This window comes from Delphinus delphis, chromosome 3 (assembly GCF_949987515.2).
Source record: "Delphinus delphis chromosome 3, mDelDel1.2, whole genome shotgun sequence".
Taxonomy (NCBI): domain Eukaryota; kingdom Metazoa; phylum Chordata; class Mammalia; order Artiodactyla; family Delphinidae; genus Delphinus; species Delphinus delphis.
The window spans coordinates 92,646,526-92,790,704 of record NC_082685.1 but is presented as its reverse complement, the minus strand read 5'-3'; positions in this window follow the sequence as shown (position 1 = coordinate 92,790,704).

Genomic DNA, 144,179 nt, shown 5'->3' with positions numbered 1-144,179 from the left:
GCATATTCATTTTTTGTTAAGTGTTCCACACTTTCCAATTCTTATATTTTAAAAAATATATTCTAGTTATGAATCCTTTCTTGTATATATATCCTTGCTGATATCTTTTCTCATTCTCTTGATTGCTTTTTCATTATTTTAATGTCATCTTTTGATAAGCAAAAGTCCATAGTTTTAGAGTATTCCAATTTATTTTACTTTTATGGTTAGTATTTCATTTGTGTCTTGTTTAAGAAAACTTAGCCTAGCTCAAGGTCATTCTCCTTCATTTTCTTCCAAAAGCTTTATTGTTTTGCCTGTCACACATTTAGATCTTCAGTTCATCTGGAATTGATTTTTATACCTGGTATAGGCAGGAGTCAAATACAATTTTGTTTTCTTTATAGCTATCCAACTGATGCAGCACCATTTATTGAAAATACTATCCTTTCCCTACTGACAATCTGACTTAACTTTCTCTTATCTTTTTTTTTTCCTGGCAGATACACTTTCCATTTTATATGCATATTCTTTTCTCAGCACCTTCCTTTATTTCTTTCATTACCAATATGAGTGCCTTAAAACCAATATATCTTGTTTTAAGGAAAAGATATATACACGTAAATCTTGCATAACCACTGGAATTCTTTTAAATGGACCATCCTTGTCAGAGAGGGCAGAACCCTGTTATAATTACCATGATTATTAGACAATTGGCTCAGCAACTCCCGGAATGGGCAGGTCTGTAATAGGTGGAGGGGAGATGGTGAGTAGGTAATCAGCATGTGTTCCATCATCCTCCTTGCATGACTTCCTGTCCTGTGGAGCCAGGAAGTGTAAAAACTACATAAAACAACCACTACCACCGCCACTTTTTTTCTAGTTCCCTGTAGAGTTAGTGTTTATATGTTGTTGATTAGTCGAGTTCACACAAGATTTGAAAGACTGACAATAGCAGAGGATATCTTCCTGTACCTTTACCTATTTTTGTTCTTAAGTTCCAATGTGGAGAAGTTCACAATTTCCACAGCAGTGCTCAGCATCCTGTTTTAATTTGAGGTACTGAGTAGCAGTTATATCTGTTTCCTGATTCCTAAACCAGAGCTCCATCAAGTATCCTTAGAGACTGAAATCCTGTGTTCCATTTTTGTATTTGTGACAGAAGTTAATCGTTTCTCCAAACAACCTTACTTGTTGCTCATTCTGGGAGGTTTGGCTGGAGATCTAGCTTACAACCCACCATTTCAATATTTCTAACAATTGTATAAGCATCTGATTTCCTGTAATAAACTCCTTGGTGACTAAATAACTAGAGCAGCTTATTTCCTGCAATTTTAAATTTTACTCTATTGCATAAAGGAGGGACTACAAAATTTTACTGAAGGTTGAAGCACTGAAGGGAAGGAGGGCAAAAAATTCAGCAGCAAATTTCAGTTGCAGCAATTGACTCCAAAACAGAATTTTGACCCTCAGAGGCAAGGTTGAATAACTGAAACATATATTGAGGGATATCAAGATAATGACACAATAGCACTGGTATTAAGGAAATAGTACCATTGAAGCAAATATGCTCATTATATAATCATGTACAATAATTTGTTATTAATTGTCAACTTCATTCATGTATTTGCTAATTTCTTTCCCCTATTTGTCATTAACCAATTCAGGATTAGCTCATAATAAATAAATTTAGAACTCTGAACTCCATCCTTGCTGCACAATGTAGCTACACTGATCTAAATTTTCAATTTTACTATTTGTAATAGAGATGATTACTCAGAGGAAACAAAAAGAAGTAATTGATTCCTTTTCCTTTCTTATTATTTGTAACCCACCTAAATCCATAAAGGATCTGAGGTACTTTATATAATAAATCATTAAAATAAAGCTAAAATACGATGAGTCACATTAAATCAAAGATAGTACTTGTGCCAAAACATATAGATTGAGGCTAGAAGCACCAACTGAGTACGAACTTTGACTTTAATCCTCTTAGAAACCAAGGTAATAGAGAAAACATTTTTTCTATTACCTACATTTTATCATCTAAGGAAAGTTAAATTCCACACTATCAGGATAAAAAAAGATTTTCCAAACATAAATTGTGAGAAAAATTTACAGAAAGAGCTGCCAAACTCTGTAGTATATTAAATGTAATAAACATAATATAATAAAATTTAAAATTGTAATACAATTTAAAATGTAATAAAAATCTTAAACACATTTCTGTATTTGAAGATTAATGGTAGACTCTACACACCAACAGATCAAAATATATTAAATGCCATTCTGGTTTTCTAGTGACATCCAATATTAATCATTTTAAAAAATAGACTATAAACAATGAACTCAGTAAGTACATTTTTAAAAAATTATTGAGTTACATTATGTCCAGAAACTTAATCAAATATGATTTATTGCATTATCATAGGGCTTCTTATCATTTACTGACATAATGACCTTATGGGAAAATAAATGTTTTGAAAATACAAAAGCAGAGGTAAAGTTGAAAATAAGTATGAACAAAGTCTTTTTTTTTTTTTTTACCAAAATCTTTATTTTTAACTTTGTTTTTTTTTTAGGCTGTTCCTTTAAGAAATCTTTATGTTACCCAGAAACTGGTTTTGCCTCTTGGTGTGTATAGAGCCAAAAGGCACAGCAAAGCCAAAGAGCGGGAGAAGGAAGGATTTGTTATTTAGAGCAAGTAAGGAAAACACCGGGGATCTTTCCCAAAGCAGTGTCTCTTGGAACAGCAAAACTGGGGAAGTTTTAAGCTAAGGGTACAGGCATATTCATGAAGGGGCTTGAGCAGAGGAGAATTCAGCATAGAATTGGGGCCAAGGTCTACAGAGTCCAAGCTTTATTTGATTGAGTCAGGAGGGTCAATATAATCATTCCATCCTTCACCTGGGTGCCTTAGTGCCTGCAGAACTCAAACACTGTATCAGATTGTTATGCATATCCCTTGAGGAGGAACTAGGACTCTGTTTTGTTGCTGAACTATTGTTTTTTGACTGCTTTTCTTTTGTTCCTGTGTTCCCTTACTTCCCATAAGATCATTGATTACTGAGAACTGTTCAAGAGCAAGCACTGTGGCCAAGCTTAGATCACAAAATGGCTTAGGCCAAAAATGGCTTCTCTTATGTCAAGAAAGCCATGCCTGGTTCTCTTTCTCCAGGGACCCCGCACCCTGTCTCCTTACACTTACTGAACCTATTTTGTTCTAAAATATTGGTAGTATAAAGATATTTAAGATACCACACTGCATGATCTAGGTTTTAGTCAAATGCTCTGATTATTTTTTTTTTTAACATGGGTGAGGCAGAACAAATGAAACACAGACCTAACATTTCTGTTTTCCTGTTCTGAGCTATCTTTTTTTTTTTTTTTTTTTCCCCCTCAAGGTTTTAATAGCCATCCTCACAGTGTTTCTGCTCTGAACCCTTGGGTTCTTACCAGGTTGTTAAAGCTTTATTACAAGAGACAACTTCCATATTAATAATCTCTTACTTATCAAACTGATGTTTTGCACCTCAGATTCCAGTCTTATTTACATTCTATCAGTTCTTGCCAGCATATGTTTTCTAGGTGTTGTAGCTTCTGCAGTGTATACTCTCTCTTTTTTATTGTGAAGCTGAGCTGTATTGGGGTTTAACCCTTGTTATTTGTTGGATTGTCAGGAGAAGATTGTTTTATAAGGTTCCTGTCTCATTTGAGACCGCAGCATTGTCTTCCAGCATGGCAAGTTATAATCTTCTAGTACCAAAGAGCGAAGGGCCACATCAGTAAACTCAGTGGGCTCAGGGGAACCTAGGATTTCAAGTTTCAGAGCTGCACTTGACCAGATTTCCTCATCTCAACATGAGGGTCCTGCTTCTTTCCTATTATGGCTTTAACCTTGGCTTAGGAAAACTCCTGGGACTGAAAATTCAACATTTTCTGAAGCTCCTCCATTACAGTTAAGTCCTAAACTTGGTCCTCTGCTCTACCTGCCTTACAGATATAAATGGTCAAGGTTTCCATAATGTTGCCAAGGAGACACTGGCTTTCACACTGTGCCTTGAATTGGTGATAAATCACCCTAACCCTGTCATTACCTATTTCAACAAATCAATGGAAGTCAGCAGCACTTACTCAGTTCCATGGTATTTATGATTAAGTATCCTGCCATGCTTCTCCAATCACAAAGATGCTGTACCAGACAGGACATCCCCTTCCACTGATACCTCATTTCAGTTAACCACTGGTGGAATTTCTAACAGCTTCATTGTTATAACATATCAGTGGCTATTCATACTCCACTTACTACCAATTGTGGCCTCTCAGTGCAAGGTAGTTGGCAAGTGATCCATTTCCAAAATCTCACTTTAGAGTGTGCTTTCTAGAACCATCTTTGATAGTAGCTGTCTTAAATTGTATTCCCTGGAAATAAACTCTGAGACAGTGTTGTACCAGAAGATTTACTGAATTTGTCTAGGGGTATACACCTGTAAGGAACAGAGAAAGACAAAATTGGACAGAGAAAGAACTTATCCCACAATGTGGTTGGAAGTGAGGCCTCAACTGTTTTATGGAGAGCTCTGGAGCTAGCTGCTCTTTCAGAATTGTCCTGAGTTGAGACAAGGGAGCTAGAACTTGTATCCCTGAGTCAGTCAGTCACTGGCTTCAGACTGAACCCTGTGCAGGGCAACAACTTTTTACAAGGCTGTTCCCTGTGGCCATTGTTAATTCCCAGTGAAGAGCACACAGTACAAGCCATCAGCTGCCAATATTCTTTGCAGCTGATGGTAGGTGCATTGACCCTAGAGAGGGGGATCTAGGTAGAATATCATGGTATTCGCTATAACCTGAAAACAGTATATGGTACAGTTTACTGCATTCAAGAGATTATAATCTATGGGCAAGAGGAAGCTGACATTTTTGACACAGTGAAAAGGACATTTATGTGTTTAATAATGTTGTGAGGTATTTGTTGTAAATCCTATCAAACTATACATGTAGAACAGATTGTGGGAGATTCCAGCAAGTAAAGGCAAGCTGATATTCACTGGGTCTTAAATGTTTTCCCTGAATATACCCATAAATTAGGAATTCCCACCATTTCTGCCCTCTCTTAGAAGTACTGGTGACAAGGCTTCTACTAGTGTCTTGAGGTCTTCATTTACTTGTTCTGATGGATAGTCTTTTCTGATTGTGAGACAGGAAGAACTTGGCATCAGCTGGATAACAGCAGCCTTTTGGGTATGACAGGTTTTGCTTCTGCACAACCTGGACTCATTACCTGTGTTTTCTTTCATGGCTTTCTGCCCTCACAGTGGCAAGTTCTCCTCACGGCCTTCTTCCCTCACCAGCTCTGTGAGGGAGCATCTGCAAATATCACACCTCACCTAACCCATCACTGGGTGTTCTAAGTTCTTCTCTGGCTGCCTGATAGCATTCTGTTTCTTCCCACACAGATAATCACATCTTCCTCTTTGCTTCCACAGTACTTTGCGCATACCTCTTTTATCCCCCTGCATCAAAATTATTAGTTTTCCTGTCTGATACCACTTGTCTTCCTCTTGCACACCACATGCATGCTGCAGAAGGATGACTGAATCTTACTCATTTTTTTTTCTGTTCATTCACCAAATGATTATTATACTGGAAAGGCACCAGGAGATCCTCAGATACTTAAGGCAAACCACTGTTCTCAGTGAAATCATAATCTATTAGGGGAAACCAAACCATAACAAATAAATTGCAATGGATCATAATAATATTCCTACACTTTCATGTCTTTATATGTAAGCATTGAGTCTGGTAAATTTTGAACTATTTAATTATCCCTGAACACAGCACCTAAGTACAGACTTTGCTTTTGCTCAGACATTTCCTTACGCCTGAGTCACTCTTCCTTCATGTAACTAAATCCTGCTCTTCCTTCACGACTCAAGGGAAGTGGGTGGTCCTACTTTGAGAAGGTCTCCAAAGACTTAACCTGATATATTTGTTTGGGTTGGGTGAACTTCCTCTATCCTTTCATAGCAAAACCCAAGCTCTATCTTAGCACTTATTAATGAATGCCATTATTTAAAAACAGTTGCTATTATTTATTAATAACTACTGCTCATTCACCATCTGCTCTGTGCTGGCCACTGTCCTATATGCTTTGCATGTACTTTTACAGTAATTTTTCATATGATCTTAGAAAGTAAACATTATTAGTTTCATCTTACTGTAAGATGATACAGTAATCATTATCACTCAAAGGCAGCTTTTGGTGCCTGAGAATGATTACCTATCATCTAAAACCACAGAATCACTGTCTTCTTCCTCTTGAGAAAATCTATTATACTTTACCTCTTGAGAAATATTTCCTGTGGAGGTTAGTGAAATAATAATATATCTAAGACATTCCCAAGTTCTCAGAGACAGTGCTATTTTTTGAAAGAGTTATGTCCTTGGCCACCTAGATTCTCTCAATTTCTGATGTTGATTTTTATAGGAACACTGTGAAATTTCACAAAAGTATTCATTAGGTCATGGAGATGACATTAGATTTTAGAAACATCTAGCTTTATAGAAGAAAACGTGCACCAAGCCTGTGTAAATAATTCCCTCTTATTTACAAATCTTTCTAAATTGTTTAAATCTTATCTTTCTACAAGTGTCATCCTTAACCCTCAGGTAATTCTAGTCTCTTTGTAGATGTTCACCTGCCTCATTTAATTTACTGACAAAGGCAGAAAATGAAAATGGCCTATGGGTTAAATTTCTTCTGACAAGATGAAAACATTTTGTTAGAAATTCTGTGATCTTCTATTCAGGCTTGTGGAGCACTACTACATGTCTTTGTGTGTGTGTGTGTGTGTGTGTGTGTGTGTGTGTGTGTGTGTGTGTGTGTGTGTGTGTGTGTATATATATATATGCAAAAAGTAACCTGGAAATGTGTGACTTTCAAACAAGTGTTAGCTGAATTTTAAAACAGTGTTTCAGAAATGTAGACCTTAAAATGTTCTTCCAGTTAAGGAGAAAATAATTTTTTAGACTTTAAATCCTTACCACATTATACCTACTTTTTATTTTTGCACCTGTTCTCTTAAGTATTATATTTGTATATATCCAAAGGTTTTGATGATAGTGACTAATGTAAATAATTTTGTGGTCACTCTAACAGAACAAATGCATTGCTTTCATTACAGTCTTCTAATATCACAGTGTTCTTTTTCCTGAATTTTTAATAATTGTGGCTATCAGATGATGGAAATCATTTCATGCTCAATGAAAAGAAAAATAGATTTAACGCTCTTAGAAGTCAAAAGAACCACTGAAAATAGATCTCAATTTGCCTTTATAGCTTTCATTTCTCTTTGTGAGTCAAAGAAGTCACACAGGGAAAGAAACAGGTGCTGGAAGGCTGCTCTTACAAGAGACCGCCTCAGGAAATGATAAGCATTGAGAAATATTTTCTTTTCCCTGACTCACAGTCAGGTGCAACTTTCTCTGTATTGAGCTTGTCAAATGCCTATGTCTACCCACATCCTGTCTCCCTTTCTGATTTCTTGTTACTGAAAGACAGCAAAATGCTAGTTTGCTACAAGCTATAGCTCAAAATTTATTTAGAAAAAAAAAACTTGAGGTTGCTGTGCTACTTTCCTTCTGAAGCATTATAATTTTCTTTGTGAAAAGCAAATATAATTCTTCTTACATGTCACTACTTTCAAGTAACATAGTATTTAACATAATGATCACCTCCTTGTAGAAAGAGGGAAAAAAACATGTTAAATCATTCCTTATTTTGAAGAGACATGAACAGGACTTTATTGAAACTCTTGTTTATAAAAACAGGCAAAAAATTGAAGAAAGTAAATATGTATTCCTATCAAATTTTTTTATACTAATCATTAAAATTGAGTGGCATTATTATAGGGAAAGTTCAATCTGCCTATAAATATTAAATATCCTGTGAAACCATAATTATATACATTCAGGTATATTTAAAACATAAAGAGCTCTGGTGAGCAAACCCCAAAACAAGCTGTCATTAAAAAGAATATTTTTGTCTTCTGCTTACCAGAAATCAAAGAGCTGTTTGAAACAAAATACATACATGCTTTCAGCTTTAAAACAGAATATAAAAGGATATCAGATAATTTGTCCATCAAGTATTTTCCAGTGACTGAACTGTGTTTGAAGGAGTTGAACAGCACAGGCTAATGAAAAGAGGGAGAAAAAAAAGCCTATTATACAGCTGGAATTCTTTTCAGATAGTTCTTTAATACCCCTTTTCCTCTTCCGAAAACTTCCATTTCAACATTGATGATTCATAATAACTTAATTAAAAAAATGTCAGTCCATGGGAAATAAGAATATTTGTTGCTTATTTGCTATATATTATGCCAATTTACCAAAAGAAATGCATCCAAGTATGTTGTGTGGTCTGATTTACTGAGCTATGACTGCTTATAAAACCTACAACTGGATCTAAAAGGCAAAAAGATTATGTACGTGGGGCAACTGGATTTAAAGAGCAGTGACTTGGGACTAGGTCCTTGGGCATGAATTTTATGATAGTTTTATACTTGCATTTATGTTTCATTTAAATTTAAAAGCCCTTGTCTATATCTGCCTTGCATTAGCTTCACTATTATAAAAATTCATGTCCAAATTAATATTTGTAATTTTGATAATTTTACTATTTTCTTCTTTATTCCTAATAATTATGTTTGCTTTAGGAAGATGATTTTAATCTTTCTCCCCATAACCCAAAATATCACAGTAAAAAAGGTGTTGGATTAATTGTTAGGAACTCTGTGTTCAAGGCTAGTTTGTCACAATGGCCTGAGACTCTTAATCTCTCTGTTGTTCAGTTTTCCTACCTGTCAAAACAAACACCCACTGTTATCTCATGTTTTCACTCACCGTGTAAAGGAAATGCTTGAGGTTTTAATGCCTATATTTTATCCTATTTACTAATATCAAAGCAAAGTATATATCTTATTTTTCTTCTCTCCTTTTTGTTTTCTGTAATTTACTTTCCTTTAAGAAGAAGAGCATTTGAATTTGGTTAGAAGTCTCTAAGTCCACTTGTCATCTGTGACATAAAAAAAAGCCCCAAAACACACACAAAAAACTTGCCTCTAATTCAGGATTAGAGTGTTACAGAGCTTAGGAATTTAAGAAAACAAAATTTAAAATGATGTAACCATCCAACAGAGCAAATTTAATCTGTAAGTTAGATGTTTCTTGAGCTAATATACCTTTCTGTTAACAACCAAGTTGTTTCTTCATATGGTTAATAAACAGTAATGATAATCAATAACCACTGAGTTCTATGTTGTAGGAAGTATACGTTTATCTTCATAATAAAAATCTCTGAAGAAACTGATTTCTGCTTTTTACATAAAGTGTTAGAGTCATCTTTATACAATATAACAACTTTTTTCTTACCTATTTATCAACTCATTTATAGTTTGTGCCTTTTAACTACCTCTTATTTTATTTTTTTTGTAAAATAATATATCACTTATTTTAAAACTTAAGTAAGTATTGCCTCTTCTTAAATGATAGTATTTGAAAAAACATTTATATGAGAGCTAATGTGTTAAATTCGGTATTATTGAAATTTAAAAATGTCCATCTTTGAATTATAAAGTCTTCTGAGATGACCCCAGATTTACACGTACCACATTGTGGTACACTCTATAATGGGTACTTGAAGAAAAAGTTTCTTGATAATTCAAAAAAATTTTTTTGGCAATAAAAGTGATATCTTTCACAAAGAATGAGAATTTTATGTCCTTTCAGCTTTCATAGATTCCATATTTTATTTTTTAACCATATTGAAAAACAACTTTCCTCACTTCTATGTCTGTGAAATTTAGTTGGATTTTTCCCCCCATTTTAAATAAACATTAAAAGGTAAGAGAGAAAATATTAAGTTCTGAAATATTTCAATTGAAGTGAGTAGAAAAGATGAAATACCATTTAAAGGAAATGAAAAAAATTTCAGTTATCTCACCTGGAGTATACTAAAGAGCTACATATAGAGAACAAGAAGTATTTTATGGGCAAAGAAAATGGAGTTTAATTATCAGACAGCTATCACCCACAAAACCTAAACCCTTTCACAGTGTAAAGGATACTTCCCAAGGAAGAGATTGAGTTATGATATTGTGCAAAAATAATATAACCAACACCAAAGAAAAGTTTCTTGAGATAGGCTGATAATTCTAACTACTATTCTACATTTCATGTTTTTTTTTAAATTTAGAATTCAATAATATAGCTTTCAATTCAAAGCAATACCTTTAAATATCTAGATTTTTATTCTGATATTTCAGATTCATGTTGAATTTCTAATTCCAGAATCAGTGGTCTTATTTAGATGTTTGTAACAATTGAAACAATACAGGAAGTCCTCATGGAATTTTTGTTTTATTTTGTTTTTATTGAAGTACAGTTGATTTACAATATTATATTTGTTTCAGGTGTACAGCATAGTGATTCAGTATTTTTACAGATTGAACTCCATTAAATGTTACTACAAGGTAGTGGCTGTACTTCCCAGGGCTATATAATACATCCTTGTTACTTATCTATTTTATACATAGTAGTTTGTATCTCTTAATCCCATACCCCTAATTTGCCCCCCTCCCTTCCCTCTCTCCTCTCATAACCACTAGTTTGTTTTCTATGTCTGTGAATGTGTTGCTGTTTCATTTTATATATTCATTAGTATTATTTTTTAGATTCCACATATAAGTAATATTATACAGTGTTTGTCTTTATCTAACCTGTTGCACTAAACACAGTATTCTCTGTGTTCATCCATGTTGCTGCCGATGGCAGAATTTCATTCTTTTTATGGTTGAGTAGTATTCCATTATATATATATATGTGTGTGTGTGTGTGTGTGTGTGTGTATGTATGTTACATCTTCTTTATCTATTCATATCTTGATGAATACTTAGGTTGCTTCCACATCTTGGCTATGTAAATAATGCTGCTGTGAATGTTGGGGTGCATATATCTTTTTGAATTAGTGTTTTCATTTTCTTTGGATATATACCCCAGAGTGGAATTTGCTGGATCATTATATGGCAGTTATATTTTTAGTTTTTTGAGGAATTCCATGCTGTTTTCCATAGTGGCTACACCAATTTACATTGGTCCCTTGAACTAGGGGTCCCTTATCTCCACATCTCACCAGCATTTGTTATTTGTAGACTTTTTGATGATAGCCATTCTGACAGGTGTGAGGTGATATCTCATTGTTGTTTTGATTTGCATCTCTCTGATAGAGATGTTGAGCATTTTTCCATGTGCCTATTGGCCATCTGTATATCTTCTTTGGAAAAAGGTCTATTCAGGTCTTCTGCCCATTTTTAATCAAGTTGTTTGTTTTCTTGATATTGAGTTGTATAAGCTGTTTGTGTATTTTGGATATTAAGCCCTTGTCAGTCATATCATTTGCAAATATTTCTCCCATTCCATAGGTTTTCTTTTCATTTTGTCAATGGTTTCCTGTGCTGTGCAAAAGCTTTTAAGTTTAATTAAGTCCCATTTGTTTATTTTTGCTATTATTTCTTTTGTATTAGGAGACAGATCCAAAAAATACTATGATTTATGTCAAAGAGTGTTCTGCCTATGTTATCTTCTAGGAATTTTATTGTTACCAGTCTTACATTTAGGTCTTTAGTCCATTTTGAGTTTATTTCTGTGTATGGTGTGAAGAAATATTCTAATCTGATTGTTTTACATGTAGCTGTCCAGTTTTCCTAGCAACACTTATTGAAGAGACTGTTTTTTTTCCATTGTATAGTCTAGCCTCCTTTGTCATAGACTAATTGGCCGTAGGTACATGGGTTTACTTCTTGGCTCTCTATTCTCTTCCATTGATCTGTGTGTTGTTTTTGTGCCAGTACCATGCTCTTTTTATTACTCTAGCTTTGTAGTAATTTTGAAGTCTGGGAAGGTGATACCTCCACCTTTGTTCTTTTTTTTTCAAGATTGTTTTGGTAATTTGGGGCCTTTTGTAGGTCAGTATGAATTTTAGGATTATTTGTTCTATGTCTGTGAAAAATGTCATGGGTATTTTGATAGGGATTACATTAAATCCATAGATTACTTTGGGTAGTATGGCCACTTTAACAGTGTTAATTTTTCCAATCCAAGAGCATGGAATATCTTTCCATTTCTTTGTATCACCTTCAATTTCCTTTATTAATGTTTTACAGTTTTCAGAGTATATGTCTTTCACCTCGGTTTATTCCTAGGAATTTTATTCTTTTTGATGCAATTTTAAATGGGATTTTTTCTTTTACTCTCTCTTTTTAATAGTCCATTATTAGTGTATAGAAAAGCAACATATTTCTGTATATTAATCCTGCAACTTTGCTGAATTCATTTGTTATAATAATTTTGCGGTGAAAACCTGTAGGGTTTTCTATCTGTAGTATCATGTCATCTTCAAATAATGATCAAATAATAATTACTTCTTTTGGTTTCCTCTTTGATTTCTTTATTGACCCATTGGTTTTTTAGTAGCGTGTTGTTTAGTCTCCACATGTTTGTTCATTTCCCCATTTATTATTCCCTGTAACTGATTTCTAGTTTCATATTGTTGTGGTCAGAAAAAAATGCTTAATATAATTTCTATCCTCTTAAATTTGTTGAGATTTGTTTTGTGGCCTACCCTGTGATCTGTGCTTGAGAACGTTCCATGTGCACTTGAAATGAATATGTATTCTGCAGTTTTGGTGTGTAATGTCCTGTAGATATCTATTAAGTTCTGTAGATATCTATTAAGTTCAAATGGTTTATTGTGTCATTTAAGACCACTGGTACCTTAATTATTTTAAATATCCTATAATTTTATCTACAAGATACATTTATTTAGACTTTTTAGAAAAGTAATATACAGTAAGTCCCCTACATACAGACCTTCAAGTTGAGAACTTTCAAAGACACGAATGTGCATTCACATGTCCAATCACGTAAAGTGTGAGTGAAGTTGCAGCTTGCCCTCCAGCTCCTATTGCTGACAGTCCTTCAGCTCTACCATCTCCCACCTCCTTTCGCTCCTCCAATCGGTAACTCTTCTTACCTGTTCACTCGATGCCAGCCCCTGTATGCCAGCTGTTGTACTATTGTATTTTTCAAGGTACTGTAAGATTAAAAATGTTTTCTTTATTTTTTGTTTGTTTTTTATGTATTATTTGTGTGAAAAGTATTATAAACCTATTATAGTACGGTACTATATAGCTGACTGTGTTAATTGGGTACCTAGGCTAACTTTGTTGGACTCACAAATTGGACTTATGAACATGCTCTTGGAATGGAATTCCTTCATATGTAGGGTACTTATTGTATTCAGGTTAAAGGCAAACTTAATATGATTATTCTATATCTATTATTTGTAACCAAAATAGTACTGTTATCTACTTGTAAAATACATGTAAGAAAATATCAGTGAAATGGAGCTGACCTTCCTGACCCTTTTGCTTTTTCTGAAATTCTGTCTCACCATACTCTGTTTTTATATACATCACATGCCTAGTATATTGAAATTTATTTCTCCTCTGCTACATTGAATTTTTTGACTTGTACTTTGATAAATATTCATTTTCTCTACCCCCAAAAGCCTGTCTCCCATTTCTTTACATATCATACTCACAGTCATTCCTGAAGAATCAGTTCAAACCTTTGTGAGCCTTATCCTACTTGTGACTGCAGAGATTCTTTTTATTTTCAACATCTTTTGTTGCCATAAAATATGTTCATATCCAGCAATTACAATTATTTAGTGTTGTGATTTTTCTGTTTACATTTATGGGTCTTTCACTTGTGCAAACTACAGTGCAGATAACATCCTATTCTTGTATAATCTGTGTCTGGCATAATTCCTATCTTATAATATGCATTCATCAAATGTACTGAAAAGATGATCAAATAAGTCACACTGATACTACAGAAAATAGTCAAGGTTTTATTCACTGAAAACAGAATTTATTGGTTGAATTTTTCCTTTGTCACTGAATATTTGGATACTATGATGATACTGTATTAGAGAGCTTGGGAAATTACTGGGTCCATTAAATTTTTTTTTTTTAAGACAAATTTATCTCACAGTACCATGGAAAATAAACTAGAAGCAACTGACAGATTGACATAAGAAATAATAGAGGAAGTCAAAACAGTAATATAATTACCAAAAGATGCTGAACAGCTGAACTTGGGCAAAGACAAAGTTAAGAAAAATGCAGGGCTTCCCTGGTGGCGCAGTAGTTGAGAATCTGCCTGCCAATGCAGGGGACACAGGTTTGAGCCCTGGTCTAGGAAGATCCCACATGCCGCAGAGCAACCAAGCCTGTGAGCCAAAACTACTGAGCCTGCGCATCTGGAGCCTGTGCTCCGCAACAAGAGAGGCTGTGATATTGAGAGGCCCATGTACTGCGATGAAGGGTGGCCCCCACTTGCCACAACTAGAGAAAGCCCTTGCACAGAAACAAAGACCCAGCACAGACAAAAATAAAAATAAATAAATTTAAAAAAAAAACATTCCACATCTTCCCTCAACATTGGCTTTAAAAAAAAAAAAAAGAAAAATGCAAAATGTTTTAGAAAACAAGATTTGGTGATAACTGGCTATATTCAAAATGGTGCTATAGAGAGAGGAGTCTCCAATGGACAAGGATTATTATTTGAGTGGCATTTATAAAAATACAAAATGAAAGAGGATAAAAAGATTTTATTTATTCTGTTTATAGTTTGTGAGATAGGAGTAAAGAATATGATTTTCTAAGTCTTTTTTTCCAATTTTGCACCAGTTTACTTTTGATATTAAAACTCATTTACTTAATTATATTCCTTCCAATCTTATCCAGTCCTGACCACATATAAAATTTCTTTCCAAAGATTCCTTTTCATAGATCTTCATTTACTGAGAACACACATCCTAGTTTCATTGCATATGAAGATGCTTCTTTTTTTACCCTTAGAAACCTTTAATTTCTAGAGAAGACTGGAAAGTAAGCAATTATGCACTGTCTTTTGTATTAGCATTCTGTATATTGGCAAACATAAATACTTTTTATAATTTCTAGAAATATGTGCTTTCTCATAGAAAATTTCACAGCACAGCTCAAACATGTTTACTAATACTCTCAAATATGTTTAGCTTCTCTGTAAACGGAAGCCTAGGTTCAGTAATTAATATTTCAGTTTCTCATCTTATTTGGGAATGATCTAGATATTCAATGAATGTAACAAATTATTGTTCAATTTAATTTAGCAAAATTTGAAGGGTGTACTTTGCCAAAGAGATTTGGGAAACTATTTAAGTAGACATATCATAAGACAATCATTGCTAAAACGTTCACATAAAAACTCTCAACTCATTGACTTTTTTTTTATAATGCATTAGACAAAGAAATTTAGTTATTTCTGATATATACATTTTAAAGTAATAACTAGAAATATGGCTTATAACATTACACCAGAACATATAAGATTTTTAGAAATTTCATGTAATGTCTGAAACATTTATGTTAACATATTTCCATACAAATAACCCAAAGAAAGTTTAGTATTTTTGTTTGTTTGTTTCTCTGTTTTTTAATACTGCAGGCTCTTATTAGTCATCAATTTTATACACATCAGTGTATACATGTCAATCCCAATAGCCCAATTCAGCACACCACCATACCCAGCCCACCGCGGTTTTCCGCCCTTGGTGTCCATATGTTCGTTCCTACATCTGTGTCTCAACTTCTGCCCTGCAAACGGGTTCATCTGTACCATGTTTCTAGGTTCCACATACATGCATTAATATACGATATTTGCTTTTCTCTTTCTGACTTACTTCACTCTGTATGACAGTCTCTAGATCCATCCACGTCTTTACAAATGACCCAATTTCATACCTTTTGATGGCTGAGTAATATTCCATTGTATATATGTACCACATCTTCTTTATCCGTTCGTCTATTGATGGACATTTAGGTTGCTTCCATGACCTGGCTATTGTAAATAGTGCTGCAATGAGCATTGGGGTCCATGTGTCTTTTTGAATTATGGTTTTCTCTGGGTATATGCCCAGTAGTGGGATTGGGGGATCATACGGTAATTCTATTTTTAGTTTTTTAAGGAACCTTCATACTGTTCTGCATAGTGGCTGTATCAATTTACATACCCACAAACAGTGCAAGAGGGTTCCCTTTTCTCCACACCCTCTCCAGCTTTTATTGTTTGTAGATTTTCTGATGCCCATTCTAACCGGTGTGAGTTGATATCTCATTGTAGTTTTGATTTGCATTTCTCTAATAATTAGTGATGTTGAGCAGCTTTTCATGTGCTTCTTGGCCATCTGTATGTCTTCTTTAGAGAAATGTCTGTTTAGGTGTTCTGCCCATTTTTGGATTGGGTTGTTTATTTTTTTAATATTGAGCTGCATGAGCTGTTTATGTATTATGGAGATTAATCCTTTGTCCGTTGATTCGTTTGCAAATATTTTCTCCCATTCGGCAGGTTGTCTTTTCATCTTGTTTATGGTTTCCTTTGCTGTGCAAAAGCTTTTAAGTTTCATTAGGTCCCATTTGTTTATTTTTGTTTTTATTTCCATTACTCTAGGAGGTGGATCAAAAAAGTTCTTGCTGTGATTTATGTCAAAGAGTGTTCTTCCTATGTTTTCCTCTAAGAGTTTTATAGTGTCCGGTCTTACATTTAGGTCTCTAATCCATTTTGAGTTTATTTTTGTATATGGTGTTAGGGAGTGTTCTAATTTCATTAGCTGTTCAGTTTTCCCAGCACAACTTATTGAAGACAATGTCTTTTCTCCATTGTATATTTTTGCCTCCTTTGTCATAGATTAGTTGACCATAGGTGCATGGGTTTATCTCTGGGCTTTCTATCTTATTCCATTGATCTGTGTTTCTGTTTTAGTGCCAGTACCATATTGTCTTGATTACTGTAGCTTTGTAATATAGTCTGAAGTCAGGGAGTCTGATTCCTCCAGCTCCGTTTTTTTCCTTCAAGACTGCTTTGGCTACTTGGGATCTTTTGTGTCTCCATACAAATTTTAAGATGATTGTTCTAGTCCCATAAAAAAACACCATTCATAGTTTGATAGGGATTGCATTGAATCTGTAGATTGCTTTGGGTAGTATAGTCATTTTCACAATATTGATTCTTACAATCCAAGAACATGGTATATCTCTTCATCTGTTTGTATCATCTTTAATTTCTTTCATCAGTGTTTTATAGTTTTCTACATACAGGTATTTTGTCTCCCTAGGTAGGTTTATTCCTAGGTATTTTATTCTTTTTGTTGCAATGGTAAGTGGTAATTTCTCTTTAAGAATATTCATCATTAGTGTATAGGAATGCAAGAGATTTCTGTGCATTAATTTTGTATCCTGCAACTTTACCAGATTCATTGATTAGCTCTACTAGTTTTCTAGTTGCATCTTTAGGATTCTCTATGTATACTATCATGTCATCTGCAAACAGTGACAGTTTTACTTCTTTTCCAATTTTTATTCCTTTTATTTCTTTTTCTTCTCTGATTGCCATGGCTTGGACTTCCAAAACTATGTCAAATAAAACTGGTGAGAGTGGACATCCTTGTCTTTTTCTGATCTTGGAAGAAATGCTTTCAGTTTTTCACCATTGAGAATGATGTTTGCTGTGGGTTTGGCATATATGGCCTTTATTATGTTGAGGTAGGTTCCCTCTATGCCCACTTTGGAGACTTTTCATCATAAATTGGGGTTCAATTTTGTCAAAAGCTTTTTCTGCATCTATTGAGATGATCATAAGGTTTTTATTCTTCAACTTGTTAATATGGTGTATAACATTGATTGATTTGCATATATTGAAGAATCCTTGCATCCCTGGGATAAATCCCACTTGATCATGGTGTATGATCCTTTTAATGTGTTGTTGGATTCTGTTTGCTAGTATTTTTTTTTTGAGGATTTTTGCGTCTATATTCCTCAGTGATATTGGTCTGTAATTTTCTTTTTTTGTAGTATCTTTGTCTGGTTTTTGTATCAGGGTGATGGTGGCCTCATAGAATGAGTTTGGGATTGTTCCTTCCTCTGCAGTTCTTTGGAAGAGTTTGAGAAGGATGGGTGTTCACTCTTCTCTAAATGTCTGATAGAATTCACCTGTGAAGCCATCTGGTCCTGGACTTTTGTTTGTTGGAAGATTTTTAATCACAGTTTCAATTTCATTACTTGTGATTGGTCTGTTCGTATTTTCTGTTTCTTCCTGGTTCAGTCTTGAAGGTTATACCTTTCTAAGAATTTGTCCATTTCTTCCAGTTTGTCCGTTTTATTGGCATAGAATTGCTTTTTGTATTCTCTTAGGATGCGTTGTATTTCTGCGATGTCTGTTGTAACTTCTCCTTTTTCATTTCTAATTTTATTGATTTGAGTCCTCTCCCTCTTTTTCTTGATGAGTCTGTCTAATGGTTTATAAATTTTGTTTATCTTCTCAAAGAACCAGCTTTTAGTTTTATTGATCTTTGCTATTGTTTTGTTTCTATTTCATTTATTTCTGCTCTGATCTTTATGATTTCTTTCCTTCTGCTAACTGTGGGTTTTGTTTTTTCTTCTTTCGCTAGTTCCTTTAGGTGTAAGGTTCGATTGTTTATTTGCAGTTTTTCTTGTTTCTTGAGGTAGGCTTGTATAGCTATAAACTTCCCTCTTAGAACTGCTTTTGCTGCATCCCATAGGTTTTGGATTGTAGTGTTTTTATTGTCATTTGTCTCTAGGTATTTTTTAAATTCCTCTTCGATTTCTTCAGTGATCTCTTGGTTATTTAGTAATGTATTGTTTAGTCTCCATGTGTTTGTGATTTTTATGTTTTTTTCCCCCTGTAATTTATTTCTAATTTCATAGTGTTGTGCTCAGAAAAGATGCTTGATATGATTTCATTTTTCTTAAATTTACTGAGGCTTGATTTGTGACCCAGGGTGTGATCTATCCTGGAGAATGTCCCATACATACTTGAGAAGAAAGTGTAGTCTGGTGTTTTTGGATGGCATGTCCTATAAATATCAGTTAAATCTATCTGGTCTATTGTGTCATTTAAATCTTTTGTTTCCTTATTTATTTTCATTTTGGATGATCTGTCCATTGGTGTAAGTGAGGTGTTAAAGTCCCCCACTATTGCTGTTATTGTCGATTTCCTCTTTTATAGCTGTTAGCAGTTGCCTTATGTATTGAGATACTCCTATGTTGGGTGCATATATATGTACAATTGTTATATCTTCTTCTTGGATTGATCCCTTGATCATTATGCAGTGTCCTTCCTTGTCTCTTGTAACATTCTTTATTTTAAAGTCTATTTTGTCTGATATGAGTATAGCTACTCCAGCTTTCTTTTCATTTGCATTTGCATGGAATATCGTGTTCTATCCCCTCACTTTCAGTCTGTATGTGTCCCTAGGTCTAAAATGTGTATCTTGTAGACAGCATATACAAGTCTTGTTTTTGTATCCATTCAGCAAGCCTGTTTCTTTTGGTTGGAGCATTAATCCATTCACATTTAAGGTAATTATCAATATGTATATTCCTATGATCATTTTCTTAATTGTTTTCGGTTTGTTTTTGTAGGTGCTTTACTACTCTTGTATTTCCCACTTAGAGAAGTTCCTTTAGCATTTGTTGTAGAGCTGGTTTAGTGGTGCTGAGTTCTCTTAGATTTTGCTTGTCTGTAAAGCTTTTGATTTCTCCATTGATTCTGAATGAGATCTTTGCTGGGTAGAGTAATCTTGGTTGTACGTTCTTCCCTTTCATCACTTTAAGCATACCATGCCACTGCCTTCTGGCTTGTAGAGTTTCTCCTGAGAAATCAGCTGTTAAACTTATGGGAGTTCCCTTGTATGTTATTTGTCATTTTTCCCTTGCTGCTTTCAATAATTTTTCTTTGTCTTTAATTTTTGCCAATTTGATTACTATGTGTCTTGGCGTGTTTCTCCTTGGGTTTATCCTGTATGGGACTCACTGCACTTACTGGACCTGGGTGGCTATTTCCTTTCCCATGTTAGGGAAGTTTTCAACTATAATCTCTTCAAATATTTTCTCGGGTCCTTTCTCTCTCTCTTCTCCTTCTGGGACCCCTATAATGTGAATGTTGTTGCATTTAATATTGTCCCAGAGGTCTCTTAGGCTGTCTTCATTTCTTTTCATTCTTTTTTCTTTAGTCTGTTCCACAGCAGCGAATTCCACCATTCTGTCTTCCAGGTCACTTTTCCATTCTTCTGCCTCAGTTATTCTGCTATTGATTTCTTCTAGTGTAGTTTTCATTTCAGTTATTGTATTGTTCATGTCTGTTTGTTTGTTCTTTAATTCTTCTAGTTCTTTGTTAAACATTTCTGGCATCTTCTCGATCTTTGCCTCCATTCTTTTTCAGAGGTCCTGGATCATCTTCATTATTCTGAATTTTTTTTTGGAAGGTTGCCTATCTCCACTTCATTTAGTTGTTTTTCTACGGTTTTATCTTGTTCCTTCATCTGGTATATAGCCCTCTGCCTTTTCATCTTGTCTATCTTTCTGTGAATGTGGTTTTTGTTCCACAGGCTGCAGGATTGTAGTTCTTCTTCATTATCTAAGTCTTAAACATACTGTCATTGTAGTACTAATAGGCAATTTAGATAGAGATAGAAAATAAGAATAATGTCTAGGGATTAAGAAAGATTTTTAACCAAAAAAAATTTTGGAGATCATAATCAAGAAAGATAACTGTTTAAAGCAACAGCTTACCAGTTAGATTATGTAGAATGATATGAGAAGTGAACAAGAACATGAAGGATAGAGAGATAAGAATAAATGTAAACAAAGCGAATTGAGAAGAAAAAAATCCAAATGAGGAGAATCCTGTGAAGATGGACATCAGAAAAACAAAGGGAGAGGGTGCTTTCAAGAAAGAGTAATGGTAAACAGCACTAAATCCATGAAGATCTGAGTGAACTAAAGCTAGTTTTAGAAATATTAGACTATTGCTTTCATATCTTGGCTATAGTAGATAATGCTGCAAAGAACATTCATTGGGGTGCATGTATCTTTTGGAATTAATGTTTTTGTTTTCTTCAGGTAAATACCTTGGTTGTATGATAGATATGTGTTTTATGTTTTGAGGAACTTCCACACTGTTTTTTTTTTTTTTATAGTGGCTGTACCTGTTTACATTCCCATCAATCATGCATGAGGTTTTCCTTTTCTCCACATTCTTCCCAACACTTGTTACTTCTTGTCTTTTTGATGATAGCCATTCTAACGAGTGGAGGTGATATCTCATTGTGCTTTTGATTTGTCTTTCTCTGAAAATTAGTGATGTTGAGCATCTTTTCATTTGCTTGTTGGCCCCCTGTATGTCTTTGGACAAATGTCTGTTCAGGTCCTCTGCCCATTTTTTAATCAAGTTGTGTAATTTTTCTTATTAGAAAGTTTCATATTATGACCAATAATGACAATTTGGTGACCATTTTTTATATAGTGAAAAACTAAATGTAAACAGCAAAAGAATTTCATACAAACACATGTACATGTAAAAATAATGTTTGCTCAAAATATGAATTAAAATTAAATTGTGCCACCTAACCTAACGAGAGAAATAGAAAAGATAAATTTAAACAATATAAAACTCTAATGTCAAAATAGAAGGGTATTGTAAAAAAAATGTGATACATTCTCATAGGTGGGTGGGGGGATTAATATACTCAAGAGACAAATACACTCCAAGTTTAGCACAAAATTTTTGTTAATATTTATTATGTGCTGTTGAGATGTGTACTATTATACTACTTGAAATACAGACTTTAAAAATCTAATGATCTAATAAGAATCTCTGAAAATGTTAATATACTTGTAGAAAAATAAGATGGCAAGAAAACACTGGAAAAAAGCACAATAGGAAATATCTTCTGTCAAACTTAGAACACATAAAAAATTGTTGAAATTGTATGAAAACTAGGTTTTAAAATGTTAATTGACAAATTCTAGAAAAATAAAGCCTCTATAAATATTTGGTGACTAATAAAATGTATATTAGCAATAAAATAGCAAAAATATCAAATATTAAATATTATTATGAAGAAAAAATAAATTTATTTCTCACACCCAACAGAGCAATAAGATTTCAGATGAACTATAGTCTTTAAAATTAGAAAGAACAAACAACAATTTAGATGTTAGAACATGTAGTATCAATAGGACTGTTAATTGATTATCTTTTTCTTGTAGTTAGTTGACAATCCCCTGGCAACTCCATTTTATTCTCTGTTTTTATGAGTTTGGCTTTTTTTAGATTCCACATATAGGTTATATCATACATAACTTGTCTTCCTCTGTCTGACTTATCTCACTTACCATAATGTGCTATCCATGTTGGCAAAAGTGGCAGGAGGTCTTCTTTCTCATACTTGAGTAATATACGTCACACACACATGTATACATACATGTATATATATATATATATATATATATATATATATATCACATCTTTTTTAACCATTCATCTATTGACGGGCACTTATATTGTTTCCACATTTTGGCTATTGTGAATAATGCAGAAAACATGGAAGAATGTATCTCTTTGATACTCTGTTTTCATTTCCTTTGGGCATATACCCAGTTGCTGGGTGGAGTTGCTGGATGGAGTTGCTGGATCATATGGTAGATTTATTTTTAATTTTTCAGGGAACCTCCATATCATTTTCCATAGTGGCTGAACCAATTTACATTTCCACCAACGCTGCACAAGGCTTCCCTTTTCTCCACACTCTCACCAACAATCTTTTGTCTTTTTGATGATAGCCATTCTAACAGGGGTGAGGTTTTTATTTGCATTTCCCTGATCATTAGTGATATTGAGCATCTTTTCATGTACCTATTGGCCCTTTGAATATCTTCTTTGAAAAATGTATATTTACTTCCTCTGCCCATTTTTTCATTGGATTGTTTGAGGATTCTTTGTTGTTGTTGAGTTGTATGAGTTCTTTATTTATTTTAGATTTTTACCTCTTATCCAACATATGGTTTGCAAAATTTTCTCCCTTTCTGTAGGTCATCTTTTCATATTGTTAATTGTTTCTTTTGTTGTGCATAAGTATTTAAATTTAATGTAGTCCCACTTGTCTAATTTTGGTTTTGTTGCCTTTTGGTGTTGTAGCCATTAAATCATTGGCAAGGACAACATCAGAAAGCTTTTCCTGTATAGTTTCTTTTAGAAATTTTAGAGTTTCAGGTCATATGTTTAAGTCTTCCATCCATTTTGTGTTGATTTTTGTGAATGGTGTAAAATAGGGGACCAGTTTCATATTTCTGCATGTGGAAAACCAATTTTCCCAGCACCATTTGTTGAAGAGGCCATCATTTCCTCATTGTGTATTGTTACCCTTATATTGGGTGGGCCAAAATGTCATTCATTTTTTTCTGTAAGATGGTTCTAGTAGCATTTAGTTGTCTTTAACTTCATTTGAAACAATTTTGTTAGATTGTACATGATAGCTGTCATATCAGCATGCATTTAAAAAAGACTTATCAAAATTGGTGAATTTTTGTGTAGCTATTTTAACATTGAAGATGGTAGAAAAAAGCAACATTTTTGGCATATTATGTTTTATTATTTCAAGAAAAGTAAACAAGCAAGCTGAAACCCACAAAAAGATTTGTGCAGTGTATTGAGAAGGTGCTGTGACTGACTGAATGTGTCAAAAGTGGTTTGTGCTGGAGATGCATCACTGGATGATGCTATAAGGTTGGGTAGACCAGTTGAAGTTGATCGTGATCAAATCAAAACAATAATTGAGAAGAATCACCATTATACCACACGGGAAATAGCCAACATATCAAAATATCCAAATCAAGCATTGAAAATCATTTGTACCAGATTGATTATGTGAATCACTTTGATATTTTGGTTCCACATAAGTTAAGTGATAAAAACCTTCTTGAGCATATTTCCACGTGCAATTCTCTACTGAAATGTAATGAAAACATTCTGTTTTTAAAACAAATTGTGATGAGCAATGAAAAGTGGCTACTGTACAACAATGTGGAATGGAAGAGATCACCAGTACCAACCACACCAAAGGCCGGTCTTCATCCAAAGAAGGTGATGTTGTGTATATGGTGGGATTGGAAGGGAGTCCTCTATTATGACCTCCTTCCAGGAAACCAACTGGTAATTCTAACAAGTACTGCCCCAATTAGACCAACTGAAAGCAACACTTGATGAAGGGTCCAGAATTAGTCAACAGAAAATGGATAACACTAGACTGCATGGATAACACTAGACTGCATGGATAACACTCCAGGATAACACTAGACTGCATGTTTCTTTGATGACCAGGTAAAAACTGTTACATCTTGGCTGTGAAGTTCTGATTCATCCACCATATTCACCAGACATTGCACCTTTAGATTTCCATTTATTTCCATCTTTTCAAAATTCTCTTAATGGAAAAAAATTGAATTCCCTGGAAGACTGTAAAAGGCACCTGGAACAGTTCTTTGCTCAAAAAGATAAAAAGTTTTGGGAAGATAGAATTAAGAAGTTGCCTGAAAAATGGGAGAAGGTAGTGGAAGAAAAGGGTGAATATGTTGTTCAATAAAGTTCTCAGTGAAAATGAAAAATTTGTGTTTTATTTTTACTTAAAAAATGGAAGGCACCTTTTGGCCCACCCAGTAGAAGAGTCGTTGACCATACGTGATCTCCATTTTGTTCTGTAGCTCTCTCTGCATGATTTTATGCCAATACTGTACTGTTTCGATTACTGTAGCTTAGTAGTATATTTTGAAATCAGGAAGTATGATATATGCAGCTTTGTAGTTACATATGAATTGTAGAATTATCTTTTCTATATTTGTAAAAAATGCTATTGAGATTTTGGTAGGGATTGCATTGAATCTGTAGACTGCTTTGAATAGTATTAACACTTTAACAATATTAACTCTTCCAATCCATAAACACAGGATGTCTTTCCATTGTTTGTGTCTTGTTTAGTTTCTTTTATGAATGTTTTGTAGTTTTCAGTATACAAGTCATTTGTTTCCCTTTAAGTTTATTCCTAAGCATTATATTGTTTTTGGTGCTATGTAAATGGAACTGTCTTCCTAATTTCCTTTTCAGATAGCTCATTGTTAGTGTATAGAAACACAAACATTTTTTGTATGTTGATTTTGTATCCTACAACTGTACTGAATTTGTTTACTAGTTCTAAAAGTTTTTTGATGGAGTCTTTAGGGTTTCTGTATATAAGACTATGTCATCTACAAACAGGAACAATTTTACTTCTTTCTTTCCGATTTGGTTGCCTTTACTTGTTTTCCTTGCCTAATTGCTCCGGCTAAGATTTCTAGTACTGTGTTGAATAGAAATGGTGCAATTGGGCATCCTTACCTTGTTCCTGACCTTAGAGGGAAAGTTTTCAACTTTTCATGATTGAGTATAATGTTCACTATGGGTTTGTCATATGTGGTATTTATTACCATGAGGTATGTTCCATTTAAGATGGATTTTGGAGATCCAAGAGAATATGTCAAATAGGCAATTGGATACAGGTAAAAAATAAACATTAGGGTTACAAATTTTGGAGGTGTCAGCATATATGTAAAGTAATGGGGCTGGATAAGATCACCTACAAAAGAGAAGAGAGAAGAGAAGTAAAGAGGTTCATTTCTAACAATGATAAACTGAGTAATTTAAACCATAACTTCTGTTGAGATTTTAAAAGATGGACAGAATATCTGTAAAAATCTTCTTGAAATCAGGGGATAGGTAAGAAGTCAATGAAGAATATTGGGTGTGTGATTAGAAGTAATGAAAATGCAAACTAAAAGAAAATTAAAACACAAATTGTGAAATACAATTAAAGCAATACTTAGAAAGTTTATAGCATTAAAATGCCTACATTAGAAAAGAAGGAATGTCTAAAATCAATTACCTCAACTTGCAAATTAAAAAACTAGAAAAAGAAATCAAATTAAACCTAAAGTAAGTAAATAATGGAAATCAAAGTGGAAATCTGTAAAATAGGAAAATGAAAAAATGAGATACTCAAATGAACCCAAAAGCTAACTCTTTGAGAATATCAATAAAATCAATGAATCTGCATCATCTGATCAGGATAGCAATATCTGGAATGAGACAAGTGACATCATTGCTAATTCTAGAGATATTGAAGGGATAATAAAGGAATACACTAAGCAACATTATGCCAACAATTTTGACAACTTAAATGAAAAGGACAGGTTCTTTGAATGACACAAAATTTCAAAACCCATTCATAAAGAAATAGATAGCATTAATGGCCTCGTAATGGATAACACAATTTTATTTGTAGTTAAAAACTTTCCCACAATAAAAAATTCCAGAGTCAGATTGTGTCACTGGAAAAGTCTACCTAACATTTAAGGAAATAGAAATATGGTTTTTCATTCAAAGTGTTACAGAAAACCTGAAGGCAAAGAAACACTTCTCCATTCTACTATGAGGACAACATTACCCTAACACCAAACTCAACAATAATATTAAGAGAAAACTATAGGCCAATATTCCTTATAAACATAGATTTAAAAATTTGAAACAAAAATATTAACAAACTAAATCTAACCATTATAAGAAGGATAAGGTGTAATGACCCAGTGAAGCTTGTCTCTGTAATGCAGAGTTTAACATATGGACATCAAAGTAATTCACTGTAATTCAAAGTAATTCATTAACAAAGTGAAAATGAGAAATCATATGATCACTTCAATAAATTCAGTAAAAGTATTTGTCAATCTAATATCAATGCCTAATAACAAATCTCAGCCAACTAGGTATAGATGGACACTTCCTCAATTTGATAAAGGACATCTAGGGAAAAAATCTATAGCTAACATCTTGCTTAATGATGAAAGGCTCAATTTCCCCCAAGTGTATTAAAAATATGAGGAAAATCATTCCCACAGTTTCTATTCAATATTGTACTGGAGAGTCCAGCTACCAGAGACTTGTTTGAGAAAAAAAAAAAAGGTATTTGGAAAATTAGAAGTAAAACAACTGTTTTAATTCACAAAAGATATGATGATTTATGTGCAAAATCCAGTGGAGTCTACAAAAACTACTACTCAAACTAATATGTGAGTTTTGCAGCATTGAAGGATACAAGATCAATGTAGAAACATCAAATATATTTATATATACTTGTAATTAACAACTGGAAATTTAAAAAGTAATACCACTTACAATAGCATCAAAACATATGAAATACTTACAGATAATCTGACAAAAGATGTTATAGTAGACAGAATACTGGTCCTCCAAAAACGTCCACATCCCAGTGCCTAAAATGTGTGCATATGTTATGTTACATGATAAGCAGAGATTAAAGTTGTAGATGAAGTTAAGGCTGCTAATTAATTGACTTTAAGATCTGGACATAATCCTGAATTATCCTGGTGAGCCCAATATATTCCAAAAACTCCTTTAAATGTTAAACAGGGAGGCAAAAAAATCAGAGTTGAAGGCACTCTCCTGTTGGCTTTGAAGATGGAACAAGGTACCACAAGCCAAAAAATGCAGGCAGCCTACAGAAGCTAGAATAGGTGAGGAAATGGATTCTTCCCTGAGTCTCCAGAAGAAAAGCAATAGCTACCACCTTGGTTTTAGCCCAGGAGAACCTTTTTGGACTTCTGACCTTAGGAACAGCAAGTTAATAAAAGTGTGTCATTTAAAGTGACTAAGTTTTTTAGTAATTTGTTACAGCAGCAATAGGAAACTCAAATAGTTGTGAGTGGCCTGCACACTGCAAGTACAAACATTGTTGAGAGAATTTCAAGATCTAAATAAATGGAGAGAGAGAACTTTTTTCATGGCTCAGAAGATTTAAAAAAACCCCACAATAATTAGATACTACTACACACCTATTAGATTGGCAAAAATTCAAAATGCTGACAATACCAAGATGTGGAACATCAGAAACTCTCATTCATAGCTGGTGGGAATGCAAAATCAAGCAGCCACTTTCGAAATCATTTTAGGTTTCTCACAAAACTAAACATAGTGTTACCATGTACAAACTTGGAGAAGGTATTTGTATCCAAAATATACAAAGACTTCTGACAACTTATTAGAAAACAACCCCTCAAAAAATGGACAACAGGTTAAAACAGATAGTCACCAAAGAAGATAAACAGATTGTAAATTAGCCTTTGAAAATATGCTTAAATCATTAGGGAAATGAAAGTTAAAATTATAATTAATGAAATACAACCACATATCTAATAGAATGGCTATATTGAAAAGGACTGACCATACCAATGTTGACAAGTATGAAGAGAATTTGGAACTCTTATATATTCTGTGAAGGATGATGTTTGAATAATTCTCAAATTATTTTATAAATTTTTACATAAAAATATCCAGTATACAATTTTAGACAAACTCCTGAGGACTCAAGAAAACATAACTGAAAAGCAAGTTAAACTATAGAAAATACAAAGAGATGTACAGAAAAATTATATAAGAAAGGTATAAGACATAGATTCTAAAATAGCTATGCTTCATATGTTCATATGCACATAAAGGCAATATTGCAAATTTCAACAGAGATATGAGTACTATGCATAACTAAATGGAAATTTCATGACTGAAAACTATAAATAGTGAAAACTAAGAACACAAGTAATGAATTTAATAGCAGATCTGACCCAGCTGAAGAGAAAAGTATTGAACTGAGAGACAGTTCAGAAGATGAGTCACAAATGAAGCACTGAGAGATCGATATTGTGAAGTACATAGGAAATAATAACAGACATAAATATAGAGTAAAAAATGTCTAAGACATATGCAATTAGACTCCCAGAGGAAGAGAAACGAGGGATGGGCAGAAGAAATATTTGAAGATATAGTGGCTGATATGATCAAAATCAAATAAAAATAATAAAGTACAGTTTAAAGAGGAATAGTTTAAAGAGGGCTATCCAAGTTGGATAAATTCAAAGAAAATCACACCTAGTACATGACATTAAAATTATTGAAAGCCAAATACAAGGAGGTCATCTTTAAAGTAAGAAGAAAAAAAAACACAGTGTACCTTCAAAAGAGTAGCTGTTATTGGAAGGTGACTTTTCAATAGTCAGATAAAAATTAAAGCCAGAAGATAGTGGAAGGATATCTTTATTTGTCAAAAGAAAAAAACTGACAAGCTAAAATTGTATATCCAGTTCAAAAGTAAATCTTAAATAAATCTATTCTTCAGGAAAAATAAAACAGTTAGTCAGGCCAAAGGAAAATGATTCCAGATAGAAGATTTAAAATGCACAAAGGAGGGGCTTCCCTGGTGGCGCAGTGGTTGAGAGTCCGCCAGCTGATGCAGGGGACACAGGTTTGTGCCCCGGTCTGGGAAGATCCCATACGCCACGGAGTGGGTGGGCCCGTGAGCCATGGCCGCTGAGCCTGCGTGTCCGGAGCCTGTGCTCCGCAACAGAAGAGGCCACAACAGTGAGAGGTGCACGTACCGCAAAAAAAAAAAAAAAAAAGACAGAAAGAAAAATATGCACAAAGGAATGAAAAGGAAAAAAAAGGTAACTACATGGGTATATAAAGATAAATATATATATTTTAATATTAATAATAATATCTGGTTAGGTTTAGTATATAAAGAAAATTAAAATATTTTAAAATATTTGTATACACTGTAAATTAAGTGAAATAGATCTAATGTCCCTACATTGTACTGAGTGAGATAAAAATGTTAATTTGTATTTGAAACTGATAAGTCAAATATTATAGTTTTAGTAGAAAAACTTCTAAAATAATAGGAAAAAACCTGTTTAACCTTAACAACACTTGAAGGAATGAGTACAATAACAAATAATCTAAAAGAATGCAAAATACCTAATATAGGAGCACATAAATATAAAAAGCAAATATTTACAGGTATAAAAGGAGAAATTGACAGTAATATAAATATACAGTAATAGTAGGGGACTTAAAAACCTCACTTACATCAATGGGTAGATCATCCGGACAGGAAATCAATTTAAAAAAACAAACAGAAAAAAACAACCGACCAAACAGAAAAAGCCTTAAATGACACATTAGACCAGATGGACTTAATAGATATCTACAGGACATTCCATCCCAAACCAGCAGAATATACATTGTTTTCAATTGCATTCGGAACGTTCCCTAGAATAGATCACATGCTAGGCCACAAAACAAGTCTCAGCAATTTTTAAGGGAATAGATATTTCATCATGTGTCTTTTCCAACTGCAATGGTATGAAACTAGAAATCATTTACAGGAAGAAAAATGGAAAAACACAAACATGTGGAGACTAAACAATTTGCTACTATAAAACAATAAGCCAATAAAGAAATAAAAGAGGAAATCAGAAAATTCCTTGAGACAAATAAAAATAAAAACACAACTCTCCAAAATCTATGGGACACAGCAAAAGCTGTTCTAAGATGGAAGGTTATAGCCATATAGACCTACCTCAAGAAAGAAGAAAAATCTCAAATAAACAACCTAATTTTCCATCTAAAGGAATTAGAAAAAGAAGAACAAACAAAGTTTAAACTCAGCAGAAGGAAGAAAGTAATAAAGATCTGAATGTAAATAAATAACAGAGACCCCCACAAAAACAGAAAAGATCAATGAAATCAAAAACTGGTTTTTTTTTTAAAGATAAACAAAATTGAAGATTCTTATTAAGAAAAAAAGAGATTCCAGGTAAACAAAATTAGAAATGTAACAGAATAAGTTACAATCAATATTATAGAAATATGAACAATCGTAAGAAAATTATATAAAAAATTATATGCCAACATATTAGACAACCTAGAAATGTATAAATACCTAGAACCATACAATTTTCTGAGACTGAATTAGGAAGAAATATAAAATCTGAACAGACCAGTTACTAGTATTTAAATTGAATCAGCAATCAAAAAACTCCCAAGAAACAAAATTCCAGGATTGAAGGGCTTCACAGGGGAATTCTACCAAAGAAAGAAGAGTTAATACTTATTCTTCTTAAACTATTCCTAAAAAATTGAAGAAAAGGGAACACTTCCAAACTCATTCTATGAGACCAAAATTACCTGATACTGAAACTAGACCAAGACTCTACAATAAAAAAGAAAATTACAGGTCCATATCTCTGATGAGTATAGATTTTTAAAATCCTCAATAAAATATTAGCAAGCTGAATGCAACAATACATAAAAAGGAATGTATATTGTGATCAAGTGGAATTTATTCCAGGCATGCAAGGATGGTTCAGTATCCACAAATCAATCAATATGATACACCACATTAACACAACAAAAGATACAAATCACACTATCACCTCAATAGATTCAGAAAAAGCATTTGACAAAATTCACCATTCATTCATGACAAAAACTGGTGAGAAATTTGGCATAGAGGGACCACACCTCAACATAATAAAGATCATCTATGACAAGCCCACAGCTAACATCACACTTAATGGTAAATAGTTGAAAGCTCTTCCTCTGAGATCAGGAGGAAGACACTTCTATTTAACATAATACTGGAAGTCCTACCCATGCAGTCAGAAAAGAAAAAGAAATAAAAGGCATTGAAATAAGAAGGGAAGAAGTAAAACTGCCTCTATGTGCAGATGACATGATACTGTATATAGAAAACCCAAAGACTCCACCAAGAAAACTATTAGAACTAATAAATGAATTCAATAAAATTGCAGGATACAATATTAATTTATAGCCATCTGTTGCATTTCTTTAATAAGAACTGTCAGAAAGAGAAAACAAAACAAACATACAGAAAACAATCCTGTTTAAAATCTCATCCAAAAAAAAAAAAATACATAGGAATAAATTTAACCAAGGAGTTGAAAGACCTATACTCAGCAAACTATAAAACATTGATGAAGGATGTTCAAGATGATATAAAGAAATTGAAATTTATCCTGTTTGCATGGATTGGAAGAATTCTATTGTTAAAATGTCCATAGTACCCAAAGCAATCTACAGATTTAATGCAATTCTTATCAAAATACCCATAGCATTTTTCACAGAGCTAGAACAAATAATCTTAAAATTTGTATGGAACCACAAAAGACCCAGAATAGCCAAAGCAATTTTGAGAAAAAAGAACAAAGTTAGAGATATCACAGTCCCTGACTTCAGACTATACTACAAAGCTACATTAATCAAAACACTATGCTACTGGCATAAAAACAGACACATAGATAACTGGAACAGAATAGAGATCCTAGAAATAAGCACATGTACGTATGCTAATGTACATGTTAATCCATGACAAAGAAGGCAAAAATATACAATGGGGAAAAGACAGTTTTTTCAATAAGTGATGCTGGGGAACTGGACAGCTACATGTAAAAGAATAATATTAGAACATTTTTTCATACCATATACAAATAAACTCAAAATGGATTAAACACCTTAAGGTAAGGCCTGAAATCATAAAATTACTAGAAGAAAACATAGGCAGGATGGTCTTTAATAAAGTTTTTAACAACATTTTTCTGAATATATCTCCTGAGGCAAGGGGAAACAGAGGCAAAAATAAACAAATGAGACCTTATCAAACTTAAGTTTAAAAGCTTTTGCACAGCAAAGGAAACCATAAGCAAAATCAAAAAAGGAATCTACTGAATGGGAGAAGATACGCAAATGATATGTCTGATAAGGGGTTAATAACCAAAAAATAAAAGGAACTCATAAAACTCTATCAGAAAAACAAATAACCTGATTAAAAAATGGGTAGAGGAGCTGAATAGGCACTTTTCCAAAGAAGACATACAAATGGCACATGAAAAGATGCTCAACGTCACTAATTATCAGGGAAATGCAAATCAAAACCACAATGAGATAGCACCTTATATTTGTCAGAATGGTTACCACTATTAAGACAACAAATAAGGACTTCCCTAGTGGTGCAGTTGTTAAGAATCCCCCTGCCAATGCAGGGGACTATTAAGACAACAAATAAGGACTTCCCTAGTGGTGCAGTTGTTAAGAATCCACCTGCCAATACAGGGGACATGGGTTCAAGCCCTGGTCCAGGAAGATCCCTTATGCTGTGGAGCAACTAAGCCTGTGTGCCACAACTACCGAAGCCCACGTGCCTAGAGCCCGTGCTCCGCAACAAGAGAAGCCACCTCAATGAGAAGCCCTCACACTGCAATGAAGAGTATACCTCACTCACTGCAACTAGAGAAAGCCCGTGCACGGCAACAAAGACCCAATGCAGCCAAAAATAAATAAATAAATTTATGAAAATAAAAAAGACAACAAATAACAAGCGTTGAGGGAGATGTGGAGAGAAGGGAACCCTCATACACTGTTGGTGGGAGTGTAAATTGCTACAGCCACTATGGAAAGCAGTATGGATGGTCCTCAAAAACTTAAAAATAGAACTACCATACAGTCCAGCAATTCTCCTGGGTATATATCCAAAGAAAATGAAATCACTAATTTAGAAAGATATATACACCCCAGTGTTAATAGCAGCATTGTTTATAATAGCTAAGATGTGGCAGTGTCCATCAACAGATGAATAAAGAAGATGTGGGATATATATACAATGGAATATTACTCAGCCTTAAAAAAGAATGAAAATTTGCATTTTGGGACAACATGGACGGACCTGGATTGTACTATGCTTAGTGAAATAAGTAAAAGAAAGACAAATATGGTGTTTTCAGTTATATGTGGGATCTAAAAAAAGAAAAAAATAAGACAAACAAATGAATGCAATAAAACAGAAAGACTCAGATATACAGAGAACAAACTAGTGGTTACCAGAGGAGAGGTGTGGGGGGGGATGGTCAAGATAGAGGAAGGGGATTAAGAGGTACATACTACTAATTTATGAGAATGTAACATAAAACACAGGGAGTATAGCCAATATTTTATAACTTTATGTGGAGCATGATCTATTAAAATATCAAGTCACTATGCTGTACTCCTTAAACTAATATAATATTGTAAGTCAACTCTACTTCAATAAAAAATAAAAGAATGAAATAAAGGATTAAGAAATATAGAATAAAAAATATAGCATAAATGAGAGAAATAAGATGAAAGTTTAAATGTGAATATTAAAAAAATTTTGAATGTAAAAATATCTTTTCCAAATAAGAGCAAAAATATCACACTGGATAAAAACAAAAACGCAGCATAATATAACCATAGATATCTCTGGTATACACATCTATAATATAACACAGAAAGTTTGGAGGAAAAACAATGAAAGATATGCCATGCAAACCCTACCCCAAATAATGTTGTTATAAATATTAATATCAAAGTAGATGTGGAGAAAAAAGGACCAAGAGATGATACTTCAAGATTCAATTTCTAAAGAATATTATATCTTCAGCTCCTAGTATAAATTTGTATGTACTTACTACAGTTTCAAAATATATAAAATAAATATTAACATAACTAAAAATAGATATAAACAAGATAGCAATCATTGTTAAATATTTATTATACCTCTCATTTCAGCTGTTAGAATAAAATGACAAAAATTAGTAAGAATACAACCTGATAAATACCCTTGATCTAATTGATATATGTGGTACACAACACATTGTAATTGCAGAACACACTTTCATTTTGAATTAGTTTACAGAATTGACCATGTGTTAGGCATAAAGAAGTTTCAACAAATTTCAGAGGCTTGAAATCATATAAAACATATTCCCTCTCCATACAGCAATTAACTAGTAATCAGTAAAGCATAACTACAAAATCACTAAATGTTCAGAAGTTAAGGAATATACTTTTTAAAAATAAAAGCATAAATTAAAGAATTTCACTGTACACTAAAATATATAAATTAAGCTGACTACAACAAAGAACAGAATGGATACAGCTAAATTTATGAATCTAGAAGAATTTATAAATTTAAATGCATACATTAGGAAAGAATACAAGCTGAAAACCAGTGTTTTAAACTTACTTCTTAAGAATTCAGTAAAAGAGCACAAATCAGCTTGAAAGAGTGAAAGAAATGTTAAAGATAAAAAGAAAATTTTCATAGAAAACCAACAAACCATAGAAAAATATCAGCAAAGCCAAAAGTTGTTTCTTTGGAAAGACTGATAAAATTGATACACCCTGGAATGTGAACGAAAAGGGGAATGGAAAGGTAAAACAACAGTATGGATCCTTAAACAACCAAACAAAAAGGGGTATTATAAACACAACTTTAATCCAATAAATGTGCAAATTTAGCTGACATGCATTTTGGGGGCAAGAAAATTCAGTCTTTGTAAATTTTCAGAGAATCATGAAAAAAGTAAACACGTAGTGTGTGTGTGAGTGTGTATGTGTGTGTGTGTGTATGTGTGTGTTGTGTGTATGTGTGCGTTTCAATAAGGCCAGCAGGTATAATCTAGACAAGGACATTACATGAAAGGAAAAATATAAACTAATCTTATTCATGTTTCATTTTGCAAATTGAAAGAAAGTGTAAAACTTTTAAAGAAAGAAAATATCTTGTTAATCAATGAGAAAACTCAATATTGTAAAAATATCCATTCACCCCCAAATGATCTATAGATTCAATGCAATGTTATTCCAAATGCTAAAGTAATTTATAGAAATTTACAAACTAAATCTATAATTTATATTAGGATACATTAGAATGCATAGGACCAAAATTAACCAGCATAATCTTGAAGAGTCTGAGAGGACATGCTCCACTATATATCAAAACTTACTGTAAAATTACAGCAATAAAAACAGTGCTGTATTTCTGTAAGGATAGTCAAATAGACCAGTGGAGGTGAGCTCTATGATTTGTGTAACTCAACTTTGACAATTCTACCTTGCCTTTCACTCCCATAAATCTTTAAGGCTATGGCATATTTTTTAAGAATGGAAGCGGAGGAAAAGTACCAGGATTATCTGATGTAGAGGTGGCTCTCTCTAGATCCTTGGTATTAATTGGCAAAAGCCTTGCAGCAGAATAAGGGTATGAATCTTACCAATGCAATTTAAAGAAAATAGATTTAGACCAGAAGGAATTACCTAAGTAGGAGAGAGAGAGAACGTGAAGCAGAATAATTAACAAAAATACAGTTCTCTGGCTGTTAATATCAGCTTTGGTGAAAACAAGACCTTTAAAGGAGAAAATGAGAATATTGGTAGAGAATGAATTAAGATCAGATTTTCTGGTTGCTGAAAGCCTTCCCATGCTTCAGTGGCCACTTTAGCCTCCATACTTACTGGAAAAGTAAATCACTGATAACTGTTGATTTCCTGCAGACCATGGAATCCAGAGGGTAGGCCATTTTGTGAAGAAATCACAGTGGAAGACTGACTAATTTTTGCCAGCAGAATAAACACTGGGAGGGGGATGGAGGGGTGTCTTATCACTTATACTAGATAATGCTGATTTAAAGGGATTATCTGGGTTCTCAACTAATTCCAAGAGGCTGCAAGCTTCTGTGAGCAGGCCAATGTGGGTAGTATGAAAACTAATCTGTCCCAGTGGGTAAAGATAAAGGAGTTTTCCACACTTACCCTAAGAGGAGAAACTGCCCTGTTCCATCTCTATGTATCAGGTAGAATCCACCTTCTGAAGTAGAAGTATCACAGATGCTGTCAACCCTAAACTGCCATATGATGGTAGGGAGACACATTTAAATAAGTGTTGTTGACACAGACCATAATAGATGCTGTGATACAGCCAGCTCCCTCTTCCCCACCAATCTTGGGATTTTTTTTTTTTGTATAACCTTGCTAATAAGTGCCAAGAAAATACTCAAGAGGCAGTGACTCATTTGCTAGTTTAGTTACTCTGCCTGAAAAAAAGCAGAGGGGAGGTGATGGGGGTGATTACTATTTACCTGGTGGAGATTTTAGCTAGCTATTGAAAAATAAAAAGGGAAAACCAATTACTAATAGAAAACACATTACCAAATTTTAGGATTTAAGAGAGATTTCTTCCAACTCTAGCTGTCTTAGTTCTGGTGTCTATAACAAATTACCAAACACTGGGTGGCTTAGACAACAAACATTTATTTCTTACAGTTCTGGAGGCTAGAAAGTCTAAGATAGAGGTTCCTGGTAAGGGCTTTCTTCCTGGTTTGCAGATGGCTGTCTTCTTGTATCCTCACATGGTGGAGAGAGAGAGAGAGGAAGCAATGTCTTCTGTCTTTCCTTGTAAGGGCACCAATCCCATTGTGGAGCTCCACCCTCATGACCTCCAAAGCCCCTATCTCCAAATACAATAATATTGAGGATTATAAATTTTGGGAGGACACACATATTCAGTGTATAATATGGCCCCCCAAATGACACTCAGGCTTCTTAAAGTGACCTATCAAATTCACTCTATATAGCCAAACTTATATGAATTTAAATCCTGTTTTAAGTGTTGTGATAAGGAACAGAAAATACTTGAACATGGTGCTAAATATACTCTCTCAGATAAAGAAATGGAATGTAAAAATGATTGCCAGAAGGGTTATAATCTGTTCACTCAACCCCCAGCAGGGGGTCCAAGGCATAGGCAAGATGGTCTGGGGGTAGTGTGAGAAATTTGGGGGGATAACTAGTGTGCAATGATCCCACAGCAGAGTTGGGGAGCACTCTTACAGGTCCAGATATGAAATGTAGAGGACACATAGACAGTGGAGGGTATAGAGATTATAACTAAGCTACAAATTGGAAACTGTGACTGGAGAATATGCTCCAAGTTTCTGTTGGCCTTGTTTGAATGTGAAATTGGAATTGATATTACATGTGGAAGGGATTCTATGTAGTTTTAACTGGATATGCTGAATGGGAACCTTTGTATTTCCCGAGCACTTTCTGTAGGAAATTTAAGCAATATAGAATTCCAAAAGTATGACGCCACTCTTCTCATTAAGGAAATGATTAAAGTGGGAGCATTAAATTTCACTCACTCTTGGAGTATGCCAATAGGCATTTGGGGTTAAAATAAGGTTTTACTTAAACCATAGCCAATGTGATAAAGACTGTACAAGAAGGGTAACTGGCCAAAGGCGATTGGTGTGCCACAGTAGACTTGGCTAACGCCTTCCTTTTCATACCTATCTGAAATTCAGTATGACACCGTTTGCATTTTTGTGAAATGATTTGCAGTATATGTTCATGGTTTTTCCACAGGGATCTTTCAGTTCACTGGCACACAGCATAATTTCGTGTAGTGGCACTGAACTTGATAACCAATAGGAGTAAGCTGGTTCCTTGCAGCTTGCAGTGATATCATCCTTGCAGTGATATCATGGTAATTGCCCCCTTGGAGGAAGGAATGTGGGAGAATTTAAGTCTTCCATATTGACAAGTAGTGGCTGGCTGATAAACACAGCTGAACTATATAGCTGGTCCACTGTGTTAAGTTCTGAGGAATTGTACTGCTTGGAGAAACCAGAGATACCCTTCAAACAGTGAGAAATAAATGTCTTTACTGACTCTGCTACCAAACAGGAGGCCAAAAGACAGGTGGATCTTTTGGGGTTTTGTGAAAACACATTTCCTACTTAAGGATTCTGTTAGTCCCAATTCACAAAGACACCAGAAAGAAACTGTATTTGAATGGAGCCCTGAGCGAAACCAAGCACTAAAAGTGCCACTTGAACCTTCTGACCCAGTTGCCAGCTGGTTTAGTAGTGTCTGTAAGTAGATGTGCTCACTGAAGCCTTGGCAGAAACTGGATGTTGTACTCAGCAAGATCACTGGGGATTTGAACTCAAAAACTGTAGATCATCTCCAAAGATGCAGAGGATCTTTTCAGACCTTTGGAAAGATAATGTGCCAGCTTGTTACTGAGGGCATTGGTGGAAAGCTACCCTAAAAATTAGTGATAACAGATAACCCTGGGACCAGAAATGCCTTTCATGTCTTGGGTTATGTCAAAGGAGGAGAGAGAAGGTGCAGTTCAGCAGAAGTGACTAATAAATGGAAATATTATGTTCAATAGCATGTGATAAGAAGAAATTCAGGAGATGTAGCCAAATATATGAGCAGCTTACTTCACTGGCTCCAAGGTCAATGACAGAGCTCTCTGTGGATCTCCCTAGCTCTCCACCTCCCTATTAGCTGCTGCTCTACGTGCAGATGCCAAAAAATAGTTTGCTTGATTCACTGATGGCAGTTCTTAAATCTAGAGTTGGATCGCAATTGGAAAGTGACCACAATACATCCCACAGATGGTAAAGTTCTGGTGAAAAAAGAAAGGGTAAATCTGTAAAACAGGTAGAACTAAAAATTGTTTATTTAGGAATAAACAGGAGGAAGAAGTAGACTTGAACCTGAGTACAGTATTTGAATATTTACATATTCTCGTGCCAGAGTCGATGGCATTTCCAGGTGGTTCTAGATAACTGAACAAGAATCACAGCCCTGTTCTCCGAATGGAATAAATAGCTTCTGTGAGGCTTCAGAAGAGTCAGAGTTAAGGTAGGTTGAGCAGATGCTCACCAAAAAGACAGGGATAGGAATACTAGGACAGATGACTTCAGCTATAAAACTAGCTCCTTGGGTTCATGAAATAAGTTGACAGGGGGGGAGCAGGGCCATGCACAGTTGGACCAAGAAGAATATATTTCCTTCTTATCTGAGCCAATAATGTGGGAAGGATCTCTACTCACTACCAACTGGCAAAAAATTTTTCTCGAAGGTGGACTTATACAAAATCACTGAGTTGGCATTGGACTCCCATAGGAAAGTTACAAATGGGTATTGACTGGAAGTGATACTGTATTATTCTAGGACTGGCTTATTCTGAAAAAGAAGCAATTGCAGAGAACACAAAGAAAGCTTAGAATGAAGAAGTAATTGATCATTGTGGTCCACATGTCTTCATTGCCACTAATGTTTAAACATGATAGGAAATGTAACGTTACATATACATATCATGTACCATCTAACCCTCAGAGCTGTATTCTTATTGGAAATTAGGATCAGTAATTAAAATACCTGATACATAAGTGTCAGACAGAAATTTTGATGCTGCTAAGGCTAGGGAGCAATTTATTCTTTCAAATATCATTGAGGAGTTTTGGATTTGCACACCACTTTAAAAATCTACTTCTGATTTTTAACTGTTTTTAGTAGAGACATATTCTCTTATCAGCTGTTTTGTTCCAATAGAAGTGCATGTGTGCATGAACAATCTGACATATTCGTGAAGGTTCATCATAGCATTGTTCATAATAGTTCAAAAATGGAAACAATGAAGATTTCCACTGACAGTAAAATGGATAAATTATGTGTATACATAGTTGAATTCAATAAATAAATATATAAAACAATGAAAAATGACTTAACTGCAACTCTGTGGGGCAAAATGGATAAGTCTCACAAATATAATACTGAGTTGAGGAAGCCTGGAACAAAATAACACATATCGTATGCTCTCCTTGTAAATCAAACTCAGAAAGAGACAAAGTAAATTTTTGTTGCTATAATTCAGGATAGGGTTTAACACTGGATGAACTCAAGGGGTATAGCTGGAAGAGTGTATGAATGGACACCTAGATGTTAGACAGCTGGTGAGTGGCAGACCAATGATTTGGATTTAAATCAACTAATTATAAAATCCACATTGTATCCACTGCACAACAGTGTTTCCACACTAAAAATCCTTCTTCTATCATTAAATTAGTCAAGTTCATGTTTCAAGATTGTCGTATATCCACAACACAAGCAATCTAGTCCTAGATTTTACAACACTTTAGGGTATCTATGTATTTCTACTGGTGGCTGGCCATGCATTTCTCCATGCAGCTTCTCCACATAGCTCACCTGATCTTCCTCGCATTATGGCAGTCTTAGAAATAAGTGCCAGGCTGGGCTTCTGTAGTTCAACATTTTTAAAAAGTCACAAAAATTCTGTCTGGATTAAATTTGCCCTTTAATTATCATTCTGCAGTGAAGGATAATCCAATATTTTCTGCTATGTATTTCACCTGTCACTGGTCAACATATTTCTCTTTCCAAGTTTTGTAGGCAAAACAAAAATATATTCCAGCTATTTCTGTTTAACAAATCATTCCAAAGTGTAATGTCGTAAAGCAAAAATATATTATATCATGGTTTTGTGCTTTGACTGGGTTCAGCGGAGCTGTCTTTTTGCTGGGGATCTCTCGTGTTTTCAGACAGAAGTTGTATGGGATGGAACAATCCGAATGTTTAATCAGATAATTGGATTCATAGGTCACATTGTATCACTTCTAACACCTTATATTCTTTATGAGAAAATCACAGGAGGAACCCAGATTTAAGTGTTAAGAATCAAAAAAAGACTGTCAATACTGGGGAATATGCTTTACTTGGGGGAGGCAAGCAGATTTGTGGAGACTAGCAACCACAGAATTTTTCACAGAAACTTACTTATATTTAAAACTCCATGTTATTTTCTTGGGGATGTATATACACACAGACGTACAAATTTCCACAACTAAATTCTCAGCTTCCTTTACACTTTGCAGCTGATCATCTTTGGATTCCTTTGTATAATCTCTACCCTACCCAGTTTCTTCATATCTCTGGTGTGATAGGGATTAATCAAAGACTAAAGTAATCCAAATGTCATTTATCCCAGTTGAATGCTGTAGGTTCTCTGTAACACCTAAGGAACAAATATACGTGTATATATTTTTAGATCAGCCTCCAGGGGAAACATATTAGTTAGCTTCCTTAATTTACAAAATCTTACAAGATACATACAATCAATTTGAAAGATTCCATTTCACACAAACTTTAAGTGGATCATTTTTGTTGCTGTTATAAATAGTGCAATGAAGTATTGTTTGAGTATAACACATTTAATCAACTAGCTTTGGGCATTGTAGTTTTAGCACCAAAAAAACCACATTATGTCATCATTTGAGAAAAGGTCACTTGTCTCATAGGGTGATTTTCTGTTGGACATTTTCTTATTTTCAAGTGTTGTCATATCTGACCTTTAGCTTAGAGGTAACTTTTGGCCTTTTGCTGCTACTGTTTCACCAAATACCTTTAAAAATAAAATAGCATATTGCAGAAGCTGGTGTATTTAGGGAAGTTTAGCAATACAAATGCAATGTAAAAAAATACAGGAGAAAGAAAAATAGATGACTATGTACTGTTATACTTTCCAAATGATTCTTGGATAGCAGAAAGTATAAAAGCAAAACTTACTGAATGTTTCGTGCTGGGAGATCCTTATTTGTATCCATAATTTTGTGGGGTTTGTGTGTCTGTGTGTGTGTGAGCCAGGGCGGGGGTGGGGGAGAGTCAGTGGTAAGTGAATTGCAGTGTTTAAAAACCTTTGATAGGGATAGCAAGCTGAGGGGAGAATCCACTTGTGGATAATTCCTACTGCGTGCAAGTAGTAACTCTTGCTTCACAAGTGTAGAATCTCCTCAAAAGTCTAGATAGACATATTTAACAAATCTCAGTTTTCATGAAAGGGAGGAAAGCAGTGACTAACATTTATGAAGGCACGGATGTCATCTCAGGAGATAAATAGATAAAATGGGCCTTAATACGTAGATTTTTTTAAGCCACTAAAAACTTTGTGAATCTAATACTGATAAAATTGACCTCTGAATAAACAAACAAACAAAAGCTACATGTGAGAAAGCAAATGTATGGTTTATAAAAGTTTTGGTCAGAAAATACTACCTTATTAAATTTAAAAGAAAACACAAGCAAGAGTTGTATCTTCATTTACATCCATGATCTTCAAATCATCTTATCTTTACATTGTTGTATGACAAATTGCCCCAAACTTAGTATCTTAAACAACAAACATACATTATTTCACACTTTCTGCATGTCAAAAATTTGGGTGGTTTTAGCTTAGGATCTCTCATGGATTTGCAGTCAAGGTGTTGGTCAGGGCTGCAGTCATCCAAAGACTTGACTGGGGCGGAAGGATCCACCCTCAAGCTCACTCCCGTAGTTGTTGGCAGAGGTCTTGGTACCTCAGCACATGGGACCCTTCATGGTGCAACATGGCACCTGCTTGAGGGACGGAAAGAGGTAGAGAGAGAGGTGGTGGTGGTGGTGGTGGGGAAACAAAGAACACACAAAAGGGAAGCTGCAGTGTCTTTTATAACCTAATTGAGAAGTGACATACCATCACTTTTGCCATTTTGTGTTCGTGACACCACAGACCAACTGTGATATGATGTGGGAGAAGATTATGCATGAGAGAAGGAGAGTGGGTCATTGGGAGCCATCTTGAGGTTAGCTACCACAATACCAAATGGGATATTTAAAATTTAGTACATCTATTTCAGTCTTTCTAAAATCCCTATTTTATGCAATTTTTCTTTTTATAAATATGATAAATAATTTAAAGATGTATTGTGCTGATACATATAAATGGAATCTATGAACATTTTATAGGTATATATAATGCACATATGTGTGTGTGTCTGCTATTCAATTTATTTTCATTACGTACTTTCCTGTTTCTCTTTTGTTTAGAAATAGAAAAGGAAAATTCTTGCCATGTAAATTTTTACATTCTAATAGGAAAATTATTACTTGGTCAATGCCTACTGAAAATCATTCCTTAAAATCAGGCAAATTCTTTAAGAATGATATTATATATTGATATTATTTTCTGAGTAGATTAAAGTGATGAATGGTAGCTTGAGTTTTCCTCTGGCATACATAAAATATCCTAATACAATATCATTGAAAATATATATTTTTATGTGCATTCATATTTTAAGTGATAATCTTCTCATATTAAACCAGTGATTATTGACAGGACATTCATCTTGGACAATCAGACGCATGTAATTTTCAGGTTCTATTCTACAATTATTATTTAATAGTTCCTCTTAATTTAAAAATTTCATGGAGATAAATACAGTATTTTCTCTGAGGGATAATTCTGTGCAATTTTGTTGAATTGTAGGGCATGACAAATTAATTTTAAGCTAACATATGTCTGAGTTGATTAGCTTATACATTACATTTTAAACATTTTAATTAGCCATAAAATGCCAATAACTCATAGATTTCCTTAACTTTGAAATAATTTACACAGGTGACATTAAAAAACTATATTAAAGAGTGTTTATCTTTTTCATGAAACCAGTTTTGGGACACTTTGTTGTACAGTGTCAATTTAAATCTTAAATAATTTAAGCAATAATTTAAATCTTAAATAATAATAAGCAATAATCTAAATCTTAAATTCTTATAGGAAGTTATGACAAATCTTAGCTGTTAGATATTATTTAGCTTTCATCACACATATTGTCATCATATCCTTCCTTAGATTTGGTAACTGGCTTAAGTTTTAACTGGGATTAGGTGTTCTCTGTACCAAGAGGAAAATTGCTAAAATTGGCTCTTTTGGATCAGTTTCCATGAGCTGCTTTTTCCTCCTCTCACATGGAGGACCAGTTTATAGAGATAAGGACGACATTAGTGCTACTGAGTCATGGTCCTCCTTTGTGAAAATATAGCTTATTGTAAGTTTGCTATTTGTATATAAATGTATTGTGAGTTAGTGCTTACTTATTTGCATACACTTCCATTTAAGGAATAAAAATTAATTGTAAAACTGCATTAAATATAACCCTTTGTCATTTTTAGCATTAATTTTCATTTTCTACAAAATGTTTCTTTAAGAAAATTGAGATATTTACAGTAACAAAATCAGTCACTTTGAATATTACTGGATGGCACCAAAAAAGGTTTATTTAGATAAGTATATAATTTTAGTATACATGTATGAATACCTATCTAAATAATCCAAATTGAAATTTATTCATTTGAAGACCTTTAAATTGAACTAAATAGTCAGCCACTTGCCACATTATCTTCTTTTATCAATTTAAAAAATTTCTCAGGTTAAGTATTATTTTCTTTTAAGGAAACAGGAGTAGACAAATCAAGTGATTTGTCTCAGGGCCATGCAGGAAAGAAGTGGTAGAGGCAGAAATAGTTGTTCTAACTTCTAGCAGAGTTTTCAAAACAACCAGAACATCTATTACAGAAATGTCCCCAATGGCAAAAAATAAATGAATTTTCCAGTTTAAAATTACTCCCACTTATACTATGCCATGAAAGCCACTCTCATGAAAGTCAAAGAGGCATCTCTCAGTCTTCACTGTATGTCACCTTTTCTTGCACAGAACAGCCTTCCTCCTTGAGACACTCCTCTTGTCCTCCATATTGCAACTCTGGGTTTCCTTTGCTACTAAAGTCTTTAATCATCTTTCTCAGCTCCACCTTCACACACTGTAGTTTTTCTGCACAAAGCCTTGGGTAATTTTCTCCTCTAATTCTGTAAGAAAATGGTTTTGTGCTGACTTCTAATTTTCCTTCCATTGTCTTTCTAGCCTTGCTTTCTGATCCTTCCAGGTTAGGAGTGAGAAAAGAAAGACCTTGTCTCATACTGCCTGGAATGTGGCAGGATTTTGAAGATGCCATATTTCTTACCATTTCCTAAGTTTCTTTGGAGATAGCCCATGCTGGTGTTGCCATGGTTACTCATGGCAAATGTCTCTCTCTTTTGGCTGGTCACTCTGGACTTGATCCACAAACCTGGGCAACCAGTGATCTACCTTTTACCTTCTCAGACTCCTTCCCTGTCCAGGAAGCCTTCATGCACAGGATATAAGACAATCCTATGCTGTTTCTCTCCTGTGTAGCCTGCATCTAATTCACAGGAAATGCTCAAGCAGCTTTGCTTCAGCCAAATCTGAAAATGGAGTAACTCCAAGGCCACAGCCTTTAGTCTGATGCCACAGGTTGCTTCATCCAGACTTTTGCTCCTTAGATTCCTCTGGCAGGACTCGGACACCAGCCCACCTCTATCCACCCTGAAAGATAAACATATTCAATCCTCCAAGTAATCAAGTAATTGGATGACAGCCATATTCTCTTGGATTCTGCCTAGGAGGCAGTGCTCTCTTCCCTTTTCCCTCAGTGGCCTGGGCTCACAGTTCTCTCCAAAGATATATTTTTTGAAAATGATCTCTCAGACTCCATTCTCCTCCCCCTTTAATACCCTTTGGGAGTGAGGAGTTTCTAGAGTTATTTTGTATCAAACAGTAGAATTTACTTTGGAATGTGGTTCCTCTGATATCTCCATTTTAGCAGTTGATTGTAATAAATGAAAAAAATCAATGAATAAAGGAAGTTTCTAAATTTATTTCTCAATTCTTCCTTTTATGAATGTTCTTTCAACTTTTCTGTTTGAGGCAATAAACTAAAGGATTTTCTGTTAGTGCTAATGATTTTCAGAATTTGCTAATTTCTTTAAATTTAGGACAGAAACTGCAGTAGAAAATTTGAGAGAGCTCATAGGGAGCAAGGTTTGAAGTGGGGGGGGGTGTATAAGGAGTTACGAACCACCTTTCAGAAATCCAGGAATCCTTAAGCTGACGTGGAAGAGTACAGAATTTATATTTATAGAGTTGCCCAGTTTTCACTTTTCACGATTAATACTTAACTAGTCTAGGGAATTCCCTGGCAGTCCAGTGGTTAGGACTCTGAGCTCTCACTGCAGGTGGCCCAAGTTCGATCCCTGATCAGGGAACTAAGACCCCACAAGCCACGTGGTGTGGCCAAAAATATATATACTTAACTAGTCTATGAGATAAAAATATTTCAAGAAAATTAAAAATATATATTTTTATGTTTCAATGAACAATTTTAAAGTCAATGTAAAAATTAATGAAGTATAACTGTTGTCCAGGGACCTATGGGAAATATGATTTGGTGAAGATTGTGCAAATAAAAAATCCAGTACTGTTTCAATCATTTGAGCTGAAAGAGTTTACCAGAGTTCTAATAATATCTGAAACATTTACATCTGATCTGAATCATTTTCAGTTCTGGTGTATAAAGCAGGGAAGCTAATGTGATATTGTAGGGAAAAAAATCCACATAATGAGTGATCAAAGAGCCTAAAGGGTTCCTATTATATGTCTTAGATTTCATTTTACCTCTTATTTATGTGTAGCAGTGAGGTGTGAAAACTGTTCTTTGGCTGTTTTAAGTATCAGTAAACTGCATCACACCATACTTCTTTACAACTTAATGAAAGTAGGTGAGATTCACTTTACAATTAATTCCTACATATAAGTGAAAACGGTATTATTCAATTGTAATTCTTGTTCAAGTGAAGTTTTCCAGTGAATGATTCATTAGCTCTTTCAAGTCTATTCAACAATACTTCTCTTTTGTAATATCTTTTTTGCATTGAAGAGCTTTCCAAGGCACTCCTTTTTTGTACAATTTATACTCAGTGAAGATTAAGTTATTGAATGAAATATACTTTCACTGGAGAGCTAGGTAGCCATTGATGACATATATAAGATCTAGCTTAGGGGCAATGTTACAATCTCGCCCAATAGAGGACTAAATAAATGCATTTTTTAAATAAATGCAATTTATTAAAAACAGTTTTTAGTGTTGTTATTATTAAATATTTAAAGTTCTTTCTCATGCCCAACTGCCTAGAATTTAGAGAATTTTGGACTCTTTAGTCTAAAAGGGGTTAATTTATTTTTGTTGAATTATTGCGTGCTTGGTCCTAAGGAATAAAGGATTTCAATCTTCTGAAAACTGGTCAGTGTTATGGACTGCATGTTTGTGTCCCCCACCCCGCACCCTGCCCTTAACAACCCACCAATTCATATATTGAAGCCTTAGCCCCCAATGTGGTTGTGTTTGAAGATGGAGGCTATGGGAGATGGTTAGGTTTAGTGAGGTCATGAGGATGAACCCCCATGATGTCATTAGTTCCTGTAAAAGGAGAGAAGGAGATTAGAGATGACTCTCTTTGCCATGTGAGGAAACAGCTGGAAGGTAGATAACTACAAGCCAGGAAGTGGGCTCTTACCAGGCATTAGATCTGCTGGTGCCTTAATCTTGGATTTCCCAGCCTCCATAACTGTGAGAAAGAAATGTTTGTTGTTTAAGACACCCAGTCTCTGGTATTTTTGTTACAGCAGCCCAAACTGACTGAGTCAGTTTCTTTTTACTTCCAAAGTTAGATTGCTTTCCCATCCTTCTGCTGTGTTGGCAAATGTATTTAATTAGACGTTGAGATTCTGAGTAATAGCCAATCTGTATCATAATTTCTTTAAAAGAAATTTGAAGATGTCAGTTCAGGAGCAATACAGAGCAATATTAATGTTTTCTTTCCAAGACAATTTTCATTCACACAAAAAACTGTTTGAGATCATATGTTGAACAGGTACTGCTTGTTCTGTGACTGAGATGCCCCCAAAAGGTTAAATTCTACCTTTAAAGTGACAAAAGGCTTATCTTTAACAGCAGTATTATTAATAATTCCATTACTGTTCTTATTTCATTTTCTTCTATTTTTCACAGTGTGACTAAAATTATACATTGCATATTATCTTCTACAATGCTAACATAGTCATATAGCTTAGGACACAGGTTTGCCAGCATCTGAAAGAGGGCTCTTTTGTAGTCATCTGAACTTAAAAGTATAATCAGAAATGTTTGTAAGACTTTAAAGTAATAATTAAATTTAACTGATGTTCTAGAATGACTGCCTTTTTCATCCCACAGCTCTGAGTCTTCTTGTGATTAGGCCTAAATTAGAACTACTTGGTGTAAGAGAATATTTTCCTTGTCAGAAAAGTGACCTTTTTTGTCAAGTGTCAAAAAAGTGAATCCTTTGTAAGAAGAATCAAAATTCTTTTCTTTTACTATACATTTTTTTCAAGGTCCTTACAATTCTAAATTCTATAAAACACTATTAAGTGCTTTTGCTCAAAATATGTGGGATCCCATCTTTAAAAAGCTTGAAAACCATAATGACAAAAATATATATATTTGAGTCATCATAATTAATAGCAATTCATCAAGCAATTCATCATAATTTGATGAACTTGCTGGACAAATAAAAAGTCTTTATAAACCAAGCCCAGTGAATAAGAAGAGCTGTTAGGCTGGAGAGAACTATTAGTGAGCCAAAGTGTGAAATGGAAATAAAAAGTTATTTTTCTCAATTGCTCTGTGGACATGTTTTTTTTTTTGTTAATTTAGAATAAGAAATGTTACATTTTAAAATACTAAATGGTTTTTCACAAAGATCTTTAGAAATAAATATGAGCTCTCATCTTTGTCAAAATGCATATTTATAGCAAACGTATTATCCTTCTTTTAGTGAGAATTATCCTTCTTTTAGGAGTAATTAATCATAATGAAGGACATATTGCCCCATAGTTTTCTCAGGAAGATATAGAAAACCCTGAACTTTTTCCTTAACTTCCAAAACATAAGGGTTGATGTAATCGGTCCATATCTTTGAATAGATCACCCCCAAAATTCAAACTCTACAATTATTCTCTAAATATTAATCTCTATTGTATACAACATACTAATTATGCTCTACATACTAATATATACAAATAATTTGGGGAGATTATAAAATACATTAAAATTCATTCTATTGATTTTTTAAAATAAACTCTCTCTAGGACTTCCTATTTTTGGTGGCATTTTCTTTTCTATTACAATTATTCGAGGACCTCCTTCACCACCTTCTTCTCCCATTCACAATGGTCACCTAAATATTTTACTTTTTCTCCCTTGCAGGTATGAGTACTCTTTTCTTTGCAGATAACTTGTTTCCATGCTCTGTCCCAACCTTTTATCTTTTGTAGCTTTTAATATTCTCTGTGTGGACTATTTACGGGTGGTAATGAAAATGCACAGCATGTAATGATTTGTGGTTTTGCTGAAATCCCAGGGTTAGGCTCTACTCCTAATGAGATCAAAGTGCCAGATAGTGACAAGGATAGAGACAAAAAGGATTGAGGAAGAGGATGAAATTTTTAAAAATAGAGGTTCTTAAATGTCATGCAGAACATTTTAGACTTGATTTGATGGGAAATATAGAAATGATGAAAGCATGTAAAATAAAGGAAGCTGAACTTTTAATGTAATACGCATTTATATATGCTAACAGAGGAGAAGCATTACCCTTCAACCAGCCAGCCATACATTACTAAATGTCAGTTATCTTCTGTTTGGCTTTTGGATTTCCATGGGACTCTAATTCAGTGCATTTCAGGTGTTTGCCTGTCCCGCCTATGTTCTTCTGAACTAGCCCTGAAATGAGGAAACAAGTTCAGTGGGGCATTGTGTGATCTGCTGTGTACTTCACTGCTTATGAATGATATTTTCATATGTAGTGCATCCCCACTCCACTTCTGCTGTAGAAACCACCTGACTGCTGGGTTTAAAAATGTTTTTAATTTGATTTTGCTATTAAGAGATTCCATCACCCATGTGATTTACATTTTTCATCAGTAAAGACTCTTGGGAACTCTTCATACTCCAGCAGTGAGAGAAGTAATGTTTGAACCTTTTTAGTAGTGACTATTATACGTGGCTTACAAATCAAGCAGAGAAGGTACTTTATTGCTACACACCTCTGTTGACATCACAGACATTATTTAAGGAACAAAGGAGAAATTCTAGTTTGCATGGTGTCACAGCTCACTAGTGGGGTGGTTCTTGGCCAGAGAAGGAAAGAGCCTATAGTCAGCAACTAACCAGGTGTCAGCATGAAGCTTGAGCCAGGACTGTGACTGAGAGGAAATCAGGAGCCAATTTAAAAAATGTGAGTTTTGTTGTTTTTCATTATATTGATCCTAATATTTTAAAACATATTGCTTTTTAATTGCAAAAACTGCTAGTTTCTTACCTCTAAATAGCAATGATGAGTTTTTTTTAATTGAAGTACAATGGACTTACAGTATTATATTAGTTTCAGGTATTCCACATAGTGATTCGATACTTTCATATTATGCACCATAAAAAGTTGTAATATTGTTGACTGTGTTCCCTTTGCTATACATTACATCCCTATGACTTATTTATTTTATAACTGGTAATTAGTACTTCTTAATTACCTTCACCTATTTTGCCTCTCTCTCCATCCCTCTCCCCTCTGGCAACCACTAGTGTGTTCTCTGTATCTGAGAGTCTGTTTCTGTTTTGTTATATTTACTCATTTTTTAGATTCCACAGATAAGTGAAAACATTATACAGTATTTATCTCTGTCTGACTTACCTCACTTAGCATAATACCCTCCAGGTCTATGTTATTGCAAATAGCAATATTTCAATTTTATTTTATAGCTGAGTAATAGTCCACTGAATATATATACCACATCTTCCTTATCCATTCATCTGTTGATGGACACATAGGTTGCTTCCATATCTTGGCTATTGAAAATATGCTGTAGTGAACATTGAGGTGCATATATCTTTTCAAATTAGTGTTTTTATTTTCTTTGGACAAATACCCAGGAGTGGCATTGATGAATCATATGGTCATTCTATTTTTAATTTTTTGAGGACCCTCCATACTGTTTTCCATAGTGGCTGCACCAGTTTACCTTCCCACCAATAGTACAGAAGTGTCCTCTTTTCTCCACATCCTCGCCAACACTTATTTATTGTCTTATGGATGGTAATCATTCCAACAGATGTGAGATGGTATCTCATTGTGGTTTTGATTTGCATTTCCCTGATGATAAGTGATGTTGAGCATCTTTTCATGCGCTTGTTGGCCAATGATGAGTCTTTAAAGGCCTCTTTACATGATTCTATATAATCATTTCTTAGGAGCTTTTTGCAAAATTGTCACTCAAATTAGAACTCCTTTACAATATCAAGACCCTTCTTATTTAAAATTCCATATATTTCTTAGAATTTTGGATGAGTTCCTACTGCATGTAGCTGATTTGCTAGTTTGACTAGAGTATAACATAATCTTCTTCAATGTCAAATATATTTTGGGAATCCTTAGAGACTATGCCATGCTTTTACAATTTCAGGTGGGTTTATAATATCCCAAAATTCTTTCATTATTTGTTTAATTTAATTGACTATGCTTACACTTCAAGTGATCTGTATATAACCCTGCTAAAAATATAATTTAAATTATACAACATTTCAAAATGGAAAATTAATAAACAACAGTAAAGATTTCAAAAGTCACATATTTCAAGGTCCTTTTTCCTCTTGTAAACTCCCTGAAAGTTAATAAAATTTTAAAAATGTATATTTCTAATGTATTTAATGGAATACAAATTTACTGGGAAATATAATTTTATAAGTCATTTTTAATGGTTTGACAAAAGACCACAAGGGAAATGAAATAGAGAAGTTTTTTACTCATAGGCCCTGGGGAGGTACATGGCATGCTTCAAGGGGTCACATGGGGAGGTCAAGGTAGAGTGCAGGCAGCAGAGTGTGGGAGGACCTGCCTTTATCAGGGTCTGGGGTGAAATGCTCTGGGGTTCCCGAGTAAAGGCCAGGTTGGTCAATTCAGACCAAAAAGAGCAGGGCTTTGGTAAACTCCGGGGTGGTTGGGTGGCAGGGAGTCTTACCTAAGGGGCACACAAGGGGATGGCCCTGGGAGGCATGAGAGATTGTTGCCCACAAGGGCTATTGGGGAAGTCATATCAGGAACTTACATTTGCTTGTGACTCTGTGGGCTGTTATCCAGGATATGCAATCACGGGAAGGGCTATCCAGGATATGCAATCACGGGAGGGGCTAGTGTCACATCAAGGACCTGCAGGCTGCTTGGCTACACAAAATAGATGCTGATGCAGTGGTATCATGGAGTAGTTTAGCTACTTGACACACACACCCAGATCAGTACACGTCACACTGGTGCAAGTTGGATAAGGTTGGTGGAATGTATAAATGTCAATATATTGTTTGTGATATTATACTGCAGTTTTGCAAATTTCAGTGGTGGAAACTGGGTAAAGTATACACATGAGCACTTTGTATAACTTACAACTTTTGGTGAATCTACAATTGTCTCAAAAATTTTTCAGTTAAAATGTAGAAAAAGATACATATTCATTATAAAATACTTAGAAAATGCAAACAAACCAGAAGAGGAAAGTTGCCCCTGTGTAGATATCTGTGGTCTCTTTTTTTCTCATCTTCTTCAGGGCTCTATTTGAATTTTGTGTCATCAAAGAGCACTATCCTGGCCACTCTACATAGAATGCAATAGTGCATGAATTACAATGCAGTAATCTTGTACTGCATAACCCAATCTCTCACCACGTCTTTGTTCATTTCACTTATTATCCACTGACATAGTATTTCTGCATTTTTAAATTGGTTGTTTTCTTGTGTATCATTATGAAAAATCCAGGAGGATGAGGTCTTTTATTCATTCTTGTATTGCCAATTCTAATAAAGTGACTGACATTGTAGGAGTTTGATAAATATTTCTGTATGAGTTAAAAATGGAATCATTCTACACTTAACTGCTTTATTTGCTTGTCTATCATGTATTTAAAATTTTTATAGTAAGCCAGGTTGTACTTTGTGCTCATAATATAATGATAAAATCAAAGACTAGATTTCTACCTACTTAGAGACCTAACTCTATTTTTACTATTATATAATTTTCTAAAATAGCACTAAAATAGTTACTAAGTATTCTATTAAATGAATGAAATGCAATTTATCAAATATCTACATTTATACATCATTATGATTTTACACTGTGGGCATTTATAAATAATATTGTGATGAATGAACTTGAAGTTAATATTATGTCTTTATGGGGTTTATTTCCTCAGGATAAATTCTGAAGTTCATATGTATAATGTCATTGGTTCAAATACTCAGATCCTATTAGAGCTAATGAGACTCTGATATACATTGTGTTTGGAGTGGAGACTTAGTAATATTCTAATTTAGTCATTTTTTCCCCTCTTTTACTTTCTTAGTAATGATCACCAACCTCAGTCTATTCTTGATTACTCACAGTTGGCTTTCCTTATGCCTGGATCCTGCACACAAATGTTACTAACACGCAATTCAAATTTCTGACAAAATTATCCACTGCTATGCAGAGCCTTACAAATAATAAACATTTTGGTTTATTTTAGTTCATTTGCCCACCGACTGGTTAATATCTGAAAATAATTAACTTTTTTTTCTTGTATGTCTGTGAATTCTCTTTACTTATAGAATTTATAATCCATGCCTCTTCATTAAGTACTTTTAAGTTTTCAATTTGTTGTTTGTTAGAATTGTCCAAAAGATTATAATTACCCAGTCTTAACCTGTTTCCAGAGATATAGCAGTAATCCACATAGTTTGAAAAGACTGCAAGCAGGGAGTGAGAATATTAGAAATAAGTGGGGAACAGATTTCCAAGTCTTGGGGCAGCTTATTAACATCAATATGTTACTATTTATTTATATTCCTGCATTTGAATTTTTTCAATACAAGCTATAAGGATAATGGTACTTTGGGCCTCCTCTATTTAGGTTTGTGATTTTGAAAAGGTCCCAGGGCTGCCATCACAGTTCACTGGGTACTGAAGAACTAAAAAATGGTTAGTTTTTTTGAGGATGGTGAATACTGGCACTTGTGTTACCCTTTCCTATTCTACATCATTGCTAAAAATAACATCACATCACTTTCCCAGTGAACACAGGTATAACATTAGAGCTGTTCCCCACAATTGTTACACTTCTACCAGAGTGGGTGTTTGACTTGAAACCCATTTTCCACTTCTTTTCTGGCTGAAAGTTAGTTGATGATCTTGACTACATGACAACTAAATATTGTGTCTTATGAAGTTTTCATTATCAATAGAGTCTATCCAAGGTGAGATCATTGTACTGTGGTCTGATCATTGTACTGTGGTCTGATCAAACAATATTAACTGCGAAAAAGGAATTGTATACTATTTTAAACACTATGCAATTATCACAGCCCCTTTATGACTTGTGGGAAGTATTTCCATATCCAGTGTATTGTAATGGAGGAAATTATAAAACTGGAATTGAAATGGACCCCATACATTACCTAGTCCAACCTCTTTAGTTTTTATTTGGGGAAACAGAGGTTTAGAGAAGTTCAGTGACTTGTCCAAAGGTACACAGCTGCTGAGTGGCAGAGGCAAGTTCACCAGTGTATCACCAGTATGACAACCCTGGTGGTACCTAATAGCATTAAGAAAGCATCGTCTGTATATAGTGACTGTATAATTCTTGTATTAGAAAATTGCACTTACAGATTATGACACACACATTTAAACTGAAAGCCTGTATTAAACTTATTTTAGAACAAATTGAATGCATCTGGAATTATGGGTTCTGTTCAGACCTTCAAAGGTATTAGACATGAGTACAATGAATGCTGAGTTTAACATCAATTTCTCAGAATGAAATGGAAGATTATTCTTTCTTAACATGCTACACATCTGAAGTGGCTCAAGTTTAGATGAGCACTCATTAGCTTAATTCATAATTATTTTAAGGAGTTCATCGCCACTCATTTTTTTTTTCACACAGTTACTAATTTGTAGCAGTCATCCTCATGGTTTTGTTCATTTGACACATGTTAAGATATTTCTTAGAATTCAGTAAGTGTTTGTGAAGCTCTATAATGATTTTAAAACTATGTGTCAGTGTGTATTTAACACTAGTCAGATATGTCTTAGTCTGAGGAACTTCAATTTAAGAAGATAGCAGAGTGTAAGTAGTGAAGAAAAAAGGGCATTTTCCTCATCACAGCATGTACTTTCCTGCATTAAAATACATCCCCACATTGCAATGAAATGTCTCATCTACAAGTGTTGACATACTTAGTGAAAAAATAAATTACAAATATCTTAAAATTACTAAAATACAAAACATTAGAAAAATCAATGAAAAACATAAAAGGTATGTGACCAGTCCATTTTTTTTCTTTTGTAACTGTATACAAAATGCAAATTTTTGACCAGGATAGAAACCTAATATAATGTTGAATTCTAAATGTCCAACCTCTAAAATATACCTAAATTTGTCTCCTTTTTTCCATCTTCATTGCCAACATTACCTCATACCTTTCCTGATACAATAACTTTTAAGTGACCTTCCTTTCTCCAAGATTATCTCCCCACTCAGGCATCTTAATTCCCTCTTCTCTAGGCATGCAGACTCATTTTTATCTGTCTTTAAACAGAAAACAAACAAAACCCCCAAAACAAAAAACTGGAAACCCAAGAGACACAAGGAAAGGGGAGGTGCTGGACATGCTCATTACATTGATTTGGGTGATGGGATCATGGGTGTTTGCATATGTCCAGACTCACCAAATTATACAGAAGAAATATGTACAGTTCTTTGTGAAAAAGCAACCAACCAAACAAAAACAAAAAACTATCCCTGGATCCCCATCGTCCTAAGAGTAAAATCCAGAATCTGCAAGGGACTGCTCACAGGGTCCTATGTTAAGAAGCGGCCATTTTCTTCTCTTATTTCATCTAGTGCCCATTTCCCCTTCTTCATCGTGCTCCAGCCACACCGGCTTTCATTTTGTTTCTTGAAAATGCCAAGTTCTTTCCCATCCTATGAACTTTGTATTGATATTCCCCAAGACTTTTGGGGGACAGGTGTCTTCTCATAATTCATATGGTACCTCCTCAGAGAGGCCTCGCTGATCATTCTATGTGAAGTCATTTGCATAGTATCTCGCTTTTTCTTTAAGATATGTATCTTAAATGGAAATCATGTTAGAGAATTACTTGTCGATTGTTGCCACAATTAAGGTCCATAAAGCTAGGATTTTTTATGCTGTATTTACTACTGCATTCTCATTATCTGTATCAGTGCTTAGAACATATTAGACACATAGGCGTACACTATCTCCCAGCCCTTGAGTTTTATACATCTGCCCTATGAAGTAGATCTATATAGGAATAGTGAAGTGGTAAGCTTTAGAAATGGTATTGAAGATAATTGTTTTAACATCCCACGTGACCTTTAATAAATTTTCAAAATTGTTGATTACAGAGAGGTGATGAAGTATTGATATAAACATTGATAAATAATATCAAAAACGTTACTCTACCTTCCTCTTTTATTTTCGTCATCAACACATGGTACAGGCAAATGAGCTTTTGGAACTTACATTTATAAGAGGCATGATGATAGAGAAAGGTCAGCTCTATCAGCTGACTAGTTCGAGAAGGAAAAACAAATTAAAAAAAAAGAAAATGTTTGAAAATTCTCTCCCTTATGACTCTGGCAGTATTTTTTTCTCTTAATAATTCTTCAGTTGCATATTTTTTGTTTGTCAGAGATATTCTGTGAGTCATTGTGCATACTTAGGAGACAGTTTGACTCAAGGGATTCATGAAATAAAGAGTCATACAATTAGATAATCAGAAATCACTTTTAATTGCATATTTGCACTAAACCAAAATAATACTCTTCAAAGGAAAATTATCCCAGCTTTCAAACAATGATTCTTTTGTATTTTGTATTATAGTTACTAAATTGTTAGGACAAGGCCCTCTCCCACACACAAAACATTACATAATCAATTTTCTGCTCTTTTATCTGCTTTCCCCAAACACTGACAGAGTATTCTTTATCAGAGGGTACAATTTCATAGTTATATTGAAGCTTTCTAAAATGATCAAATTCATGCATGAATTAATTAAATATTATTTTTAGAAGTAATATTTTTATTGTTTTGGATAAAAATGTATTGATTGAATCCAAATGGGCATAGTATTTAGCAGGTGACATAAACACCATGACCATGAAAAGTTTGCAAGTTTTTGAAGACTTCATCATAATTTTAAGGTTGAAAACAATTTCATGAATGGCTATAGTAGAGAGAAATGTATGTATCAAGGCATTATATAGTATCCAAATACTTGTCTAAGTATTTCATAAGAGAGGACTTTGAAAGTGATTTTTTATTGGTTTTATTATTTGATTAATTATTCTGGTCTTAAATTGTTTAATATTTTAGGTTTTCAGTTTATATTTCTGGCCAAGATCAGTTAATGGCAAAGCTGTTTTGGGTGCCCGCTAAGCACAAGAAACTGTGTTAGAAAAAAGTTATTATGACACACTTTTCTCTCATGATAAAACAGAGGTTATATGTAAACATGTAGTGAGAGGGGAGAATCACAAGTGAAAATTTTAAAATGGTAATACAGGACTTCCCTGGTGGTGCAGTGGTTAAGAATCTGCCTGCCAATGAGGGGACACGGGTTTGAGCCCTTGTCTGGGACGATCCCACATGCCGCGGAGCACCTATGCCCATGAGCCACAACTACTGAGCCCATGCTCTAGGGCCTGCGAGCCACAACTACTGAGCCCATGTGCCACAACTACTGAAGCCTGTGTGCCTAGATTCTGTGCGCCACAACAAGAGAAGCCAATGCAATGAGAAGCCCACGCACTGCAACGAAGAGTAGCCCTCACTCGCCACAACTAGAGAAAGCCCTCATGCAGCAACAAAGACCCCACGCAGCCAAAAATAAATAAATTTATTAAAAAATTAAAAAATAATAAATAAATAAAATGGTAATACAAATTCTCAAAAATTACAGAATGTCATAAAAATAGATAATGGTGGGTACTAGTAATGGAGACCTCTTAAGATGCCCAGGAGGGTCTTTCTGAGAAGTTGAAATTAAAGGTGAAGTCTGCATTACAAGGAGAAGTCAGCCTACTGTATAGTACAGGGAACTATATTCAATGTCCTGTGATAAACCATAATGGAAAAGAATATAAAAAAGAATGTATATATATATATATGTATAACTGAATCACTTTGCTGTGCAGCAGAAATTAATACAACATTCTAAATTAACTATACTTCAAAAAAAAAAGTCAACCATGTCTACATCTAAGCAAAAAGCATTGCAGGCAGAAGAACCAACCTTTCAAAGACCCTAAGACACGACACCATTGTGCAGATTCAAGGAACTAAAAACTAGGGTGGCAGGGCCATCGTGAGTGAGAGGGAGAGCATGATGGGTGAAGTTGTGTAAGTTAGCAGAGCCTACAGAGACCTGTTGGCAATTGTAATATATTGTATTTTATATGAAGGGCAGTTAAATTATTTAAAACATAGGATCCACATAATCTAATTTTCTTTTTGTAATTATAGTCTGAGTGTTCTGTGGAGAATGAATTTGAGTGAAAGGAAAGGAGGAGATGAGGAGATCATTTAGAACGACACCATGGTCTTCTACACAAGATATCAGAGTGATGTGGGCTAGGGTGTGGCAGTGGATGTAGAGAAAAGTGCACTGAGTCTACACCCCTGTGGTAAACATGACTTGATGGAAGTTGGGGATAGAAAAAATGGATAACTGTTGGGAAAGGCAGTGGTGTGTAGCCTTTCTCTTCCCACTCAGCCACATAACAATGGGTCTTGGTCTTGGAATTAGAACACTTCCTTACCAAGAGATAAAGAGCCCACTGAGCTTGTGCCAGGCTTATCACCTTGTGTGGGAATATCTTTCCTTGTTTCAGGCTCAGTGATTGCTCTTAGATTGTCTCTGCTTAAAGTGTGTACATCATATGGCCCACAGCCAACCCCACTGTTATATCTGTCCTCCAAGGACAAGGGGCCAGGGTGCTTTCTACTATGGCACAAGAGGGGTACATATGGGCAGATTGTCCTGTGACCACTGCCTGGAGAGACCCACTGGCCATGGGAGACAAATGCCCACTACAGAAGCTGATCTTGCTCTGTCTCTCCTCTATGTGAGTAAGGTGTTTATTACACAGTATTTGACTGTGTTGTGTTTTCCTTGGCAACTTCTTTACCAAGTTACAGTGGAGAGAAGTATTTAGAGTCCTCCCCTGGGATTGTAACCAGTGCACAGTACTCTCCTCTTTGATAACCAGTGTATGGTAATCTGCTCTACAGTAACTTGAATATTTTTAAACTTGAGCAACTGAAAGATTAGAAGGGTGCAATTTGGGGTTAGGGAAAACCAAGAGTTTAGATTTCAACATGTTGAGCTCAAGTATACAAGTGTATATACCTGAGAGAAGAAATTGGAAAAATCTGATATTCACGAGTAAGCCAACAGTTTTTAATGTCATGAGAATGAGATTATCTACAGAGATAGTAAAGAGAGAGAAAGTGGGGCCAGGACCAAATCCCAAGAAATGACAACATTTTAAGGTCTGGCTAACATGCAGAAATTAGCAAAAAAAGAGTGTGAAGGAGAAGGCAGAGAATTAGGTGGGAAATTAAAATTATGTGCTGTCATAGAACCCAAGAGGAAAGCAATTTACCAAGCAGTAAGTCCCCTGTTTCAATGCTACATTTTTAAATAAATGTATATATACTGGCTTTGAAGAAATGAACGTTGTTAATAATCTCTGCTGAATTGGATCCATTGAAATGGTTGGTGGATGGGGGTGGGTGAGAATCAGGTTGAGTGGTGGGAGGAGTGATATGATGTCAGGAAGTAGAGGTGCAATTTTCTGTATAAGTTTATGGAGAACTTTTGCTGGTGAGGAATTTGAAGTCAAGAGAGGCTAAAATTATTTAATCTGGGAAACAAAAGAGCAGCTTCATATGTAGATGAGAATAATCTAATAGGGAGATATTGATAAGTCAAGAGAAAAAAGGAAAGACTGAGAAAGTAAAATCCTTTACTGAGTGCGATGGAGGAAAAGATTTACCTATGATAGAAAAAAAAATTTGGTTCATTAGAAGGGAAGAAGTGGAAACTAAAATTAGACACTGAAAGGTTTGAAGATTTTGTCATGGGAAGATGAATGAGCAAAGCAAAAAAAGTTTTTTTCTCAAAAATGTGAAAGCAGGGCTTCCCTGGTGGCGCAGTGGTTGAGAGTCCGCCTGCCGATGCGGGGGACGCGGGTTCGTGCCCCGGTCCGGGAGGATCCCACATGCCGCGGAGCGGCTAGGCCCGTGAGCCATGACCGCTGAGCCTGTGCGTCCAGAGCCTGTGCTCCGCAGCGGGAGAGGCCACAGCAGTGAGAGGCTCGCTTACCGGAAAAAAAAAAAAAAAAAAAAAGTGAAAGCGAAGTCAGTGACAGAAAGTATGTAGGTACATTCAGAGAATGTAGGAGAGAACTCTCTAGGAGAGCTAGGAGAGAGCTCATGAAATAAATTTGAACTTATCATGACAGTCATTGTATAATGCCCAATTTCATGATATTCTCTCATGGTATTTGGCTGCATGGCTTGTTAGCAATCTTGACCTAGGTATATTCACCAAAGTGGTTGGTAGATGGGGCATACAGGTGTAGGCATGGAGAACTTGGATGGCTAAATTCATTCAGCTGTTCCAACTGTTTCATGGTTGGACCATAGTAGTTTGGTGGATACAAAACTTTTAGCAATCTAAGTACAGTTGTCTATGCTATTGCTATGGTGTGAATGTCTGTGGCCATGCTGAAATCGTAATAATCAGTGTGATGGTATTAGGAGGTGGGGCTTTTGGGAGGTGATTACTGCATGATAGCAGAGCCCTCATTAATGAGATTAATGCCCTTATGAAAGAAGCTCCAGAAAGCTCTCTTGCCCTCTTTTACCATGTAAGGGTACTATGAGAAGTCTATGGCTCAAAAGGAGGGCCCTCCCTCACCCAAACATGCTGGTACCCCCACTTCAAACTTCCAGCCTCCCGCTATATAAGCTACCCAGTCTTTAGTATTTTGTTAGAGCAGCCCACACAGACTAAGACAACTCCCGTGAGCTACTTGGGATATTTAAACTGTGTGCCTCCAAAATTAGTAACTGTCTGAAAAAAAACAATGCATTTTAAATAGCCCTGCTTCTACTTCTTCCTTCTGCAATCACCTCCTGCCTTCCCTCACAGAATATCTGTGAGTTCAAGGTAGAAAAGCATATATATATACATATATATATATGTATATATATAATAGAGAGAGATATAGAGATACATTGTATATATAGAAGGAGAGAGGGAGAGGGAAGAGAAAAAGGGTCCAAGGTATAACCTTAAATAAATAATTGAAAATATGTAAATCTTAGGGTCCATCTAAAACCTAGGGTGATCCTTGAATGATTAAACAATGGGAAACTGCTGAATCATCCAGACATCACAGATGCAAGTGCAAAGTGCTTAAATTTTGTTTTTTGATGATACTCTTTTGTGTCCTTTTACTTATCATCTGTATCTCTTCATCAAAGTTTTCTCCAAGTTCTGGCATGCTATATTAATCAACCCTCTAAATAACTGATTAGAATTTTGCAGTCTTCAACAATCACTTTGTTGCCGGTTTCTTGTTTTTATTTTGACAATTGTGATTTTTATCTGAATGTGTTCTTTGCTGATGCCAGGTGGCTCCCATTGCATAGATTCAATGTGTGCACATATTTGAGAAATGGGATCCTTTCTCTCTGAGATTCTTCTTCTTCCTTTGGGTACTGTTCCTTGATAGAGGAATGCTGACTGGTGGCCTTTCTCAGTGACAGTCTTAGGAACACTGTGACAGTGCCTCCATTGTGAGAATTTCATCACCTCTGATGAATGGCAGCTGGGAACACATTCTGAAGCCTCATATATGGGATAGCGGGAAAGTTAAAAAGTGCTCAAATTCATCCAAGTTCTTGAGTTTCCCCTATTTATGTTCTCCCTTAGACCTTGCTTCTCTCTGCTTGAAAATTTTGAGTTCTGTTGGAAAATGCACTTAAATTATAGTTTGGCCCATTCCCTGATCCTACTGAACCGGGCGCATGCTCGTTCTCTCAACCTGGTCCTATCGGAACATTATCTTCTAGAAAGATAAATAATCTGTACTTAATGCAATCATTGTCTTCCTCATAAATTGTTAGATAAAGAGAAATGGGATTAATGTTGCTTTTGCTTTTATCTATAGGTTTCCTTTCTTCTGATATTTTTGAAAAGATTGGAACTACTTTTTAAAATTTGGCTGCTAAAAAACCAACAAAGTTTCTCTAGATGGTACTAACACACATGAAGTATAGATTAGATGAGGTAATGATATCATGCTCTTCTTAACCAGGAATGATATATTTGCAGCACTGAATCTTGCTGAATGTCATATGTAAAAAAGAACATTGTCAAAGTAGGCTATATAGAAGTTGTTGTTTGGAACAGTTAAAGATCAGGCTGTCATAACTTGTGAAGAATTGGTTAAGAAAGTAGGAAGAACTGAGCTAGTTATTTGAGCATGTGATAGGAATAAGAACTAGGATGAGAAGCTGAAATTACTTGAGCAGAATTTGTCTTAATAGATGAAATCACACAATAAACATTGGAACTCCTCAACATTAAGAGTGGGCTCTCTCAGAATGCTGAGATATTTGTGCTGGTGGGGGCATTTAATCTAGGGCTGTATGTGCATTTGTCAAGGGTGATGTGGAAATAATTCTTTCACTAGAGAGGTGGTTGGATTGATGTTCCTTCCAAATCTAATGATCTCTAATTTTGTGAGGGTCAAAATGAAAATACTATCTCTTAAGGATAATCTGATATTTATGAAATATTTCTTCCATATTTGCTATTGTAAACATAAAAGCAATAGATTGTACCCAGAAGAATATAAGATTGCAAACATGTAAACTATTAGAAGAAACAATTAATATAAAAAGAAAAAATAGATCGTATAATAAATGATAAAATAGAAAAGAATCACAAAAACATTAAGGATAATATAGCATCAGTTGACAAAACAAAGAACAATCTCATTCAAATCAGTATGTATAAAAGGAGTAAAAGCAGCCACATTGTTAGAGATAAAGCAAAACTCAGCTACATATTATTTGCAAGCAACATGTCTATAGTAAAATAAGAAAATCAAAGAGCAAAACTAAATAACTAAAAAGTAGACAAGAAAAATGCAAATTCAAGGAAATTAGGGGTCATATTCTTAATAATGGATTAAACTGAATTAAGAGCAAAAGTTTAAAAGGAACAATGATAACAGTACATTATATAAACCCAAATGATGATGTATCTATCATGTATATTTGTGCTCCAAATAATATCATATTATTCGTTCACTTACTGAGCATCTTTTATATATCAGCCAATCTTCTAGGCTTCCAGATTACAAATAAACAAATAAAAAATAAACAAAATAAACAAAAAAAACCCCTTTCTTTTTCTTCATGTAGCTGATATCCTTACTGGTGAAATAGAAAATAATCATTGGTAATTAATAGTGTTATGAAGAAAATCTAAAGCTGAAGAAGGCAGCAAAACAATAATATGAGAAGACCTTAATTCACTTCTTTCAATAAATGACAATTTAAATAGACAAAAAGTAAGTAATAATATAAAAGATGAATAACAACAAGGTAGAACTCATTTTTAACATATTGAATTCTATATTCTGAAGGCAGAGAATAAAACACTTTTACCCCCAAACGTTCAAGGAACAGACACAAAACTTGATCATAATTTAGGAAAATATCAATTTTAAACATGGAAATAGTATAAAAAGTATTTTCTGTTTCTGAAGTGAAAATGATTGAAATTAACTCTAAGTTAGGTAAAAAAATATTCCTTGAAACAAAGAATCAAAATTTCAGTATACACAAAAATTTTGTTTTAGAATATCAAGATGAAATAAAATTTCTAAAGATAAAGATATTAATGGAAATGGAAATACCACTATTTTAAAGGCCTAGAAGATTCCATTTAAGCAGTAGTAAGAATGAAAATAAATGAATTTAGAATTCAACATAAGTGTTATAAAAAAGAAACAATCAGTTTAGGGAGAGTCTGAGGACAAAAAGATATGGCAAAGATCAAATGGAACTTAATAGGCTAGAATTAAAATGGCAGGATCAGTAAATCAATATAAAATTGGTTCTTTTAATTAACTGAAATGTGAGCTCAGAAAACAAGGGAAAAAATGTATAAATCATAAATATTAGAACATAGTAAGTGAGAATATGAAAACAATCACAAATACAAGCAACTAACACAATTTACATTTTTACCACCATTTAGAATTGTTTTGCAGGCACTAAGCAATCCAATTAAAGAAGGAAAATAGATCAAAATGATAAAATTGCAATGAAGAAATTAATGCCATCATTATTTGGAGATAATATGTTAGCACACCTGGAAATCTAAAAGGCATTACCTAAACAACTAGTAATTCAAAAATTTGCTTGAGGACAGTATTTACTCATTGATAAATCTGAGATAAAATAGTGCCATAAATTCTTGGTTTAAATTTTCCCTATCTTTTGCTAAATAAGGACAAATGAAGTCAGAAGGCAACAACGTATACTGAATCCCTAAGACTAACAAGCCCGTGTGAGGAAGATTGGAAATTATTCTCTGTCTTTCACAGTACACAAGGAGAAATAGGTGGTTACCACGAAAGCAGCTAAGAAGAAATCAGTTAAAATTTTAACAAATTCTTAGAGGCCAAGTACAGGCTGGCATATTAGTGTGGGATTTCTAGAGTTCCCAGTCACAAGGGAAGTTGGCATTCACTTGCAAGCACTTTTCCAAGAGCCATTTTTGTGTGTGGAAGAGACAAGTAAGCAAGGTCATGGGTATGCAGCCTATACAGTCACATAGGCCTCGCATTTAGAAGAGCTCTGCATCTAGTTTAATGCTCTGCTGTCACCCTCTTGAAATTATTAATAAGTTTTTGAACAAGGGGCCCTAGGTGTTTAGTTTGCACTGGGAGTCACAAATTACATACCCAGCTGGAGCATGATTGGTAGCTGCTGGGAGACAGAAAATAATCCCTGTCCATTTCCCTAAACTTTTTCCTCTTACAAAGCAGGGCCCAAGCAAAACTCCATTGCTTCTGGAGGTAGAGGCAAAATCTTTCTGCCTTTGGTGGAGGGATAGGAAACTGTCTTAGACCCATGCTAAAGGCAAAGATCCATTGCTGCCAGAGGAGAGGCAGAAGCAAAAACCTTCTGCCCTCAGAGTAGGCATGTTCATGAACTTGGAAGACTCATTACTGTTAAAATGTTAATTCTCCCTGATTGATCTATGAATACAATCTCAGTGACAATTCCAGGATTTATTTTAAAATTTGACAGTTCAATTCTAAAATGTAAATGGGAAATTAAAGGATCTAGAACAGCCAGCACAGTTTTGAAAGAGAGCTACTAGTGAGCATTCACACTACCTCATTTCCAGACTTACTCTGAAGTTGTAGTAATCATGATACAGATACAGTTATATTTGTGTAAGGATAAACAGGCAGATGAATGGAATAAAACAGAGTTCAGAAATAGATCCGTACATATATGGTCAACTGAGTTACACAAATGCTCTGAGGAAATTCAACTGAGTAATGATGGTCTTTTCAACATACAGTACTAGAAAAATTACACATCCATATATAAATCAAATATACACATAAATGTAAAAACTAAAATTATAAATCGTATAGAAGAATCTAGAAGAGAAAATCTCACTTAATTTGTGTTAGGCACAGATTTCTCAGATGCCAAAAGAGCATGAATGTTAAAATAAACATTAATAAATGGACTGCATTAATACTAAAAATGTCTACTCTTTGAAAGACATTAAAGATATTTAAAAAACATGCCACTTCTAGGAGAACATATTTGAAAACCGCATAACTGATAAAAGATTAGTATCCAGAAAATATTTTAAATAGCCCTCTCAATTCAATAATAATAAACAAATAACCCAATAAAAAGAAAGGCGGTAAAAGATTTGAATAAACTCTTTAAGAAAATGGAGTTATAAAGGAACTGGAGGAATCAGGCTCCCTGACTTCAGACTATACTACAAAGCTACAGTTATCAAGACAGTATGGTACTGGCACAAAAACAGAAAGATAGATCAATGGAACAGGATAGAAAGCCCAGAGATAAACCCATGCACATATGGACACCTTATCTTTGATAAAGGTGGCAGGAATGTACAGTGGAAAAAGGACAGCCTCTTCAATAAATGGTGCTGGGAAAACTGGACAGGTACATGTAAAAGAATGAAATTAGAACACTCCCTAACACCATACACAAAAATAAGCTCAAAATGGATTAAAGACCTAAATATAAGGCCAGAAACTATCAAACTATTAGAGGAAAACATAGGCAGAACACTCTATGACATAAATCACAGCAAGATTCTTTCTGACCCACCCCCTAGAGTAATGGAAATAAAAACAAAAATAAACAAATGGGACCTAATGAAACTTCAAAGCTTTTGCACAGCAAAGGAAACCATAAACAAGACCAAAAGACAACCCTCAGAATGGGAGAAAATATTTGCAAATGAAGCAACTGACAAAGGATTAATCTCCAAAATTTACAAGCAGCTCATGCAGCTCAACAACAACAAAAAAACAAACAACCCAATCCAAAAATGGGCAGAAGACCTAAATAGACATTTCTCCAAAGAAGATATACAGACTGCCAACAAACACATGAAAGAATGCTCAACATCATTAATCATTAGAGAAATGCAAATCAAAACTACAATGAGATATCATCTCACACCAGTCAGAATGGCCATCATCAATAAATCTAGAAACAATAAATGCTGGAGAGGGTGTGGAGAAAAGGGAACCCTCTTGCACTGCTGGTGGGAATGTGAATTGGTTCAGCCACTATGGAGAACAGTATGGAGGTTCCTTAAAAAACTACAAATAGAACTACCATATGACCCAGCAATCCCACTACTGGGCATATACCCTGAGAAAACCGAAATTCAAAAAGAGTCATGTACCAAAATGTTCATCGCAGCTCTATTTACAATAGCCCGGAGATGGAAACAACCTAAGTGCCCATCATCGGATGAATGGATAAAGAAGATGTGGCACATATATACAATGGAATATTACTCAGCCATAAAAAGAAACGAAATTGAGCTATTTGTAATGAGGTGGATAGACCTAGAGTCTGTCATACACAGTGAAGTAAGTCAGAACGAAAAAGACAAATACAGTATGCTAACACATATATATGGAATTTAAGAAAAAAAAAATGTCATGAAGAACCTAGGGGTAAGGCAGGAATAAAGACGCAGACCTCCTAGAGAACGGACTTGAGGTTATGGGGAGGGGGAAGGGTGAGCTGTGACGGGGCGAGAGAGAGTCATGGACATATACACACTAACAAACGTAGTAAGGTAGATAGCTAGAGGGAAGCAGCCGCATGGCACGGGGATATTGGCTCGGTGCTCTGTGACAGCCTGGAGGGGTGGGATAGGGAGGGTGGGAGGGAGGGAGACGCAAGAGGGAAGAGATATGGGAACATATGTATATGTATAACTGATTCACTTTGTTATAAAGCAGAAACTAACACACCATTGTAAAGTAATTATACCCCAATAAAGATGTTAATAAAAAAAAAAAAAAAAAGAAAATGGAGTTATACATAGTAAATAAACATATGAAAAGATGCACAATATCATTTGTCATTAGCATAATGCAAATTGAAACCACTTGAGATGCCACTACACGCCTATTAGAATGACTTGAAAAAATAAAATTGACAATACCAAGTGCTAATAATGATTGGAAGCAACTGAAACTCTCATACATTGCTAGTGAGCATGAAAAATGCTAGAGCCACTTAGAAAAACATTTTGGTGTTTTCTTTTAAAATTAAACATACATTATCATTAAACTAAGCAATTGCCCTATTATTTAGCCAAAGGAAAATAGATATATCTCTCTCAATACCTCAAATGTAAGCACTTAGTAGATTTTTTCTTAATCACCCAAAACTCAAAAAAATCTAAATGTCCATCAACTTTTTATCAAATGGATAAACATTGTGGTACATCATACAAAAAAAAAAAAAAAGGAACTACAAACTGATACATGTAAGTAGCATAGATATCGTAAAAGAATCATGCTAAAAGAAAGACCCCAGACAGAACAGGCTACATATTCTATGGTTCAATTTATGTGACATTATGGAAAAGACAAAATTATAGGGAGCAAAATCAGATCAGTGGTTTCCAGGGATTGGAGATGGGGGACATAGTAGCACAAAGAAAAGTTTTGAGGTGATAGGAATGTTTTACATCTTGATTGTAGTGGTTATTACACAAATTTATACATTTGTGAAAACTCATAGAACAGTATATCCTAAAATCCAAAGTGTGGGTTTTACTCTATGTAAATTATAGCTTAAAAAATCTGATTTAAAACATTCTCACTCATATTAAAAAAATTGAATGTAAAATCATTTTTATTTATCAAATTGGCAAATATCCGAGCATTAGATGTCACCTTTGTTTGTTGCTGGTGATTAAAGAAAGCAGTGCTCTCATATTTAGTTGGTAAAGTGTAAATTGACATAATATTTATGTAGAAAAATTTGGCTATAACTATTATAATGTATATACCACTTGACCCCTCAAATCTCCTTCTAGGAACTTGTACTAGAAATACAGTTTTACATATACACAAATATTTATTACAGTAATACTCATTGCAGTATATTTGTAAGTTTAAAACAACTTAAATGTCTGTTAGTAAAAGACTGAAAAAAATTATGGGGTGTTCATGCAACTGGATACATACTATGTGGCTGTTTAAAAAAAAATAGGTATTTTACAGATATGAGTGGGAACTTGACACAGTAAATAGAAAAAAGGCAAGGGCCAGATAACTGACAATAATATGCTAAAATGTATGATTCAAAGTATATATGTAGGTGCCCCTATGCATGGAATGTCTCTGGAAGTGTACACAAGTGACTATTACAGCATTAGTATATGATGAGTGTGAACTGGAAGATGAGGGACACATGTGGAAACAAAATGTATGTTTCATGGTTTATCATCTCATGATCTTGTTATGGCTTTATTTTGTGTTATTTGCATATACTTAAGACTATAGTGACTATTTTTAGGAAAAAAGAAAACAGAAATTAGAAATATTTAAGAACAGTGGCACCTTGAGCATGTCTGCTTCTCCCTCCCTCTTCTCAGCTTCCCTGTAGTGAGAATAAAAGCCAGAGCAGGTAAGTTGCAGATTCTAGGTCAGCGACTATCAGATTTAGTTCACTATCCAAATCCGGGAGTTCCTGCTCCTGGATGGCTGGGTGAGAGTCAAGGTAAAAGTGGCCAGTGGTAGGACTTGCCTTGCCTCTCTGCTTGCGTTGAAAGTCAACCAACTAATGAAACAAAATGCCTAGATAAACAAAACAAAAAAATGAAACCAAATCACCTTGAAGTGCCTCATTCTGTTCAGTGCCAGTTCTGTTAGAAATGGAGAGAATTACCGTGAGGCTGGGTGAGAGTTGCCACCTGCATCCTGGGAATCTGGAAGCACAGATGCTCCCTCCTCATCCCTCAGCCCAGAAATTTGACTTTACTGTTTTTGTTTTGTGTTGCTTTTGTCACCATCAGCCTTCTAGAGCAGAGACTGCTGCACTTTCTTTCATTCTCTGGCTCCCATTTGAGAAACAGACTGACCCAGTGCTGAAGAAATGAAAAGTCCTAACAAGAAAAAGAAAAAGTCACTTATGAGTATTAAGGAATCAGAGGGAAGAAGACAAAACAAAGAGATTGAAGAGTTGGCTCTTACTGATTTTTGTTAAAGAAATCCTCTGTGAAATGTATGAAGTCTCTTAGGGAGAAGCAAATAGAGTACAAAATATTTTTTAACTCTAAGTTAGAATTTTTAAAGGAAAAATTCAATACATACACTGAAAAGGAAGATGGCCAAGGAAAATCTAGCCAGATAGATTCTACTATGTTGTAAGGAAAAGTAGTAACCTTGAATAAAGAAAGAACCTTGAAGAAATTGAATGAAAAATAAAAATACCCCCAACCAAACTCCCTCAAATTCAGATGGTTTGACAGGTGCCTTCTACCAAACTTTCAACATTCAAGATAACCCCTATACAATACATGTAATTTTGGAAAATAAAAATGGAAGAAAATGTTTCAAAGCCAATTTCTGAATAAAACAACTGCTTTCTAAAGCCAGATAAAGGTAGTATAAATAAAAGAGTTATAGGACCATTCACTTACAAAAATATTTTCTTTCCTTTAGAAATCTTAAATAAATTCAAACTAGAAACAACAGTGTAATGAAAATAATAATACATCATGATCAAGTAGAAGTGAGGATGACTTAATATCAGAAAATCTGTTGGTATAATCTACCTCAGTGATAGGCTGAAAGAGAAATAAATTATCTGATTATCTAAAATAATGGAGAAGACATATGATAAAGTCAAAAAGTAGTTATGATGAAGAAGTCTCGTATTAGAAATGGAAGGAAATTTCCTTACTTTGATAAAGCCTATCTAAACTAATAACTAAATATTATACTTTGGGGAAAATGTTAATATATTTGGCAAAAGGAAATGAATACATGGTATTACTTCTAGTTTATAAATGAAAAACTGAAAGCTCTGACTTAAATAAAATAAGAACAAATAAGAATATGAGATATGAAAGGAGAGGGACAATACTTTTCCATGTCTGTGGATGAAATGAGCATTATCATAGAGTAGTCACAGTACCAGAAAAAATTAGAACGAGTAAAAAGTTGCAGCAAGTTTGCCAGATACAAGAGCAGCATAAAAGTCAATAATAGTCATAGAAAATCACAGAATAAGATGAATGTTTATAAATAAACCAGCATTTGTTAATGAACCAGCAATTCTACCCTTGACTATAAACACAAAGTATATCAAAAACTGATCCATAAAGAGGTGTATCAAGGAGGACTAACACTTAAGTTATCCTTCATTAAGGAAAGGGATGCATACATGAACTGGTATAGAGCAGTCAGAAATAAAAAACTAGATGCACCTTAGGCATCATTAATAAATCTTAAAAAACATCCTATGGGCAAAGTAGTAAGAAATAAACTTAGTTAAATGGCACAATATCATTTACATAAATTAAAATACATCTTTACAGATTTCTACTTTGGTAAAGGGTAGAGATATTCATGACAGAAAATGTTCCTGCCTCCCCCACCAAAAAAAAAAATTGTTGAAAAGATCAGAATGCTCCTGAAGTAAGGGGAATAAGAATTGTTAATTTAAGATTCTAGGGTGTAGAGAACCACAGGGTTTTGAGCTGATAATTTGCAGCCACTTTTTTGCTAGTGGCATACCTGATTCTGAGAGCCATCAAGAGGCTGAGAATCTTGGCTTTTTCCTAGGAGACAAGATCACAATTTGAAGTCATAGAAACAAGTAGAGTTTTGTTGTTGGTGGTGGCGTTTTTATAGTCTTGCATGGCTGGAGTGATCAAATTGGACTTGAGAGTCATCAAACACATGAAGGATTTTTTTTGAAGGGATTTGCCTGTGTTTGAAGCTTTCTTGGGAGGGCTATGAAAACACAGACCCTACAAGTAGAATGGTGATTTGGCAGCTCTCTGTGCTGTGGAGACAAGGAGGAGAGTTCAGGGTGTACCTGGGAGAAGAGCACGGATAAACATACAAAGGAAGTGAAGAACCCTGGGGGATAAAGCCTTAAGAACAGTAATTTTCTGGTAAGTAGAAGGAGCTCAACCAAAATCCTGAAGTCAGCATTGATTACATAATGAGAAGAAGGGTGAATCCTCTCTGGAGAAAGATAAATCAGAGGGCATTTCTACAAGCTTTTTACTTGCTGCTAAGCTATGATGTTAAGATACACTTTACATGGTGAGGGGTCTGCCTGGTGTCAGGAAGGGGGTTTCTGGGGTGCCGATAATGTACTGCTTTTGGATATCTGAGCTTGTTATGTCTGAGCATTCACTTTGTGACATTTCATCAACATTTTCACTAAACATTATTGTGCTTTCACTTAAATATATTTTACTTCACTTAAAAACTTACTTAAAATTCACATACAGATACAACAATTTTAGTTCCAATGATCCCTATGCCAAAGCAAATGTATTCCAGGACTTTGCAGTTAGGTGAAAACAGATTTTTGTTAGAACAATTATGCCGAGACATTTCTTAATGTTATCTTCCCATTTCTCAATTAACTCTATTAAGTTGTGTTATATTAATATACCACGTGATTTAATTTGCTAATATTTCACTTGGATTTTTGCATCCATGTTTATAATCATTTTTGGTGATATCTTCATCAGGTTTTGGTGTTAAGGTTATGTGACTTCTTAAAAGAAGTTGGGGTATATTTCATTTTTCTAAGGGATCGGGGAAAAAATCTATATATTGTTCAAAATATCTGCTCTTTAAAGTTTGTTTAGAGCTCCTAATAGATAAACTAAGCTAAGAGGCTAAGGAAATGCACTGTGCTAAATTGTTCAGACCTAGTCAAATGCTCCATCCCTGGGCTCTACTTTACTTGCTAACACTGGAATTGAGAGTGAAGAAAGAGCTTAGGTCCCCAGAGGAAAGTAGAGCATAGTTACTAGTAGGGTGAAAAGATGCTTGAGGGCGAAATCAATAGCTGTCTGCCGAAAATACTCAAGACTGCTTTCAATTTTTCAAAATTAGACAAAATATAGTTGACTGTTTTGGTTTGTTTTACTCTAATAATACCTCAATTATCCATTTCATTTTATGTACATAGGTATTCTAAATCACACAACTACTATTAACTCAAGTTCTTTTATTCTCATACAAAGAAATTTGGAGTAAAGTCTTTGATTCTAGATTTTTCTTCCCCAGTGTTAGTGGTTCTAGAATGTTCAACAACTTCAAACTACCCTCTTAGGATACCTGGTAGCCAGAATAATGTCCAATTTGTATGTCCACAGCCAAATCATTGAAACCTGTGAATCCCATGTTACCTTATAGGCAAAAGGGACTTTGCAGATGCGATTAAGAGTATAGATCTTGCAATGTGGTAATTATCCTGAATTATCCAGTGGCCCCAGTATAATCACATGAATCCTTAAAATCAAGAAACATTGCTATCTGGGTAAAAGAGATGAGACAGAAAAGAAGGAATGGAGATTCAAAGCATGAGAGGAACATGGTATTGCTGGCTTTGAAAATGGAGGAAGAAGGCCTTGAGCCAAGGGATGCAGCAACTTCTAGGCTCTGGGAAAGGTCCCAAGACAAGAGCCAGCAAGAAAATGGGGACCTTGGTCCTACAATCTTAAGGAACTGAATTCTGTTAACAATGTAATCAATCAGGAAATAAATACTACCCTTGAGCATCCAGGAGATGAATGAATGCAGCTTACAGACACCTCAATTGTAGCCCAGTGAGACCCGTAAGACTTCTGACCTGCAGAGCTGAAAGATCATACATTTTTTCTTCAAGCTGCTAAATTTGTGCTAATTTGCAAAGGCAGCAGTAGAAAACTAATATGAGGTATTTCAGATGATAAATTCTATCAGGACTTTGTGCATCCCTTACAGTTATTACAATTCGGGTATCTTCTAGAGTGTTCTGATACTGATAATCTATTTGAGTAAGTGACTGCTGTGTTGTGTATTTAAAGAAGGTAGAAATCAATTCATTTCACAGGAACCAGGAAATTAAAATTTATGCAGAAAGAGTAACTTTTCAACTCATTCTTAGTGTCTAAATTGATGCTAGACTATGTAGAGTACCCTCAATTTTCATTCATTCAGCAATGAATGTAAAAGGTGAGGAAAAAGGTATTATGAAAAACAATGTTCTTTATTTTTATATCCAAAATTAATAGAAAAGTGTCTTTTCCATGTAAGTACAATGAATACTTTAATCATGTATTATTTTAATGTCAGCTGTAAAGCTGCCTAAATAACATTTGACTCTTAAGGAAAAGAAAAACAAGAAAAGGAAAGAAAGAAGGAAAAATTTTAAGTTCAGTACTTTTCATTTTGTATCACTAAAATCTTAAAAAGGAAGTTAACAGTTAATCAACACAAATTTAATGCTATCATTTTAAGTCTGACTAGGCAGTTATTTTAATGCCCATCATTATCACAATATCTCTCTGTCAATATGAGGTCTGTAACAGGCAATACAACTCTCTCTAAATATGATGCTTCAAAGAGTGCCTGTATAGATTTAAATTTGGTGGCTCACAGTATTTAATAATGTGTTTCTTTTTGTATTTAACATGTGCTAAAAAGCACCATTCTTATAAAGGTCATTTATTTCTGGCTCTGTATATTTGACATCTTGTCAAGCTATTATTCATGCCTCACTCTGGTACATAACTCTACTACAGGTACTGCACTTAGTACACTAATGCCCTAGTGGTCTGAAACAGTTAATGGAGCTCGCTAAGCATCTAATTTAATACATGAGAGTGACTTGGGTACTGATGATGAGCTAGCTCAATATATATTATAGAGAATCAGTCATCTTGTGAAAGTAGTAGTTAAATACACTTTCACTGAGATTTTTGTTACAAGTGGGAAGGTTTAAAAGTGGTGATGAATTAAGAATTCCATTTAGAGTCAAGCTAAATATTTGGCTATAGGGCTAATGTCTAGGGTGTATTTAAACACCACGAGAGTGGATGTAGACGTAAGTAGGAATAATTCATGATGCATATTAGAAATCTAGCCCTGGAACAAATATGCATGAGCAGTCACACTATAAAATTGGAGCATAAAGAAGAAACTATAAAAATAACCAGATTGTGGGGGAAGATGGACGGTTAAAATAAGAGCCCTGGTTTGAATCAGAGATTTAAAATAACTTTAAAATGTTTTAGTTTGAGTGTCCTTTGACTAGTGGTTTCCAGGTTTTTAGGATAGGGACTGTCTGTTAGGATAATAGACAATTTTATTATCTCCTAAGATACACAATTATCTCCTGAAACAATGTATGATAGCAAAAAAAAAAAAAAAAAAAGCCATGTTTCTAAATGATTTTTTATGCTGTGTTAACTCCTGTGTATGTTGCATTGTTTATGTAATCAGCAGACCAGGCTGAGTGTACATGTGGTTTTGTAGAAATAATCTTGTGCTACCACAGAGGTCCAGGGCCATAGATTATGGACCACTTCTTTAAAGTGTCATTTCTTAAGAATATGAATTTCTTAAGACTGTAGATTGGGTTCCTCAGTTGAAATTTCGAAGTTGAATCTGAAGTCCCTAAGCCCCTGATATGTAATAAATATTATTAAAAAGAACACACACACACACACACACACATCCCATCAACAGGAGAAGGTAACTAATATGTGTTTCTTACAACCCATTTACCAGGCACAGAGTGAAGAACTTCATATTAAATGTCACAAAAATCTTAAGAATCATGTTGTTATTATTTTACACATGCCAAAAAATAAGCCAAAGAGATGTTAGTTAACTGACTTAAAGACAAGCAGATTTCAACCCCAGTGTATCTGTTCCCACATACTGTGTTCCTTTCACTAAATGATGATGCTTATGTATAACGAAGTGTAACCAATATTATAAAATCAACATTAATATATTGGAAAATATTTTCTTATTTGCAAACACATGAAGTTTGAATTGGCAATGTAAGTAATATTTTCAGTAATCTGAGGCTTTTGACTTTTCTCATAGACTCCAAGACATAGAATACCTGATAATGAAAATATTGTCTTTTTTCTTTCTAGTAATTTATCTAACATTTTCCATGTGCCACCAGGGATTACTTTACCCTTTTAAACACCTTAAGTTAGGGACTAGTTTATCTTCATTTTACACATGTGGATTCAGAGGCATAAAAGATTAAATGACATCCCCTAAGTCTGTAAGTAGTAAGTGGCAGAACCCAGAATTTGAGCTTAGTCTAATTCTAGAGTCTATTAATTATTTACTCATGGCTTTAAGTAATCATATAGAATGATTGAGCAAATACCAAAAATATGCATAAGAGGGTACCTGGAAAACAATGGAAAGATCTGGTTTCCAGAAAATCCCATTCAACACCATCTGGCTAGGTGATTTAGGGCAACATAAATACTCTCATTGGATTGGAATTTTGCAATTCTCGAGTGATTTCATATATAACACTTAATTGTCACTTATTGAAGGTGTTAAAATAGTTATGGTTGTGTCCATTTTGCAAACAAGTAAACTAAATCTAAAAGAGACAATGTTCACTTTAATAGGTGATAGACTTTCTGTGTTGACAGGTTTTATTCCCACTTAAGTTGTCTGTCCAACAAGTATGTTACACAAATCTTACCTTAGTCAGTTTATACTTTTTGAGATCTCTGGAGTTTGCACTTTTGGATTTGGGGATGTTTGAAGTAGAAAACTTCTGGCAGAATAGATTTAACAATATTTTGAGACACCGAGTTCCAAAGTAAAAGAAGAGGTAAAATTAATGGCTTAAGTGAAAAATATTAACTCAAGTCTCACCATCTCATGAGAATCTAGTCTTCAAGGCTAAATTTGGTAAAATAAAAGAGCTATGTATGTATGCATAAATACAGATATGATAAGAACAAAATCTCTATTAAGCTATGAGCTTTCACATATTTATTTTTCTCCTTTTCTAGCCAATTCCACACACACATACCTGCTGCCTAAGAAAAATTATTTACTTTTGGTGCAATGAGAGGTAAAAAGTATATGCCTGGAAAAAATAGAAACACTTGGAAAGAAAGGACTTGAGATGGGAGATAACCATCGAGTTAGGGATGTGAGGAGAGAACAGTCTAGTAGATAAAGGAGAGGTTTTTAGATGCAGGAGAGGGTGGCAAGAAAGGAAGAGATATGAACAGCTGCTTTGAGAAGTAATGGAAGGAAGGAAGGGAGGGAGGGAGGGAAGGAAGGAAGGAAAGAAAAGAAGCAAGGAAGGAAGAAAAGAAAAAGAAAGAAAGGAAGGGAGGGAGGGAAATAGTTCATAGTTGCTTAGGGAGTTGTGTGTGTGTGTGTTTATGTATGTGTATGCAAGGATTTTTTTAAATTAAATTAAATTTTTTTATACAGCAGGTTCTTATTAGTTATCTAGTTTATACATATTAGTGTATATATATCAATCCCAATCTAAGGTTACAGTGTTTTGTATGAGTTTATGTGCTTTGATAACATTTGACAATTTTTGAACTTTCCTTACACCTAAACTTAGAAAGACTTGTTTTATCTGGGTTAAAAATAGAATGCATATGACAGCAACAGAAAATGTGTAAGTTCTTGTTTTCGTTTGTTCTGTCATCTGAGTTTACTGCCCTCAGTGCCTTTGCTTTCCTATTGGGTGGTAGGAGAATTGCCATCTATTTCTTTCCCCAGTATACTGAGGAGATGAATTAATTCCTCTCAATTCAAAGTATATTGTTCTGCAATTAGAATATTGTTGCATATTCCTGTTCGGCTGAACAGTGCATCTTTTTCTGCAAGTATTGTTACACAAGATGCTAACCTGATTTCAGTCTCTAATGACAGAAAGACAGGGACACTACTTTGTCTCCTTTGGATAAGTAAGATGTAATATCTTGTGTATAGAGAACAAACTGACCTTGTGAATACTATAGTTAATTAAGTGAACACCATAATTGAATGCCAGTTTGCTCTAAACAATGGTCTGCCACCTTCTGAGATTCATCTAAGTGCAATTGAGACAGTCAATGTGTAGGTGTTTATGGGCTCAACATCAGGTCATTGCAGGTGTTCTATTAACAATTATTGCCTTTATTATCCTGCTTATGAAGGGTGTTAGCTTTCTTGCTGGATGTGCATATTACTTAATATCACAGAAGGTATGCTGAGCATTGGTTTAAAAGTAACTTTGGGTTCAAGTGACCTGTGACAATTAAGTGATTGATTTTGAGAAGGATTCTGGAAAAATCCACACATCCTGCAATTTGCGGCATGAATCTCCTGGCATTTGCCATTAGCAATGTTTTTTACTGATGAAAATAGTGGATATTTATAACGTGTTTATTCGAAGGAACTTTTGCCAGAAATAGCTGCAGTTTTGTTCTATAAGATGTTTATCTATTAGCACTGGATAAGGATGAATAGTTTGTATTCTTTTGTTTAGGAAACCTGCTGCCTCTCCCTATAGAGTATACATCTTTACAGTCTACTTAGAGAAGAGAGTACATTTTCACTTTACTTAAAAGGTATTAAACTTTGCCTTGTTCAGATGGATTTTGTCACCAACCACATGCAATATATTCTCAATCATATCAGAGGAAGATGATAGGAGGGAAACAGTTAATTGTTACATTTTGTGGAGTTAGATGGTCTAAGAATTTGTAGCAAATGTTCAGCTGTAGCCAGTTGGCACACAAACTGCACAGTTTCCGTACAAATTACCCCAAACAGGAGCGCTGAAGTGCCACTTTGCGTTCCACATCCACTTGGAATTTGATATTTTCCATTGTTTTACAGAGAGCTGAAAGCAATGTCAGTGTATTTAAGTATAATGTGTGAATGGTGGGGGTGACAAAAAGATGTTCAAAATCCTTTGACCAATTTCTATCACATGATTTCCCAGCATTTCTATTACCCATTGTATTTTAATTAAAAAAATCAAAATGTCATCTGGCCTGGGGTGTTAATCAGATTAAGCTAAGCCATTCTTAGCCAGCAAATAAGCCCTGGAATAGTAGTAGCCTAAGTTTATTTCTCCAGGGGAGCTCCCTTACAAGTGTTTTTTTTAAGATCTTACCTTGTGGTTTGATCTTAAGGGTCACAGTCATGGTTTGAACAAGATAGAGGGTAGATCAGGGGCTTTTCAGTGTCTTAGCCAAGAAGTGAAACTTGTGACTTTTGTTTATACTCCATCGACTGGAACTAGTCACATTACCCTGACTAATTGTAAGCAGGGTAGAAATTTTTGTCTTCTGGGTATCCAGCAAGGAGAGGAGAAATGAATAATGATGAGAGTTGGTAATTGCTTCCACCCCCAGAAGGGCATCATTTCTCATTATGAGTAGATTCCAACATAATTGCCTGTAATTTTTACTTGTTGTTACCTAAGCTTATTGATCTTCTGAGCCTTTGAGCCTATAGAACAAAGTTGTGTAGAATTGGGACATCTTGGTTTTCTCATGAACTTCTTTAGGTTACTTCGATTTTGTTAATCCCTAGTTATTGAAAGATTGGTTTAGCCTCTAAAACTGCTTTGCTTTCAATATCGTGGGAAATAGGAGATGTGGACTGAACGTTTCTGGCAGAAAATTCACATGACAGATGATTTCAAATTATCACATGTATGAGGGGAAGGAACATATGTTTATCATCATTAACCACTAAATTTGATGAGCACTTACTGGGGTTTGTCATTTTAAGAAGCCTTAATGATGGTGTTAGGAGGTTTAGAAAAGCCTATATGCTGATTAAACATTGTTTTAGGCCAAGGATTCTTAACTTGGGTCCATGAAACTATGTAGAATACAGATGGCCTTTGGTGTAGTATATATGAAACCTTTAAATTGCATGCAAATTTTGTAGATGTATGTGTATGGTTTTTTTTCTTTGTTTTTTTTTTTTTTTTCCTGTATTCTCAAACTGATCACTGGTCCAGAAGAGGTTTAGGAGAAGATCTTTATTTTGCCTTCACAGATACAGGAGAAACAGAGGGAACAGGATCTGAAGTAAGGAATTAGATTGTCTTGCAAATATCTTAGGTCAGCTTTTATGTCTGGTATTATGTTTCTTAAATAATTGTTTTTAAAATTAATATGTACTTAAGATATCATTTTGAAACTTAAGTGTGGGCATTCTCAATTGGACATCTAGGGTCTGAAAAGTACTCTCCTCAGTTGTGTTTTTAAACTCAATGATAGACTGTTTGCTTTTGGATTAAATGATCTTATCCACATTTTTATCCTGAGTAACTGTCTTATTAACTTAGCAGCATTGCAGTTGTTCATGAATTTAATGAAATGAGGAAAAACATATTCATTGATATTTTAGGTTGCTTTAGAACAAAGCATTTTAATGAAATTATTTTTGTATTTCTTTTAATATGAAAGAGTTCAACATTTTCTTTTAGCAATTCAGGAATAAAATATATGGAATGACCAGTAAGACTTTCCTATAGCATGAATAAGACAACATCTATGAATCTATAATAGTAAATTAGCTTTTGGGTCTTTTAAGAACACAGAAACTGGATTTAAAAAATACTATGACTGGTAGATAGGAATGAAGAATTTGAACACATTTTCTTTACCAGTGATTTTTTAAACTTTTTATCAGAACCTCTGTCCTTTAGTTCTTGCAACTTCACCTCAGTCTAGGATTAGTTTCCTGTGACCAAATCCTTTAAAGCATGGATAGGCTCAATTTTTAGAGTAACATCCATATTTTTGTCCCCAGTTTGCTACTTCTCTCTAAATCTTATCTTTTGCAAAGTAAGTATGGCAGTTAGAGCTGCCTTTTATTCGAAATGACTACTTTGTGTAAATCCACATCAGATCTACTAGAAGAAAAGACAATACATTAGGAAACTGGTGGAGGAATAGACATATTTGTAAATAAATGCATATCGAGAAAATAATATTGAGACAAAGAAAAGAGAACTGAAAATAAAATTATTAATTTCCTTCCTTTCCTTCCTTCCTTCATCTTTTTTTTTTTACTTTTACCACAATAGCTGTCTCCTGTAAATAAAATTGAGACCCTTATCAAATCTAAAGATGACAATATTTAGATGTGTATCTTCTGTAAGACAGGCTAGGCTTTATCAGAACACCTGTGTTGAAAGCCATGCCCAGAAGAAACATTTTCTAGTTTTATAAGTAGAAAACAAGAGGTGATGAAAAGATTAAGTTTTTGGGTTTTTTTATTCCAAGATAGTCTGTGGTAGTTATTAACATTAAACTGCTATGTAATTTTGTCTCTCTCACTCTCTCTCTGTCTTGCTTTACTATCTGATATTGGACACAGCCTGAATGTATTCTTTTATAAATAGGAAGAATTGTAAGATTTCTTTCCAAATCAAGTAGCATAAATATAACTCACTCTCCTCAGAATGGAAATCTAAGATCCAAGGATCTTGCTGACATCAATTCTGTTGGATAATTTTGTCTCTTTCATTGTAATACATATCTATAGAGCAGCGCACACATTTTTCAAATGCAGTAGATTCACAGGGGAATATAACAGTCAAAGCATGAAAATGTATCAGCTCATTTCTGATATTTCATGAGGTGATTTGGCTTGGCCCTACCGTATATAGCAGCTTAGAGCAAAAAACTGCTTCAAGCTAAATGAAGTGACCCATACATATACCCTCCCCAGACACATACACACACTTGATTGATTTACCTTCTTTCTCTTACCCCAGTTGTCTGTATGTGTTGCTTAACTGGTGTGCACAATGCTGTTGTCCCTAAATTGTTGACTTTTCTTGACAAAAGTTTTTAATACAGCATTTCAAACATGAATAAGAGTGATGGTTTTGAGAATCCAAATAATGAACAGAAGAGAAAGGCTTAAGTAATGAGAATATTTAAATAATAAAACACTTTGAAAGAAAGAAATAGAGAATCAAGACTAAAGAAATCACATTGTTATATGAGACAAGGCTATAAAATAAATAAATTAGTAACAATGAAAGCTTCACACATCACAGTTATCTCCTTTAAGTGGAATTGAGAAACATTTGCAGTGAACTGAAATTAGCAACTATAAAACTGAGTATAAGAGGATACTGTTTTGTAGCATCTGTTCTCACTTGGCACTATAGGAGCAATTTCTTTACATAAGGAGGTAATTGTCCAAACAACAAATGCTAGATTTCTATTTTAAGCCAATGCATTAAAAAAAAAAAGAAAGAAAGAATACAAAAATAGAACAATGAGCTACAATCATTCATCTTCAGAGTCAATATGATGTCCTTCTTTCCAACTTATCTCTTTCCACTTCAAAGAGCCACATTGTTTTCCCACACTCAATTCCACTGAGCAACTTACAAGACTTGTAAAGATAAAGCACCATATTTATTTCAGTGTTATGTATTAGAAATTTATGACATTTAAAACTTTGATTTTCTACTTATTTAAAATATTATTTATTGCACTATATATGTTCTAAGTTACCTGTATTTATATTTTCCATAGCTATTTGTTATTCACAAAACTTATAAGGCAGAAATATATATATGTGTGTGTGAATATATATATATATATATATATATATATATATAAAAAATACTTGGGTGACCAACCCAATTAGATTTTCTGATAAAAATTAGTATTCTTTTTTCTCTTTGGGAAGAAAAAATAAATAAAATAAAAAATCATTTCTAACTTTTTAATGCATTTCCTTCATTGGATGATCAATTTCTTGTAGGGGAAAGATTAGATTCTGTTCCTTTTGTCACTATAGATACTTCTCAGCATAGTTCCTCATTAATTGTTCTTAAATGAAATTAAAGAGAACAAGACTTCTCAGAAGATAATTTTCTTCCCATTTCACAAACTATAATTGTTGGTGTTTCTCAGAGGTGAACATTATTGGAGGCTCTCAGCAGCATCCCTGATTATTTACTTCTGGGCATCATTTGATCTTTTCATCTCTCATGATTCAATGACTGGTTATAAGTTGATGATTCACCCCCCTCCCCAATCTATAACTACAGTCAAGAATTCAACATGTTTATAATTGAACTTCTTAACTATTTTCCAAATTATAATCATCATTTGCTTAATCCACATCTCTGGCAATATCTTGCCAGATATCTGGCAATATCAAAAACTCTTCCCATTCTCTCAGTTCTCATGTACAAATTCTAATGGCTCTGCCTACCAGTCACATTTCAAATCCATCCATTTCTTTTCATCTCCTATGCTTCTACCTGGCTGTCTACTAACATCTTGTGAAATAAAATTCATATTTTATGGCAAGACAAGAAAAATTTAAACATAAAAATTATTGTCTGCCCTTTGGTCTCCTCTCTCCCTTCACTGTGCTTTGTGTATCTGTGTCATGCATCGGCCAGACCTCTCCCACTGGCAGAAATACCTGGTCAACTGTAAAGAGCACCATTTTCCTAGTATTAACAAGACAGCTGCTTAAAAGATAACATTCCTTTTTGATCTTGTAAGGGGTCACATAACCCACCATTATGATGCTTAGATCTGGATTATGTAAATTGTCAATAATACATCATTTGACATACAGCCCTCTGTCTCAAAAAACTTATGTAACTGTGCCTTGGCTTCTAATGGGCAGAACAGTTCTCAGAGCTTTCTGAGATGCTCTTCCTGGGTTATAATTCTCAAATTTGGCTTGAATAAAATTTTCCATTTCTTTCTTAGGCTGACTGATTAATTTTCATCAACAATCACTTAGTTAGGTTATTTCACTAGCATGTCCAAACTTGAAATAACTTTGTCTTTTCAATATAAAACAGGTTTGTTTTTTTTCTGTTAATCTCCCAGCTAGCATTTCTAATGATCACATGAGATAACCTACTGAGCCCTCTATTCAAAATGCTGGTGGCAGAATAGATGTTTTGAGAGACACTGTAAAACTTGACTGAAGTTACATTAGATGGCCAGAGGAGCAATAGGGAATACCACTTCCCCAGTGGGTAATGATGTTCTGATGCTCAAGTTTATTCACTTGTCTTCTTGAAGGTGAGCACTAATTGTGACAGAATCTTGCCCAGAAGTTAAATAAAACATGCTGACTGTGTTTGAACTCAGGTCACAGGGAAATCTGTTGAAATAGTAATCTTCCACTAGTAAGTTCCTCTGTACCCATGGCCTCCATTTCTAGCATACTCTTCTATATGTGAAATTCTTAATATAATAATTTAATATGATAAATATAAAATTAAACATAAAAATAAATGCTGAATTTCAGAGATAGCATAAAAATTTTTAAGTTCTCTGAGTTACACAAACAACTTAGAATTAAATACAATTATTTGAACCAATAAATATGGTGATTCTGGGAACACAGGGGCATTAGAACTCAGCTTTCATGAAAATGAAAATATAAATTAACTCAATAATAATATCTTAAGATACACTATCATATCCTTTTCACTATGGCAAAAATAAGGACCACCTCAGTAAGCAGGGGCAAGATAATGTATAAAGGTTAAGAGAAAAGGCAAATCAAATGGATGTATAAATTAAAGAATAAACCCTACATTGAATATTTCCAATCATAATATTTCCATTGATGATATTCCACATAATTGAAAATGATGCCTTCCACATCTATGACAGAAAAGCCCTTATATACTGGTATTTTGAGATTGCATTATTTTGAGATTGCATTATTAGGAATGGAAAACAGAAGTGGAAACTTTCCGGAGATAAGCAATGTGTCAGCATTTTGTAGGCTAGTTGAAAACAACAAAAATTGAACTAAAAATACATGTTATAAAATAGCCTTGATCAAATCCAGATTTTGGATTCGTTTGGTTTCTACCAAGGAGAACAAATTTGATTCTGATAAATTGTATCCTCTTCTTTCTTTAGTAGTTGTCTTAGTCCATTATGGCTGCTCTAACAGAATACCATAGACTGCGAGGCTTTTAAACAACACAAATTTATTTCTTACAATTCTGGAGACTGGGAAGTTCAAGATTAAGACACCAGCATGGTTGCATTCTGTGAAGGCCCTCTTTCAGGCTGCAGACTACCAACGTCTCAGCGTGTCCTCACACAGTAGAAGGGGCTGGCAGAAATACTGGGGTCTCTTATAAGGGCATTAATTCCATTTATGAGGACTCCTTTCATGAGTTAAGCACCCTTCAAAGGCCCTACTTCCTTATATCATTACAGTGGGCATTAGGATTTCAACATACGAATTTGGTGAGACACAAACAGCATTTTACCCCTGGCTATGCAAAAGATCACGTGCCTTCTCACATCCAGAATACATTCATTACATCTGAATAACCCCAAAAGTCTTAACTCATTCCAGTCTCAACTCAAAAGTCTAAGTCCAAAGTCTCATTTAAATATCATCTAAATCATATATCGGTGAGACTCCAGGCATGAACCTGTGAAATCAAATAAATTCTGTGTGGGGAGGCAGGCATAAGGTAAACACTCCCATTCCAAAAGAGAGAAATAGGAAAGAAAGGGATGACAGGTCCTAAGCAAGTTCAAACCCCAACCAGGCAAACAACATTTAATCTTAAGTTTCATGAATAATCTTTAACTTGATGCTCTGCCTGCCAGGCCCACCGCGGGGTGGGGGTGGGGGTGTCCTGCCTTCTGGAAACACTGGGGTATTCCCTACCCCCATGGCTTTGTTGGGCACAGCCGACATGAGTCCCCAAGGCAGCTCATGTGTGTTGGAGTGACATGCCTGTGGCTCTTCCAGGCTGGACTCACACTGCAATGGTGCCTCTGCCCTCACGGTGCCCCTGGGAGTTGCCCTGTAGCACGGACTCTACAACAGCCACACCCTCACCGTAGCCTGCCCAGTGTGTTGCATGTTAGCAGCCCCAAGTGGCTCTTTTGTTCAAAATCTACATGGGGGAAGCCATGCCCCTTTGGTTCTGCTGGGCGGGCCACTGGCCCTCACAGCTTTGGGGGGCATCAACTACCCCATGGCTTTGAGTGGGGTCATCTGGCCTGTTGAAACCCATGCAATGGCCCCACTATTGGAGCTGAGGAGGCAACCCTTATGATCTCTGAATCACCTTTGGGGGTCCTTCTTCCCTCATCTTGAAGAATATTGCACATTCACAGCCAAATCACTCTATAGTCCCATCCTGTAAAGCCTAAGAAGTCCTTCAACTGTCTTTCATTCCTTCCTGTCTCCTTCCCCTTCAGCTCAAATTGGCTGTTTTCCTGTGGAGGGGCTGATGAAATCTGTGGTTCACACCCATGCTAATCTCCTTATCAGAATCCCTTGATCACACCCTTTTCAATGTGCTTTGTTCTCTTTTCAATGTGCTTTCTCATGTTTTCAACTTAGATAGGCTGAGAATTTTCCATGTATAAGTTCTGCTTCCCTCCTGATTAGCAATTCCAAGTCATTTCTCTCTTCTTGCATTTTACTATGAGCATTCAAGAGAAGCCAAGCCACACCTTCAACTCTGTTTAGAAATAGTTTCAGCCAAATATCCAATTTAATCATTAACAAGTTCTACCTTTCACAAAACTTTAGGACATGAACACAATTCGTTCAAGTTCTTGCTCTTACCAGGTTGACATGCGTTGTATCAAATGGCTTCAACTGAGGAGGTCAACGGAAAACCCGGACCAGAGATCTCCGTCCCTGCGATAGCAGGCAAAGAATTGCCGACTATCACTTCAGGCTTAAGCGCAAAGCAAAGTTTATTAAGGCATAGCTGCACTCTCAGAGGGAGAGCAGGCTGTTTCTGTGAAGTGAAACCAGCGCTCCTGTACAGGCTTAAAGGTGTTTATAAGGCGCGTTCTGTGAGGAGGCGGGGGTGAATGACAGGATCATTATTTGATTGACAGTCCTGAGTTACATAACAAGTTCATTATCGCGCATGCCCTTACCCTTGCCTGCTGGGGGGTGGGGGGGCAAAACCACATGCAAATTTTATTATAATGATTGTATAATGAGGTTGGGTTTATTATAGGTTATACGCCTGTCCTGCCTGGGCATGCGCAGCCCAGGGACATTCTCTCCTGTTACTGTGCTCCCTATTTATCAGGAAAAGTTGCCCACCACCTGACCACAGTTTTGCCCTTTCTGGATGGGGTCAGGGGAGCGTCCCCAGATGGTTGGGGTGTAACTTGACTACTCCTCCCCTTGTCTTTTCGCCACTGTCACCTCGTTGCTGCTAATGTCTGACTAACTACCTAACATTTCCACTTTATAAGGATTGCCTTTCCTCCAATTTCCAATAACATGGTTTTCATTTCTGTCTAAGATCGCATCAGGATGGCCTTTACCATCCATATTAGACATTAGGATTCCAAAGTAGGAATTTTAGGAGGACTCAAACATTCAGACCATAGCAGAAGTCATACCTTTTCTAGGCTTTTGCAATCACATACACACACACAAACACACAAACACACTACACACTCTTCATTCACCTAAAATCAAACAAAGAAACAAACTGTAAAAACCTTATTACCCCAAAACTGGTTTTACCTCTTGGTGAGTGTAGAACCAATAGACAAAACCAAGCCAAAGGGCCGGAGAAGGAAGGATTTATTACTTGCAGCAAGTAAGAAGAATACCAGGGATCTTTCCCAAAGCAGTGTCTCTTAGAACAGCAAAATTGGGGAAGTTTTAAGCTAAGGGTACATGCATATGCATGAAGGGGCTTGAGGAGAATTCAACATAGAATTGGGGCAAAGGTCAACAGAGTCCAAGATTTAGTTGAGTGAAGTCAGGAGGGTCAGAAAAGGTCAGTATCTTCATCACTTAGGTTCCAATTGATCCAGGTGGTTGAGCGCTTCAGGTGAATCTCTACCATTGAAAGAGAACTGGGGATCTTTACAACACATACATTATCTTTGCTATTGTTACTTCTTCTGTCTGATAACAATCATTTATTCCTACATTCTTTTGTTCCCTTAAGATCATTAGTTATTAAGACCTGTTCAGAGACAAGCATTGTGGCCAGGCTTAGATCACAAAATGACTTAGGTCAAAAATGGCTTCTCCTATGTCAAGAAAGCCATGCCTGGTTCTCTTTCTCTGAGGACCCCCTATCCGATCTGCTTACAACCTAACTTAAGCCTTTCTTCTGGCATCATGAAAGCAGGAAATGAGCCATCTCAAACTTGTTTTTCAGTGTGCATTTCCACAAGATTTTTTAAGCCGTATGTTTACCTCACGTTTCAATAGATTCTTCTTTATCCCTAATTCAGATTCATCCGTTGACTTGACCATAAAAATCTATATCCAAAAATAAAGTGAGGAAGTTTATCAAGAGAGGCAAAAGGAGACATGTCTGATATATTTCTGATATGTTTCTTCAGATGTCTCATGTAGTATTTTACTAGGGACTCTGGATACTCAAGTTGGGTAAGTCATAGTTATGTAGTAAATATGGGAAAGAAAACATCTCAGTATATACCCTGATTCATTATGGCAAAAATACAATTGTGCTTATGTTGACCTTACCTGAAGCTCTAACTACCAATGCTAATTGAATTTAACTTGAATAAATAAAGGATTTTCTAGAGTTTTTATTTCTTCAAATATCAGTTTTAGTAAAAGTGTTTTCCTGGGAATTTGTTTTGAACTAGATTTTATCTAGTTTTGCAACCTCATTGCATAAAATTAAAATGATTATAAGATCTGTAGACGTAACATCTTTTTAGCTTGATATTATTAAGAAACACTTCTCTTTATTTCTTCATTATTCTTGGATTTCTGTGAGGGATTGCATTGTACCTATAGATCAGTCTGGAAAGAATTGACTTCACAATATCAAATATATCAATCCTGGAATATATTTAATTCTTCTACTTAGTTCTTTAATTTCTTTCAATAATATTTTATATTATCCATATAGATGGCTTGCATATATTTCCATAGATTACTAATAAGGTTCTGATGTTTGAAATGGCATTATTTATCTATTCATTTTTTGGAAACACCATTCAGGTTTTACTTAAAAGGGAATATTCACTATTATTACCTATGTAAGCTCTAGTATGCAGTCTAAAATTAGAATCTCCCACTTGTACAAGGATCTCTTTGGTTACTGTCCTGTGAGAAATTATCTTTAGATACTACAACCAATATCTTCATTCTCATTTCAACATATTTGTGCTGCAGCATAAGGGCAGGAGTGACAGTCTTAGTAGCAGTAGCAACAGAGCTAGGACATCCACATGAAAGAGATGAATCACATCAATGCTTTGTTCTTGAGGACAGAACCACATGTTATAGGGGAAAAGCTTCGCTTATTTCTTATTTGATGCCTTTTCCTTCTTTACATAGATCTGAATTTCTGACCTACATTATTTTCCTTATCCCTAGAGAACTTTTAATAGTTCTTGCAAGGAAGGTCTAATTTCACAGGGTACAGAATTCTAGGTTGGTGGGTTTTTTCCTCAACACTTTAAATATTTATTTCTAATCTTGCTTTTATGGTTTGTGAGTTAAAGTCAAATGTCATTCTTATCTTTGTTACTCTACAAGTAATGTGTTTTTCCCATTGGTTTCTTTCAGAAGATTTATTTTTCATTATCTTTGATTTTTTATAATTTGAAAAAGATACACTTAGTTGTTTTCTGTTTGACATTTATCCTGCTTATTGTTGTCTGAGCTTCCCTCTTCTGTGGTTTGGTGTCTGACACTAATTTGGGAGAAATTCTCTGTCATTATAGTTTCATATATTTCCTCTGTTCCTTTCTTTCTTTCTTCTCCTTCTGTGATTTTCATTACACAGAAATATGTTATATCTTTTATAGTTGTCCCACAGTCCTTGGGTATTCTATTCTGTTTTTCTGGGGGGTTCGTTTTGTTTTCTTTGGGGTTTTGTTTTGCTTTTTTTTCAATTTTTTTTCTCTTTGCTTTTCAATTTTGGAGCTTTCTGTTGAAATGTCCTCAAGCTCAGAGATTGTTTCCTCAGCCATGTCCAGTCTATTAATAAGGCCACCAAAAGCATTCTTCACTTCTATTAGTGTTTTTGATTTCTAGTATTTCTTTTTGGTTCTTTTTTAGGATTTTCATCTCTCTGCTTACCTTGTCCATCTGTTCTGCATGCTGTCTACTTTATCCATTAGAGCCCTTAGTATAATAATCATAGTTGTTTCAAATTCATGATCTGATAATTCCAATATTCCTGCAGTGTCTGGTTCTGAAATTACTCTCTTAAAACTGTGTTTTTTGCCTTGTAGTATGTCTCACAAATTTTTTCTGATGGCCAGACATGATGTACTGGGTAAAAGAAACCAATATAAATAGGTCTTTAGTAATGTCATGATTTGTTATGGGGGAGGAGAAGCATTCTGTAGTCCTGTGATTAGGTCTCAGTCTTTTAGTGAGCCTATGCCTCTGGACCATGAACTGTGTGAGTGTTTCTCAGTTTTTTTTCTCTTGCCCCTTAGGCTAGAATGGGTTGGAGTTGGGTACTTCCCTTCTTCCACATGGAAGGCTAGAGCTGACTGGGGTTGGACATTTCCTTTCTCCCAGTTCAGTAAGGCTCTGATGTTACCCTAGCAAGTTAGACTGTGGTTAACTACTTTCTCCTGAGGGCAGGCCATGTTAAGAAGAACAGAGTGCTCTGGCAAATTTCAAGAATGTTCCTTTTCCCCTTCTCTGGAAACATGAGGGGAGTTTTTTTTTTTTTTAGATATGAAAGAACCTGGTCAACCCTCTGGAAAGTAAATCTCAGAGTTGCAGGGGACCCCTTATGACCAGGCCCCCCTGAAGCTTTTAAATCTCAGATTTGCGCACACTAAGCCTCCAGTGATTTATCAGTTACATGTTAGGTTTCCTACTCTGGCACCTGTTCCTGCAGTGGTTTCCATTCATGAGTCTCTACTCTAGTAGACCATGATTCCCTCTATTTACCACCTGTCTCTCCAATCTCGGGGATACTGATTTGCCCTGTGTCCTTACCTCTCTTATGGATCTTAGAATAGCTGTGGCTTTTTCAATATATTCAGCTTTTTACTTGTTGTTAGGATGGAGTGACGACTTCTGAGATGGCTACATATGGAACCAGAAATGAATTATTCAATGGCATTATTTTTTAACATTTCATTCTCTCATTTTTGTTGTTGGTATTTACATATAATGTTAATTTTTGTACAAGAATCTGTTTGAATTCACTTATTAATTTTAATAGTTTATCTGAGATTTTAAAAAAATATTTTCATCATATGCAATCATTTGCCTATGAATAATGATAGTTATTTTCTTTCCATATTTTGCATATATTATCCCATTGTCTCTTATTTGACCTTGTTTCTGTTGAGAAGTTAGCTGTAAATCTTAACAAGCCTCCTTAAAAATAATTGTCGTTTTCATTCCTCTTGAATTTATGATTTTCTGTTTGTATTTGGTTTTCAATGAGTTTACAATCAGGTGCTATAGTGCAGTCTCTGTATTAATACTGCTTGGTGTTTCTAGCACTTAATCTGTGGTTTGATGTCTTTCAATTTCTGGACAATTTTGGCCATTATCTTTTTTTTTTTTTTTTTTTTGCCGTAAAACAATATTTACTATCCAAAATAGCATCCAAGAGCCTAGGGTAGGAGATTACAGAATATGCTTGCCAAGTGCCCCATAAGATAACACCCTGAATGAATGGGCTAAGACTGTGGTTCTCAAAGTGTGGGGCCAGGAGAACATGTCAGCATCTTCTGGGACTTTTCAGAAATGCAAATGCCCGGGCCCCATCCTCCTGATAGGACAGGCTGAGGGTGAGTGGGACCCAGAGACCTGCATTTTCATAAGTACCCCCTTCCCCCACCCCAGTGGTGTTCCAATGCAGGCTCAGGTTTGAGAATCTCTTGGCCATTATCTTATTAAACATTTCTTTATCCCATTTATCTCCTTTTCTGTGACTTCAAGCAAGCCAATGTTCAATATTTTCACTGGGTGCTATATGACCTCTGGGATATTTTCTATATTTTCCCTTTGTGCTTATGTTTGGTTATTTTATTCTTAATCACTTTTTAGTTCTAGATATTGTATTCTCTTCTGCTGATTTAGCACTATTTTACTCCTCTGTTGTATTCTTAACTTTAATTTTTATAGTTTCCAGTTCTAGAATTTACTTGATTTTCTAAAGTTTAAAATTAACTGTTAAAATTCTCCATATTATCATCTAATGTATTAAGTATTATAATTTCAATAATTTAAAATATCTATCTGATAAACACCAACATATGGATTTTCTCTAGATCTGTTTTTATAGTTTTTTTTTCATTGTTTTTGTTTGTGTTATGTGGTTTCATTTTCTGGTATGTCTGGTCTAGTAAATTATGATTGAATGGTGAATATTTTTTATGAAAATGAAAATTTGCGGTAATATAGGCTCTGGATAATGTTTTTTTCTCACAGAGAGAAGTTATTTTTCTTTTTTCAAGCAATAGGGTAGCTACAATTCATAGAAATCAGGGATTGAGCTAATTTATAACTGGTTCAAGTCTTAAATTTAAGCCATTCTATTTGGTTCACCCTTAATCCTAGTCTATAGGTCTCTGTGTAGCACAACTAAATGTTTCTCCCTCCTAGAAATATAAGATTACTGAAAGCTTTTCTGTCTCACAGGCAAGTCAGCTTATCAGTCCCTTCTCCCACCTATAATTTTAGAATCAGTATGTACCTCAAGATGAATCTTGCTTGAATGTCAAGCTCACTTTTCTGTACCTCTCTCCTATTTCTTGGCCATTGAGCCTTCTCGGAATTGGTTATATTTTGTTTAGAAGATAAAAGAGTTTGCAACAAGATAATTTAATATTAGTGGGACAGAAAATGTGGGACTAGGTTTTAGAATCCATGATGCCACTAAAAAATATTTTGATTTGGAAACAATTGGAATCCTTACCTTGAACAGATAAGAAATTTCAACAAACCCCAAGGCAAAAGGGAGAGGTAAAAATGCTTCTTTTTATGAAAGTAAAGTGCAGGGTGTAGAGAAGTTATTCATCACGATGTCTGCTATTTAGTATGATAAATATGAATGGAAGGCCTATGAGTAAATTAAAATCCATTAGCTACATGGGTCTATCTCATTCCATACTTACCAAGAATTCTTATTTAAATCCTCTTAATACCAACAACACAAAACAATATGGGTCACTAGAAAAATTTAGCTTAAAACTTATTTAGTAAGTATAAAAGTAAGTATTTTTATCAATGACAATTATAGCAACATATAATTTTTTTCTTATACAGATAACACTATAATCAAGGTATAAATTTAAAAGTAACCAAATTTTTAGCAAGTTATTTTCTTCATTCCATGCTTCTTTTCTGTCCTTTACTAGATGTATGTGTGTATATACATAAATGCTATATATATACATGTAATGTATAATATGTATATGTATACATATATATTACATATATTATACATGTCAGTCATAGAAGACATACAATATTGTATTATTACTTCATCTTAGATAATGAATATTTTCCCATGTTTCTACCTAGACTTCATGTGGTAAGCTGGCTGTTATAAGTATTTCATATAATATTGTCATTATATCATTTCCTAAGTCATTTTGCTATGTTTCTACACTAAATTTTTTTGTATTATGCTGTTAAAATGATATTTAAAAGAACTTATTAATTCCCATAATTTTTATTCTTTTGATGATTTCCATTGGATAAGTTTCCACAAGAAATATTCTTTAATGGTCTAAGGGCATGTCTATCTTTATTTGGATATTTAGATATAATGTCTAAATTGCTGCCATAAGTAAAATTTAGGTGTGTTAATTTTACTATGGTCAGGTAGCACTAGGCATTATGGTTAATTTTATTAATTTAATGCAATATAATTCTTGTTATGCTTTAATAGAATTTCTTAGATAATTACTAGTTTTTAAAACATATATTAGAAAGCTACATAAGTATCAGACCTTTGGTAATATCCTTAGATCAGCTACCAAATCAGATACCAATAGAATCCTCAATATGACTATTTGGGATTAGAATGGTCAATATAGATAGAATCTGCTGATTTGCTGATGATTGTGTTAGTATTCTTCCACCCTGAGTGTACAGTGTTAAGTCAGTAGTGAACAAATATATTCCTAGTTTTATATACTCTGATTCTTGTTGATGACATTGAATACAAGTTTCTGCATAAAGATATTTAGAAAGGGCAATAAGGAATAAACAAGCTAAGAAAATGTAAGAGAAATCTGTTAGTTTTCAGATTAGAAATTTTAAAGCAGGAATGGATTGATGAGGAAAACTGCTAAAATAGTTGTGATTATACTCCTGTAACAGCATTCATTACATATAGACCTCTGTATATAAGATCAAAGTATTGGGAATTCCCTGGTGGTCCAGTGCTTAGGTCTCTGTGCTTTCACTGCTGAGGGCGCAGGTTCAATCACTGGTGAGGGAACTAAGATCCCACAAGCCAAGCAGTGTAGCCAAAGAAAAAAAAATTGAAGTATTAATAGTTTGAGTACCATTTTTATTTTTATTTCCCTTAAGTATCTAATTTTAATAGACTCCTTGGTCTTTACTTTTAAAAAATTTGAACATTTAAATTTAATAGGTAATACATTTACAACTTTCTAAAAACTCAAAATATAAAACTGTATAAATTGGAAATTCTCCCTTCTACCCTTGACTTCCAGTGCTAGTTCTCAGTATCTTTTAAATGTACTATTATTTAATTCTTGCATATCATTTCCAGAGATTTTTATGGCAAACAACTTTATGTATTGATTTTACCCAAAAATAAGAAGTATAATTTAATGCAAAGTATGTTTTTCTCTCTAATATGAAAGGCATTTATTGAATAGATTGAAAAATTAAAAGTATTTTCAGAAGTTTTTTGTTGAAGACAACCCAAGGAAGTATGTCAAGACATTTTAGTAGTTTCTGATTGTATCTATAAATGAAAATTTAATTATCATGTATAACTATCATTATTCAAATTAATGCTTCTTAAACAAGAGGAGATTTATTTATTATCTTGCCCAAAAAGTCTGGATATAGGAACACTCCAATGACGTTTAATTCAAGATTCAAGAATCCCCTCAAATTTCTAGATTATTTCCATCTTTCTGCTATATTATCCCAGTATATCAGAGTGCACCTAAGCGAGTGCTTCTCATGTTTGCACAAAGCTAAAGTAGTTCTAGATGTCATATCCACAGATAATAACATCTAGGCAAGGCCAAGCCTACTCATTCTTGTTGTTCCCCCTTTAGCAATGAGAAGTCTTTTAATGAAAGATGTTCCTTCTTAGCACATCAGATTTTATTGATCAGAATATCGCACATGCCCACCAGTAAACCACTAGCAGTAAGGGTACTTCCAGTGGTTTAAAACAAGTACACTTTTATTACATAATTATGTTGTAGAAGAGCAAACACTAGAATAAATTCAGGTATCTTCTAGTAAAAAGGAAGTATAGAATGATAACCAACAGTGTTTCCTATACTGGCTGTGATCACTCAATTACTCAGAAAAAACAAAACAAGAACAACAAATATTTGATTAATGATGGGAAAAAAACCACTGAGTAAATGTTTAAATAAAAGAGCTTGGGAAAGTGGTTTTGGGGAAGAAGTAAAAGTGTAGTGAGTGGATATGTCTTCAATAATCATTCAGTAGGTGTATGTATTAGCTCAGGCTGCTATAACAAAATACCATAAACTGTGTACTTAAACAACAGAAATTTAATTTATCACAGTTCTGGAGGCTTGAAGTCCAAGATCAAGGTGCCAACCAATTTGGTTTCTGATAAGGACTCTTCATGCCTTGCAAACTGCTGCCTTCTCCTTGAGCCCTCACAAGGCCTTTCCTCAGTGCTCTTTCAGGGAGAGAGAGAATGGGCTTTCTGATGTCTCTCATAAGTACACTAATCCTATTGGATCAGGGTCCCACCCTTATGACTTCATTTAACTTTAATTACCTTTTTACAGGCCCTATCTCCAAATATAGTGACATTGGGGATTAGGGTTTCAACATATGAATTTCGGGGAGACACAATTCAGTCCATAGCTGTATACTCCTATTAATAGGAATATATAATTTCAGCATATAATAACTGACATATAGATTGCAGTATAGAGAAAAGCACCTATTGCAAAACATCTTTCCAAAACTTAGTGGGAAAAATCTCCACTCAAGAATTAATGCCTAGAAAGTAACTTAGTAAGCTCTCACTAGCAAAATTACCATAACGTCCTTGGTAATGATGATTTGGTGCTTCCAGCAATAGTAAATGACTTAGATAGTGAGTTAGTAACACTTTCAATTTACCCTTTGACTGGTTTTATCGCCCAAACAAAAACAGGGTATGCTGCCCTGGAGCAGTGACTTGCTTTTGATTCTGTAGACTTTTGATGCTATAGTTCTTAGACACAAGGTCAGGAAAAGGAGAGGCTCTTTGAGGATTTCTAGGTCATCACCTTTTTCTCCAGGAAATGGGCTTTAACTTCCCATCAATTAGTTCAGATGGAATGACCCCCTTGAGACATAGCTCATGATGCCCTTTGATTTTGTCGAGTGTTTGGTTGTGCTCTTCTTTAAACTACGTTGGAATAGAAACCATTTTGTCAAATGCTAAGCCAATGACAAATGGGGAACCAAACCCAAGATAATACTACTTTCCCATAGAAACAGGCATGGCTTCAAAATATAGAGCATTAGAAGGGACAGTTGGTAGACAGTATTATTCGTTTTGTAATTATTTACATTACATTTTCTAAAGGAGTGATGAAAAAGTCACCTATATCCCATGAATCATAATGGGGAAAGGATGGGCATTAAAATAAGGCATAAATAAAACTAGAAAAAAAAGAAACTATTAAAACAGTTGATGAAAAATCACACTATTGAAAATAATATGTTTATAATCCTGCAGAACTAGGGGCTGGTTAGTAGGTCCTTGTGAATCAGAGCTCATAATACAAAAGCTTCTTCTACAGATTGGGCAAGCTTCAGTGCTAAGAACACAGCCAACTTGAAAGGTTTCTAATTTTCACTTTGGGAAATAACAAAGCATTTTGTTTGTTAAACTGAGAAAGCCCTGAGTTATTTATTTTTATTTTTTATTTTCTCCCCTCATCAGCCTTAACCCTCTCACATAAGATGACTATCTCAATGTGAAGGGGGAAAAGTGATATATGTGTGGTGCAAATTATAATATATCACATAATTTATATGAAAATCAGCCTTATTCAGGAGTGTTAAATGAATGGAGCCTTTTTATATAGCAGCCTAAAATGTGTTATTTTATATTCTGGAAAATCTTTGTTTCTTGAGTAATGTTACAAATTTCATAAATGTAACTAAACCATTGATAGAAGTTGGGAAAATAGAATATTATTTGAAAATTTGTGAACTATATTTAGATTACTTCTTTATAAACTACAGTAACAGGAAATTAGCCCACATCTTGCAAAATAGCTGTCCCTCATATGCAATTTTTTTGCCTCAGAAAGTAGGCATTTCTGCAGTGTTGAAATGTTATTAGTGTATAGTATGCTTTATTGTAGAGATTTGTTTAATTTTTATAGTTTGATATGATTATTATAAATTTTTTTTATATTTATTATAAATTTGTATTTAAACACCTGGATTTGCATTGTTTTATTTGTTAGTCAAATCTGTAAGCAAGCCTCCAGGGAAAATCTCACTGCAAGTTTCTCAGTTGTAATTAAGACAAAACATGTGAGAATAGTTGCCTGTATGAGCTCACAGAGGTAGACAGATCTCCTGAGTGAATCACAGGAGATGCTTGAAGATTAGTAAACTGCTTTTAATTCTAAAGTTTCAGAGCCTTTTTTTTTTTCTTCTGCTGTCCTTGGTTAATGCCTTCCTAGCAGGGATATATTTATAAATGCACAGTATGTGTATAACACCCAGGAGTGGAAACAAATCTCTGATCCTCACCAATGAACATTCCAGATAAGCACACACTCTAATTTATACTTGGGTTTGATCTTTAATTAGGTGAATAGTCATATTTATTCTCTCATAAATAATATCTAATGACTTCCTATGTAAATAAACATGTTAGTTCTTACCAGATGCCTTAGCCACATGGTTTGGTTTAATAATAAACTCTTGGATGGATTTAAAATAGTATTTTACTGTGTTTGCATGATTGCATGTATTTTAAGCTATGATACAACAGCTTTGTACTGTAAAATATTATTACACAATTTTAAAACAATTACTTAGGCTTCCCTGGTGGAGCAGTGGTTGAGAGTCCACCTGCCGATGCAGGGGACGCGGGTTCATGCCCCGGTCCGGGAAGATCCCACATGCCGCGGAGCGGCTGTGCCTGTGAGCCATGGCCGCTGAGCCTGCGCGTCCGGAGCCTGTGCTCCGCAACGGGAGAGGCCACAACAGTGAGAGGCCTGCGTACGGCAAAAAAAAAAAACCCAAAAAACAATTACTTGTGACAAATTCAACAACAGCAATAACAAACAAAATAAAATCTTTTACTCCAGTGAAATATTAGGATTGCATGTTGATCCTGTAAATGATTTTAAAATACTTTGTGATCCCTAACATTGAGGAAAATACACATTTAAAAGAAATTAGTGTGTCATTGAACTTTTTACAATTAAATAGTCACTTTACAATTTAAGATGTAGCCACCACCCCCTCCCCCCAAATGTCCATGTATAAGGACAAATGACAGATTGGATTTGATTATGTCTATAGTTTTTGAGTGGATGTTACTTATTTTTTCATGTAGTTAGAATGTCTTATACACATTGGAGTTCCAGACCTGATACTGTAATTGTAAATAATAACTAGGAATTCCCTCATTCCTCAGGCCCAAGTGCTCACATCAGATATTTGCTGACCAAGAGTTTTAGTAGTTGAGAAAGTTCTAATACTGTAAGAATGGAGGCAGGGAGCAGAGCTAGCTTCGTTTTTTGTTGTTGTTGTTGTTGTTTTGGGTTTTTTTTTTCTTGTGTAGTAAAATATACCATTTGACCAGTTTTAAGTGTACAGTTTAGTGATATTAAGTGCATTCACATTGTTGTATTAGGTTGGGTTTTAAGGGCTACATATCAAGTCTTAACAAATGCTGTTGTTCAAAATTACTTTTTGCTTTTCAGAGCACGAATGACTTTGAGAAAGGATGATCTGGATCTGACTAATTAGTTATGTTTTAGAGATAAATATGTTAATGCTTAAAAAGGGATGATAGAGATACTTCATGCTGAGCAGGAGGATTTGCTTCTATTACTTAAAATAGGGTGAAACTAGGGATCATGGGCTCATTGCCATATATACTAATTAGTAGGAATGATAACATTTTGGTTGTCTGCTTGTTAATAGTTTTGTCTTATTTCTAAATTGTTTCTAAACTTGCGGAAAGCAGGTGTTGCTATTTATTAGTCCTTCATCTACTTTCAGAATAATACACCCTTAATAAACCATTTAAAATGGATGAAATAAAAGAAAATTGCTATATTATCAAATTGAAAGCATGCATGGTAACAACGAACTCCTTTACTGCTTACAATGGAAACTTGGTTTTCCATGTTAAGGTGTTTCTGGAAAAGCTGATATAGTTCAAAGGAGCTCAAAGCTAAGGATAAAATAATAAAGAAAAAACTTTTTTTTAATCATTGAATATTTATATCCAAGATGTTTAAGAATGTGCATGATTAATTTGTAAATCCAACAATGTACCCCCTCAGGATTGATGTAAAATATTACTGCTGATTCTTGAAAAGATAAACATTCGTTAAAGTGCCATATACCATATGTTTTAGAATACTGTATCTACAATCATTACTTTTCTAAAAAAATTAACTTACACAACAGACATATTTTATAGGTGTAATTCAGTTGTCCTGGCAGAATAGAAATCTCCCATTCCTTCCTCCCTGCCCAGCCACAGGCAACTGCAAATTTATTTTTTGTCTCTGCAAATTTGTCTATTCTGGACATTTCATAAAAATGGAATCATAGAATATGCAGTCTCTTGTGTCTGTCCACCCAGAGTGTAGCTCTGTCACACTGGCTGGAGTAGGAACAGGACACAGTGTCTCACTGTTTTTACTGAGATTTATTAGATTTTCTTGAATAATGTTTCTGCATTTACAGCATGACCTCAGGACAATTTTCAGAGCCTTAATCCATTTTTATTTATTTTTATTTTTTACCAGTAAAATGGTTGTTTAGCTAAGGAGGAGTTCCTCTGAGCTTCTTGAATTGCTATTCCTAAGTCCCATTTCCATAAGAAGCTTTTTAAATGAACATTTTTATGTATTGAAAGTTCCCTGAAGTGACTACTTTATTGTAATTTATACTCTGCTGTATTTTTTTAACATCTTTATTGGAGTATAATTGCTTTACAACGGTGTGTTAGTTTCTGCTTTATAACAAAGTGAATCAGTTATACATATACATATGTTCCCATATCTCTTCCCTCTTGCGTCTCCCTCCCTCCCACCCTCCCTATCCCACCCCTCTAGGTGGTCACAAAGCACCGAGCTGATCTCCCTGTGCTATGGGGCTGCTTCCCACTAGCTATCTATTTTACGTTTGGTAGTGTATATATGTCCATGCCACTCTCTCACTTTGTCAGAGCTTACCCTTGCCCCTCCCCATATCCTCAAGTCCATTCTCTAGTATGTCTGTGTCTTTATTCCCGTCTTGCCCCTAGGTTCTTCATGACCCTTTTTTTATTCTTAGATTCCATATATATGGGTTAGCATACGGTATTTGTTTTTCTCTTTCTGATTACTTCATTCTGTATGACAGACTCTAGGTACATCCACCTCACTACAAATAACTCAATTTTGTTTCTCTTTATGGCTGAATAATATTCCGTTGTATATATGTGCCACATCTTCTTTATCCATTCATCTGTTGATGGAAACTTAGGTTGCTTCCATGTCCAGGCTATTGTAAATAGAGCTGCAATGAACATTTGGTACATGACTCCTTTTGAATTATGGTTTTCTCAGGGTATATGCCCAGTAGAGGGATTGCTGGGTCATATGGTAGTTCTACTTTTAGTTTTTTAAGGAACCTCCATACTGTTCTCCATAGTGCCTGTATCAATTTACATTCTCACCAACAGTGCAAGAGGGTTCCCTTTTCTCCACACCCTCTCCAGCATTTATTGTTTCTAGATTTTTTGATGATGGCCATTCTGACTGGTGTGAGGTGATACCTCATTGTAGTTTTGATTTGCATTCCTCTAATGATTAGTAATGCTAAGCATCGTTTCATGTGTTTGTTGGCAATCTGTATATCTTCTTTGGAGAAATGTCTATTTAGGTCTTCTCCCCATTTTTGGATTGGGTTGTTTGTTTTTTTGATATTGAGTTGCATGAGCTGCTTGGGAGATTAATCCTTTGTCAGTTGCTTTATTTGCAAATATTTTCTCCCATTCTGAGGTTTGTCTTTTGGTCTTGTTTATGGTTTCCTTTGCTGTGCAAAAGCTTTTAAGTTTCATTAGGTCCCATTTGTTTATTTTTGTTTTTATTTCCATTTCTCTAGGAGGTGGGTCAAAAAGGATCTTGCTGTGATTTATGTCATAGAGTATTCTGCCTATGTTTTCCTCTAAGAGTTTGATAGTGTCTGGCCTTACATCATTTAGGTCTTTAGTCCATTTTGAGTTTATTTTTGTGTATGGTGTTAGGGAGTGTTCTAATTTCATTCTTTTACATGTAGCTGTCCAGTTTTTCCAGCACCACTTATTGAAGAGGTTGTCTTTTCTGCACGTATATTCTCGCCTTCTTTATCAATAATAAGGTGACCATATGTGCATGGGTTTATCTCTGGGCTTTCTATGCTGTTCCATTGATCTATATTTCTGTTTTTGTGCCAGTACCATACTGTCTTGCTTACTGTAGCTTTGTAGTATTCTGCTGCATTTTTATATTTAGAAATAAAAGTGCAAAAATTGGGCCTCTAATAAGAGTGATATAAGAGGATAAAGTTTGGTCCAGAGGAGATGTGTACATAGATTGATACTAATCCATGAAAATATGTTTAATCGAGCTTCCCTAGTGGTGCAGTGGTAGAGAGTCCGCCTGCCAATGCAGGGGACACGGGTTCGTGCCCTGGTCCGGGAAGATCCCACGTGCCACGGAGCGGCTGGGCCTGTGAGCCCTGGCCGCTGAGCCTGCGCTCCGCAACGGGAGGGGCCACAACAGTGAGAGGTCCAAGTACCGCAAAAAAAAAAAAAAAAAAATTATGTTTAATCAGATATGTTGCTTGAGTACCGTGTATCTTAGGATCCCAACCTAATAGTTAGTCCTTTACAATTGGAGAACTTAGAAATATGCAGTCTCTGGTAAAAGAAAGAATGCTGAGTAAATCTTTGCTAGACCCAGACTCTCATGGACAAAAAAAGAGATGCTACTGAGCAAAGTATTCCAACTATTTGAGAGATGCCTCAAATGAAAGATTGATCTATAAGGACATCAGACTATTGCAACCTAACACTTGTTATTCCTTGTAGCTGGCTTGAAAGACGAACCTAGCAGATATGTATTTGTCCTTTGTCCTGTAACTTCCTCTTACAGACTAACAACAGAAAGAGTTGAAGGCAGATAGACCCACAGTGTCATTAGTAAGAATATAGGTTTTTACAAAGCATATGAATTTTCAAAATCGATCAGTTTATCAAAGGATTCTTAAAACATGTATATACATTCCTAGGATACACAATAAACTCATTGTTTGGGATTTTAATTTAAAAAAGTAGAAGTCTGTACTCAACATAGAATGTAGCTCACCGTTGCAGAAGGAGGGATCAAGAGACCCCAGGGGAGATGTCTGGTTCTGAGGTAATGATATTGAGCCATGGTGGCAATGTGTTTTCTGCCAGATCTTGGTGGGAGTCTCCATAATTGTTGAAGACCGCTACACCACCAGAAAATCATCAGTAAATATGTTGATCAAGCAAAATTAAATTTATTTTACTTATTGCAGCAAGGGAGAACATGAACTTGGCATAGCCTTATTTGTGTGAAGGTATGAAAGGTTATTTAAGGAGTTTCAGGACCTGGATTTGGTGACTTAAGGTGGATTTTACATGATAAAGAACCCACTGGAATTAAGTAGAGTTTATAATATAATAGTGTTTGTTTGGTGGACACAGCAAGGCAGCGGTCTTAAAATGAGTCTTGATGATACAGCTGTTAGTTTTCATGTAGGCTGATTTGGTTGGGTTACAGACCTATTTTCTGAGAGAAAATATTTCCTAGAGTCAGCTACTAGGTTATCTTTGTTTGGTCTGAGTTGTTTAACTAGGAACTTGAAAAGATGCCCAGCTTCATTTTTTACAGAGAGAGGTAATTATATTGGCATCATTTCTCACCATCTATATCCTATTTTAGAGAAGGAATGTGGAAGAAATAATATCAGGAAAAAAACCCAAACAAATCAAGTACATTTGGAACATTTAAAACTTGATTATATTTGGTTTTCAAACCTTCTGTGTTTAACAAATATATTTTAATTAAGTTTGCTAAAGCAAGGCTTAAACTTCTAACCTTTTCTGCTGAAGTTACATATTTCTTTGGAAGTTACTCAGATAAAAATCTAAGGTCATATCTCTCCTCAGATTCCTTTGAAATGTGGTTCTTTATTTTTATATTGTTCTAAATATTTGTCTATTTTTCAGTCCTAATAATTTGACTTAAATGTGTGACATTTTTGCACCCCTGTTTATTTTTTTCTCCCTTATTACTCTTGTTCATGGTATTCAAATGTACAGAGAGCCAATTTGGGTCAAATAATTAATAGAATTTGCATTGTAATGACATAAAAAATATTGTTCAATTCAGAACCAAAGGATGTGCTCTGACATGGAATTTTTTGCCACAGTTGCCACTATTGCTCCATCTCCAGGTTTACCTGTTGCCTATACTTTTCTTTTCTTCCTTTGTTACATACACTTCAGCTGTGCCAGTGTCTCAAGCTTCTCTGTTGATCTGTTGAATCCATGCCTACAAAAAACACCCACGCATTTACACCCTCTCCTCCTACCCCCTTTTTCCTGTGCACGCTATTCGGGTCTAATGATTTCTCAGGACTTCTGAACAGTTCTCATCCTCTAACTTCCCTTCCTTACTTTCCTGAGTCCAATTTTTGTTTGTTTTAGTCATCTTTGACTAATCCCTCATTTTACTGAAGTGATTCTCAGATTACTTCCTAACATATAATATGTAGGAAGTAAATTTTCTGCATGTTTTCATATCTAGAGTTGCTTTCATTCTACTCTTCACTTCAGAGTTTTATTGTGTAAAATTTGTACTTGAAACTCTTTTCACTCAGAATGTTTTCTTCTAGCAGTTTGATGAAAATCTGGTTCACATTGCTTTGTGTGAATTCTTTTTTCTTCTCTCTAGAAAGTTTAGAATCCTTGCCTTATTCAGTGTTCTGAAATTTTCCTTTAGTGTATTTAAAGGTATTTTTCCTTCAGTGTGAAGGGCCATCTTAAAAAAGGCTGTCTCTCTTCAAATCTAGGAAATGGGTGTAAATGTTTTCTATAATTAACCTTCTGCATTTGAAACTGTTGGACATTCTGAATTGATTTTCTAGGTATTTTGTATTTTCTACTTGTCCTTTATTCTACATTTTGGGACATTTTCTCCAATTTGGTTCCTACTCTTTCTGTGGCACTTTTATTTTTGCAGTTATAGTTTTAATTTCCAAGCGATCCTTCTCACTCTCTGATAACTCCTATTTCATAGTATCTCTTGTTCTTACTGTCACTAAATAGCTTCTGTAATTTACCTGAGACTATTCAATAAAGTTTAGTTTTAAATGTTTTCATTTTTTCCTCTGGATTACCTTTATTTTTCCTAACATCAGATGGTGTATTATATTATCATAGATTTTTCTCTTTCCTGCTGCAATTTCCCTCAAATGTTGGGTGACCCTTGGTTTTCCTTTCATATTTAAGAATAAGACAGTAGAAATACTTGGAATCTCTGTGCTCTTGGGTTAGGCATGTCCAGTGATAAACTCTGCTCTAAGGAATAGTAAAGGATCAGTTAGTATCCTGTTCTCTACTGTGAAATGTTTAAATATTTAGAGCTTTAATTTAGGAAATCAGAACCCCTGTTAGATTACATCATACATCTTTCTCTCCATACTCTACTCCAGGTTGCATATTCAATCTCTTTTTTTAATTAAAAAAATTATTTACCTGTGATGGGCTTATTCCTGTGTGGTGATCATTTTGCAGAAAGAATGGGGAAGGTATGTGGGAAAGTTTGACTTTTTCAAGATAACCTTTTTTTTTTTAACATCTTTATTGGAGTATAATTGCTTTACAATGGTGTGTTAGTTTCTGCTGTATAACAGAGTGAATCAGCTATACATGTACATATATCCCCATATCTCCTCCCTCTTGTGTCTCCTTCCCACCCTCCCTATCCCACCCCTCCAGGTGGACACAAAGCACCGAGCTGATCTCCCTCTGCTATGTGGCTGCTTCCCACTAGCTATCTGTTTTGCATTTGATAGTGTATATATGTCCATGCCACTCTCTCACTTCATCCCAGCTTATCCTTCCCCCTCCCCGTGTCCTCAAGTCCATTCTCTACATCTGTGTCTTTATTCCTGTTGTGCGCCTAGGTTATTCAGAACCTTTTTTTTTTAAAGACAGCCTCTCCAATAAGTGATGCTAGGAAAACTGGACAGCTACATGTAAAAGAATGAAATTAGAATACTTCCTAACACCATACACAAAAATAAACTCAAAATGAATTAAAGACCCAAATGTAAGGCCAGACACTATAAAATTCTTAGAGGAAATCATAGGCAGAACACTCTATGACATAAATCACAGCAAGATCCTTTTGGACCCACCTCCTAGAGATATGGAAATAAAAACAAAAATAAACAAATGAGACCTAATGAAACTTCAAAACTTTTGCACAGCAAAGGAAACCATAAACAAGACCAAAAGGCAACCCTCAGAATGGGAGAAAATATTTGTAAATGAAGCAACTGACAAAATATTAATTTTCAAAATTTACAAGCAGCTCATGCAGCTCCATATCAAAAAAGCAAACAATCCAATCCAAAAATGGGCAGAAGACCTAAATAGACATTTCTCCAAAGAAGATATACAGATTGCCAACAAACACATGAAAGGATGCTCAACATCACTAATTATTAGAGAAATGCAAATCAAAACAACAATGAGGTATCACCTCACACCAGTCAGAATGGCCATCATCAAAAAATCTAGAAATGATAAATGCTGGAGAGGGTGTGGAGAAAAGGGAACCCTCTTGCACTGTTGGTGAGAATGTAAATTGATACAGCCACTATGAAGAACAGTATGGAGGTTCCTTAAAAAACTAAAAATACCATATGACCCAGCCAACCCACTACTGGGCATATACCCAGAGAAAACCATAATTCAAAAAGAGTCATGTACCACAATGTTCATTGCAGCTCTATTTACAATAGCCAGGACATGGAAGCAGCCTAAGTGTCCATCGACAGATAAATGGATAAAAACAATGTGGCACATATATAATAGAATATTACTCAGCCATAAAAGGAAACGAAATTGAGTTATTTGTAGTGAGGTGGATGGACCTAGAGACTGTCATACAGAGTGAAGTAAGTCAGAAAGAGAAAAATAAATACTGTACACATATAACCTTTTAATCATCATCTACCCCTCTTGATCCTGCCCTCTTTTGAAAGTACATTCATTGAATCTATGTCTCTCATAGTATAAAGTAAATCAAGTGACTGAGCCTATTGATCTGACCCATATTTGTGAGGCATACCAACCAACACTATTCCCTCAGTTATCCATCTTTGAGAAATTTGTTTAAATGACTTGCCTGCTCAAAGCATGGCAAGAATTTCCTTCCCATTTTACTTGTGCCCTGGTATTATCTGTCTTTTCAAATTTGTTTAACATCATTCTCTTGGGTTTTTAATAAGACAAGAAATAAACTCAGAAGCTCAGCTTGACAATCCTTAATCTCATGTTTTAACAGTAGTGTGTGTATCCCTCTATTTGATCGCATTCAAAATCACTTTTCATCTATTACATGGCGGTAATTAGAATGTATAAATTGTACTGCTGTTTTTGAGAAGGAAGTGAAATGGATGTCCATAACTGCTCTGGGCAGTCATTTGGTATGATGTTTCTAGAAAGCAATTTGGCTGTGTGGATCAAGATAATTGAGGATTTAATGTCTGTAACAATCTATTGTATGGAAATATCTAGAGACCCATTTAAGGAGCTCTTAAACTGCTATGAACAGCCTTATTCAAATAATGAGAAGTTTGAAATAACTAAAATGCTAACAGCTTAAGAAATTATTAAATAATTTATTATATCTTTCATAAAAGACTATTTAGACAAAGAAAAATCAAGATATACTTAAATGATGACAATATAATATTAAATAAGAAAGCAGGCTAGCATACTATGTATTTAATATAATACAGATTTTAACTCACATCATACAGAATTACCATTTTTATCAGTAGAAACAGTCTGCAACTTTAAATTAAAATATATAGATATTGTAAGTAGTTATAATAAATATAATTATATATGTTGTGTAATTACCTAAGTTAAAATTAATTATGCAAAGTAGAAATAAAAATGGATACAGTGAAGGAATACTAACAGAGATTATCTTGAGGTGATAGGATTACAGTTAACGTTTATTTTCCAGATTATTTTTATATTTATGTCAATCCCAATCCCCCAGTTCATCACACCACCACCACCACCCCCGCCACTTCCCCCCTTGGTTCCCATACACTTGTTTTCTACATCTGTGTCTCAATTTCTGCCCTGCAAACCGGTTCATCTGAACCATTTTTCTATGTTCCACATATATGTGTTAATATGCAATATTTGTTTTTCTTTTTCTAACTTACTTCACTCTGTATGACAGTCTCTAGATCCATCTATGTCTCTACAAATAACCCAATTTCGTTCCTTTTTATGACTAATATTCCATTGTATATATGTACCACATCTTCTTTATCCATTCATCTGTCGATGGGCATTTAGGTTGCTTCCATGTCCTGGCTATTGTAAATAGTACTGTAATGAACATTGGGGTGCATGTGTCTTTTTGAATTATGGTTTTCTCTGGGTATATGCCCAGTAGTGGCATTGCTGGGTCATATGATAATTCTATTTTTTGTTTTTTAAGGAACCTCCATACTGTTCTCCATAGTGACTGTATCAATTTACATTCCCACCAACAGTGCAAGAGGGTTCCCTTTTCTCCACACCATCTCCAGCATTTGTTGTTTGTAGATTTTCTGATGATGCCAATTCTAATTGGTGTGAGGTGATACCTCATTGTTGTTTTGATTTGCATTTCTCTAATAATTAGTGATGTTGAGCAGCTTTTGATGTGTTTCTTGGCCATCTGTATGTCTTCTTTGGAGAAATGTCTACTTAGGTCTTCTGCCCATTTTTGGACTGGGTTGTTTTTTTTTTAATATTGAGCTGCATGAGCTGTTTATATATTTTGGAGATTAATCCTTTGTTTGTTGATTCATTTGCAAATATTTTCGCTCATTCTGAGGGTTGTCTTTTTGTCTTGTTTGTAGTTTCCTTTGCTTTGCAAAAGCTTTTAAGTTTCATTAAGTCCCATTTGTTTATTTTTGTTTTTATTTCCATTTCTCTAGGAGGTGGGTCAAAAACGTTCTTGCTGTGAATTATGTTAAAGAGTGTTCTTCCTATGTTTTCCTCTAAGAGTTTTATAGTGTCTGGTTTACATTTAGGTCTCTAATCCATTTTGAGTTTATTTTTGTGTTTGATGTTAGGGAGTATTCTAATTTCATTCTTTTACATGTAGCTGTCCAGTTTTCCCAGCACCACTTATTGAAGAGACTGTCTTTTCTTCATTGTGTATCCTTGCCTCCTTTGTCATAGGTTAGTTCACCATAGGTACATGGGTGAATCTCTGGGCTTTCTCTCCTTTTCCATTGAGCTATACTTCTCTTATTGTACCAGTACCATATTGTCTTGATTACTGTAGCTTTGTACTATAGTCTGAAGTCAGGGAGTATGATTCCTCCAGCTCCATGTTTTTCCCTGAAGACTGCTGTGGCTATTTGGGGTCTTTTGTGTCTCCATACAAATTTTAAGATTTTTTATTCTAGTTCTGTAAAAAATGCCATTGGTAATTTGATAGGTATTGCATTGAATCTGTAGATTGCTCTGGGCGGTATAGTCATTTTCTCAATATTGATTCTTCCAATCCAAGAACATGGTATATCTCTCCATCTGTTTGTAACATCTTTAATTTCTTTCATCAGTGTCTTATAGTTTCCTGCGTACAGGTCTTTTGTCTCCCTAGGTAGATTTATTCCTAGGTATTTTATTCTTTTCGTTGCACTGGTAAATGGGAGTGTTTCCTTAATTTCTCTTTCAGATTTTTCATCATTAGTGTATAGGAATGCCAGAGATTTCTGTGCATTAATTTTGTACCCTGCAACTTTACCAGATTCGTTGATTAGCTCTACTAGTTTTCTAGTTGCATCTTTAGGATTCTCTATGTATACTATCATGTCATCTGCAAAGAGTGACAGTTTTACTTCTTCTTTTCCAATTTGTATTCCTTTTATTTCTTTTTCTTCTCTGATTGCTGTGGCTAGAACTCCCAAAACTATGTTGAGTAAAAGTGGTGAGAGTGGACATCCTTGTCTTGCTCCTGATCTTAGAGGAAATGCTTTCAGTTTTTCACCACTGAGAATGATGTTTGCTGTGGGTTTGGCATATATGGCCTTTATTATGTTGAGGTAGGTTCCCTCTATGCCCACTTTCTGCAGAGTTTTTGTCATAAATGGGTGTTGAATTTTGTCAAAAGCTTTTTCTGCATCTATTGAGATGATCATTTGGTTTTTAGTCTTCAGTTTGTTAATATGGTGTATCACATTGATTGATTTGCTTATATTGAAGAATCCTTGCATCCCTGGGATAAATCTCACTTGATCATGGTGTATCATCCTTTTAATGTGCTATTGGATTCTGTTTGCTAGTATTTTTTTGAGGATTTTTGCATCTATATTCATCAGTGATATTGGTCTGTAATTTTCTTTTTTTGTAGTATCTTTGTCTGGTTTTGGTATCAGGGTGATGGTGGCCTCATAGAATGAGTTTGGGAGTGTTCCTCCCCCCTGGAATTTTTTGAAAGAGTTTGAGAAGGATGGGTGTTCGCTCTTCTCTAAATGTTTGACAGAATTCACCTGTGAAGCCATCTGGTCCTGGACTTTTGTTTGTTGGAAGATTTTTAATCACAGTTTCAATTTCATTACTTGTGATTGGTCTGTTCATATTTTCTATTTCTTCCTGGTTTAGTCTTAGAAGTTTATACCTTTCTAAGAATTTGTCCATTTCTTCCAGTTTGTCCGTTTTATTGGCATAGAATTGCTTTTTGTATTCTCTTAGGATGCTTTGTACTTCTGCAGTGTCTGTTGTAAGTTCTCCTTTTTCATTTCTAATTTTATTGATTTGAGTCCTCTCCCTCTTTTTCTTGATGAGTCTGGCTAATTAATGGTTTATCAATTTTGTTTATCTTCTCAAAGAACCTGCTTTTAGTTTTATTGATCTTTGCTATTGTTTTCTTTGTTTCTATTTCATTTATTTCTGCTCTGATCTTTATGATTTCTTTCCTTCTGCTAACTTTGGGTTTTGTTTGTTCTTCTTTCTCTAGTTCCTTTAGGTGTAAGGTTAGATTGTTTATTTGAGATTTTTCTTGTTTCTTGACGTAGGCTAGTATTGCTATATACTTCCCTCTTTGAACTGCTTTTGCTGCATCCCATAGGTTTTGGGTCATTGTGTTTTCATTGTTATTTGTCTCTAGGTATTTTTTTATTTCCTCTTTGATTTCTTCAGTGATCTCTTGGCTATTTAGTAATGTATTGTTTAGCCTCCATGTGTTTGTATTTTTTACATTTACTTCCCTGTATTTGATTTGTAATGTCATAGTGTTGTGGTCAGAAAAGATGCTTGATATGATTTCAATTTTCTTAAATTTACTGAGGCTTGATTTTTGACCCAGGATGTGATCTATCCTGGAGTATGTTCTGTGAGCACTTGAGAAGAAAGTGTAATCTGCTCTTTTTGGATGGAATGTCCTATAAATATCAATTAAATCTGTCTGGTCTATTGTGTCATTTAAAGCTTGTGTTTCCTTATTAGTTTTCTGTTTGGATGATCTGTCCATTGGTGTAAGTGAGGTGTTAGAGTCCCCCGCTATTATTGTGTTACTGTTGATTTCCTCTTTTATAGCTGTTAGCAGTTGCCTTATGTATTGAGTTCCTCCTGTGTTGGGTGCACATATATTTATAATTGTTATATCTTCTTGGATTGATCCCTTGATCGTTATGTAGTGTCCTTCCTTGTCTCTTGTAACATTCTTTATTTTCAAGTCTATTTTTCTGATGTGAGTATTGCTACTCCAGCTTTCTTTTGATTTCCATATGCATAGAATATCTTTTTCCATCCCCTCACTTTCAGTCTGTATGTGTCCCTAGGTCTGAAGTGGGTCTCTTGTAGACAGCATATATATCGGTCTTGTTTTCATATCCCTTCAGCAAGCCTGTGTCTTTTGGTTGGAGCATTTATTCCATTCAGGTTTAAGGTAATTATTGATATGTATGTTCCTATGACCATATTCTTAATTGTTTTGGGTTTGTTTTTGTAGGTCTTTTTCTTCTCTTGTGTTTCCCACTTAGAGAAGTTCCTTTAGCATTTGTTGTAGAGCTGGTTTGGTGGTGCTGAATACTCTTAGCTTTTGCTTGTGTGTAAATCTTTTGATTTCTCCGTCGAATCTGAATGAGATCTTTGCTGAGTAGAGTAATCTTGGTGGTAGGTCTTTCGCTTTCATCACTTTAAATATGTCCTGCCACTGCCTTCTGGCTTGCAGAGTTCTGCTGAAAGATCAGCTGTTAACCTTAATCAGAATAAAAACTACCATTTCATCCATGTTTTGGGGTTTGCATTGTGAACAAAATTTTAAATTTCAAAATGTTTTGATTACTAAATATCTTTTGAAATGAATGTCACAGAATTAGGATAAAGTTACTAGATCTCTTCATTATAGTGTTCCTTTAATTTGCATGGACTTCATCATTCAACTTTCAAGATATTTACTATTATATCCGTGTATCTAAAACAAGTGTATTGCTCTAAGACAGGATTTAATATTTCTGATTCATAAATAGCTGAGTCCCTTTCCTATTTTTTTTTTTTTTTGGTCCTTGTCCTATTGATACAAGTTGCTTTTACTGTTATTTTGCTTATTTTCTGCTACTGTAGACAGTTTTCATCTTCCACATAGAAAGCACCTTTTCCCTTAAAATTCAATGCCATTCAGAAAGATATTGGCTTAGAAGGGAGTTTGGTAAAGCAAGATAAGAATGTTTTAAATTAACACATTAACAGAGAAGTCTGAACTAAGTCATCTTCTGATATGCTTGTTGAGAAAAAAGTTCAACTGAATGAATATATCTATTCATTTATTGTATAAGTAGCTGTACTCATCTTCTCCTGGTCTAAATTTTGATGGTCCTATTTTTTGTTTGGTTGGGAAATGTATATAAATACACTATATTTTCTTTATTAAAATGTATCTTTAAAGCAAGAAAGAAAAATTATTCTTAGAAAAATTATTTTTTTAATGAGTTCCTATTAAATTTTCAGGCCCCACCAAGTGTTATGGCAGTGTTATACCACACTGGTTTGTGGACTGTAAAGCATACTTTATATCAGTCAGTTGCAGAAAATAATCTTAGGCAGTAATGTAATAACATAGACTATGCAGTTTTTCTAGAAAATTAATAATTTCTTAGTAATTAGGCCATTTTTATGGCCTTTGAAATTAACTGCTATTCAGTTCAACTGGAGAAGTTTGTGCACATGCATATATCTTAATTCTGAATTTGAGTGACATCAGGTTTTTCTCTGTAGAACCTGAATACTGTGGTAAGTCTTCCAAATTACCATCAAGCTTTGCAAAAAGCCCTTTTTAAAAAATCACACTTCTCTGAGATTCAAGCTGATAGGATTCAGATTAATTTTAAAGAGAGGCAGCAATATTTGGATATAGTAAGGGGATTACTTCATATGCAATATACATGATCATAGCCAAAAAACAGCTGAAGGCAAGTCTTTTTTTTTTTTTTAATTCGTTTTGTTTTCTTTTGAAAATCTCAATTTCCAGTCATATATGTTTGGAAACCTAGAGCAACAAATTCAGCCATAGTGAGAAGGGGTAGAGAGGTTCTTAGATGTCATATGCAAGTTCACCACCTTCCCTGATTAGCAGCTGTTACCAGTAAGATATGTGGGGTACGATATCATTATTTGTTAAGTGTATCTGGTGGAACCACTTACTTAGAGACTATGCTTTATTTACAGTATTAAATCTCCTCTTTGATAATCCTAGCTAATATCCAGTTACTATCAAAGAAGATATGTGACATAGTTAGTATGTATGGGAAGGAGAATAAAAAGTAAAAGAAAAAAGAGAGAGAATACAAAGTAGCATCATTATAGTTATCTTTAAACTAAATATTATTGTAATATGTTTTTAAGACAATCAAAATAAACAGTGTAGTTGCTAATGTTTGTCAAACACAAACTGACAAAGGGGTTGTTTAAAATAACAGATAATGAGAATTTCTATCCTGGAAGAAAACATATAGTAACCAGATACATTAATCATGTTCATTCCTGGATTCAAATTAAAAATAAATTTCCCCTGGGGGAAACATGTGAATGGCTGTGTAACATTACTACATAAAGTATCCCTTCTCTGCCAGCTGCAGGAAGTGTTTCTTTTTCTTTCTTTCTTCTTCTTCTGTTATTTTAAAATTTTTCTAGTCTAGCTATATTTACATTTGAAGTCATTTTATTTTTTGTTTTTTACTTCTTTAATTGAAATCCATGGGATCAGACAAGTTTCAGAATTTAGATTACATTCATTTTTATTTTTTAGAAAGGAATTTGGAACATATTCCAAATACTAACCTCATTATCAATTATATTAATATTTCTGTAGCAAAATGTACAAATAATTACGCTCAGTAAATAAAGACCAAGATGAGCTTTACATAAGTTCTAGTGAGGTGTTACAGTCAGATCAATTGTGGACTAACATTGAATCTTCAGACATTTTTGGTTTTAAGAATTGTTATTCCCAAGGTATAGTTAGAACCAGGATTCCAAATTCAAATGCTTACTTTCTAGGGCTACTCAGGTACCATAAATGGGTGAGGTGGTCAGATGGTCAGTTATGATGTGATAGGGAGTTGTAGAGAATATGAACTGAAGATGGGATAACTGGCCTGTAGGCAGCCATAGTCTGTCCATCTATCTGTCTGTCTGCCTCTCTCTGTCTCTGTCTGTGTCTCTGTCTCTCTCTCTCTCTCTCACACACACACACACACACAGAGCCCAATGTGATTTTTGAGTCAGAAAAAAATATATATATTATAATGGAAGATTGAAAATAATTAATTATGGAAGGATTTATGACAACCCAACTAGTCTTTCAAATTTAGCTTGTTTGTTGTTGCCACTGTTTTCTACTTCACTAAAACAGTACCTAACTTATTTAATTATACATTCATTTTATGCAGTCAGTCTTTTGACAAATACTTATTAAATATCTACTCTATTATAAAATGAGTGTAAAACACTGGGGAAATAGAAATGAATAAGGCAGTTCATGCCTTAAATATGAGCTAAACTGTTTACACTTATCATGCATGGGTAGGAGCATGGTGCTTCAGGATTCCAAAAGATATGCACCCTTCTCCGTCTGTGCATGTTTGGGAAGCATCCTCAGAAGTGACAAAACTTTGTGAAGGAACAGTAAAAGCTATTCAAGCAATGAATGGTACAAGGGTTTCCAAGGAGAGGGAAGACTAAAAGGACACTTGTAATTGAGAAACTAAGGAGAATCCATTATGGCAAGAGCCTAGGATAAAAATGTATTTTCTGTTTTAAATAAGCAGGGCAAAAATAGAGCTACCTCCACTGTTGAGATTGTTTGAATTTTTGTTAATTCCACATTTTTCCCTTTTATCAGTTATAAATCAGTATAATTTGAATGTAAGACTGTTTAGGTGTTTGCTCTATACTTTTTTTCAAAAAAATTCTCCCCCTTACTTGTACTCTCAAAAGACCAAAAAAAGAAACAAAAAACCTAAAAACAAACAAAACACAATAGAAACAAAAATTCCACTGATTATATTTGATAAATGTACATCATTTATCATTTTCACTGTAAGAGAAAGAAAATTTATATATAAAGAAATAAATATAAAGAAAAAGAAAATGAAAGCAAGCAAGAAAGAGACTAGTTCTTTCCGAGACATAATTTCATAGGGTAATTATACCTTGTTTCAAAGAAAAAATGAAATTTGTATTACAGTTGGAATTCAGTATTATTTTACCTTGCCAGTATATTCTAATTTTTAATATAAAGCTCATCACATAGCTTGAAACACCAAAAGTATACAATTAACTCTGAAGCAAGCATTCTATTGTTATTTTAAATTCCTGTACAACAGCTAAATGGAGGAAATTGAATTAAATGAAATTATATTTTGCCTTCTTTTATTAAAAATGCCTACAAATAGAACAAAAATATATGTGTTCCAAATGTATCCAGTGTTAATGGTATGAAAGCTGTAACCAAGCAAGAGTCTCATGCAAAATCCACTGGGATAAACTTCACACTGACCTGGGTAAGACTGCTAATTTAATTTTATTGTTTCAAGTAAAAGTGACTTGAAACCGAGGGAGACTAATCTGAACAGTAAGCCTAATTGCAAATGCCTCAGTACATTATGCAGGTAATAACAGTTCCCGTGTGGATAATAGAAGTTAGAAGAGTACTGAAAATTACATTTTCTTTTGCTGTAGTGGAAATAAACCAATATTGCATCTTATCTCCTGATCCACATACTACACTGGAAATTGCTTTCCACGTTTTACTAATTTTACTGACAGGATATTATGTGAAACTTTTGTTTTTTTCCTTATGTACTTATTCAGATCAAATTTAAAAATACACCCAGTAGCAACATTTAAAAATGACAAAAAAAAAAAAGGGGAAATTCTAGTCATGTACATCTATGATTTCACATGGCTTTATCACCAGTATTCATTATGATGTCTCAAATAAATTGAGAATATTTCTATATCAAATGACTGTATACTAAAGAAAGATATTCTGTGCATGTGCCTGTGAAACAATGTATCTGAAATTAGTGTGAGCTGCTAAACCACACACAAAATTTATAGCATTAGATAAAGCACTGTAAATGCCATTGTGAATGAGCGTTGAGATGTTTAATATTTGCATATAAATTTAAATTATTTCAGTAAATTATACCCCAAATAAAAAAAGACTTTCATACCTCTAATATAGAGATTAAAAACCATCAGGTGGGCTTCCCTGGTGGTGCAGTGGTTGAGAGTCCGCCTGCCAATGCAGGGGACATGGGTTTGTGCCCTGGTCCGGGAAGATCCCACATGCCGGGGAGTGGCTGGGCCCGTGAGACATGGCCACTGAGCCTGCGCGTCCGGAGCCTGTGCTCTGCAACGGGAGAGGCCACAACAGTGAGAGGCCCACATACCACAAAAAAATAAAAAATTAAATTAAATTAAAAAGACCATCAGGTGCTGAGAAGGATTGTACACTGTTGGAGCCTAAGGGCAGTCCAGCACAGACCTTCTGACACTGCAGTAAGAAGAGTATCATACTTAGAAGACTTGAGTTCCTGTTGAGTCCCCAGTCAGGCTAGGACCACTGGTGATTCACAAGGGCAGTATTTATCAATTGATCCACTAATTCTACATTTGCCCTTGATGATGTGTACGGTGCTTTTGATGATATACACTCTGGCCCTCACATGCACATAGAAATGCAGATACTTACAAATACTCTTCTTAACAAACAGCAAATTGCTCATTTCCAAGTTAAAGTTATAATTCGAGCTATGTTTGTTTACTGTGTTTAAACATTTAGCTCTACAGTGTGGTACTACTTGGTATAGTTTTGTATCTTGGTTTTTAGGGTTCTTCTTTCTTGGTTGTTGGTGTTGACCGAGCTTTTTAAAACTTGTTTACTTTAAGCAAGTGAATGCAGCATAAAGTATTTTAAGTTAGGTAATAGAACAGATTACTCTAGTCTGTTTTAAAATTCAGTTGCTCCCCAAAATGGTGTTTATTGCAATAATATGTAAAGCTTCTGAAGTCTGAGAAATTCTGGGCAATTCAAAAGGATGTATTAAATTGATCTGTTAAATTTCACTCTGGGAAACCATTTACTATACCCCATCTAATAATAAGCACTAAATATTCAAAAGGCACTTAACAAAGAGAAGTAACAAAGGGGTTGGAAGGGATTTGAAGATAAAAAGCATTTTACCCGACAGATTTGGGCTTTATTCAAGGGATCCACTAAATTAATTTAACTTATGATACTTTATTTCAATAGTGGCATGATAAATTCAGAGTAACTTACATGAATGAACTAATATTATTCTAGATAGAATATTTAGTTCATTTTCTAAAAGTTTTCTTAAGGCCACAAAATATTTGAAGCATTGTTACACTGTGATACCATTATGTTATATGAGAAAATGGGGTGGGATGTTTTACCATAACTGTGAAGTAAGTCAGAAAGAGAAGAACAAATACTGTATGCCAACGCATATATATATGGAATCTGAAAAGAAAAATAGTTCTGATGAACCTAGTGGCAGGACAGGAATAAAGATGCAGACATAGAGAATGGAGTTGAGGACATGGGGTGGGGGGAGGGGAAGCTGGGACGAAGTGAGAGAGTAGCACTGACATATATACACTACCAAATGTAAAATAGATAGCTAGTGGGAAACAACTGCATAGCACAGGGAGATCAGCTAGGTGCTTTGTGACCACCTAGAGGGATGGGATAGGGAGGGTGGGAGGGAGGGGATATGGGGATATATGTATACATATAACTCCACTTTGTTCTACAGCAGAAACTAGTACAACATTGTAAAGCAATTATATTCCAATAAAGATGTAAAAAAATATATATTATGCATAATGGAAAATATCAGTGAAGCACAGTTTAGACAGATGTCTAACTTAAATTAAAATGCTGTAATATATTAATCTTTTCCTACTTAACATGTGAAAGATGTTGTACCAAGTACTGGGAATGGTGTGGAAAACAGATACCATCCCTATCCTCCTGAAATTTATAATCCACTAAATAAGATACAATTCTGAAAATAAATATAAATGTACAACTTGCTAACTACAGTGAGAATGACATGGTGCTTCAAAAGCATATTGGATTTGACAAAGGCTGTGAGATGAGAGATGACTCCTCAGATGAACTGTTGATAAAGTGTAATCATGAAAATGTTTAGATAAATCTGTGTATAAATTGTAATGGCAGAATTGTTCTTGCTGTAACTGTAACTTCCAATTACATACCCTTGTATGACCATCCTTCACAGCAATATGATCAGCAAAAACTTTAACTTTTAGGCATTTTTGTCTCCATCACTCTTTACACTTGATAATGTAGTAAAACATTGTGTCCAAACTGAAAATTGATGTTATGTTTTTAATACACACACCCTACAACCCTGCCTTTTTTTTTTTTTTAATTGGGGTATAGTTGATTTACAATGTGTTAATTTCAGGTATACAGCATAATGGATCTGTTATATATATACATATATCTATTCTTTTTTAGATTCTTTTCCCATATAGCCCACTATAGAGTATTGAGTAGAGTTCCCTTATTAGTTATCTATTTTATATATAGTACTGTGTATATGTCAATCCCAATCTTCGATTTATCCCTCCCCCCACCCCCTTGCCCCCAGTAACCATAAGCTTATTTTCTACATTTGTAACTCTATTTCTGTTTTGTAGATAAGTTCATTTGTACCCTTTTTTTAGATTCCACATATAAGTGATATATGATATTTGTCTTTCTCTGTCTGACTTCACTCAGTATGACAATCTCTAGTTCCATCCATGTTGCTGCAAATGGCATTATTTCATTCTTTTTTTATGACTGAGGAATATTCCATTGTGTGTATGTACCACATCTTCTTTATCCATTCCTCTGTTGATGGACATTTAAGTTGCTTCCATGTCCTGGCTATTGTAAATAGTGCTGTAATGAACATTGGGGTGCATGTATGTTTTTGAAGTATGGTTTTCTCTGGATATATGCCCAGGAGTGGGATTGCTGGATCATATGATAGTTCTATATTTAGTTTTTTAAGGAAACTCCATACTGTTCTCCATAGTGGCTGCATCAATTTACAATCCCACCAAGAGTATAGGAGGATTCCCTTTTCTTCACACCCTCTCCAGCATTAATTGTTTGTAGATTTTTTGATGATGGCCATTCTGACTGGTGTGAGGTGATACCTCATTGTAGTTTTGATTTTCATTTCTCTAGTAATTAGTGATGTTGAGCATCTTTTCACATGCTTTTTAATCATCTGTATTTCTTCTTTGGAGAAATGTCTGTTTAGATCTTCTGCCCATCTTCTGATTGGGTTGTTTGTATTTTTTGATATTGAGCTGCATGAGCTGCTTGTATATTTTGGAGATTAATCCCTTGTCGGTTGCTTCGTTTGCAAATATTTTCTCCCATTCCGAGGGTTGTCTTTTGTTTTGTTTATGGTTTCCTTTGCTATGCAAAAGCTTTGAAGTTTCATTAGGTCCCATTTGTTTATTTTTGTTTTTATTTTCATTACTCCAGGAGGTGGATCGAAAAAGATCTTGCTGCGATTTATGTCAGAGTGTTCTGCCTATGTTTTCCTCTAACCCTGCTTTTCTAAAAGCTTTCATACCTCTTTTTCTTGCTGTTGAGCAAGTAAATATTCAATGAGTTTCTTCAGTATAACTATGCATAGTCCACATGTTGGAAAATCTTAATATTTAGAAGTATTATTTCTGTTTGATTTTCTAGAGAGGAAATGTTTTTATATGTTCTATTTTTGTAAAAAATATATCTTGAAAATAAAAGTAGCAAACTGTTTTGAATGAAAATTTCAACTTTGTAGTAGAAAGCTAGAAATTCAAATACAACTCTCATATTTATAGTCAGATTTGACTTTTGGGATGACTATGGGGTAATCTCAGTACCTTGGATTTTTCATCAGTAAAGGAGGAATAAAAATAATTACCTAACTATAGGAGTCTTGTAAGGATTACAGAATTAATGTATTTATGTTTTTAGAGAGTCTAAGATGAAAGGTTCTAGATAAGTGTGAAATATTATTAAGGACAAATGTTATAGTTAGTCTCACATTCAGGTTAATAAATGTCACTTTAGATCAAAGGTTTATTTCATGCATTTCTGCAGGAATATGAAGGAAATTATTTATTTTCAACATTCTGCTCACAAGAATTTTTTTAAGTGTCATGAACTGTTACTAGGGACTAAAAGAAATAGTCTTGACGTTTACCAACTCTATATTTCTGGCATTATCTACATTAGCTGTATTGTGCAAATGGCTCTCAAAATTAAAATTAACACTGCTGGATCAAAAGAAAAGAAAAAAATACCTATAAAGACATGAACATTTTAAGCAATAACAAATTAAAATTAGGTAACATGGATTGAGGAGAGCAGAAAATAAAATGGTATCATTGAGAAGATTGTAATGACAAGTTTTTAAATTGCTGCATCTCTATTAAAATGATATTTAAAATATTATAACCAAATGAAAATTCTTTAATTTTATTAAGATTAATGATAATATCAATGAGAATCACTCATTTGAAGAAAAGATTGATTTCCCTTATAAAATGCTGGGTCTAACACTAGTTTATACTGTATATGGCTCATAATTTCACAGCAAAAATCATATTTTTTAATCAAATGTTTGATTGTAGGACGTATGATCTCACCATGTTTTTACAATATGATTTTAAACAAGTGACATATCACACATGCAGATAAAGGGCAACTATAACAACTGTATAAGATTAACAAAAGTAGTCTAAGGTGTTCTCAGAGTGAGAAATTCCTGGATTAAAGATTTTAAAATGTTGTGTATGCTTTATTAATATTTGTTTATATTTTTGTTGGCTTTTGGAATAAATGAAATCCAATGGTTAGATATAAAACTAAGAAAATTCCACCATCCTTATGTGCTCCCCCAATGACCTGAATGAATGTATCAATAGTTAAGAAACATGTTGTTCATGGATTTGTATAATTTTGCCACCAGATCAAAAATAAATTCTTAGCTTATCTCACATCTATATCAGAATTGTAAATCGATTAAAAATTTATTAAAATATAAAATTATACTATAAATTAGTAGTTTTTCCTACTAGTAATATTTTTTCTTTAGGCATCATAGAAATTATAAATAAGCAGAAACTGATAATGTTTCTTGAGATTCTCAGAAACTGGTTCTAGGAAATATTACCTTGAACGAATTTGCAAAACAGTAATTAAGAGAAATTCTGAAATAGAATAATACGTATTATTTACGTATGTGTTAAGAATTTTTTTTAATTTAGTGATAAAAATAAATAGCTTAGAAGACTGATTTTTTTGTGACAGGGTAAAGGAGGGCTAGGAATGAATGGCCAGTTAACTGCTCAAGTTTCTGACATGCAGGCACTTTATGGAGACACTTATTACCTATATAGACAAAAATATGGACAGGATTTTAAAGATAATTTAGTCTACTTATTGTAAAATGTTTCTAAGAACGCCTCTAGCCTGCCACAAAGCAGGGAGGTGAGAGACTGAACACGGCCCCTCATACTATCACTCGAACAGATCGGTTCTGAGTTTGCTTTTTTTTTTTTTTTTTTTTTTTTTTTTTGCGGTATGCGGGCCTCTCACTGTTGTGGCCTCTCCCGTTGCGGAAAACAGGCTCCGGACGCGCAGGCTCAGCGGCCATGGCTCATGGGCCTAGCCGCTCCGTGGCATGTGGGATCTCCCCGGACCGGGGCACGAACCCGTGTCCCCTGCATTGGCAGGCGGACTCTCAACCACTGCGCCACCAGGGAAGCCCCTGAGTTTGCTTTTTATATGTATAGCAATTCCTGAAAAGACTTCATTGGTAGAAATTGCTCAGCTGCTTAGAACAGTTTGAAATATACTGCTTTATACTGCTCTTTCAATTTTGAGATGAGGAATTTCTTCTCACCAGAGAGCCAGAGGGCCAAAGGTATTTTTATGTCATGAAGTAAGTGCTTTGAACTTTGAAATTGTTCACTCACATTTGCCACAGACCTCAGGACTTCAATGACGTATGTCCTAGGACACTCTACTGTGTTCATGCCACTAGAACTGCAGTCACCTCCTGTTTTTCCTTTGGTAATACAAGCATGCTCCTACCTTAATGACTTTGCTCTGGATGTTCTCCATGACAACAATGATTTCTCTCAAGGTATAATTTCATAGCCCTTTCCCATATCTTTTTATGTTTTTACTCAAATGTCAGCTTTTCATTGAGGCCTTCTATTGATCCTTGAATAATAGACTGACTGCGAAAACGGCTATGATTCTTTCCCTCCCACTGACAGTGTTCCTTGCAATATGACCTTGCAGCTGCCTCTGTGATGATACTGATAGAAATTAGATGTTTTCCATTCTTTGACTCTAGGATAACCTTTGCTTTGGGAAGTAGCTTGCTGTGGAAATGTTAGGTTCCAATCCTAAGCCTAGGCCTTAAGAGACCTTGCACACTTATGCTTACACTTTTGGAGCCTGGTCACCACCCAAAAAAACAAGTCTAGGGCCAGGAGGATGAAAGACCATGTGCATTATAGCCAAAACATTCCAGCTCAGGTTAACCTAGACCAGCAGCCTCCAGCCAATAACCACAGATATGAGTGAACCCGGCTGAGTTTGGCCAAGCCTGGCCGAGATCACTAGAACTGTCCTGGCACCGCCATAGACTCAATAAATAACAGATAGCTTTTGTTTTAGTCCATTAAATTTGGGGGAAATTTGTTATACAACAGGAGGTAACTAATATCTTTGAGTTTCCCAGCAAACAGGACTCAAGGCAAAGCTTAGGTAAGAGTATGTAAGAAAAAGGAAAGTAAGTCAGGAGACAACAAATAAAATTATACAAGATGATCCTACTGAACTGTCGATGGCCTCACAAGAAATTTTACTTTTTCTTGGGTCACTCAAGCCATTTCCAGAAGTGGTTATAGAACTACCACTTCTTGGAAGCAACCATCAGGGAAAGGAAGAGAAAGTGATCTATATGGTCTCTTTGCAATCTTGTATTTCTCACTCATCAAGGTTTACCTCATGGGATGTAAATTCCCATATGCTCTGGCCTGTGATACACAGTTTTTCTACGCAGTCAGTGATGAAGACAGAATCTCCATTTGTCAACTCAGCTGGACCAGGGCATTAGGGCTGTCGAGGTTCTGTCTGTGCTGAACACAAGAGCCATGCATAAGTCCTGCCCTCATTTCTGGGAAAGTCTAAGAACAACCAGTGGTATTAAAAATGAGACAACAGATGGAATACCTGGGTATTTATGACTGCAGGACTGCCATAATTTGGGCAAACCATCCTGAGGCCATTGCAACTAGGAAATGGGACAAAAATACAAAGCCCAGGGTTAGGTGGATCCTATAGGACTATAGAATCTGGATGTATATACACCAGTTCCTGTGTACATCCCTGGACTCCTGGCTAAATTCCATACCCTTCCCATACTGAGTTCACATACTACTTTCATGCTCCATTTTTCTCCTTAGTCCTTTCATATTTATATATTATATATTTTGATTTTATGTTGTATATTATTTGTTTTCATCCACTAGAATTTAAACTCTGTGACAAAATCTTATATGATTTTTCACTATTATTTCTCTAAGAACCAGAACAGTGCTTGGAACACAGTGGATTCTCAATAAACATTTGATAATTGAAGGAAAATAATCAATTTTAAACAAATACTTGACTAACTAAATGTTCAAATAATGTTGAACTATTTGCATGCCTTTAAGAATTGAACAATTCTTTAAAAAAATTTAAACTATCCTTTTCAGGTCAATTATGCAACAGCAGCCATATTCGCATTACTAAATTCTATTGATAAGAATTAGTTTTAAAGAAAACATCTGTCCCCCTTTCTCATTAATATATGTGGATTAATTTGAGAGAAAAGTTAACTGATTATTTTTAGACATATGAAAATTTGGGCATCACCATCTAACAAGATTACTTTTTTGATTATTATGTAATCAGTTATTCACTCAGCTCACAAATTTAGGCAAATCCTGATTAAAATTACCACTGTTATTTTAAAATAATGTAATACTGCCTCTTACCCTGAACCAAACACTCATTCTGCCCTACACATTCAGGGGACTTTCTTGATTAAAACATTGAGTTATCTAATCACTTCTGTGCCCCATAATTGTATAGCATATGTTGAAAATGTAGCAGCTTGTGGCTCTTTAAAACAGATTTTCTACTTATCCTTGTTACTCAAAATTTTAACTCGTGTTACTTTGTCTTTATTCAAGCATTAAAGATGCCCAATAAAATTCATTACTTGTGCTCCCTGTATTATGTTTGTTTACAGTTTTGGAAATATCGTTAACCTTCCCTGAATATTCTGTGGCACTAATAAAAGGAAAAGTTATGTCTCCATAGGATAACTGTTATCTCAATTGTGCCTGTTCCTTTAATTTCAAAAAATTCTTTTTAATTACATGGATATTTTATAGTCTAGAGAAATTACAATGATCAAAGTGCGTATAAACTATTACTCATCAAATAATTAATGTTAATCACCTATGAATCCTCATTGCCTAGCTTATTTGTATTTCTCCACAACATTTCTCATTAATTGTGCTTTTCTCTTTTCTGGAATATAAAACTTATATTCCTTAAAACATCCCTATTAAATTTTAATTGTGTGTGCATATTTGCATGCACGTATATGCGAGAGAGAGAGAGAGAGGTCCTAGCTTGAGAGTAAACTGTGTTAAACTTTGTGATTCAGAAATGATGTCCACCTGTGTCTATACTTAAAAGAGTGGTGAACTTAAGTGAGAGTCTATTTCATTGGGCATTGGGGAGCCAAACAAAGTTCTTTAAAAGCACTAATTCTAAGGAAAGAGGGTATCAGAACAAATTGACTACTATATATTAATTTCACATTCAGCCAACTTAACTCTTTATTTTAAAAAATTGTAGATTGTTTTGAATTTTCCCTGTGAATGGTCATATCATCTGCCAAACAAAAAAAGAAAGTTGTATTTCTTCCTTTGCATTGCTTATACTTCTAAATTCTTTTCTTGTCTTCTGCTATTGACTAAAGGCTATAATGTTGAATAAAATTGTTGTCTGTTGTGACTTTGTTAAATTAACATTTCTTAAGTAGAGCTCTGGGATATCTGATGGTGAGCCATGATTCAACAAAAGGCCACAAAGAAAGTGAAATAGAGGAGTTCATTATTCACAGATCCTGGAGAAAGTACACAGCAGCCTCAAGGTCCCATAAGGGGAGGTTAAGGAACAGTGCAGGCAAAGAGAGCACTGGTAGTATCTGGATCACGTGCCTTTATTAGTGTCCCTGGTTGGAGTGTTTGGGAGTTAGGGTAGGGTTGGTCAATTCAAACTGAAAAGAGTGAGGTTTTGGTAAGCATCCTGGGCATCTTATTTAAGGGGGACACAAGGGGAAGACCCAGGAAAGGGTTGGGGAAGACTGCTTATCACAAGGAACTTTGTGGGAGGCATATCAGGAATTTACATTTACTTGTGACTCCAAGGGATGTGGTCTAGGACAAGGGCTAAGGAGGGGTTCCTGTTAGTGAGAGGCCCTGCAAGCCACTTGGCCACACAAAATGTATTCCAAGACGGCAGTATTATGAAGTAGTTTAGCTAAATTCTCAACAGTGTAGTTGGCACTTCTTCTTATTCCTGATTTTAAGGAGGAAGTTTATAAATTTTCTACATTCAGGATATTGATAGCTTAGGTTTTTCTTGTTTGGTTTTATAGGTATTTATTTACAACACTAAGAAATTTCCCTTCTTCAGAGTTTTTTTTTTTTTTTTAAATAATGACTTGGTGGTGAGCTTTACCAAATACTTTGATATTATTATATATGGTTTCCATTTTAATTTTTTTAATGTGGTGAATTATATTTATGAATTTTTCTAACCAACTTGAATATCTTGGGTAAATTCTAATTGGTTGTATACTATCATTTTTATATACTCTTCTCTTAGTATTTACTAAATTCTCCATATAGAAATGATTAAATTTGATCTTTACTCACACTATATACAATAACCAACAATAGATTATATAAAAGTCAACACCAGACTTCTAAAATATTATAGAAAATGGAGGTGAATGAACATCTTTTAATTCTTAAATCAAAGAACTATTTCTTAAACAAGATATAGCAAACAATGATAAAAGAAAAGATGCATATATTTTAAATAAAAACAAGAAACTTTCATTCTCAAAATATTTAAAGCAATTGAAAAGACAAGCTACACATTTGAGGATTATATTAACATATAAAACTTAAAAATAATTAGAAGATTATGCAAAGAATTTATAAATTGACAAGAAAAGCACGAACAGCTCAATAAAATAGTGAGAAACAAAAGAATAAACATATAAGTAAACACGCGTGGTCAGCAAACACACAAAGAGATGTTCAAAATCATTAGTGATCAAGAAAGAGAAGAGCAAATTGAGATCACCATGAAATACAATTTTATGCTCATTTGAAATCAAAATTTAAAAAATAATCCACTTGTCAATATCAAGTGTTGAAGAGCATAGAGATCCACAGGATCTTTAATTGCTGATGGGGATGTTGTAATTAATTGGAAAAAAAAGTTGGCATTATCTCCTAAAGGTAAACATTTATACTGAGGGTGACTTAGCAATACCACTCCCAGGTTATTGTTGAAGATAAACTTGTATATGTTTATTACCAGACATGTATGTGCAGAAATATTCACAGGAACACTTTTTGCAGAAAGAAAAATGAAACAAAATGAAAAACTGTAGCATATCCATGTAATGAAATACTATACAGTAGCCACAATAGCTAATCTACAGTGACGCATGGAATTACAGATGAATATCACCAATACAATGCTAATTACAAAAGTTGGTTTTGTATGATCAGTGTTGGTTTTTGTCAGTATTCTAACTTTGGTTTTGGGTGATTGGCTTGTAGGTGCCTATTTTATTAATTAAAATAACTAACAATCAAAAAGAAGTGGGCCATACATTGAGCAAAGCTTCTCTTATGAAACAAGCATAGTGATTAATTCAGTTCTGTACATGCGTAATCTGTAGATAAACCAAAAGTGACTTCAAAACCGAATTCACTTTCTTCCTAAAGCTCTCTTGGCGTTATCTTGTGAAAGTGTGATTAGGTACTGTATACATGGAGTTTGTAGGGGAATGTGGTCTCTGGAAAGACAGAATCCTGAGCCCTGATGGGAGTAGAGTGATTTGGGTTCATTTCAAGTTCGTTCCCTGGACAGCTCCTCTCCTACATTCAACAATAGTGTGAGGAAGAAGGATGTTACTACATGACCTTGGCTTTTTTGGCTCCCTTCCCAGTTTCCTTCTTTTGATCTGTGGTTCTCAAAGGGAGCACTTAATGGAAGCATCAGCATCACCTGCTAGAAATGCAAATTGTTTGGCCTCATTCCAGATCTCCTGGATTAGATACCATGGCAATGGACCCAGCAATATGTGTTATGCCAAGCCCTTCAGGTGATTCTGACAAATGCTAATGTTAGAAATCCACTGCCCTTGATTCTTATTCCTTCATATGTTTTCTCTACCCCTACTCTCTCAGTTCAGGTAAAACATTTAAATTTAATTTAACTAAATAAACTATGGCAGTGATTTTCTATTACGTTTCTCTGATTTCAGAGCTGTCCGTCTTCCAATCCTTTCCCACCTGGAGCCAGAGTGATGTTCTAAAATGTAGAACTATAATGATTAAAATGCTTCAGTGACTAACAATTGCCCTTAGCCTATCATCTAAACTTCTTATCACAGTGTACAAATTCTTCCACAGTTTTTCAGTGTCTTTTTCTTTAGATTCATTTTTCCTTCACACCATCAGGTTCATTTTCAAACAGATTAAACTCCTTGCGTTTCCATATGATTTTCCATATCTAGTGTTTGGCACATGCTGAAATCTTTTCCACCTTTTCCTTCTCATCCTCCTCATGTACTTTTAACTAGTAACATCTAGCCTTGACTTCATTCTTGTTATAAAATTTCTTATCCTTGGAATTCTTCTTGCTACTTTAAAGTCAGCCAGTTACCCTTAATATCCATTCCGACTAACCCCTCATTATTAATATTCATTATACTTAATTATAATTAATTTTAAAATTGTTTCTCCACATATATCTTAGGTTAGGTTTTATCTGCTCAAATTACCAGCATCAGTGCTTTAATTTTCTCATCATTAAAATAAGGATTTAATTGTATTCCTAGGAGAGATGTGAAAATAAAATGAAATCACGAACTTAGCACAGTGCTATTATTGGTACCTATGATGTGTCGAATGAATGAAATTTAACTCTACCCAAAATTACTGTAAGTTGTAAATTTCATACTTAATATCACTTCAGTCATAATGGTAGACATGCATAACTATTTTGGTTATGGTTAAATATCTGTGAATTAGGAAGACAGCTATCCAAAGATGTTGTATATCCAGTGATGGTGTCTTTTAAAATGTATATTAGGATTGTTCATTTTATTCCTGTACATAATATGTAGGGAAATTGACATGTGGGCTTTATAGAAATCCCTTCAGGGGCTGTCAAAAAAAAAAAAAATCTTTCAATTGGCAGACTGCCAAGGAAGAAACATGATGCAATGAAAACCAGTCAAAATAATACTTCATTTGACGTTGCAATCACAGATTCTTAGATAATGAGCCTAGCTACTTTTCTTGATGATTTGCTGGTCTTGGAAGCACTCGGAAATTTTACTCAGAAAAACTCAGAAGTTGTATTTCTCATAATTAGCAGGTGCTAAATGGCTAGAATTGAATCTTTGGAAAATCAAGGTAAACTTGGTGGGTAAACACTGGAATGTGCTATACTTGATGCACTAGTCTTATACTAAGCTAGCCAACTTTTGAATCTGCAAATGAGTTATCTATATATATGCACATATATATGTATATATAGATATATAAAATCAAGGAGATTACTCTTAATATTGAATTTTTTATAAAAATGATCAGAATGTTTAGCAATATGCTTGTGAACATTGATTAACCAAGAGAAAGATTTTATTCTTTTTTTGAACAGTGCAGTGCCTTTTACTGTGTCTATCCTGGAGCGTCATCATTTAAAATGTGTCATGTTATGATAAATCATTTGGTGTTGAATCAATTGGATTTTGTTGTGCTTTTCCACTGAGTCAGTATGAAGTGACTGATGAAATCCAGCATGACAAATTACAAAAGATGGGTCACCTGGGGTTGACAAAAATCAGTATTCACTTGTTTACTTTAGAAGACAGAATGTGTTAAAATGAACATCCTGTAGCATTAGCTGTAAAGTATATCAAGGGAGGGAGTATCAGGAAGGGAACATAAAGGGTACTCACAGTACAATAGCTGTGAAAGGATTTGGCTAAACAAAGATATCACATGAAACTTACAGCATTTGCTATTTGTTACATATACATTCTTCACAAGTTTGTGTGCAAGTCTGTGTGTAACATCTCATATAGGAGCAACAAGAATACAGTTGTATTCTCTATTCTATGTTGAAAATGCAAATACTCAAAAGTTGAGAAGGTTTTCCTCTGGATACTAGAATTAGGTGAGAGATGAAGGTACAAATTCATATGAATAAGTGTGTCTCTACAAAGGACTCTTGAAAGCACAAACTTTTGCTTTCCACTAGGCTGTTATGTACTCAAGTTGTTGAGTATAAAGTTGTTTCAAAGGAAAACCCCTGAGGCCCCATGACTTTGCCTTTTATTCTGGAGGGTAGGTTAGCTCTCCCTGGACAGTATCATGCTGCCTCTTATCCTATGTCTTAGATAGGCTCCTTTCCCTGCCTTTGGTTATTTTTTTAACTGAAACTTACCACTCATACAAAAGTGAAGAGACCCCTACAGTTAACCTTGAAAAGTCTTGGTCAAATATATTCTTTCTTCTTGTTCCAACTTTATTCTCAAACTCTTTTTTTGTCAGGGAAAATGGCACATTATGTCAAGAAAGATCTATCATGGCTGAGGATACATTTCTTTACAGAAGCTTACTGTTTGAGCTGCACCTCCTCCTTCCAGGCAATTAATATCTCAAATTCCCTTTCAACCAATTCTAGAGGATTGTTCAAGCATCTTTGTAACAATGAAAAATTGCTATATGATTTTGAACTATATACAGAATTCAACTAGTTACTATCACTCTAAAACCCCCATGCTAGTCTGAGGCACCATGATTTCTTTCCAGAATTACTACAATAGAATCTTAACTACCTCTCTGCTCTGCCATGATACATCTTCAGTCTGTTTTTAAGAAAGAAGCCAGAGTGGTACTATTAAAGTATAAATTAGTTCATGTCACTCTTCTGCTCAAGCCTTGCTATGACTTGTAATCTCAGTCAGAGTAAAACCAAGCCCTAAGTATATTTGAGGGTCTGTATAATCTGGCTCATCCAAGCTTTCTTCCCTCATCTCTTCCACTTTCTCATTGACTGAGCTGCATTGGCTTCCTGTCTCTTCCTCTAAATGTAACAGAACTAGTCTCAACTCAGAGCCTTTACATTTGCCATTCCCTCTTCACAGCGATGCTCCTCTATAAGATGTATGTAAGCCTCACTCCCTCATTTCCTTTAGGTCTTTACTAAATAATTAGATTCTCAGTGAAATCTTCCCTGATCTCCATACGTAAAATTTTGACCACCTCTCTAACAGTGTTACATTTACCTGCTTTATTTTCTCCTTTGCTGTTATCCTTATCTAAGTTTTTATAAGTTATTTATCTTATTTATTGCCTGTTTTCTCCACTGCAATGTAAGTATTGTGAGGGCAGAGATAGGTTTTCTTTCTATTCTCCTGGAAGTTATATTACAATCACTTAATAAATCTTGCTTTAATGATTGAAAATATATGTGAATATTCTCATATATAGCCTCTTCCTGAGAAACTGAAACAGTTTTACTATAAAGAATTTGTATGTATGAAAGTGTTCATTGAAATTGGGTTTTATTTATAACCCCTTGTTCTTATATAGACAGTCCCCATTTGGCATGGCTGTGATATGCACAGATTTCAGTTCCCACAGATTAGTTAAATAATATTGGTCCCCAATAGCAGGGTTCAAATCTCAGTTACTGGGATATATTAACTGTAAGTAATCACATAAAGTACAAAGTTGGCCACTATTACCTCCGTCCACAAATCACTATGTAAATAACATATCTGTATCTTCATTTGTCCCAATCACAACACTTCTCTCAAAGTCTGTTGGAGATTAGTCACTACATTTACATCATTCAGTTCATGCACAGATACTAAGCATGTAGTTGTACTGACTCTGTCCCTGGTGATAAATGCATGTGATATTTTACAAAAATGGGTCATTGAAAGAGAAAATTGCCTCCAGAAAAAGAAAATATAGGGAAAAAAAAGGAAAAATGACAATACTGGAAGGGAAATTTGAATCAACATAAAGGAATTAAAGAAGAAATAGCTGACTGTGGGAATGTTTACACTACAGCTGTTTGAGAGCCTCTAGATTACCGCCAATGGAACAGAGTAAAGGCAAACAGAGAAATAAAGGAGGAAAGTTGTTGTAAGGAAAAGAATGGCAACAGTGACACTGGCCAAAAAAAAAAAAAATTCACACTAAATGAACATTTGCAGATATTTTATGTCATTGAAAGAGCAAAAGATTCCATGTTGGCACTAATCGAATTTAGAAAGGAACATGAACCCCCTTGGAGCACAAAGCCCTTCCTGGCTCGCAAGCCCCAGGGCTCGGCCTTCTCTGAATCTGATGCTGCAGCTGGCAGTGGCAGCAGAGGCCATAGCTCAGACACTGCCCTGTACAGCCAGGTCCAGAAGAGCAGGGCGTCAGGGAGCTGGGACTGTGGGATCTCTGGAGCAGAGACTGACAGGACCGGGGCCAAGTCAGAGGGCTCCATGTGAGAAGTAGGACAAGGCTGGAGTTGCTGATAGGAGGACCGTCAGGAGGTGGCACTGGGGATTAAAGAAACCTGTTAGAACCAGCAGGAACCAGAGGGGTCTGTGTGCAGAGACCAGGGTACAAGAGGAGTCAAGGGAAGGATGATCTGTCCCAAGAAGTCATGGAAGTGGGACAATTGGCAGGGGCTCATGGATGGGATCTGGGGAGGCCAGCACCGCTAAGTCGTCCCCACCAAAGGAAGGGATAGCTGCTGGACCAGGACTATAGAAAGGGGTGTTTGGTCCGAGTGGGTGCAGTTTGAGGGGCATGTATGGAGGCTATAGGGAGACACTGGGCTGTGTCTGGATCCTTCCCCCTGAATTGTTCTTTGCCAGAGAGATATAATTTTTTAAAGTTGCATTCTCATTAAAGTCAGTTTGGGTTTTTTTTAAAAAAGAAAGGAATATGACAGTTTGCCAAGACATAATAAAGACGCTCTTTCTCTCTCTGTATCATAAATTCTACAATGAGAAGATAAGCACTATCTAAACTACTGTTGATGTTATTTACAAAGAAATAAAACACTTTGATTCTTAATGTTTCTAATATTTTAAAATACAATATTACATAGATATTAATTGTATTTAAAAATTTTTCTTATATACTTATAACAGAAAGAAAATATTTAATGTTGTAACACAAGTTTTTAAAAGTCACAGAACAATTATTAAGATCACAAATTGCACGGTATTTGTTATGGCACTGTACTACATGCAGAGTGAGGATTGCCTGTAATTTAGTATTTCACAATTTACAAAGATTTTATTATTTTTATATCAATTGATACAAATTGGTAGAAAGAAAGTGGAAGGACATCTTATTACATAAATGTTAAGGATAAAGTTACAGCGCTGAGAATACAGTCTCTATTGAGCTCATGTTTTTATGCTAGCAGCAACTCACCCTGAAAGCAGATATTTCAGACATCTCTTTCAATGTGCATTTTTCATGTGTAGAACTGTAGTGGTAACCCCTGAACCTTTTTACTCATGAAACTTTAAACCAGTTCACAAATACCCAAGTCAACCCAATTTCAAGTACTTTGATTGATACATTATGTTTCCTAAAATCACCTCTATCATTTGCCTACAAATGCAGGATGAAGGATGGTCTGTACATGGAAGTTAGAGAAAATTAAATAAATGTTAAGATTTTACCATTTAAAAGTACTTTATACACATTATTTAATTTGATGCTGCAGAATAGTTATGATCATTTCCATTTTAAAAATAAAGTAACTAAAATATGGGGTGGTTTAGTGCCATGTTATCTAGTAAAGATGGTATTGAAACCTAGATTTTCTATGTATATTTGTCATCTGCTTTCTAGTATGTAATGCTAACTGAGCTACAATGAATAAGAAGCTTTATGCCAGTCTGGGACATAGTGTATGTGTTGCAATATGGTGATTTCAGACTACTTTTAATTGATATTTATGTACTTTGTCTGAGATTCTTTGATCCATGAGTCTGTTTTTGTGCCAGTACCATACTGTTTTGATGACTGTAGCTTTGTAGTATAGTTTGAAATCAGGGCGTATGATACCTCCAGCTTTGTTCTTCTTTCTCAAGATTGTTTTGGCTATTCAGAATCTTTTGTGTTTCCATACAAATTTTAGAATTATTTGTTCTAGTCCTGTGAAAAATGCCATTGTTATTTTGATAGGGATTGCATTGAATCTGTAGATTGTCTTGGGCAGTATGTTCATTCTAACAATATTAACTCTTCTAATCTGTGGACGCAGTATGTATTTCCGTCTGTTTGTGTCACCTTCAATTTCTTTCAGCAGTGTCCTATAGTTTTCCGAGTACAGTTCTTTTACGTGCTTAGTTAAATTTATTCCTAGGTATTTTATTCTCTTTTGTGTGATTTAATGAGATTGTTTTCTTAATTTCTCTTTCTGGTGTTCATTGTTAGTGTATAGAAATGCAACAGATTTCTGTATATTGATTTTGCATCCTGCAACTTTACCGAATTCACTGATGAATTTTAGTAGTTTTTTCTTGGTGTCTTTAGGATTTTCTATGTATAGTATCATGTCATCTGCAAACAGTGCTAATTTTACTTCTTTCTTTCCAATTTGGATTCCTTTTATTTATTTTTCTTTTCTGATTGCTGTGCATTGGACTTCCAATACTGTGTTGAACAGAAATGGTGAAAATTGGCTTCCTTGTCTTGTTCCTCTGGGGAAGTACTTTCTCACCATTGAGTATGATGTTAGCTGTAGACTTGTCATATATGGCATTTATTATGTTGAGTTATGTTCCCTCTATACCCACTTTGTTGAGAGGTTTTTATCATAAATGGATGTTGCATTTTGTCAAAAGCTTTTTTCTGCATCTGTTGAGATAATCATATGCTTTCCATTCTTCAGTTTGTTAATGTGGTGTATCACGTTATTTGATTTGCAGATATTGATCCATCCTTGCATCCCTGGGATAAATCTCACTTGATCATGTTGTATAATCCTTTTAATATGTTGCTGAATTCGGATTGCTTATCTTTTGTTGAGGATTTTTGCATGCGTGTTGATCAGTGACCTGGGCCTGTAATTTTCTTTTTTTGTGATATCTTTGTCTGGTTTTGGTATCAGAGTGATGCTGGCCTCATTGAATGAGTTCAGAAGATTTCCTTCTTCTGTGAGTTTTTGAAATAGTTTGAGAATTGTAGGTGTTAACTCTTCTCTAAATGAATTCACATGTGGTCCTGGACTTTTGAATATTGGGAAATATTTTCCTTGACTTAAAAAAATTTATTTATTTATTTATTGCACTATATAGATATTTATTTTAATATAATTTGGGTTATAATGAAATACCCCTTTTTCTAATTTGTTGCTTCATTTTTGTCCACCATTGGCCATTGGGAGCTCTTGCAGTTGGCTTTTGTGTCTTTTTGACATACTCCATCTTTTTTTTTTTTTCCCTAAGCACTTCTTTACTTTCTGACATTACAAGATGCTCAAGGCATAGCTTGTATATTTCATGATCCTCAGTCCTAGAATCAGTTACTCCTCCAAAGTGCCCCAGTTCCCTTTTTTGGAGAACAGTATTAGAAACCAATATCTGGATGACTGGTGTGATTGTTGCTGGTGGGGTTCTGTTGCTTCCAGTTTCTCTCAGGTGACAGAACAAGGAAATATATGTGTGTGTATGTGTGTGTGTGTGTGTGTGTGTGTATATATATATATATATATATATATATACACTAACTCAGGCATATACACATATCTATAAATCATTCTGTGTCTGTGTATCCATCTATATCTATATTAAACTAGGCATGAGTTCACATTGATGTATAATCAATTACCACATGTATCTTTCTAGCTTTCTCCCATTGGTTGTCTCTAGTATACCTGGCTTCCACCCTTTGCATTTCACTTGCTTAATTTTTCAGTTTTGTTATCCATGCATAGCATTTTCCAAATTTTTAGGCTATAATCCCACTAGAAATAACTTTATCAACTAGAATACAATGTTTATGTGTGGTTCTCTCTGCCTTTATTCTCAGTCTCTACTTATTTCCTAAAAGACTTATATCAAAGACTTCCCCCCCATCCGTTGAGTGAGATTGTTTCATACGTTTGTGATACAGTTAGGTGTTTTTTCGTTACAGTTTGCATTCTATGCTGGGTCCTCCCAACCTCCTAAAAGTTTTTTTTCTTTTAATTCTCATACATTAAGGTTTATTTCTGTCCCAAAAAGGTCTATGGGTTTTGACAAATGTATAATTGCAAGTATGCACCATTACTGTATCACAGAAAATAATTTCATTACCTTACATATCTCCTTCTCTTCATCTATTCAACTCTCCCTCCTCCCAACACCCCTAGCAAGCAATGCTCTGTTTATTGTCTCTGTAGTTTTGCCTTTTCCGTAAAGTTATAAAAGTGGAAAAATACAGTAGTCTTTCCAGACTAATTTCTTTTGCTTAGAAATAAGCATTTATTATTCATCCATGTCTTTGCATGGTTTGATAGCTGATATCTTATTAAAGGTGAATAGTGTTCCATTGTATGGGTGTGTGCCACAGTTTGTCTATTCATTCACCTGTTGAAGAACATCATGATTGCTTCCAGTTTTTGGAGATTATGGGTAAAGTTTGTATAAACATTGGTATGCAGGTTTCTGTATGCAAATAAATTTTCACCTAAGGTATGCAAATACTTAGAAGTAAGATTGCTGGATTGTATGGCAAACTATGTGTAGTTTTTGAACAGTCTGCCAAATAAACATACAAACAAGAGTTCTAATTGCTCTATATATTCTCCAGCAAGTTGTATTGTCAGTTTTTTATTTTTATCTATTATTATAGATGTGTAGTATTATCACACTGTGATTTTAATTTGCATTTCTCTAATGAAATACGATGTTGAAAATTTTTTCCTGTGTTTATTTTACATCTGTACATCTTCTTGAGTGAAATGTCTGTATAGATCTTGTGCACATTTTATAATTGGGTTGTTTGTTTTCTTACTGTTTTTAAGTATTCTGTTTATTTTGGATATACCTTCTTTATCAAATGTTTTGTAGATATGTTTAAAATATGTTTTCTAGTTTGAAGCTTATATTTTTATCTCATTTTCCTCAGATTCAATTTTACTAGGTTATCTCTAAGTGACTGTCCCATTCCAAGGTGTTCTATACCTTTTCCAGAGGGTAAGATTTCAATACCTGCTATGCTGCTGTCCATGTTTCTGATATGAAAGAGGTTGGTATAGAGGGAAAAAATGAATAGGTAGATTTGGGATTTGGGAAGACATTATTGTGGTTCTTAAGAATATTGGATATTGTAGACCTTTTTCCTAATCTTATCTTGGTTTGACTTACTAAAATGAAATATAACTGTAAATACAGTTAAAAAATATTTTTGTTTTTGAGATTACCAAATAATATCACTTAAGAATGTTTATTTCACATAGCTAATTTGGATTCCTATTTAGCTTGCTCTTTTATAATATGTTTGAAGATATCTTGATTTATCTGTGTGGCTTATGAAATGATATCTAACCCTAGAATCAGCGAGACAATTTGCTTCTTTGATGTCCTTATAACTTAGTAAGAAATATTAGTAGTAAGTGTTTCTTGAGGTTTTATTATATTATTTCTAGATACATTTTTCCAATTAATCCTCACAATACCCTTTGAGATGGATATTACCATCATTTTATAGATAAGGAAACTGAAGATTATAAAGTATAGGTAAATTAATGAAAATAGACTTTATTTATTCTCTCTGTTTTATTAATCTTCCCATTAATCTCCACATGATGATATTAATATGGGAGTTACAATCACCAGTGCCAACTGGAGCAGGCAGATAAATGTAAGTGATTCTGATTGGGTGAGAGAAAGACAACAACAGCATCATGATAAAGAGCAACTGATAAACAGCCTTAGACCACTCTTGCTCATTTAGAGATAGAATTTTTTCAAATGCGCTGGAATGCCTTCTCTTTCTCCTCCTCCTTCTCATTCTTCTTATGAAAGAATGGAAAAACAAAACCCAGAAAATCAGACATGTATTTGAAATATCCAAATTATTCAATGTTTTCAACGAATACAAATATTTTTATGACAATTTGGTGGGCCAAATAAATCAGATGTGTTGTCTGGCTACACCTTGTGTGTGAGTAGTTTCTGACATGTGCTTTAAGAGATAGCAGGAAGAAGTGGAATACTACTTTTGAGTAACTAGCATGTCCATACTGGACAGGTGCCTTTCACAGAGCACTGGTTATGCCATGCTGTGCCTATACATTTGTGCTCATGTATTGTCATGTTTTGTCCCTTCCTTATAGTATCTGTATTTTATTCCATCAGAACTCATAAAAATATTTACCAATACATAATAGAGAGTCCCTGATCCCTGTAAGATATATATACTAATATGAAAAAAAAAATCATTGCAACTGTTCACCTTTAGATGACTAAAAATGACATTTAGAAATTAAATTATGTTTGATTTATTTCTAATGCATTTTCTCAACTTTCCATAGAAGATAAACAAATAAAAAGGCAGTAGAATGATAATCTTCCTGATTGGTGTTTCTTATCAACAACTTTGTTAAAAATGAAACTTCAGATGCCTGACATCATACTGAATATTTCATAGTTAGACATGCTCTCCTCCAGAGCTCTTGGCACATTTGATCAGTTTTAGTATGTTAGTCCATAACTACCTTTCAGATAAGGACACATATAATGTCTCATTTTATTGATGGGGGATTGATAGCCAAAGAAGTAAAATAACTTCCCAAAGCCTCACATATATACATATATATATATATATATATATATATATATATATATATACACACACAGATATATATATAAAATATATTTTATTTTACATATATCAAGTGATTAGGAACTCTAAATTCAACCACTTAAATATTATCACAGGAGCGTTTTAAAATTTTTTGTCTATTTTAAAAAACTAGATTATGGACAATCAACAGTAACATCAAAGAAGATTTTTAAGTTTCCAGGTTAGTTCTCCATTTTAATTTAAAGAGGGGAAAATTAGATGATTTGGGATGGTAAGTGTATAAGAAGACACAGCATAATAGGATGGGCTTAAACTGTGGCCTTAAACTGTAGCCTTTTGTGTGTGTGTTTTGGTGTCACATGGGTCACAATTAGGATTTCCATTGGACAGTATACAATTTTCTCTGGTTCAGAAGCTCTTCGAGCTTTCCTTTCACATTTATCTACTTGATCTTGTAGCTTCTTATAGTTAATGGCCTCATTTATTTTGCTAGGCTGCCTATTCTGAATTCAATTGAAAAATATTTCTATTGAATGCTTTCTTTCATTTTCATTTATCAATCTAACTGGTTTCTGATTTTTTAATTATTGTAGTATGAACTACCTTCCCATCCAAATTCATATCAAGGTTTGGAGAGATTGAAGGCCCTTTAAACCATATTTTAAAAACTAGAACCCCTTTTTGTCACTGCTTCCCCTGTGGATACATTTTTTTCTCTGAGCTAAGTATTTCACATACAAGCTACTACATGTATCCATCAGGAGACATATTTGTGAATTTAACCTAATAATCATTAACTAGTCTGAATTGGATGTGTTATGATTTAGGAAATTAGCATATTTATTTCTATTTGTGATTTGGCAAGGTATGCCAACTTTTACAAGTCACCTACTTTTATTTAAATAATATGGTAAAAACAACATTATCTCAAAGCATATTGGCATATCTTTAATAGTTGGCAAACTGCTTGGATTTTGATTATTAAAGGAAAATCCTAAAATGATAAATGCTTTGTAATAATTTATTGCACCAAATATTCTACATAATACTGTTCCAATACAGTATATTTTAAAACCTTCCATTTCTATAACTGTCAGAACTAAGCCACTAATCCTAATTTTATGTATGTATAACTTCCTATGCAGTCGTAATTTTAATAGAGAAATTTATATAAACTAAGCATAATGATTTAAAACTTCAATATATAATTTGTGTTCTTTTATTTATATCGAAGTAAGAAAGCCACATTTTTAACATTTGCTATTATCTTTCTTGGTAATCTGTATTCTGTTTGTCACATTCTCAATATGGAGTAAAATCTCCTTAATTCTCTAGTTACAACTTAAAAGAACCCATTCTCTTTTATCTTCACGTTCAGAACTCACCTTACCTTTGTTAAACCGCTGAATAGTGGATATAGAGTTTTATTTATTTTTTTCTGTTCAGGCCAGTTAATTTCCTTTTCCATAAGACAATCAAGTGTGTTCTGCTTGTTTCATCTTCTAGAGACATTGCTCCTTCTCTCTTTACCCCTCAAAAAAGAGAAAAATACTATTTCCAATGATCTTTGGTCTTTTATTTTAAGGAGTGCTAGGTTAAAAATGAACGTCTAGATTTGTAAAATATTAGTGTTATTAGGAGGGTCCTGAGCAAGAAAAGAGGATATATTGAAGAATAATGAAGTTAGTATGATTGCCAATTGAGATCCTCATACAGGCAAAGACAAAATGTAATCCAGGATGGAAAGGAAAGAAACCAAAAGAGTTAGCATAGTAGGTTAAAAAAGAGTATAGTGAGTTGTTTACCAAACTGAGCCTAAATTGGGATTCAGACTCCTAAAGAGTTCAATGAATGCATTGATATGCGTAGTGATGGTGGATGAGAGACGAGGCCACCATCACCCTGATACCAAAACCAGACAAAGATGTCACAAAAAAAGAAAATTACAGACCAATATCACTGATGAACATAGACGCAAAAATCCTCAACAAAATACTAGCAAACAGAATCCAACAACACATTAAAAGGATCATACACCATGATCAAGTGGGATTTATCCCAGGAATCCAAGGATTCTTTAATATATGCAAATCAATCAATGTGTTAAACCATATTAACAAATTGAAGGATAAAAACCATATGATCATCTCAGTAAATGCAGAAAAAGCTTTTGACAAAATTCAACACTCATAATGATAAAAACTCTCCAGAAAGTGGTAATAGAGGGAACCTACCTCAACATAATAAAGACCATATATGACAAACCCACAGCAAACATCACTCTCAATGGTGAAAAACTGAAAGCATTTCCTCTAAGATCAGGAACAAGACAAGGTTGTCCACTCTTGCCACTCTTATTCAATTATAGTTTTGGAAGTCCTAGCCAAGGCAATCAGAGAAGAAAAAGAAATAAAAGGAATACAAACTGGAAAAGAAGAAGTAAAACTGTCACTGTTTGTAGATGACATGATACTATACATAGAGAATCCTAAAGATACCACCAGAAAGCTACTAGAGCTAATCAATGCATTTGGTAAAGTTGAAAGACGGAAAATTAGTGCACAGAAATCTTGCATTCCTATACACTAACAACAAAAGATCAGAAAGAGAAATTAAGGAAACACTCCCATTTACCATTGCAACAAAAAGAATAAAATACCTAGGAATAAACCTACCTAAGGCGGTAAAAGACCTGTACTCAGAAAACTATAAGACCCCGATAAAAGAAATCAAAGATGACACAAACAGATATGCCATGGTCTTGGATTGGAAGAATCAGTATTGTGAAAGTGACTATATTACCCAAAGCAATCTACAGATTCAATGCAATCCCTATCAAATTGCCAGTGGCATTTTTCACAGAACTAGAACAAAAAATCTTAAAATATGTATGGAGACACAAAAGACCCCAAATAGCCAAAGCAATCTTGAGAGAGACTTAAGAAGGACTTTTTTGCATGTGGGTTCTTTGGGAGGGATAAGGAGATGGAAATCTGCTGATGTCTGCTCTTACACAGGCTCCAAAGACAGTGCTTAATTCCTGCAGAATGGGACTAACACAGCTAAAGCAGCTGTTTGTATGAAAGAGTCTGTAAGATTCAGGACACAGAAATTAGGCTGGTGATTTTTCCTCCATAGTCACATGTCCCTCTCGCTCCAGTATTCTGCCTCTCTCTTCCACTTGTAAGAGTCCTTGTGATTGCATTGGGTTTGCCTGGACAATCCAGGGTAAGTTCCCTATTTTAGTGCCAGCTGATTTCCAGCCTTAATTCCATCTGCCATCTTCATTCCCCTTTGCCAGGTAACTTAACATATTCCTGGGTTCCTGGGATTAGGATGTAGACATCTTTGGAGGAGGGGGAGCATTATTCTGCCTATTGCAAATTTTGACCCCTTCTTCAAGAGGACAGTGTGGTCTCAGCAATGACACACAAGCTTTGATTAGCAATCACAGGTTTTTGCATTTAGAGAATGACCTAGGGAGGAAAGAAGAGCTACTTATAACATTTATGGTACCTTTGTTAATTGAATAAAGCCCCACTTCCCAGGGACACGTTAATTCTATCAGAAAACTGTAATATTATATTGATTTTATAAGAATAAGACAATTTATTGCTGTCTCTTAGAAAACTTCCATAGTACATATGGAACTATGTAAACCTGTTAGGTCAAAGATGCCCCAGGTGTACGCAGCACACACTCATACAGCTGTAGGTGGTGTCACTGGTAAGGAAGGGACATTTCCTCAGAGGACAGTATCAACAAGGTCAGGAGCATAGAAAGACGCCACTCACAGGTAGCTTATAGAAAATATCAATAAGATGACCAGAGTGGAAAACATAAGTATACTTTTCCTGTGCATGGGTCTGGATCCTTGTTAGTTTTCAGAAATAAGCGAGGGAGATTTTAAAGGGAATCCCAAGAGAAGCTAACCACTGAAATTAAGTATTATCTCTGATTATAACTTTTACAAGTTACATTAAATCTTTCTCTTTCACAGGAGAATTTAAGTCAACTTTCATGATGTGCTCCATTCACAAATCTTTTATTATGAGGTTAGTGGAAGAAAAGAAATGAGACAGTGTGTCTCTCTTCTGACCTAACTCAAGCCCTTGGATGCTTATTTCCAATCATTCAACTTCTTCAAGTGTTTTTTTGTTATGTTATTTTGTGTCACATTAATTATTTACACATTAGATAATTAGTAGACAATTGTATAGAATTAGGAAAGGTAGGCAGTTTTTGTAAACTTTTATCATGTTTTCTGCAAATCTACTTTTTTTCTTCTATGGATATTTAAACCTTTTTTATTCAGAGAATTGTAAATTTAAGAAGCACTGTGTTTTTCTCATAATTTTTGTAGGTAGGGATGTGGATGTAGTTGGCAAAATTGTGGCGAATCTGCAGTAGTCTTTAAGTACCTGGCAAACTGCCTGCTCTATGCAACATAGTCCTTTCTTTCCAGGGTCCACCCAAATAAAATGTCCAAACTTGAAATTTAAAAATGAAGAAGCTCACTTGCTTTGTCCTGCTTTTGTTACTGGAATTCCTTGGTAACCCCGGAAAGGCCCTAAGGAGAAGCTGCCATGGCAATCTTAAGAATTCTACAAAAGTCTTCCTTGTAAAATTCATTAGGGCTGCGTTATCATATTGAGTTCATCTTGTTTAAAACACTGTGATTATTTCCTCTTGCCTTCATAGGATCAAAACTCAAGAATTCTGCCATCCAAAGAAATAGTTTCTCTCCTAGTTAATTTATTTTGATATTTTTGACCCTTCCAAGATATAAAAGCTCAGGATCATTGACTCTCTTCATAACACTAGATGCTTTGCAGACTACAAGTCAGTCACAAATTCTAGGGACTCTGCCGACCATTATGTGCTCCATGGAAACTCACCTCACAGGGCTAATGCACTGCAGATGCACCATTGTCAGGGAGCTGCCAGAGACCACACCTTTAGAAACCAGGAGGAGACTTTGTGGGGATTCTGTGTGTGTCATTTGCAATGTTCTTATCCTGATGTTCACTGTACAGTGCAATTTAAGTTGTTGCTAAGATGCTTCATATGTTCTATTCGACTGGCTTACAGTTTCAATTTGGAAATTCCAGAGTTCAAGAAATATCCCTTGCTTGTCACACACTTTATTTTTTAAAGAAAATGAACAAAATTTCTCAATTACTCTAATGTCTGGTTTTTTCTATTCCTTTCCATCAACCTTACATTTGTTCTTCTTATGGCCTTCAGTGATATATTATTAAGCTTTTCACAGCAGTATCCTTGTAATTCTTACATTTTTCTTGTACCTTCCATAGCATCTATCACAGTTCAAGTTACAGGGTAACAACTCAGTGCAAATAAAATTTATCTTTCATCTTTCTTTATTTCTTTCAAAAATATTTTGTACATATGATTTCAGTATGGACCTAGATGTAAAGAATTACTGGGCTGAAATGATCATGCAACTCACTAATTCTTAGAGTATGAGAGACTGCAAGAATCACTTAGAAGAGGAAAGAAGGGAAATAAAGACAAGGGAAGATAACACATATGGAGTAACTGATACCCTTTACTAATGGCTAAAAGAACTATTATTTTATTGGATGATTCTCAAA